At 43.7% G+C, this 144,179-nt stretch overlaps 3 protein-coding genes across 6 annotated transcripts in view; 1 reads left to right on the forward strand and 2 right to left on the reverse strand.

Annotated features, from left to right (window-relative positions):
- Positions 1 to 8,981: 8,981 nt before the first annotated feature.
- On the reverse strand, positions 8,982 to 81,177 carry SQOR (sulfide quinone oxidoreductase). 4 transcript variants are annotated; one of them, XM_068272507.1, is made up of 10 exons: positions 81,069 to 81,177; positions 42,693 to 42,945; positions 41,088 to 41,255; positions 36,178 to 36,231; positions 32,203 to 32,397; positions 28,577 to 28,786; positions 28,170 to 28,353; positions 19,284 to 19,351; positions 15,853 to 16,031; positions 8,982 to 9,346 (listed from the first exon to the last, which is right to left on the reverse strand). In XM_068272507.1, the coding sequence occupies exons 2-10, from the start codon at positions 42,924 to 42,926 to the stop codon at positions 9,289 to 9,291; spliced, it is 1,350 nt and encodes a 449-aa protein (XP_068128608.1). In that variant the 5' UTR covers positions 42,927 to 42,945; positions 81,069 to 81,177; the 3' UTR covers positions 8,982 to 9,288. The 4 variants fall into 4 exon arrangements, with proteins under 4 accessions (XP_068128608.1, XP_068128610.1, XP_068128612.1 ...); XM_068272509.1 differs by lacking the exon at positions 81,069 to 81,177 and adding an exon at positions 53,576 to 53,662; XM_068272511.1 differs by lacking the exon at positions 81,069 to 81,177 and adding an exon at positions 53,564 to 53,587.
- Positions 81,178 to 103,231: 22,054 nt separating this feature from the next.
- On the reverse strand, positions 103,232 to 138,745 carry BLOC1S6 (biogenesis of lysosomal organelles complex 1 subunit 6). Its single transcript, XM_068275399.1, has 5 exons — positions 138,467 to 138,745; positions 128,985 to 129,129; positions 113,158 to 113,245; positions 109,995 to 110,081; positions 103,232 to 105,337 (listed from the first exon to the last, which is right to left on the reverse strand). The coding sequence occupies exons 1-5, from the start codon at positions 138,540 to 138,542 to the stop codon at positions 105,218 to 105,220; spliced, it is 516 nt and encodes a 171-aa protein (XP_068131500.1). The 5' UTR covers positions 138,543 to 138,745; the 3' UTR covers positions 103,232 to 105,217.
- Positions 138,746 to 138,769: 24 nt separating this feature from the next.
- SLC30A4 (solute carrier family 30 member 4) overlaps positions 138,770 to 144,179 on the forward strand; it is a 34,103-nt gene continuing 28,693 nt past the window's right edge. The window contains exon 1 of the mRNA XM_068275398.1: positions 138,770 to 139,330. Within this exon, the coding sequence (XP_068131499.1) occupies positions 138,955 to 139,330 (376 nt within the window). The 5' untranslated portion in view covers positions 138,770 to 138,954. The remainder of the gene's footprint in view (positions 139,331 to 144,179) is intronic.

The raw sequence follows: 144,179 nt of genomic DNA on the forward strand, positions 1-144,179 counted from the left end.
GGAGCAGAACTGACTCTGCAGACTGCTCCAGCATCACTACAGTACAGAGCACTTGGAGAGAGGTAGAGAGGTTGGGTGCTGTACACAAGAGCCTGCTGCACACTGAATATGGACTGTCCACAAATCTCTGTCTACAAAACTTTGTATGATTCTTATCAGTGGCTGAACAGATGCAGTCATTAGAACAATTGTGCAGAGAGCAGAATCCTTTTTTTTCTCTGTGCCCTTAGTTGTCAATCTCTCAGGACAGGAAAAATAAACTTCTCCTCCCCCACAGGGCCCCCTGCGGCTTCTGGGCCCCCTGCAGCTGCATCCCTTGCAGGGTCTATTGTTACGCCCCTGGAGATAGTGATAGAGACTTGACAGACTGTTAGGATTTTGGTGGAGGGGCTGTGTTGATGTGCTCAGAATCAAAAGTAAGCAGTTTGAAATAACATTTGTTATTTGACTAAATCTGTTCTGCTAAACTGAATGGACAGAGTATTCCTCAATAAAAGAGACAATAAAAAGCTGTCCTCTGCCTGGTTATTGTTATCACAGCAGGGCATGCAAATAAACCACAGATTGAAAGTGAGCTTAAAGCACACCTGAAGTGAGCAGCATATGGTGGTTGCAATATCTATTTTCTTTTAATCAATACCAGTTGCCTGGCAGTCCTGCTGATTTCTTTGGCTGCAGTAGTGACTTAATTGCACACCTGAAACAAGCATGCAGCAAATCCAGTCAATCTCAAGTTAAACACCTGATCTCAATGCTTGTTCAGGGGCTATGGCTAAAAGTATTAGAGAGAGGCTTAGCAGGACAGCCAGGCAATCTGCAGTTTTTAAAAGGAAATGAATAGTTCAGCCTCCATATTCCTCTCACTTCATTTGTCCTTAACAGGATATACTGTGTAGACCGTTATTCAATTCCCCTTTTCTCCAAGGTGATATCTTCACATCTTATAAATAAAAGGCATTTTAAGCCACCAGCAAGCAAGATTACACAAAGAAGAATTTTTTGACAGTACTTTTTTTTAATTTATTCAATTGCAGAGTACTGAAAATTTATTTTAAAAAGATGAAAAATTACCTCCTTGAAGAAATCTTTAAAGTATACCTGAGACGTTAAAAAAAGTTATACATACCTGAGGCTTCCTCCAGCCCCCTTCAGGCTAATCAGTTCCTCCCCGGCTTCCAACGCCACCTGGATCTACCCCTAAAGCCCGGAAATTCCACCAGTCGGGGTGGCCTGTGCCTGCGCCAACTGGTGGAATTATTTGCGCATAACACAATATGCCCCGATATGCGGAGGTAACAGGCTGCCTAGCAGAAGATCCAGGTGGAGGAGGAGGACGGCAAGGGACTGATTAGCCTGAAGAAGGGCTGGAGAAAGCCGCCCCAGATATGAATAATTTGTTTTATTTTTAAGATCTCGGGTTTACTTCAAGTGAATTGAATAGTTTTGTTCAACAGCAGAAATGCTGTTTTCAGCAATCTAGCAAAGCATATTGTGTTATTGTAAAATATATCCAAAAATATAGCTATTCTTTAAGAATTCAGCTCATCCTGAAAAGTAGGATTTAATATGTAAAGACATGATGGAATTTCCCCCATATACAGTATATAGAGTAATTCACTGATTATACTGGTACGTTAAAGAGACACTGAAGCGAAAAAAAAAAAAATATGATATAATGAATTGGTTGTGTACTATGAATAATTACTAGAAGATTAGCAGCAAAGAAAATATTCTCATATTTTTATTTTCAGGTATATAGTGTTTTTTCTAACATTGCATCATTCTCTAATATGTGCAGATTACACAACACTCAGGGCCCTTTTCCACCTGCAGTCGCTAGCGTTCACGCTGAACGCTAGCGATTGCTGAAACGCAAAACCGGCGATTCCCCGACGTTTTGCGGCCGCGATTTTGCTATGCTATGCACTGCATAGCAAAATCGCGTCAAATATCGCTCCGCCGCGCGTTCGGGTAAAAAACGAATCGCGGTAGTGGAAATGACCTACTGCGATTCCTATGTTAAAAAGCAAACCGTAGCGATTGTAAAATCGCTAGCGGTTTGCGACTTTGCGATTCAGCCAGCGCAAACGCGCTGGTGGAAAAGGGCCCTCAGCATTCAAAATGATTCTTTCAGAGCAGTCTGTGAACTAATGACCTCTCCTCTGCCAGAGGAAAAGTAAATAGTTAACTAACAGTTGAGATAATAAAAGTCAGATAACAGCTCTCTCCACGACTTTGAAAGTCGCAGAGCTTAATTGCTTTTTTGTATAGAGATAACAACTGGAGTTTCTTAACTCTTCCTGTACTGGAAACAATTAGACTGATGTATCTGATCTTAATGTTTTATTTCTTAGCTGTGCTACACATACAAATCATAATATCATAGTTTTTTTTTCGCTTCAGTGTCTCTTTAAATCCCAGAAATGTTTCCTGGTAATCATTGTTTGTATGGGCAGTTTAGCAAATGTTATGGTATTAGAAACGGTTTTGGCTGTGTTTTCCCAGAGGCAATACTCATTCTGGAATTTCTCCAGCAGTGTGATCATCCTGATTCCAGTAAGAAGCATGGTGTTTGTAGTCTATACTGTTAATCTTAGCTGGTAATACAGCTCATGAACTCAACAAAATAACAATGCAGGGAAAATGAATAAAGTACAACTAGGGTTTTGGAAGATATTACCATATCACTGTTTAAAGGATTTAGGCTCGACCACATGAGGCAAAAAACACAATATTTTACGAATCAGAGATGAGTGGAGACACTCAAGCAGATCTTATGTAAAGTATCAGAACCATTTGTAAGCTTCACCAGATTCATGTGTTTTATTACGTTTAGTGCAATGCAGTCCCATCCTTCATTTTTCCAGATTAGCAGATACGTTTCCAATAGAAGCCAATGATGGAAAAGCATCTGCTGCAGATGGCTGCTTGCGATCCAGCCCCAGTGGGGCCCAAGCCTTATATAATCAGGACAGTGAAAACTATTAATTGTTCCTTTATGGTCCCAATAGATAAATAGTGCTTCCAGAACTTCTAACTCAATAAAAATGTTTATACCAAAGACTGAACAAAGCAAATTCTAACATGATCAGGCCAGAACATGGTACATGCAGTTGGAGGAGGGTTGCTGCAGAGATTATATGCAGAACAGGGGAGAGACGAGCTACTACTACTACTACTACTACAGCATTACTTCCGTTTACTGACCTCTGTGTAGAGAAGGGGTTGGTAGAAATCCCCTAGAGTGATGAGCATCCTTTGAAACGAGTCGTCCTATGTGAACATATTCATGAATGAGTACGAGGAGACATTTATTTACACACTAGATTTTTCTTAAGCATGCCCTTTTTTGTCATAGATAGATTGATGTGTTTTGCATATGGGTGGGACCACATTCGAACCTTAGCCAGTTTGCTGAATGTTTGAGTGAACGATGTTCCACCATACACAGTGATGTACAGCAGATTAGTTTTCTTGATCCAATGGTTCGCTAAGTCAACTTGTTCATTAAGTCAACTGATGTTAATTCTATTTTGGATCCCAATAGTTTTCATCCACCAGGCGTTCCATTCCCAAGGGTCAGTTCCATCAAGTCAGTTACATTGTGACTGACAAGAATGTGAGAGCCACCAGACCAGATGAGATGAATAAAAGTTTTTTTTTGCCAGACTTTATCTAGCTGATGTTTTACAGTCGTATCGTAACTCCCTGTCCACGGCCCGGCATCCTAAGGAGGAATAGCAACCACAATAGGATACAGTTCGTCAGCCAGTTCTATGTATATAGCAATAAAATTGGTAAATTAAGAAAAATTGGTACATGCTGCAAGATGCCAGGTTGAAGAATTTTACCAACCACCTCTTATGTCCTATAAGAGGGCCCAAACACTGCACAACAGTTTGGTTAGAGCAGGTTTGGGACCTTCACAAGAATGGCAGTTACCTTATGCTAGGTATACATGGAACGGCAGGTTTCCTTGTATGATCTGTGTTAATTGCCACAATGTAATTTAAAATACTGAAATCAAACACCCATACTAAGTTTATGATAAGTGATAACATATGCCTGGGGAAGCCTATTGGAAAAAAGATGAGGTCATAAATGCATAAACCGTAAGCTACAGTACAGGAGAACGCCCACCAGTGTATAGCAAAAAAAAAAAAAAACAAGCTCCCGCCCCTGGGACACACTAATTCACCCTTCTGGCTGCAGCACATACCGTAAGAGGCTAATTGTTCTCTTTGTTGTGACGGGACATGTAGGCAGAGAATGCGGTGGAGGAGAGTGGGAGCCAGCAGGAGCACTAAGTGGCCAGGAGGAGCTGTACAAGGGAACAGAAAAACACTGTCTGGGGGAATCAAGTTCCAGTGTACAGACAGAGCTCCGGAGGATATGTCCTCTCACATGCCCCCAAGATGGCTGTGTGAAGCAAGTACTACATATACACATTTAGAAGCATAAAAATCCTTTTCTCTTTTTAGTATTATTTACTATTTATATAGCACAGACATCTTCCGCAGTACTGTACAGAGTATATTGTCTTGCCACTAACTGTCCCTCAGAGGGCTCACTATCTAATCCCTACCATAGTCATATGCCTATGTATATAACATGTAGTGTGTGTATTATAGTCTATGGCCAAGTAAGGGGGAAGACAATTAACTTATCTGTATGTTTTGGGGATGTAGGAGGAACCCGGAGGATCCAGTGCTGCAAGGCGAGAGCACTAACCACTACGCCACCATGCTGCTCTTTTACACTACCTGCGATTCAGATTTAAAAAAAAAAAAGAAAAGAGTCCTGCATTCTGCATGTTTTCTGCATTTTTCTTCGTGTTGCTAGTATTCAGTGAGAATAGCAATCGCAAATTAAAATTGCAATTTGCTGTGTGAGGGCCTGTTTCCACTACACACAGATTCTGGATGCAGAAAACCTACTCCAATGAATGTCTATGGGCCTGTTTCCACTGAACGCGATTTTTTTCATGCAGATTTCCCATAGGCATTCATTGGAGTCAGTTTTCTGCATACAGAATCTGCGTGTAGTGGAAACAGGCCCTAAAAGATGCCTAAATCAGCATCACGATTTATCCATGTTGATGAACACTTTAAAATTTGCAACATGCATGCACCTTAATTTTTTAGTTTTTTTTTTTAAACGGGGTAAGCAGATTTTTTTCTTCATTACTGCAGATCACTCTTTAAAGTGCCTTTATTAAAACATGGTCAAAGAGTATGATATTCTGCTATGTTACAAATAACTACATTGAAAGCGTTCTATTGCCTGGCAATTGAACTGCCTGTCTGACCTCAGTCTAATCCTGTGTACACTGCTATATATAACTAAAGTAAATATGTAAATTCATGACTATAGTGTATCCTGCCTTTGCCGACTAGCGGTACATTAAAAAGCAATAAAGTAACTGTACACTGCCTACTGATTTTCTTAAACTTATGATCTAATGAATTGTATGTGTAGTACAGCTAAGAAATGGAACATTAGTAGCACAGATATGAGTCTCATATTGTTTCCAGTACAGCAAGAGTTAAGAAACTTAAATTATCTATGCAAAAGAGCTTCTCTGAGCTCTCCGACTAATTTAGTCATAGAGCAATGCTATTTTCTGAAGCACTTATACATCAAAGAAGCAATGAAAGACAACCTCAGATACGATGTTACTGCACAGAAGTTCGAGGGGTCATTAGTTCTGCTCTGTTTCATAGTTTAAAATGCGGTTAAGTTTGTAAACTGCAAATATTAGAGAAAGATGCAAATGCAATGTTATAAAAATAAAGCTATATACCTGAAAATAAAAATGAGACTTTTCCTTTTTGCTACTTATGTTCTATTAATTATCCGTACTACACATACAATTCATTATATCATAGGTTTTTTTTCCAGCTTCAGTGTCACTTTAAAGGAACGCTATTGCAAAATAATTAATAGAGTTAAATACTTTTTACGTAATTTGATTTTTATTCCTAATAAATTAATGAAGTATTCTGGCTTTACTTTGCTAAACTGCTTGTTTAACATATACATTCCCATTAGTTCTCTTTCCCTAACCCTTCTACTAATGCTGGGAATACACCATACAATGTTATGTTAAGCCCAATCTACACGATACGATTCTTTGTACGATTTGATTAGGATTCTATTTACGATCCGATTAAATCTGACATGTCTGATCGGGATTCGATTTACTATTGCAAAACAATGGCAAATCGAATTGATTCGAATCCCGATCGGACATGTCGGATTTAATCAGATCATAAATAGAATCGTAATCTAATCGCACAAAGAATTGTATCATGTAGATGCGACTTTAGATTTTTCTGTTAGAGTTACTGTAATTAGATTATTTTCTCTAGAGACTGGTTATTATCTCTGGTGCATTGTATTCTGGTTATCTCCTGATGAGTAGAACAATGCCTAATTGCTAGGCAGATAGATGGTAAGATAGATACATTTCCAACATGTTGGACTTTATCTATCTGGCAGGTAAAGGTGCGTACACACGCCGGACTGGAGGCAACGACGCGTCCGTCGTTACCTCCCGCTGGGTGGGCGTGCCAACGACAGTCCGGCGTGTGTACGCACTGTCGGTGGACTGATACGGCTGTTTCAGAGCGATCCGCCCGTACGTTTCGTGCCGTGTAATCGAGCCGCTGATGGCTCATTGATAATTTCCGACTTGTCCGATGACCCGACGGATCGATTCCACACTTAATGCCGGCGGGCAGGACAAAAGAACAAACAAACTGAAGATAAGGAAGTGCCTGCGGGGACGAGTGGGAATTGATCCGGGCACCCGCGGGGACACGCCGGAATTGAGCAAGCGGCTCGATTACACGGGTGAAAACGTACCGTGTATGCCCGGCATTAGTGTGTAGAAGTGAGGATGGTTTAACCCAACAGCTTCCACTGTGCAAATGCTCTGGAGATCACAATAAATCCTATCTGTATGTGCTGGCAGTGCTTCACACAGGCACCTGTGTTCCCGATTTTACTCATGGCTATCTTTAGCTCTGTATGGGGAACCTCTCTGCAACGGAATTGGGCATATCTGAACTGACACATCATGCGCTGTTTACATGCAGAGATGTTCCCCACATGGAGCTGAAGATTAGGGATGGTCAAGGAGATACAAATTTTGAGTTGATGCAAATTTGCAGCCTGAAAATGGACCAATCAAATTTTACCTCAGAAGGATTTGATTGGTTCATGCTCAAGCTGCATACATTTCCATACAAAATTTGCATCATGCTGCATCAACTCGAAATTATTTTCATCTCATTGACCATCCCCACTGAAGATAGCGGTGAACAAAAATCTTAGTTATTAGGTTATATATAATCAAGCAGTTCTATTATTAGTTATATATTAATCAAGCAGTTTAGCATCCCCAGGTAGTGTTGTAACATGCCACAAGAGCATCAGAAAGCCAGAGTACATCACTAATAAAAACAAATCCTGGTGAATAAAGAATTCAAATAATTAATATTTATGTATGCTTTATACACTTCTGTAAAAGGTACTTTGTGTGCCAGTAACTTAAATTTAATACTTAAATTATTTTGCAATAGTGCCCCATTATCATAAAGGACAACTCTATGTCGAATAAATGTTTGAAAGAAGAATTTGTATGTGATGTGCAAATTAATGCTGAACGATAATGGAACGCATGATGAATGTATTTTTGCAGACCTCCAAATTCTCTTTTGGCTTTCATTGTGTGTATGGTGACTGCGTATTCGCAAATTTGCATACAATTTTTAATAAATGTGAACCCAGCCTGAAAGGGAACATAAGAGATTTCAATAAAATAACAGGACAAATTAAAATGGCACCTGATGAAGGGCTCCACCCAAAACTAGTTGTGTACCACTTGGATATACTCAGTACAGCAAGTTTGCTTTCGTTCTTGTGTACCGTCTCCTTGCTACAGTGCAAATGGTTAGCGGGAGTGGTGTCCCAGCTGTGACTGGCACCAGTTACCTGGCCAGAGGTAAGCATGAGGTAAGGTACCTACCTCATTCTAATATAAAATGGCTGACTGTAATTCTAGGTTATCAGCATCTTGCCATAGCCCTGCACTCTGCCTGCCAGCCCGGAATATTTGTTGCTGGAGGATCGTCGGGGAGGTGCGCGCTAGAGGCCGGGAGAGGAGACTTCTGCCAGGTGAGTGAATTGTTTTTTTTTTCCACAGGTTTTATTCTAGTGACTGCTGCCCACATTGCGATTATTTTCTGCTTACTGCTGCCCACATTGCGATTATTTTCTGGTCACTGCTGCCCACATTGAGATTTTCTGGTGGATGCTGCCCACATAGCGATTTTCTGCTGGATGCTGCCCACTTTACGATTATTTTCTGGTGAAATGCTGTCCACTTCACGATTCTGGTGAAATGCTGCCCACTTTACGATTAATTTCTGGTAAGCATTGCTGCATTAGGATTATTTTATGGTAAAACGCTGCCCCATTACAATTATTTTTATAGTGAAACGCTGCCCCATTATGATTATTTGGCACCTATGGGGGGGGGGGGGCTATCCAAATTTTCGCAGTAGGGCCCAGTGATTTCTAGTTATGCCCCTGTCAACAGCCTATTCGGCAATGGCAAGAAAGAACCAGAATAAAATGTAAAATGGTTTTTAACCTTAAAAAAAAAATGGATTGAAAGGCAGGATCCTATATACATATTACTTTAACACAATACAGCATTTTTTAAATTTTCATTTGTTACAGCTTAATACCACTTTAACTACCCTAACAGTGTCGTCATCATCAACAATGTTAGCTTGCTTTTACTGTCCTTGTGTACAGACAGTTGAAAAAAACGTTTCCAACCTAAAGTGGCCCAGGATTACCAGGTCACCAGGCCCAAACTGGCACTGTCCTTATTTGACTGCATTTTTTTTTAAATCTCCTCACAACATATACGCTTCCTAAAAAATACCCCTAAATGAAATATAAAAATATTCTTAGCAAATTCATGGTCTTTATTTATAAAAAAAATATTTTTGTTACAAGAAAAAATGGGTACTCATAAAACAAAATATATCATGTAAGAAGAGCTCAGTTTGTCCAATATAAAATGAGGGAGTCTCTGGTTTCTATTTGGACATGATTAAAGTATAGGGGAGGCTGATGAATTGCCCAAAAAGTTTCAAATTTCTGAAAGTCTTGATTATTTTCTTCTTGATTCCTTTCTTTACACCAGGAAACATTCTGAGTCAATCAATTAACACATTCTGCAGAGTGGCAGCCCTTTACTATGGTCACTTGTTACTTCATTCCAAGGTGCATTATCTTTCTGTAGGGGCCTGGACCTCCCCAGTATCCTCTGAAGAAAAAAAAACAAAAACATCTATTTGTTTAATTAGACCCTTGTCGTTTGTCTGCAAACCGTACATAGGGCTCAATTCACTAAGATTTGCTTGGTAAAATATAATTTGCTATTTTAGACTTTTCACATATGCAGCCATAATTAGGTAAGGTGCCAAAAAACATGGCTTCAATGCATGAAGGCCTGATCAAAGGTGCATTGCTATGGGGGAGATCCAGGGCACTAGCCTGGATCTATTGATGGGGTGCCATCAATATGTCTCTAAAGTGCCCACCTGCGTGCCCCCAAATAGCCGCAATCTAGGTGAGTGGCACACGGAACAGAGAATGCTAGCCCCAGGGGAAGGTAGAGGCAAAGCCCTCCCCCTCAGTGTGTAGCTGCATCTTCTCTGCTGGACTCGCCCACTATGAAGTTGTGCCCCCATCCAATCAGGAATAGCCTGGGAACTGCAGGGCAGCCAGCCTTGCCAATTGCTGCCTGCAGTGCCATTCCTGGTGATGGCGCAGCTTCCGGAAGTTTGATGGCAGGGGGGTGTTCATAGCTTCACCTCCTACTTGGTCATGAAGTTTTTGGACTCTGATGGCGAATGCAGCACATGTCAGCTTGCAGGAAAATTGATATACTTGATTTCGCTGGCCACTCTATTAGGTATGGTAAGACTTGCTAGTATAGAGGTTGGACCACTTTTGCCTCAGAACCTCAGAGATTTTGCTCCATATTGTCTTGATAGCATCATGCATTTTCTGCAGATTTATCATCTGCACATCTATGAAAATCTCCTGTTGAACCGCTGCTTTCTTATGTGTGTTTTATGTGTGGGTAGGAGGGCAATTTTGTCTTGTAGTGGCTGGATGGTGTAATGGTTAAGGGCTCTGCCTCTGACAAAGGAGACCAGGGTTCGAATCTCGGCTCTGCCTGTTCAGTAAGCCAGCACCTATTCAGTAGGAGACCTTAGGCAAGTCTCCCTAACACTGCTACTGCCTATAGAGCGTGCCCTAGTGGCTGCAGCTCCGGCGCTTTGAGTCCGCCAGGAGAAAAGCGCGATATAGGTGTTATTTGTCTTGTCTTATCTTTTGGGTCACTTTGCCTAAATGTGCTTTGGGAGGAAACTCTGGCCCACTGACTTTACACTGTTACATTACAGTTGGCTCTGCCCACATTGTGTCATGGCCACACATTTTTCACCACAGCACACTTCCTTTTTCTTGTTGTCCTGGAGTGCTCCAGACCTTCCAGGATCCTAGCAACGCCCCTGCCTGTTCAGTAAAAAGAAGAAGTCTAACCAGCTGTGGAGTAGGTCTCGGCAGCAAGCTGTGTTCTGCTACATTTTCCAACTTCTGGCCAGAATTGTGCTGATTCTTCAGGTGGGCAGCCTAAAACATGAGCTATTCCTTTGCAAGAACTGCTTGTGACAGCTTTCAGCAGTATAAGGCATCCACAGTGTCCCTTTAGATCTGCATGCATGTCACTAGAGGGCCCTCTCTCTGTATCGGTCTATAGATGAGCACATCTAAAGCGATACAGGGGAAACCTGTATGAATGTGCCCTGCTCCTGCGTCTCATGATTTTTTTTATTTTTGTACTTTCTGCTGTCCCACCCTGCGGTATATCAGCACCAATGGAGTGAGGAGTAGGACGGGTACTTCCTCCTATTGGTTGTCTCCTTTGACAATCATTCAATAAATTGGACAGGCAGTTACTGACAGCTCCAGGCTGAAGTCAGTAATTTACCTCACTGGGTGATACTTTTCCATGCGGTATCTGCCTTAATGAATAGACATTTAACAAACTTGAGTAAGATCAGCTGTTTTCTGCATTACTGAATGCAGTAATGCTTAGTGAATTTAGCCCATAGTGTCTTAACATAGTTACAGTATGCAATAAAAAATACAACACATGCAATCATTAATATGCAAACTGAAAAGAATTTTGCTTATCTGGTTCATGACTGTGGTTGTTTATTTATAACAATGCAGTGCCAAGATTCTCATTTGACTGGCATGCCTGTTCTATAGAGGTTGGCGGTCTTATTTTTAAGCACCACTATAGAGGGCATGAACTGAAATGCACAGGACATTCTTTCCAGAACAGTCTTTTCTTTTCTGCACCTGACAAACAGCATATCGAATGACAATTTAAAAAAACAACACACTAAAAATAACAACCGCATCCCTATTAAACAGTTTTGGATTGCTGTGGACAGTAATGTTAAGAGTAAAGGGCAGATAAATGTTATTCTTCTATGTTGTATTTTTGACAAAGATTAAAAAGTCATACCAGTTTTTCAAGTGAAGCATGGTCGGGTTTTAGTCGAGGAGCAGAAATGCAGACATCAAACCAACAAACCTTGATTCCGGTGATACCTTTTATGACTAACTGTACATGGTTTATTGCAAACTTTTAAAACGTTGTTTCTTCTGATCCATAACTGTATCAGAAACGTCCCATAAAAAGTTTTAAATAACATACAGACACATAGGATTCTGTAAAAAATTCTGCAGATTTTTTCTGACTTGATAACACTTCTGTTTGTTGCTGCTCTCTGTCTGAGAATTATAATGTGAGTCTACCTGTAGTGACAAATGCTGCTGAGGAAGTCTTTTTTACATTTCAAAGGGGGTACAACTGTGTGACATCATTGAGCCTACAGAATCATATACAAGTCTGTATGCGATTCAAAACTTCTTATTGGACGGTTCTGATACAGTTATGGATCATGCCTGAAGAAGAAACATTTCGAAAGCTTGCAATAAACCATGTACAGATGGTCATTTAAAGAGACACTGAAGCGAAAAAAAAATGATGATATTATGATTTGTATGTGTAGTACAGCTAAGAAAAAAAAACATTAAAGGTAGCCATACACTGGTCGATTTGCCATCAGATTCGACCAACAGATAGATCCCTCTCTGATCGAATCTGATCAGAGAGGGATCGTATGGCTGCCTTTACTGCAAACAGATTGTGAACCGATTTCAGCCTGAAACCGTTCACAATCTGTTGTGGTGGGGGTGCTGCTGCTGCCGCCGCCGCCAACCCGACCCCCCCCCCCACCCCCACTGCCGCATACATTACCTGCTCCGCCGGCGCGACTGCCCGCGGTGACCGCTGCTCCGTCTCCGCTCTCCAAGTCCGGCATGCTTTACTTCTTCCTGCCCGGCAGGAAGTTTAAACAGTAGAGCGCCCTCTACTGTTTAAACTTCCTGCCGGGCTAGAAGAAGTGAAGCATGCCGGACCCGGAGACCAGACCAGCGCGGAGACGGAGCGGCGGTGACCGGGGGCAGTCGTGCCGGCGGAGCAGGTAATGTATGCGGGCTCTATTGCGTCGGTCGTCGGGTACTCGAACGCCGCTAGCGACGCGCTCCCTACCCGCGGGCGATCGACGGTAATTTTCCGCATGGAGCGATCGACGGGATCGGACGAAATGGATCGAAATTCGGCGTGTTGCGGGAACGATGTGACAGCAGATTCGATCCCAGTGATCGAATCTGCTGTCGATCTGGCGGGAATCGGCCTAGTGTATGGCCAGCTTAAGATCAGATACATCAGTCTAATTGTTTCCAGTACAGGAAGAGTTGAGAAACTCCAGTTGTTATCTCTATGCAAAAAAGCTATTAAGCTCTCCAACTAACTTGGTCGTGGAGAGGGCTGTTATCTGACTTTTATTATCTCAACTGTAATTGAACTGTTTACTTTTCCTCTGCTAGAGGAGAGTTCATTACTTCACAGACTGCTCTGAAAGACTCATTTTGAATGCTGAGTGTTGTGTAATCTGCACATATTATAGAATAATGCAATGTTAGAAAAAACACTATATACCTGAAAATAAAAATATGAGAATATTTTCTTTGCTGCTAATCTTCTAGTAATTATTCATAGTACACAACCAATTCATTATATCATATATTTTTTTCGCTTCAGTGTCTCTTTAAGGCATCACTGGAACCAGATTTTCACAAATGTATGAACTGAACAATTTTGCCTTCCATTTCTTAAAGCGACCTGAGCACCAGGAACAACTTTTTTAATGAATCTCCCCATAAGGGAGGTTCATAATGGAGTCTGATGTTGGAAAGGGAGGGGGCGGGGTGGGGTGCATCCCTTACAGGCTGGAGGCCCCGTCCCCCCCTTCTGCACACTCTTGTTAGGAGGTTCGTTTAAAAAGAACATTTTTCACTAATAAGGATCTGCAATTCTACTTGCATGCAATTCCTTACAATAATACGTATTATAGAGCCGAAGTTCTGAACAAATAGTACTGGGGGTAGTAAAGCTGGGTTTTAGGAGTACTTGTAATTGTCAGTCGATAACATCAAGTTATGGGATTTAGCAAAACTGAAAACTATAGATAAACATTCACTCGAGTGTACTGCACATGTCCATTTCATATTCTTTTATGCGTAGTACACTTGAGTGGGGGACAGATGGACTCTGGTGTCCACAAAAGAGCCTGCTTAAAGTACAACTGAAGTAAGAGGGCTATGGAGGCTGCCATATTTTTCCTTTTAAGCAATACCAGTTGCCTGGCAGTCCTCCTGATCCTCTGCCTCTAATACTTCTAGCCATAGCCCCTGAACAAGCATGCAGCAGATCAGGTGTTTCTGACATTATTGTCAAATCTGACAAGATTAGCTGCATGCTTGTTCCTGGTGTGATTCAGACACTACTGCAGCCAAATAGATCAGCACGGCTGTCAGGTAACTGGTATTGTTTAACAGGAAATAAATATGGCAGCCTCCATATTCTTCTCACTTCAGTTGTCCTTTAAATAGTGGGGTCCTCAGATCAGTGTAGCTAGGAAGTAAGTTCAGCAGCAGCGCAAGGGAGATATGGAAGGTAGGAACAAACTACCATCCCTACATTATAGGGAGAGAAATTCTGCACAAAAGCGGCAGTTACCGTATGTTTGATGTCTCCTACAAGTTAATGATCTGATCGGCATTTCTGTCTCTAGCTACAAAAGTGACTGGATGCCCGCAGATTAGGTGATTATTGTGAAAGCTGTACTTTTTATCAATACTTTCACCACATGCTTGTTGGATTATTTCTTTCAATTAAAAGACCACTCCAGTGAAGAAAGTAGGCAGTTAAAATCTGACAGAACCTACTAGTCTTAGGTTTTGGGCTAGTCCATCTCCTCATGGGGGATTCTCAGGGTTTTCTTTGTTTTCCAAAGCATTTCCTGAATGGCAGTTTAACTGCCAAAATAGTAAGATACCAGCCAGCCTCCCTACTCACCTGCACACTACTTTGTCAGTTATGCTGGGAATACACGGTTCGTTTCTGGCGCTCGATTCTCCTTTCGATTGTCTTTTGACGCTCGATTCTGCAGTGGATTTGCTTATCTTTCGCTCGTGTTATCTTTTTCCATTCACTTCTATCAGAAATCGAGCGATGAAAGGATCGAAAGGGAGATCGGACATGTCGGAAATTATCCATCGAACCATCTAATCACCTCAAAAACAAACCCTGTATTCCTAGCATTAGACTTTGCAACTGCTGTTCAGGAAATGCTTTTGACAACAAAGAAACCCCTGAGAATCACCCATGAGGACATGAACTAGCCCAAAACCTGTTGGTTCTGTCAGATTTTAACTGCCTACTTTTTTGCTGGAGTGGTCCTTTAAAAAAATGCTTAATTCGCTTGAGTGCCCCTTAAAATAAATGTATAATACTGTTTAGAGTAAACTCAGCTCATTGAAACACAACCTGAACTGTATAATGCACAGTCCAGCCAGCTAAGATCCTCTCAGTGTAGCAAAGGCAATGAGGGTGAACTGAGTACACCATGCAAAAGTGAAAATATGACCTCATTGTCACTTGGCTTTATCAGAGTGCATCACTGATCTCCCAGCCAGGCATTGTATTTCTGCCAGGAAGATGGAATGGCCTTTACAAGTCTTTTTCCAACTTGCAGCGTCTTTGTGCATGTGTGTATTCCACACACTATACTCATACGTGGATGTTAAAACACATGCAATGTGTTTAGCAGCAACACAATGTAACTAAATGGGAGGGGCGGGGGGGGAAGTAAAACAGTCCAGGTATAAATAAATGCAGGTTGCAAGCCTTTTTTCATATGCAAAACAACAGGAGAGGCGAACTAGCCGATTAACATGGGCTGTAAGAGCTAAAGTATATTTGCATGCAGAAAAAAAAATGTATGTACAGTAGTAGAAATAAGATTCCATTTGAAATCTAAAATGTGTGTAATAAGCCTGTAGTGTAGCAACTGCAAAACAAATGGGGTACTAAAAGTTTGCAACCTAGAAGCAAAATTCTGTGTTGTGGCATCTTTTAAACAAAATGTGACTTCTCTGTTGTGCCTCTGAGCAGCAATAGATCAGATTATGTCTTCTATGCCTTGTACTCTGTAAGAAGCTAGTCTCCTGGACTTGAAACACTCTCCATTACTTTCTAGTTCTTCTAGATATCAGACATGTAAATGGAGCTCTAACCTAAACAAGTTCTGTGCAGCAAGTGCAGCCTGTATCATGACTTACGTAAGAAGCATGTTCCAGTACAGGAATGGCATCAGATCTGCTTTCATATGATACATGGACCTTCTCTCCTTTCCTTGATCGATGGGGAATGTTTCCAGGGGTTGAGAACTGTAGTCAAATTCTGCCAGGATCACTTTGTTGTAGTTAGTCACCAAGGGACAGGAAGTGTATCCATCGTACTATAAGCAGTGGAGGCAAAATAAACATTACATGCATTTACCATAATCCAGAAATCACTACTGCTATAAACATGAACTTTTACTAAACCGATGTGGGGGACAGAATCTTCACCTGACCCCATTCATTTTGGATCATGCCAACCTCTGCGATGGGGGTGGCTCCAAAATAAAACAAAATGGGCTGTATTCCCAAAACTACTCATACATGACTTATTTATCAGCTAACTGATAAAAATAACCTTTCAGCACATTTACAAGCACATTAAACACTCAAAGTAAATTGTTCCTGATTAACTTAATTTCAATATTACATTTCTTACTTTAATTATATTATATTATTGCTCTTTGGGAGCTTAAAAATGTAACATACTGTAGATAAAAGCAAGAAGTTTTGAATCAGGACGATACCATTTATTGGATAACTTAAAAGAAGAAGAGTAAGCAAGCTTTCAGCTTTATAGCCTTCGTCAGGCTGTAAAGAAGGTGAAACCAGAGGAAAACAGGTGAAAAAGCTTTGTGAATCATGGCCAATGTGTCGAGATTCTGGCCCTTATCCTATTCACTTTTTCTTTCAAGTTTTCTCCTAGGTGATATTTTCACTCCTTGTTAATAAAATGCCTTTTAGGGAACCAGCAAGCATATATACCTATAATATATATGGACACTTACCTGGGGCTTCTACCAGCCCCCTGCAGCTGTAATGTCCCATGCCGTCCTCCAAGCGATACAACGTTCCCCACTGCCGGTCCTGGTCTAATTCGGCATCTGATCCAACTGCGAGCACTATTGGTCTTGTTAGACGAATATCAGACCGGGAGTGGCAAGGAACAGAGGATCATAGGAGGAGGGCGTGGGGCATGACAGCTGCAGGGGGCTGGTACAAGCCCCAGGTAAGTGTCCATTTCTATTTTCAACCCTCCCTCCCCCCTCCACAGAACCCCTTTAAGCAAAGTTCATGAAACATGTGCAGCAACGGGCCTCAAAATAATTTCACAAATTGGATTAACAAGCATGCCTTCAGAAAATATGCAATTAATCTTTATACAGAAAGAGCTTAAAGTGAAAATAAACTGATGAGCTAAACAATTATATTTATCCTCCTACTTCTAAAAATGACTTTTTTTAAATTTTATTTTTGGATTTATTTTATATTTAAACATTTACAAAGTAGATTGAATGTTTTGTGGTCTCTGCTAAGTGGCAGCCTGAAGTGTCACTAAATGAAAATACATGAATTATTGACCTTTTTCTATCTCCCTCTGCTCTCAGAAGTTGTATTCTGCCTGGAAAACGTTTATGGCTGTAATCAGCTTATCAGTGATGTTTACTATATTCCCGACAAAGATACCGACAAGACAGAAGCTGTCACTTCCATGTCTAAAAATTAACTCTTTCAGGCAGCAAAATAAAACAAGCATAACAGCCTGGCTATTAATATGTTTTGCACTGTATATACATGTTTATCTCCTCATGTCACCTCGGATACATGGTAAAGAGCACCGAAGCTAAAAATGTCATGACATGCTCTGTCTTAATGATAGAGAATTGGGGGTTGTTAAGGTTAAATACTTACCTGTTCTGGAGTCACCATTCAGGCAGGTGAATGATCCCCCCACACCCATCTGCATAGCCACAGCCCACCCCCAGGTAGGCACCCACTGCCTAATTGGTGGCTGAGCTGGAGGCGGGGCAATGCAGGTTTCCAAGGAGCTTCAGCAGTCTTCGGGAAACCTGGCTGTAACTGCACTGCCAAGGAAGGGGCAGAGCGTCACCTGTGACCCAAAGATGTCAGATCAGGAAAATATTTGACTCTGCGATCCCTTCCATATGTCCTCCCAAATGGCCTGTCATGACAGGTTCTGTCATTTTTAGCTTAAGCACCTCCCTGGTGGTGCATTTCTGTCTGGAATTATGAGTCAAAAGCGGTACATTTATTTCAAGAATTATAGGCCTTCAATTTTTAAGTCACAACTCACCAAAATATGTCTGAATAAAAGCCTGGTAGACATTCTGCATATAAATAAAAGAATGGAACACAAATTTGTTGATTTTATTAAATTGATGAATAAACTTAAAAAATTGTGAAACTGTACCAATGAGTCAGGCAAAGAGTAGTCAAAATCCAGACAAAAACCGGTAACTGGAATTGGATATACTGTCATCCTGTGCTTTCAAATGAGCTTATCTGCCATCTCTCAAATTGTATGATTATAGAGAAATTAGGAGGAATTAGACACACTAATATACACACACACACACGTGTGTGTGTGTGTGTGTGTGTGTGTGTGTGTGTGCGTGCGTGCGTGAGTGCGCACATATGTGGAAGTATAGTACATAACCAAAAAGTGTGAAACAACTGAAAATGTCATATTCTAGGTTCTTCAAAGTAGCCACCTTTTGCTTTGATTACGTTGGACCATCATTTAAGGACAGGACAATAACCCCAAACACACCTCCAGGCTGTGTAAGGGTTATTTGACAAGGAAGGAGAGTGATGGGGTGCTGCGCCAAATGACCTGGCCTCCACAGTCACCAGATCTGAATCCAATCGAGATGGTTTGAGGTGAGCTGGACCGTAGAGTGAAGGCAAAAGGGCCAACAAGTGCTAAGCATCTCTGGGAACGCCTTCAAGACTGTTGGAAGACCATTTCAGGTGACTACCTCAAAGCAAAAGGTGGCTACTTTAAAGAACCTAGAATATGACATATTTTCAGTTGTTTCACACTTTTTACTTATGTACTATACTTCCACATTTGTTAATTCATAGTTTGGATGCCTTCAGTGTGAATCTACAATGTTCATAGTCATGAAAATAAAGCAAACTCTTTGAATGAGGTGTGTCCAAATTTTGGTCTGTAATAAAATATATATATATATATATATATATATATATATATATATATATATATATATATATATATATATATATATATATATATATATATATATATATATATATATATATATATATATATATATATATATATATATATATATATATATATATATATATATATATATATAGTCCTGCGCGCGACTCCTAAATAGCGAGGATTTCCCTTGCCCGTCCTGAGCTCGGGCTTACCGCTGGCAGCTCATTTTTCCTACCCGAGCTCAGGTCGGGCTTACCGCCAGGGAGGCTACATCAGCTCAGTATGTGATCACCCTTTCGCTACATAACAATATTAATTTGATGTGCCTTTTTTTTGCCTATGCAGGTGGTTAATTTGCACACTGTATATATTTACTTACTTTGGCAGTGGAACTTTGGTTCTTCATCACAAGAGATATGGTTTTATCCAATACTGCTGACTGAGCAGCTAGAAGCAAACACAGCAAATATTTTATTTTAACAGTAGATTAGTATAGAATTATAACATAAAAAATCACAGACATTCTACACAGTATATCCTGCAGGACCTCTGAAAGCACTAGGGCAGTTATTCAAAAGCCCCAAAATATAGTAATAAAGTAACCTGTAAGTGAGTCTAAACTCTAAAAAGTTACAGTTTCTCAGAAATAAAATAAAAGATCAGTTCTAATGTTGCTTAGGGTGGCCAAACTTGGTACAATTTTTCATTTATTTTTTTTATTAGATTAGTTAGATTATTTCGTTAGATCGAATATACAGAATTTTCCAGCATGTCGATCTGATTTTTCTAAAAAAAACTGGATAAATCGTTTGAATTTGTTGATCGAAAAAATAAATATTTTCAACTTTGTCGATTCGATCATTTAGATCAAATAAACAGGATAATCGAACGTTTTTATTGTACCATGTATGGCCACCACTAGGCAGATGTTTGTCCTTTACATATTTTCTCTTCAAACGACAGTTTGCCTACAGGGGTCAGGGTGGACTGCAGCAGATTGCTGTGTACGTCAGGCAGTTCAGAGCTAGCAGTGGCAGCACAATTGATATCAAACAAGATTTCTGCTGAAATCTTATCAAATATCTAATAATACAAGGTGTTGGAAAAGGTCAGAAAGTTGTTGATCTACCATATACTGCATAATGTATTGCTAGCTGAATCGGGGCTGTGGAGTTGGTACAAAAATCAGACTGACTCCTCTGTTTATGAAACCACCAACTCCCGACTCCAGATACCCAACATTTCACTGACTCCTCGACTCTGACTCCTTAGTCTAATACTTACCAGTGCTATGGAGTTGGTACAAAAGTCACCCGACTCCTCAGTTTATGAAACCACCGACTGACTCTAGGTACCCAGAATTGCTCCAACTCCTTGACTCTGACTCCACAGCCCTGAACTGAACCGAGCATTAATTCCTCTGAGGTGATTATAAATATGTAAGAAATCACACAGAGACAAACCTGATATTTAATTATGTGACTGATTTGTACGTTTCTGACTGGCTAGCGATAAATCACATTTCACTACGGCTTCCTGATTTAACCATTGAAAGTAGAAATGACATCTTCATACGGCAAAGACCATTCAGTATGGAACTTCCAAATCAGTTGTGATTCTGAGTTGTTTCCCCTTTCTCCGATAGGTGAAAAATTAAGCAAGAGAAATGTATCACCTTCACTGACAATAGCTTTGTACACATGCTAGCGGGAACTCTTCTGAGGCAGTTGGTGAAGGATGTCTCAGCTAAGAATCTAGCAAGTGTACAGCTGGCGCCAATGTCATTGAATTACCCCGCATGACTGTCACAGGACTGAAAGAGACAACATCTGATCCAAAAAAACTCCCAATGTTTTTACAGGGCCTTAAAACCTGGATTTAATATAGATTTTATTGGATTGCATAAAGTATTCACTCCCCATTTTGTCAAACCACTAAAAAACCTCTGAAGCAACAAATTCCCTTTACAAGCCACACAACCAGTTGACTAGTTTTGTATGTAATGATTAGTTTCACATGACATAAAATTAAATCCGGTAAGTACCAAAAATACACACGTAATAGATATTTATACGGGTAAAGAAGAACAAGGATCAAAACACACACACAAAAAAGCACAGGTCTGAAGAAACATCAATCAGGGTTAGGTAGGTCACACACAAAAAAATCCTGAAATCTAAACATCCTCCAAAAAGAAAAGTTCAATCCATTATTTAAAATGGACATTTAGCACAAGTGCAACTCTACTTCTAGAACATTTTTTCATCACCCACTCATGAGGATATGGAAATTATAAAGATACTGTATGTGTACGATATACATGGGATAAAGGTCACCTGAAAGAGTCTTGCATTATCACTTCAGGTGACAGTGTAGACAAGACACTGAACATGTATATCGTACTTTTCTCCTGGTGGACTCAAAGTGCCAGAACAGCAGCCACTAGGGGCGCACTCAGGCAGTAGCAGTGTTAGGGAGTCTTGCCCAACGTCTCCTTGCTGTGCCAGTGGTAGAGCCCTTAAAAAGTAAACTATCCAGCCAGTTTATCTACGATTACATTATTTTTAATTGGATTTATATAGCACCAACATATTACTCAGCACTGTACAATAAAAGTTACAGACAATGACAATAGGGATGACAGACAACATAATACAGGTAATAAGCAATAAGTTACACAATGCCAGATCATATACTAGAGTAGTAGTCCCAATAATTAAAGTTCACATTATTCTGTTGGTAAAGTGCACAATCAAGTATGATACACAAGGAGGGAGGGTCTGCCAAAGGCTTACAATCTAAAAGGGAGGGGTGGTGACACAAAAGGAGGAGACTGCATCGAGGTTCTCGGTAGAGACAGTTAGGTCATTGGCGGGATGGGGTGGGCCCTTTTTGAAGAGGTGAGTTCTGAGGGCTTATTTGAAGTTGCTGAAGGAGGGGGCAAGCCTGATGGGCGGTGGGAGAGAGAGTTCCACAGGATGTGGGCAGCTCTAGTGAAGTCCTGTATTCGTGCATGAGAGTGCAAGATTACATGTACTGATGATGTTCAGCTCTCGTCTTAAGGCTTGTACACACACCTGACTATTGTCGGCCGATAATGAATGCCTCAGCCGATAATCAGGCATGTGTACAGCGCCCCCCCACCACAAGCGATCTGCCCGGTGGATCAACTCACCCCCAGCGACGGTCGATTGTATTGTTCACGCAGCTCCCCTGCCTATTGCATGACATCACGCACGCGCTGCTCAGTTGTGCTTCCGCCCCCCCACATAGCAACACAGTGTCTGTACAGCCTGGCCCAGCGATGTCATCCAAGGGGATCAGGTCCCGATCCTCAATGGGCAATATCTATCAAAGGTGTGTATGCCCCAGTAGGCAGACAGAAGGGGGGGAGGAACAAGAAGGGAGTGCCCCAATGCATCTTCTGGTGGAAACTACAATGGTAGTTGGAAGACTACTATACAACTCTGAACTATTGAAGGGGAAGGCGGTGACATCAGAATACACCTGTTCTTACATCAGGTTTTCATTAAAAAATATCACAAATTATAGTTTCAGGTGATAAAAATCTAGTGTGGGTATATACAGCTGGCCATGCACTGGCCGATGTGGTCAAAACATAGATCCCTCTCAGATCAATCTTATCAGAGAGGGATCTATCACACACACTGCACATAGGTTTAATCAATCTGTAGCATCTGTCCGGTACAATTGACCAGTTTGATCATTTTTTCGCTGAAAATTGATTGGTTGATCGAGTATTCGGCCCCCTTGAAGTTTTCCACATTTTGTCATATTACTGCCACAAACCTGAATCAATTTTTTGGGAATTCCACGTGAAAGACCAATACAAAGTGGTGTACAAGTGAGAAGTGGAACAAAAATCATACAGGATTCCAAACATTTAAATAAAAAAAAAAAAATAACTGAAAAGTGGGGTGTGCGTAAATATTCAGCCCCCCGAGTCAATACTTTATAGAACCACCTTTTGCTGCAATTGCAGCTGCCAGTCTAAGGCTTTCCCACCAGGACGTTGCGTTTTAGGGGACGTTATAGGTCGCATAACGTGCCCCTAACGCAACATCTGGTGGAGGACGCTACCAAGAGCCGCGTTATGCAGCTCTTGGTGCGCCTTTTCTGTGCTATGGATGCGGAGACCACGTGATCCGCATCACGTGGTCCCGCCAGCCAATCGCCACACAGGGCAGCGCTCCAGGAAGTAAACACTGCACGTCACACCGTGCTGTGAATATTAATTAGCCATGTGGCTGGCCGAGGAGGATGCGGAGGGGAGACCTCCTCCTCCAACATTACTGAGCATGTGCAAACAGTCTAACGCGGCTTAGCCGCATATAGCGTACAGCATGCAGCACTTTAACGCAACGTGGGCACTGTGAACAGCCCATTGGTTTTTCATTGCTGTGCGGTGGGCTGCGTTACAGGCTGCACTAACGTGCACCTGTAACGTCTTAATGTGAAAACAGTCTTAGGGTATGTCTCTACCAGCTTTGCACAACTAGAGACTAAAATCCTTGCCCATTCTTCTCTGCAAAACAGCTCCAGCTCAGTCAGATTAGATGGACAGCGTTTGTGAACAGCAGTTTTCAGATCTTGCCACAGATTCTAAATTGGATTTAGATCTGGACTTTGACTGGGCCATTCTAACACATGGATATGTTTTGTTTTAAACCATTCCATTGTTGCCCTAGCTTTATGTTTAGGGTCGTTATCCTGCTGGAAAGTGAACCTCCGCCCCAGTCTCAAGTCTTTTGCAGACTCCAAGAGGTTTTCTTCAAAGATTGCCTTGTATTTGGCTCCATCCATCTTCCCATCAACTCTGACCAGCTTTCCTGTCCCTGTTGAAGAGAAGCACCCAGAGCATGATGCTGCCACCACCATATTTGACAGTGGGGATGGTGTGTTCAGAGTGATGTGCAGTGCTTTTCCGCCACACATAGCGTTTTGCATTTTGGCCAAAAAGTTCCATTTTGGTCTCATCTCCACATGTTTGCTGTGTCCCCACATGGCTTGTGGCAAACTGCAAACAGGACTTCTTATGCTTTTCTGTCAACAATGGCTTTCTTCTTGCTACTCTTCCATAAAGACCAACTTTGTGCAGTGCACGACTAATAGCTGTCCTATGGACAGATTCCCCCACCTGAGCTGTAGATCTCGGTAGCTCGTCCAGAGTCACCATAGGCCTCTTGACTGCATTTCTGATCAGCGCTCTCCTTGTTTGGCCTGTGAGTTTAGGTGGACGGCCTTGTCTTGGTAGGTTTGCAGTTGTGCCATACGCCTTCCATTTCTGAATGATCGCTTGAACGGTGCTCCGTGGGATGTTCAAGGCTTTGGAAATCTTTTTGTAGCCTAAGCCTGCTTTAAATTTCTCAATAACTTGATCCCTGACCTGTCTGGTGTGTTCTCCAGTGCTACGTGCATATTTTGCATAGAATTGCATATAGTTTGATTTGTGCTGCTCATCCCCCGGTATTTATTATTTTCCCCTGTGAGCTTGCATAAGTACTCCCACCTCTAGCACAGTCAAGCATATAAATGAGCGGATTGCACATGCTCAGAGAGTTCAGTAATTAGCTAGCAGGAAGGTGAGGTGTTTTTAATTTCCTTTTTTCCCCAAATTAACTGACTCTTGGGCTTTTGGAATAGTTCCCACTAAAAAGCTAATAAAAAACTAGCATTTTTTGCATGGTTAGAGTAGGACCAGATTGGGGACACTTTGGCGCAGTTGGTGAGCTTAAGCGCGTTAAAGCTTGACCAAGAGCCCCTGTCACCGTTTTTCTGTTGTGTACTGCAGCCCCTCTTATGCTGATTACACACGGTGCGTTTCCACACTCGATGCGCCTGTCGATTCGCGTCGACTCGATTATTTCCGACATGTCCGATTCACGTTCCGATGGATTGTTAGGTCGATTTGGCATACTTTACTTGTAAATCGACCTAACAATCATCGAAATGCGCTCGGAAATGCTCGGAAATAATCGAGTCAACGCGAATCGACGGGCGCATCAAGGGCAGGAATGCGAAGTGTGTATCCAGCATTAAATATTCTTTACCAAACCAAGTAAAGACGGCCCCATCCCTGGAGCTATTCAAATCCAGACTGAAAAGCCACTCGATTAGCCTGGCATTTGCAGACTTTTAGAATTCTTCCTCTGTAGCACAATTCACAAATCAACCAATCACTGGTCTGAGCCATGCTATAGATATATCAAAATACCCTTTGGTGTTTGCCAAAAGGCATGGCTGTGACAAATATAATATAATTTGTTCATAGCAAGGAGTTACTTAATACACTTTACTTATCAGAGCTAATTGATCTACCTCATCACATAAGCCTAATTGAAGAATCTGTAATCGTCTTCCTGCCCTCTGAAATTAATCTACGTTTTATCTGGGCTAGAAATCCATTTTACGATCACCAAGTTGCATAATATGCCAGCGGCTAAAGGAAATAATAAGATGTGAAATATTCCAGAACAGTTTGTACGGCACCTCCAGAACACAATGTGCAGAAGAATACCAGTGAAGTGGCCCTATTATCAGCCATGTGACCTCTGCATGCAGCCAGCAGATAAGCACGGAGCCCTACAATGCACTAGGCAGATTTGAACACAACAGCTTTCTTACAACTGACACCTCGCATAAATCTCACATGACAACTGCAGCGCTATGACCTTGAAAACCGTTCTAAGTCTTGTTCAGATGAAGTTCTATGTACCATAATAACGCATACTATTCAGTAAAGTGCTCAGGTACATATTTAGCAGGTCAGTGTGTTCTGAATGAGTTTCAAAGAATTACTCAGCCTCTATGACAAACCGGCTCATCCAGTCAGTAATAGGATAGCTGCAATTTAATTTAAGTAGACTGCCAATAATAAAGCAATGCAACCTCAAATTAGTATTATGGTTAAACAGTTAAGTATTGATTTATTGGCGGGTGATGCATGAACATGAATATCCCTAAATATTTACCAAATAAACGTTTATCTAAAACAACAGCCTTAGAGCCAATACTGACAGAATGTGGAAATGTTCTGTAAAATACATAAAAAAGAAATACAATAATAACAAAGGATCTTAATTGAAGCAATTCTACAGTGGATCACCATAATACAGCCTTGCAGTGCTTTCCATATGTAGGAAGAGAGCTTTACTGAGCCTCTGTAGATCTACACATTCAGCTGAAATGTTTGGTATGAAGTCCAGCCATGCCCTGTCTCAGGGGCGGCTCTAGGCTCATGGTGGCCCTGGGCAGAGAAAGAATCAGTGGCCCCTTCGACCACCAATGTCAAATGGCCACGTTCGTTGCGGACACTTCATTGCTGCCTTGTGCTCATGATTCAAATGTTTAACGTTTGCTGAAATTTGCCACTGCATTTTGCCCTTACCCCCACTGTCTCAGCATGTGGCATCCTTTCTCTATGCTGTCGGGGCTGATGGGTAGGACCTCCTGGCGACTAGGCTGTAGACAGAGCCTTTACTAGTGACCCTGAAGGTGCTGGCACAGCACATGGACGCGGTGTCACTGTGACTAGCAGTGACGCAAGGTGCTGGCAGTGACATATACAGCCATAATGACCAGGTTGTCCCTCAGTGAGTGCATGTGGTGGCCCCTGTGCACGTGCACAGAGGGCACATGCTAAGGCTGCCCCTGCGCCTCTCACATGCCACCTCTGACCCATTTCCACAACCCTTCCCCAGACAGGGAGCAGTTACATGGGGCGAGATGTAGGCTAGGTGTCAGCTGGGAGCAGACTGCATGGTAAAAAGTATGTTGATGTCTAAACACTACACCAGCTAGTTTCAACTGGGGTTCCGTGGCATTTTTGCTACTTTTACAGGACAAAATAGTCCTGTTTCCCCTATTCTTGTGGAACAAAATAGCCCTGGCCAGCAGATTAATCTAATTCGCGGCGCATCATCCAGACGTGCGCTTCAAACCTGTATGAAGTGCGTGAGTGACAGCTACAGAGCGACGGCAGTGCAGAGGAAAGACAGCAAGGAAAGGAAGACTATTTGCAGAAGAATGGACAGTAAGTATTGTTTTTTCTCCCACAGACCGAGGGCGAGCAGGGGGGGTATGAAAAACAACATTGTAAAGCCCACCAACACTGAGAGGGACAGTGACTGCACTAGAAAACATACCCTGCATATGGGGGGGGGGGGGCACACGTTTAGCCCACCAACACTGAGGGGGGCATTGGCTGCACTAAGATGGGGCCACACTTTTAGCCCACTGATCCTAATGAGGGGCATGGTGGCTGTACTGGGGGCCATGTGCTGCATTGCTGCATTGCATTGGGGGCACACTTTTAGCCCACTGACACCAGTAAGGAGGGCAGTGGCTGCATTGGGGGATGTGCTGCATGGAGGGCAAACTTTTATCTCTCCGGCACTAATGAGGAGGGGGGGGGGGGGGGCACACTTTTAGCCCACTGACACCAATGAGGGGGAAATGGACTGCATTGGGGGAACATGTGCTGCATGAGAACAATTTCATATGTGGGTGTGATTGAACAGCTTGCACAGGAAGCATAGATCTCACCAGTTAATGCAAATACAGTACTGATAGCATGCAGGCTACCAGTGGCTGTCAGCCCACCCACCGACCATGGCTCATTGCCCTCGGTCCCCGACTGACGTATGACATGCGCCCACTATATCCGGAAACAGGATACTACCGATGCCAAAAAAAAAAAAAAAAAAGTTTCTTATCACAGTTCTGTTCACGGCTGTGGAGTTGGAGTCGGGGCAATTTTTGGGTACCTGGAGTCGGAGTCATTGGTTTCATAAACTGAGGAGTTGGAGGTGGAGTCAGTTGATTTTTGTACCCACTCCATAGCCCTGCAAGGCCTGTGGAGTCGGAGTCGAGAGGTCTGAGCAATTTTAGGCTCCTGGAGTCAGAGTTAGTGGTTTCATAAACTGAAGAGTCAGAGTTTCTGTTGGATGATTTTTGTGCCGACTCCACAGCCCTGGTCCCATTATATCCAGGTTTACTACACCAGGTGCTACTCCCTTATGCTTATAATTGTGCTTAGCTGGGACCTGGACATTTACCGTAGTTTACTGTACCCAAATGTTTACTATATCAGAGTTTACTATAAGAAGAGTACAGCATTGCGTGTGTGTAAAATATATTTTTTCTTTTCTTTTTCACTTCATCCTCAACCAAAATAAATGAAAAGAGATGTAGCACCTCTGTTCACATAAAGTATTTGTAGCAAAGCCTGCAAATGATTCCTTACCAATGGCAGCTGCGGTTTTTGAAGTTGGGAGGTTTGTACAGTCTCCTATTCCAAACACATTAGGGTACTTCTTATGCTGTAGAGTGTGCTTGTCAACATCTACCCAGCCACCTGCATCTGCCACAGGACTGTTGACTAGTACATCTTGTGGTCCCATTGGAGGGGTCACATGAAGCATTTCATACTGAAAAACACATATATAGGTAATATACATTACTGTTCAATATTGAAAACAACTAAGTAGGCACAATCAGCAAGCTCATTTCAACGATCAAAAGGTTGGTTATTTTGGGTTTGAATACAGGAAAACAAACTAAAATGTGACACACATGCAGCAAGCCTTCCCGTGTACATAAACAATGAGAAAGGGATAAATGATTTCATTCCCATAGTGGGCATCTATTTACCTGGTAAACTTTGGTTTCTCCTGGGTTATCGACATTCTCGAAAACAGCCTCCTGTTTGTCAGCCCGCACCTCAATGAGGTTATGTTTGAAGTTCACCTGGATATTCCTCTCCTTAATTATCTCCATCAGGGCATCTGCATACTTCTTTACACCAAAAATCACCCCCAAAGATGTGTTAAACATAAAGTTGGCATCCGATCGTCTTCCATTCTGTTGGTGAAAAATAAAGGAAATTGTACACAGGGAAAGCAACAACATCTATACAGTGATGCTTCAAAGTATCTACTCTTTTCCCCCTATTGCTGAATCATTTTTACACACAGTATTGTTTATGATCTTTGAACAAAATATAATATGTAAAGGAAGGCTAGATAAGCAAGCAACTGTTTTAAATGTATACTGCATACTGTAAGCTTCAAAGGTAAGTGAAGTGACTTGATTAGATAAAAGTGTTTATGTACAGTCACAACCTTTTTCTCACTGTAAGGGTTAAGAATCCAAGGCAATAAATGTTCCTTTCTCTCCAGGCTGAATGGAGTCAGACTGTGTAGTGAAGTGAGGTACCCACAGAAAGATGGAGTGGTGGAATCTGCACTCCTGATCCATCTTTCAAAATCGTGGACCGCAGAAATGAACGAGAGGACACAAACTAGTCACTAATATCCATGGACTTTTGTGGAATTCTTAACGATCCTTCACGATGTGATCCATCATGATGGTCGCTCAAAACCATCATCGCAGGTAGTCAGAGGTCTTTCAACATGCTCTGTAATTTCGCGAAAAAAAGTTCATTGATTGCAAAAAATTGGATGGAAAATTTTCTGTGGGTATGGACCTTTACTCTCACCAATAACTACTGTATTTTTTGGACTATAAGGCTCAATTTTTTACCCCAAAAGTGGGTGGAAAAAGTCACTGCTTCTTCTAGTCCAAATGCATGGAGTTCCTGACTTGTGAACGCCTGCCAATACGAACCTCCAACCCGCCGCAATGGTGGGGACTCCCTGTACTGTGCCCATGCCAAGAGGAAACGGGGACAAAAATATAGGACAGAAAGGGGCATAGAGGAAGACACAGGGAGACACGAGGTACAAAGGGGACACAATCCACAAGATGCCCCTTCACCAGGGACGCACCTGTTTTTTTGTCCTGTAAACCTAGGTGCGATCTTATGATCAAGAGCATCTTATAGTCCAAAAATATGGTAATTACAGGCCATAAAGTCCTTACATGTTAGAGAAACTATTCTAACCACAGAGAACATATAATAAAAGGTTTGTCAATATGGGAGGAAAAAAAACTAACAAAAAAAAACACCGTCATCATTCACCTGATACGATAAAATCTGACAGTAAAATTGACCATACATCCATACATCACTTGACTTGGCAGCCAATGGACCATCTGATTTGATAGGATAAAAAAAAAACGAAAGAAAAAAAACGGTGTCGCCAAGAGCATGCAACGCTGATCGATGTTGCGACCGATTTCCAATTTGGGGCCAAAACTGGTTGCATGCATCGATCGGACATGCTAGTAAATCTCAGGCCGGCGTGTTCGATCGGGTGTACAGCGGCAGGCCTGCGATATTGGGACGAACAACAAACGTGATGGAACTGTGGACGCAGTATCCCCTAGTGTAAATGTAACCCCCCCCCCGTGCATGCATTTATGCTTTACCTATCCAGCAGCGTGAGGTGCAAATGGAGGAAGCCAAAGACGGATGGGCACTGTGGCGGGCGACAACGGACAGGTAAAGTACGAATGCACACATCGGGAGCACATTAAAACAAGGGGTACAGCAACGTGGGCAGCGGATGGGGCATCACAAGGCCAATTTCCAAGAGATTTCATGCTGAAATCAATCAGGAATCAGCCTGCAGTGTATGGGTGTCCCGGGATCCTCTCCGTTGGAGATGCTGATCTCTCCAGGTTGGCATATTCTGCGCCTGCTCGAGTGTGACACTTGCGATCACAAGCGCCGTGCGCTTATGCAGAAAATGTCGACCTGGAGAGATCAGCATCTCCAGTGGAGGGGATCCCAGGACACCGGAGCTGCGGGGAGGGACATATCGGATGAAGCCCCGGCCGGGTGAGATTTTTTTTTTTTTTTTTTTTTTAAATAAATATTATTTTAGAATAGAACTATACATACAGTATGTGTTTGTTGTGACTTCAGATCTGCTTAAGGCCTCCCTTCACACTGGAGTGTTTGACTAATGATTTCAGCAGTGCTTTCAATTGCTGTCGATCCCTAGCGTTTTGTAAAAGCAATGCTGCAACGTTAAGTGTATGACAGTGTTCACGCTTACAATCAGTGGCGTAGCGAAGGAGCTGTGGGCCCCGATGCAAGTTTTACAATGGAGCCCCCCAAGATCTCTATACATAATTGATATGGTGCACCAAAATTTGCCAATGGCAACTACAGTGTCAGAGGTGCAAGAAGGGGATGGAGAACAGTTTGCTAATGACTACCACTATTCAAAGTATCTATAGAAGTGATTATTATGAGCACAGGACCAATAGAGAGATAATACTGTAGCTGAGGGAGGGCCCTTCGGGGCCCCTCTGGCCCAAGGGCCCCGATGCGGTTGCTACCTCTGCACCCCCTATTGCTACGCCCCTGCTTACAATTTGCCAGCAATTAGAGATTGGCTAAAATCGTGAACGTGCTGCATACAGCATTTTTTAGCAATTTTGGAGCAATTGCGTTTCAATGTTCTAGAATAGTAAAATGCAAATCGCTCCAAAATCACTTTTCTGTACAGTGAAAAGTCGCTATAAAATTGCTTTTTTAAAACACTAGTGATTTTGCTAAACTATTTCTTACCTACAGTAAACAAACAAGAAGATGCCTGAAAATGTCATACAAAGTGCAGCTTGCAGTGACAAGCTCTAGGCCGTGACAGTAGCTGGTTCTTATGACCATGTCTTGTAAAGAGCAAGATCACTGCCAGAATTTTGTAACTATTATAATAATTAGATTTACCAGGTCTTGCCTGCTGTCATAGTGCCTGAAAGGAAGGGCAGCACTGCAGAAATATCTTGAATTTTCCTTCTTGGGACCACAGTCCTGTGCATTTCCAGCAGTCCTGTGCAACACCCTTGCTAATTAAAGAGACTGCTTATGCTGGGCATACACGGTGACTTTCTTCTTATCAGTCAAGCTGCTGATGGCTCGATTGATAATTTCCGACGTGTCCGATCACCGCGCCGGATCGATTCCGCGCTTGATCCCCGCGGGTGGACAATGGAAGAAAACGAGCGCCAGAAAAAGGCTGATCTGAAGATCCAATTTGTATCACTGAAGACAACTCCACTGCCTGGTGCTTCATAATTATATAGACATCCAATTTTACCATTTTTAAATATTATGAACAGATTGTGCAGTTGGGTTTCATGTATTAAAGAACTGGCAATGCCAGATGAAAGGTCCAAGATTTTACATGATTATGTTAATAAAATAAATAAGGAGGGTGCTGTTCAGATGGTGCTGTTCAATAGTAGCTTAGTAGCAGTCACCTTTCTCAACCCTTACAAGGCCACGCCTACACTTGACTGTGGATATTTCAGGTGGCACCAAACCGAAAACTCATAACGGAAAAAGAAAAATGGGTGCAACGTACTTTTCTCAGATAGGCATCTGATAAATACATGATTTTCTGTGGAGCACCTGCACATTTCACTGGGGTGTTGGGGAAGGTAAAGATCGCATTTCCCTTTTTAAAGTCCTGTAAAGCTTTCCAGGTCTTCTCCACGGTTTTTACAGAGTAGTTGGAGCCAATTTTGGGGTAGTTGAAACCTTCAGGAAGTCCTTTAATCTGAAAATATAGACGTAAACTCAAATTCAACAAACAGCTAAATAAGGTCAATAGTATAAAAAAAAAAAAGGTACTTATCCGTTAGCCGGGCGCATCCGGCAGGTGGCGCTAATTACTATTCCCCCTCCAGGCCGACATGGATAGTAGGGAAAGATGTAACTCTGGAGTTTTGTCGCCACCTAGAGGATGCGCCCGGTTAACGGATAAGTACCAAAAAAAAATACATGGTGCATCAAGTGAACCCGCACAATAGAGTACACTAAACCTTGACCTGAAAATTGGTTCTGCAAATACAGTATGTATATTAAGGGCTGGTTCAGACGGACATCTCTCGTTCCAAATGCTTTTCTGCAAGCTTGCAGAAAAGCATTTGTCGGATTTCGGTGGTGCTTCCCATAGTTTTTCATCCCCACAGGGGTACAGAGAAGCATTGTGGGAAGGATCGGCTAAGCGCTGGGCAGACAATGGAGAAAATCAAAAGCGAAATGTGACGGCTGTCTATTCATCTGAATGGACAGTGTTTATTGTTTAAGCAACAAGCGCCACAGCCGTTGTTTACCATCAGAGAACCGTCCGTCTGAACCGGTCCTGAAAAAAAAATTAAAAAAAATTCCAGTCATAAAAGATTACGTACATCTGTTTCTCATGACTGTATTATATATAGATGGTGGTAATGGAAATTATGGCAGCAATAAACTTCCTACAAATGCTTTATCGCAAACATTATGAAGTTTTGGCATACGAATTCAATATAGCATTTGGGATTGCTAATCACTGAAGTCCACTCAAACACAGAAAGAGAAAATTCTTGTAGCCCTTCATGCCTTCACTACACATAAAATCTCCCTCCTGTGCAGTATTACATAATATGCAATAAAATTGAGACACAAGTCAGCAAGCCCTGAATATAAAAAGCGTGCATGACCGCACTAAAAATGCATATACTGCCACCCAGTGGAAAAGTTTAGCAACATGTATTCAAATATATATTCTTTATAGCAGGCAATATCAAAGTGGACTTGTTTATTTTACTTTCTATTGTGCAATACAAAGCAGTGCTTCAAATGGCCTTAAAAGGGATACTGTAGGGGGGGTCGGGGGAAAATGAGCTGAACTTACCCGGGGCTTCTAATGGTCCCCCGCAGACATCCTGTGCCCGCGCAGCCGCTCACCGATGCTCCGGCCCTGCCTTCGGTTCACTTCTGGAATTTCTGACTTTAAAGTCAGAAAACCACTGCGCCTGTGTTGCCGTGTCCTCGATCCCGCTAATGTCATCAAGAGCGCACAGCGCAGGCCCAGTATAGTCTGTGTCTGCGCTGTACACTCCTGGTGACATCAACGGGAGCGAGGACACGGCAACGCAGGCGCAGTGGTTTTCTGACTTTAAAGTCAGAAATTCCAGAAGTGAACCGGAGGCGGGGCCAGAGCATCGGTGAGTGGCTGCGCCAACACAGGATGTCTGCGGGGGACCATTAGAAGCCCCGGGTAAGTTCAGCTCATTTCCCCCCCGACCCCCTACAGTATCCCTATAATGAACATTTGCATTCCGTAGCCTTAATTATACTCTTATTCTCCCTAACTAATTCCGTTTCTTCTAGAAAGTAGTTTTTATAATGACAAATGCATCATGTAATTTGTTCAGGAAACCAGCCAGATTAAGCCCAATTATAATGCTCTCATTATTCTCCCTAATAATCTATTTGGAAGAATCTACAGATCAAGCAGAGCTCTTTGTGGCCAAGTAATGAGCCAGATGTACTTCAAAATATACACAAGACTAAATCCATATAGATGTAACTCCTTCATTCTCTTAATGACTAAGCTCATTTTATTCAGAAACGCGGATAAAAATAGGTTTGTTTGGGTGAAGGGTGAAATGGTAACTCTACCCATATCAGATTTCTGTTTTGAACAGGTTTAGTTTACAAGCTACTAGAGAGAGTGGTGTTCTTTACTTACAGATTCTCTTTAGGACTACATTAAGAATTTGGCACACTCAAGATCCCCACCGGACCCACAGAGGTTCAGTACACATAAGCTTTAATTCATGATATAATCTCCTCAGACCAAACCAGACTTTAATTCTGACCCAGGCAACTGATAATACTGGGCTTGCAATTGATTTGATTCAGGATGCTGAGCTGGATAGCAAATTCTGAACGCTCAGCCTTGATAAAAATAGGTTTTCAGCTCAATCTCCTGATCTCATTTGTTTGAATTGGGAGAAAAATTTAGGGCTATCACCATTTTATGGGACAACACTAGTACAAGGGTTCTAGGCTGCAACTCTGAATTTTTCAGACTTAGGAGAGAAACCCACCAGCATTGCCCTCTTTCCCCTTTATTGTTAGCAACTGTCATTGAACCTTTATCAATAATAACCATCAATGACAATGGCCTCAATTCCCTAAGCTTATCTCCTGTCTTTAATAACTCTTCTAGAGTGGTTACCATGGTGATAAGGCATGTAGTATTCAGGAAACATTTTACCTCAGGCAAGCCTAAAGTTAACTCTTCTGTCTTTAAGTTAACTCTCCAATCCTTAGAATAACTCCAGAGTTAAAGACAGGCTGTTAATTAACTGCGTGTGAAAATAACTACGGAGGAGGTAAATTTAACTACAGAGGAGGTAACGTAAGGAATGAAGAGGTACGATAACTCTCTCATGTGTGGAGGTAAGTTTTCTCTTGCCTTATTATCTCCAGCATGATCTTAGTGAATTGAGGCCATTGTGAATATTAAAGAATATCTTCTAGAGCATAGGTTCTTAACACATGGTACGCGTACCCCAGGGGGTACTTCTGATGGTTCCAGGGGGTACTCAGGCTTGATAAACTTAACCAAGAATAACAAATGTAGAGTTTTAGAAAATTATAAATCTTATTTTAACAACACCAAATTAGTATTTTAGCTAGTTAAAAGCAATAATATATGCTTGTAAATGGTTTAGAACCAGTTATCATGTACTACGATTAAATATATATTTGTCAAGGGGTACTTGTGATAATGTTTACTATGCTAGGGGGTACTTGGTGAGTACAGGGTTTTAAAAGGGGTACATACCAATAAAATGTTGAGAAACACTGTTCTAGAGGATCTGGAGATTGAGTTTATGTGGAGAGGACCTTCTGATTGTTCTATCACAACCATTAGTCCACCTCTCTACAGTCCTCCAAGTTTTGTTTCTATTACCATAGTGTTCAAAAACCTATTGCCAATGACAGGGAATTGTCATCACTGTATACAAAGTTTTTATCTAAAATCATCCTAGATTGTTTTCCATCCGCTTGTCCAGCACTGGACTGCTATAAACAAAGGTTACAGCATGATGGCTTAGTGGTTAGCACACTTTTATTGCAACTGGCTCCCCGGTTCGAGTCTCAGCCAGGGCAATATCTGCACAGAGTTTGTATATTCTCCCTGTGCCTGAATGGGTTTCCTCCAGACATTTCGGTTTCCTCCCACATTCCCAAAACATACAGTTAAGTAACTGGCTTCCCCCTAAATTGGTCCTAGACTATGATACATACACTACACAATATATACATGGACATATGACTATGGTAGGGGTTATTTTGTTAGTCCCCCTGAGGGACAATTAAGTGACACGACAATATACGCTGTACAGCGTTGCAGAAGTTGTCGCTATATGAATAATAATAATAATAATGAGATCTATATTTGAATATGTCTCACTTTTCATGTGCAGCTAAAACACGAATGTGCAATTCACGTGAAACAAGTCTCCAGAAATGTACAGAAAAATACAAATGGCTGTACCTTTTCAAACTGCAATTTGATCCCCAGGGAAATGATTAAATATTTGTAGCTTATCTGCAAAAACAGGGGAAAAAAACAGAGTAACACAGAAAATAATGCATTTGAAGTATGATCACAGCTACTTGAATCACCCCCTGAAGAGGTCACCTTTGTTCAGTAGAATTTATTCATCAAGCAACAGCATATTGCCACAGCACTCACGGGGGACATAAGAAATACCCACTGAGTATAAGAATAGCATAACACTGCTGAATTGTGTGCTAGTGAAATTGCATGAGGTTTGATTTTTACAGCTCTCCAAAATACTTGGACCAATAAACATTGTCAGGAAGTTATTCCAATTTCAAGCTGCAAATAATTTACATGAAATTTGAATGCAAACAGGGCCGGCTTTCTAGCATAGGCCGTGGCCTAGGGCGCCAGATAAATTAGCTAAATAAGGGGTCGCTGACAGGCATACATGAAAAAAGGGCGCGGGATATAGACAAAATCATAAGAGATTATATAAAGTAATTTTTTTGTTTCTATGTTATACTCTAAGATCAAGTGATAAATATGTTGAATTAATGGTAATAAAATCGCAAAAATACCTTCTATAACAATAAAACAATATTTATACTTGTATTAGGCACAGTAAAATAGTAAAAAATTGTAGCTATTACAGATATTTTACTGCAATTATACGTAACCTTACTCTCACACAGAACACTGGCTACCTATACAGCAAGTGGGGGGGGGGGGGGCTGCATCAAGCTACCTATACCGCAAAGGGAAGCATCTTGCAATCTATACTGCAGTGGGAAGTATCTAGCTACCTATACTGAAAGGGTGAGGGGAGGTGTTTGAGATGCCGTTGGTAAGGAGGTGGCTTGTGACAGTTGGCTTTGGGCGGTAAAAAGTACAAATCTGGCCCTGAATGTAAGGAGAAATTATTTGCATCTCATTATTCATGCCTCATAGGAATATGTTGTCATGTCCCATTTAACCTAAAATGCATAACTATGATGGGTATGGAATTATTCTATCACAATGCTGAGTGCTGGTAGTACTGCAGCACAAGTGAATAGGCAGAAATGCTTCTGAATGCAGGCACACATTTGTTTTAGATGATATCTGTAGTTCAGTATTTGAAAGGGAGTGTAGTTCTGCATAGACATAGCTGCAGCTAAAAATTAGGTCAGAGTTCTCCATTGTCTCAGGAAGTTAAAGGGAACCTAAACTGAGAGGAATATGGATGTTTCCTTTTAAACAATACCAGTTGCCTGGCAGTTCTGCTGATCTCTTTGACTTTAGTAGTGGCTGAATCACAGACCTGAAACTAGCATGCAGCTAATCCAGTCTGACTTCAGTCAGAGCATCTGATCTGCATGCTTGTTGAGAGGCTGTGGCTGAAAGCATTAGAGACACAGGATCAGCAGGAGAGTCAGGTAACTGGCATTATTTTAAAAGGAAAAATCCATATCCTTTCCTTCTCAGTTTAGGTTCCCTTTAACCTCCTTGCCGGTTATTCCGAACTCACCTGCGTAGAAGGATTTCTCAGGCCCCGCTGGGCGGATTTTCAACTTTTTTTGTTATTGCACGCAGCTAGCACTTTGCTAGCTGCATGCATTTCTCGATCGCCGCCGCTCACCGACGATTCGCCGCTACCTGCCCTCCCCCCCCCCCTCCAGACCCCTTGCGCAGCCTGGCCAATCAGTGCCAGGCAGCGCTGAGGGGTGGATCGGGATTCCCTCTGACGTCCCGATATCCATGACGTCTGTGACATCACCCCGCCCCGTCGCCATGGCGACCGGGGAAGCCCAGCAGGAAATCCCGTTCTGAACGGGATTTCCTGCTTACTCTGATCGCCCGAGGCGATCGGAGTGGGTGGGGGGATGCCACTGCTCAGCGGCTATCTAGCCCTGGGCTTGCTACATGATTTAAAATTTTTTTTTAAAAAAAAGTGCTGTGCTGCCCCCTTGCCGCGGGAATTTGCCCGGCAAGGGGGTTAATCTGTAGTCAAATTCTGTTGGTCTTTTATATGGGCCTCCCCATCAAATTCAGTGCTTTCTCTGTCTGACTACCAAGCTGCCTACCAAGTATTCATCTCCTACTGTATGTACAACACACACAGAATTCTTTGACTGCAAGGAGTTATGCAGCAAGTGATAGTGGCCAGTGATCTGCCAGTTTCTCTCAATTTAATGTATTCTGATAAATAAAAGGCTAACTGGTAACAGAAGACACTCCAGATTAGGGATGATCAATGAGATACAAATACTTCCGAAATGATGCAATTTTTTATGCAAATACATGCAGCTTGAAAAAGGACCAAATCAATTTGAAAATGGATCAATTTAAACTGCATACATTTACATAAAAATGTACATACATTTGCATCAACTCAGAAGAATTTGCACCTCTTTGACCATCCCTACACCAGATCCCTCAGAAGTGGTTCATTGTCTGAACGTGAGAGTTTAAGGACTATATTTCCGTTCCGATCGCAGTGTGCTGACAGCAGGCACAAAATGAGGGGAGTCAGATTCTTATTCTACACTGTAATCTAGGAAACATGAGAAGCCCTCTATGCTGTATTTATTTGTATTAGCTAACTTTATTCACATTCATTGAAATAAAAATATAATAATATATATATTTATTATTATTATTGATTTATAAAGCGTCAACATATTCCATGGCGCTGTACAAAGTAAGAAACAAACATGGGGTACATAATACAGACAATGGTGTACACTAATATACAAGATACATAATTAGTGACAAAATACAAAAAAATGATAGAGCATACAGAATACAAGATACAGAATTGGTAATGACAGTGATAAAAGTAACATGATGAATAAAATGTATAATGATTTCCAAGACACAAATATTTGCGAAAGTTTGGGCAACCTTGTTAATCGTCATGATTTTCCTGTGTAAATCGTTGGTTGTTATGATAAAAAATGTCAGTTAAATATATCATATAGGAGATACACACAGTGATATTTGAGAAGTGAAATGAAGTTTATTGGATTGCATTTACAGAAAGTGTGCAATAATTGTTTAAATAAATTTGGTGCATAAATTTGGGCACTGTTGTCAATTTATTGATTCCAAAACCTTTAGAACTAATTATTGGAACTCAAATTGGCTTGGTAAGCTCAGTGACCCCTGACCTACATACACAGGTGAATCCAATTATAAGAGAGTATTTACCTCCTGGCGGTCAATTAAAACCGCCAGGGGGCAGCGCAGCACTATTTTTTAAATTTTTATTTTTTTTAAATCATGTAGCTAACCTAGCGCTAGCTAGATAACTCATCTTCTGTAAATAAGCCCTAGTTGCTGTGGACCAGGCGGGGACATGGTCGGCGCTGGGGTCCTGCTTACTTACCCCCCAAACCTTCCCCCCCCCCCCGCTTTACCACATCTGTGCCTGGCTCCTGGCCCCTTCGTTACAAAGTCGGATCCCTCCTCTGTTCATCCGGTAAAAGGCAGCTTCTGCAGTCCAGTAACAGCGCCGCCCTTTACAGGAAGTAAACAAAGATCACTTCCTGTATACGGCAGTGCTTACTGGACTGCATTAGCCGCCTTCACCGCTGATCGGCGGTTTTAATTATGCCGGGGATGAACAGCGGAGGGATCAGACTTTGTAACGAAGGGGCCAGGAGCCAGACACAGATGTGGTAAAGCGGGTGGGCAAGCGGGCGAGGGAATCTGCCTATATACAGGGGGGATCTGGCCATATACAGGGGGAATCTGCCTATATACAGGGGGAATCTGCCTATATACAGGGGGAATCTGGCCATATACAGGCGGAATCTGGCCATATACAGGCGGAATCTGGCCATATACAGGCGGAATCTGGCCATATACATAGATATCAGGCTATATACAGGTGGACTAGCTATACACAGGGTCATCTGCCTATATACAGGGGATCTGGCCATATACAGAGGGATCTGCCTGTATGCCTGTACACGGAGGGAATCTGGCTAAATAGTAAAAGGACATCTGGCTATCCCCACAAAATATAAGATCTCCCTGAAAATAAGCCCTAGCACATATTTTGAAAGAAAAAATTAATATAAGACTGTCTTATTCTCGGGGATTATATATAGATAGATAGATAGATAGATAGATAGATACACACACACACATACACACACACACACACACACTATATTGGTGCTTTCAAACATCCAGCCATGTACTGGTAATTTTCTTATACGTTCACAACTACCGTTTTTCCGCCATATAAGACGCACTTTTTCTCCCCCAAAAATGTGGAGAAAAAGTACCTGCGTCTTATACGGCAAAGGCAGGGAATCCACGACCTCCGAACGCCCGCCGATATGAACCGTCGCCATGTCGGGGATTCCCTTCCTGTGTGCACCCGCTCACCCGTGTCTATTCTCACTGCACTAATTGTAACAATAGTTCAGGCAGCCGGATACATACCATATGGCCGCCGGGATCTGTGTCTTGTGTAATGCCGTCTCCTGTGCTGCTTCTTCGGCCCTGTGTTCCTGCTCTCTCTATCTCCGCTCCCATTGTGCATATGTAAAGTATCAGGCATCTGGCTTCAGTACCACATGGCCGCGAGGATTTTGGATTGAGGATGGAGGAGATTTATAAAATCACATTGGTCAAGTGAGATCGCACCCAGAACATTACATTAGCAAAAGCTTTCAAATTGCAAAGCGTTCAGAAAATCGCCCCAAGTGGGTTTCCAGCCTTAGATTGTGAGCTCCTCTGATCGACAGTTAAGTGGCAAGTCTAAATATTCTGTAAATTGCTACAGAAGATGTCGGCGCTATATAAATATAAAAAAATAATAATAAATGAAGCCCAGTGGTTGTCCATGAGAAGCATCTAAACAGCTGGGTGAAAGACATTTAAGAATAGCAGCTTCCAACACTTACCTCTTTGTCATCTATCCTAATGCAGTTCCTGTCAGGATCAAAGCCTTTCACTTCAGATTTGATCCACTTGACTCCTGAGGGGATCGTGCTTGCTGTAGGCCGAGAAGAATTTGCCAGCTTTTTTGCTCCTCCCCCAACGAGAGTCCACATGGGCTGGTAATAATGTGTCTAGAAACCATGACAAACGTTTTACTAAACAGTTATCAATTAACATGTGGAATATTAAGTACACTACACCATGATAGGGGAAATCAATACAGATCAATAGAATTATAATCTCCAATGAATCTCTGCGCTCCAATGGTAAATTTACTATAAAAACAGGGGTTCGCAGCACGAAAAAAGGTCACTTCACCTTCACAATAGGTTAATGGGTCGATATTACTGCGCTCCAATACCTCTCAGAGGATTGCCACCCTGTGAATAATCACAAACAGATGCACATAGTGCAAAGTATTGCCACTTTAAGTAAAAATCCACACCACGTGAGTGCACTCCTGGGGGTAGTGCCACCACCTTGGGAAGAATTTGCTTGGGCTCCCCCTGTGTGGCCCCACTCACCAGAAGCGCGTCTTGCCACACTGCGTATAAACAAATTCCGGTCAGCCAGGTATTCATAAAAGCAATTCCAGCATTTTATTATGATGCAAGCGTCAGACAGTGGTTCCACAGCAGCTACTCAATCCGCGGTATAGAGCACACGCCACCGGGTCTCCCACTGCCTTGCTGCCTTACTGTGACGTCACCGCGTACCTCACGCTCCGCCCTACGCGTTTCATCACCGTCGTGACTCATTCAGGGGCTGGAGGACGGCGGTTGACGTCTTCCCTAAACCTCTAAAACCACGCCCACTCCGCCTCCTGGACCTCCCGCAACACTGCCCTCTCTTGCTACTAAGCGACCAGGTGGCGTGCTGACCTCAGTACGCGCGGAACTGAGGTCAGCACGCCACCTGGTCGCCTAGCAGCAAGAGAGGGCAGTGTTGCGGGAGGTCCAGGAGGCGGAGTGGGCGTGGTTTTAGAGGTTTAGGGAAGACGTCAACCGCCGTCCTCCAGCCCCTGAATGAGTCACGATGGTGATGAAACGCGTAGGGCGGAGCGTGAGGTACACGGTGACTTGACAGTAAGGCAGCAAGGAAGTGGGAGACCCGGTGGCGTGTGCTCTATACCGCAGATTGAGTAGCTGCTGTGGAACCACTGTCTGACGCTTGCATCATAATAAAATGCTGGAATTGCTTTTATGAATACCTGGCTGACCGGAATTTGTTTATACGCAGTGTGGCAAGACTCGCTTCTGGTGAGTGGGGCCACACAGGGGGAGCCCAAGCAAATTCTTCCCAAGGTGGTGGCACTACCCCCAGGAGTGCACTCACGTGGTGTGGATTTTTACTTAAAGTGGCAATACTTTGCACTATGTGCATCTGTTTGTGATTATTCACAGGGTGGCAATCCTCTGTGAGAGGTATTGGAGCGCAGTAATATCGACCCATTAATAGAATTATAATCAGATTAAACAAAAACATATTACAAATATCTTACAAGGATGGTGACCACGACCATACGTCAAAAAGAAATAAGGGTACAGGCAGAATATTGGCTGGTTTACCTCACTTGGCTCTATGATGGCAACTTTTCCAGCTCCAACTTTTCTCTTCATCCGAGCACTCATGGTAATTCCTCCAGCACCACCTCCAACCACAACCACATCATAATACTCCTTGGCAGAATATCTGCTTGTCATGTGTAGACTGCGGCTGGAGCCGCTACTCACTCCAGCCCTTAGTAAATTGGAGCAGTGGTGAACATGAGCACTCCATGGAATCGTTCCAAAGTACGCCATGTCGGATTCTGATCAATAGCTGGAAATAATAACACACATTTTACAACGTTTATAAAATATGTATGAGGTTTTAAATAGCAGATATTTGGGCTGATTAATCTAGTTGGGTTCGTTCACATTATACTTGTAAAATGCATGCAAAAATGTACACAAAATCACACATGTGGTAATTTTTGCATGCATCTTCTGTACAGCCCAATCACTACTGCATGGACTCTAACAACATGGTTTGTGAAAACAGTTTACTGCTGCATCCACACATGAAAGTTAAACTTCTACCTTGTAAAGAAAAACACATACATATGTGACAAAGAAATACTGGTTTCCCTGTGGTCAGGTGATGTGGAAAATGTGAAATTAATTTAGGAACCCATGCCACTGTGCACTCCATGATAAGGGGGAGATCAACCATCTGGAGTACACTCCAAAAGGCAGCATTGAGGATGGTATAAAGCAGGGGTAGGGAACCTATGGCTCGGGAGCCAGATGTGGCTCTTTTGATGGCTAAATGTGGCTCACATACAAATCAGTAGGGTTGATTCACTATGCTACACTGCTCAAGCTGCGCAGCTTAGTGTGACAGTGCAAGTAACATTTTCACAGTAGGTATGCCACTGCTGTAGCATGCACTACAAACTTACTTGTGCTACCCCAAAACGAACAGCTGCTTCAATTGTCCCACTCTGGACCCTGTCAGGTCCAGTGACTTTGTAGGACGAGATCCCCACACTTTGATTGGCCCAGTAGGCTGCCTGTCACTTGACAGGCAGCCTATTGGGCCAAAGTGCGGGGATGTTGTCTTACAAAGTGAATCAACCCCCAAGTCAGTTAGCTAATTGTACAAGCTGTTGGTTAGCATTTCTCCTGTCTGGCCCTCGGGGAAATTGCTGATGTTGCTGAAACCCAAGAGAAGCCGAAGAAGTGTCTGACATTTCCGCTGCCCAGCGGATCAACTGTATACACATCACCATGGCAACAGGGACGTGAGCCCTCTGCTGCATATGCACACTGTCCCAGTTTTAAACATATTGTATGGCTCTCACTGAATTACATTTTAAAATATGTGGCATTTATGGGTCTCTCAGCCAAAAAGGCTCCTGACCCCTGGTATAAAGGATGCTTTATTGCATACGCAATACGAAGCCTGCTCATCTGGAGAGGCACCATTAATGCTGAACAGTAAGTACAGTTATTAAATTAACACAAGTTGTCAATGCCATGGAATATGCTGGCAGCGCCATGGAATATGTAAGCACTTTATAAATCAATAATAACAAAACTACTTTTTTTTTATACAAAAGGCCTTGCTTTATTCAATAAAGAGAACCCGAGGTGGGATTTAATTATGTTAGTGGGGCACAGAGGCTGGCTGTGCACACTAACACCAGCCTCTGTTGCCCCATGGTGTGCCTCCAGGACCCCCCTGCTCGCCGCTATACCCCCGCAGTGCTAGCGACACACAGCGTGTCACCAGCACAATGTTTACCTATGCCTGTCTGTTAGCGCCGCTCCCTCGCCTCCCCTGTATCGGCGCTACCCGCCTGCGTCCCTTCCCTCCTGCTGATTGGAGGGAAGTGACGCGGGGAGGTAGCGCCGATACGGAGGAGGCGGGGGAGCGGCGCTAACAGACAGGCATAGGTAAACATTGTGCTGGTGACACGCTGTGTGTCGCTAGCACTGCGGGGGGTATAGCGGCGCGCAGGGGGGTCCTGGAGGCACACAATGGGGCAACAGAGGCTGGTGTTAGTGTGCACAACCAGCCTCTGTGCCCCACTAACATAATTAAATCCCACCTTGGGTTCTCTTTCAGACAAATCAAATCCTGCATGTATTGCAAGAGCATGGCTCCATACAAAAAAAGACTTGGGGTTCTAAACTGTGCTGTTTGTAGTCCTGCCCTGTCACCCAGTGAAAACGCTTGGTACAGTATGGAATAAAAAAATATGATAAAAAGGAGGCTTTGAGAAGATAAAGTCCTACATCAGGCAAGCATGTAGCAAGAATTCACTGTCACAACTAGAGCAACTGGTCTCCTCTTTTTCCAAAACACTCAAAGTGTTAAAAAGAAGTGATAAAACACAGTAGTTAACATGTCCTGTCCAAACTCTCTTAAAAGTGTGGCGGGCATGACATCACATTAAAAAGGATTGCATATTAAGAAAAGGGTAAAAACAAACAAAAAAAAAATAGCACTTGTGGTGTTATCTTTGTACAATCTTTACATAGGTATAGGGTTGACAAGATTTGCAAATCGCTTCCTGCTGCAAACAGTGAGTATGGTTTATTTTGCAGGCAACAATACCAATACATGGGGAGGAACCCTGCATTATTAGGGGGACACGCTGACTAAGGCTCCCTGCACACTGCAAATCCGTTTTCTGATTCGGATTCCGATTTTCCCTGAATAAATTCAACAGAAAAACGGATCAAAAAACGCAGCATGCAGTAAAGATTAAAAATCTGAATCGGAAGTAAAAACCGATTAAAAAGCAGAATCGGAAATGCATGCAGTGTGCAAGAGGCCTAATATTTGGTAACTGAAGAATGTATACACACCCCTCAATTGTAAGAAGCTGTTCCTACCTTAAGCTGAAGGATAGCCTGGTCTTCTTAGAGAGAAATACCTGACAGACTGGTATGTTATATTAATAAGGTAAATTATCTCGTATCCAGTAAGGAAACAAAAACATCTAATATAGATTACAGGATATTTTTTAGGATTCTTGGAAATCGTCTGCCATCCCTAGGACAAGTAATTATATGTGTGGCAAGTCAAAGGAATGTCTCAATAAGGAAATGTTGGCATTTGTCTTAAAGTGGTGAGGTTACCTCTGTGGTTAACTGTCTCATTTACACAAGGTGTGGCTGCACACTCCAGTCATGCTACTTTCTAGGTAAAAGGTTCATATCCATGTACACTGTCTAACCTGCATATTAGAATGAAATACTTTACTGACACTTACCGGTATGCCCACACCAAATATTGTCAAATACTATACTGTACTGGTGATCAATGTGGAAAAAGAAAACCCATACCATCACCCACCTGGAGCCCTGGATACATATCTTCTGGGGTTTGGCCAGCCCTGACTTCTCACTCCCTGGGGGAGATTTATCAACGCATTACCGACAGTTTTTTTTTTCTTAAACTGTTCTAACCAGCAGGAACAACAGTTCACATGATCATAAGAACCTTCTTAAAGCCTAGGTAATAGAGGCAATTGAGCATGAATTTCTAGAGCTGCACTACATTTAAGAAAAGTGCAAATCCATCCCTAAACTGGCGCAGATTAAGAAGTGCTTGATAGCAGTTCTACAGATGTAGCACTGCAGGTTAGACATGATTTGTGGTGTGCTCCTCCCCCCCTGCTGAATTCCTCCTCAGAACCTGCTGCTATTAATACAGCAGGTGTTTTGGTTACCTCATCAACAGCAATTCCCCTCACACACTGCACTGTCTGAATGGCCTTCCTAGCTCCTCCTATTTTACAACCATTTAGAAGGAATCTGCACTATGTAATGATTTCTTAGGATGCCTGAGATAGTTATGCACGGATTTCTAAAAACCTACCAATATTTTGTCTCAAACACGCTTGATTAATCTGGCCCCCTGAAACCAGATTTGAATTTACACACTCCAGTAAACAAACATCACTCTGTTCCTGAATTTCCAATACCCTTCAAAAAAGTTATAGGATTTGTAGTGGAGGAGTATTGATATTCTGTGTGAATGGTTCCAAATGCAGGGTATGAGAGAATAGGCCCATGTTCTACCACAACAGTTGTGCATTTTCATTCATCAACAGAAAGGCCTAAAGCATTGTATTTACTGGCTCTACTTCCAGCTGCTGATACCTTGAGTGAGAAGGATATGGAGGCTGTCATATTGGTTTCCTTTTAAACAATACAAATTGCTTGGCAGTCCTGCTGATCTTCCAGGCCTCAGTAGTGTCTGAATCATACACCTGAAACAAATATGCAGCTAATCCTGTCAGGCTGGGTGCACACTTTGCAAAACTGCATGCGTTTTTTCAGGAGGGCTCTCCTGAAAAAACGCATTCAATTCTTCGAAGTGTGCTCGCATCCTCAGACTTAAGTCAGAAACCCTGCTTTTCCAGGGTCCATGGCTTAAAGTTTTTGGGACAGAGGATCAGCAGAACAGCCAATGTGCATTGTTTAAAAGGTAATAAATATGGCAGCCTCCATATCCCTCTCACTTCAAGTGCACACAGATATCAGATATTTGACTGCCAAAACATTTTTTTCCTCATCACGATAACTGTTAGTCTGATGATCGAACAGACACCCACATCTCTTGTGTCTGCCAAAGTATGAGTTATAAGTTGGTCTTGGAATGGAATGTTTCCTGGGGTGCGCACCATTTCTCCATACCTCATAGGACAGCACATTTACTTGGGAAAGCAGAGCACGCAAGCCCAGGCAGGCCAGCAGCGGTTGAGCTAGATGCTCATGAATGATTATTTCAGCTGACACAAATGCAGCACCTGCACAGGGCTCTAATGCTGAGATTTTTAGAGACATCATAGTGTCCTTATCTTATCCGTAAGAATGTTTGTTTGCATGCTTAGATAAGCTTGATACTGAAGCTAAAAAAAAACAACAACAAAAACACAACACTTCCACAATCCTGCTGGCACTGCACAGTTCCTGAAAGTTAGACAAAAGCATCCAGACCAGGTAAAAAGTAAAAATAAAAGATGGGGAACATACAGGGTCCTATTTAAAAAAAAAAAGGGGGTTTGCATATATATGAGTCATTTTGGTAATTTTATATTTTTTGGAGTTGCAACCCAGTTTAAAAACACCGGTCATGCTGCAGTCTGACTGCCAGGTGTGAGATGGATAAACCAAGTTCTTCTGATCTCCAAAGATGGGTAGTCATGCACACTATTGCCTGCAAAGATCAGGAGTCGCTCCCTCGGTTGACAGCTCAAGGCAAAGTTCTCTACCTACTGAGGGGGCTGATGGTACAATGCACAACAAGAGTGCAAGAGCATGGCGCATAACGCAAGCAAGGTCAGTAGGAGAACAACAGGATAGGCCTGCACTTGGCCAAGGCGACCTACTGGGTATCTTAGCAAAGGATCAAGGAGGATCGGGGTTGCCATACACCAGATAGACTCAGCAGCAGAGGCGGTCTTGACCAGCCCCCTTGGCCGAGAATCATGGGTTCGATTCATAAAGCATTACCGCATTCGGTAATGCAGAAAACAGGTGACTTTACCGAGCACTTCGGAAAACATCAATTCATAAAGGCCGTTACCGCATGAAAAACTGAAATGATCGAGCAGTGAGGTAAATTACCGACTTGTGCGGTAAATACCTCAACAAATGTCAGTAAATGTAAATTCATAAAGCCTACAAAATGCGGTAAAGCCACGGAAAAAAAATGTCTGCTTTGAAGTGGTGAAAAGAATGCAGAGTCTGTGCAAGGAGACTGCTTGGAGCCATGACTCACAAGCAGAAGCAGTAAGAACTGTGACTGAAAGGGAGCCAATAGAAGCAGCCCCTGTTCTTCTGCAAGTCTGAATGATGGATTCTGAAAGGACCTACAGCCTTCACTGGCGGGACAAACTTTTAAACGGGGGTTTAAAAGCCTGTCCCGCCAGCGAAGGCTGCTGGGGGAGGAAGCAGCAGAGCCATCGGAACAAAACAGGCTTACCCTAAATACCTCCGGCTGTTTAACCTCTTGGGCTCCTGTTTGAAGATGTGTAGGAATTAGTGGGGAAAATCACCTAAGCATGGCATGTGTAAAGTTTCTTGAAGTTCTTCTAAGCTGTGGCAATTAAATTGAATGTTAAAAAAGACTAATAGACAGATTCAGAGCAAGCAGAGGCAGCATAACAAAACATATACATCTAAAGGGATGTCGGGATTCCTCGAAATGCCCTCAATGCACGCAACAGCTTTTAACAATGCAGAGACACTCCACACTGCTCTGCTGTTACTGCACATAAACGCTCAAAACTTGTTAAAGAAAGAGGGAATTGGGTTTGCATTGGAAGATGGGAGCGTAACCAATGTCTCAGCTGGGAATAGAGAAACCATTCCGCTGGTGGAATCTGATATTTTTCTCAAAGGTCTACCCAGGTTAGGATCCCCAATCCGCTAATTAAGGATTGAATCTGTTCTAGGCCATGGTCTCTCTACCATTTAAAACTAGATGGGTTATCATGACCCGGGGGGAACATAGGATTATCTATAAATGATAAAAGCGGTAGGGCAGGGGAAATCAAACAATGTTGTACGACTACACTTAAATTACGAGGATGAAGTGATTTGGATAGCCACATGGGAGTTTGAATAGATTGAAAAGCTGCTGCCATTTATCAAAAATAATCCAAGACAACGTGAACCCTTATAAAGATTAATGAGGTGTACTAGTTGAGCTGCTTGATAGTAATTAAGAAAGATTAGGGCCCCCCAGGCCTCCATCACGTTTATGTAGATATAATGTCAGTCTGGGGACCCAAAACGAGTACCAGACCAAATGAATTTAGACAGCCTATTCTGTAGCATTCTGAGAAAGTAAGGGGGGGGGACTCGTACCAGTAACATCCTAAAAATAATAAAGAATTTTGGGCAGCAGAGTTACCTTAATCAGGGTATGTCAAACCGGTCCCACGAGGGCCGAGATCCTCTCACATTTTTGATACAGCTCAAAAGAATTGATGGGTCTGAATCAGGAAAGGTGTGGTCCATCAGATAGAACACATTCCTTTCTTTCTCAGTCCATCCTAAACACTGGCATGGATCTGGCCCTCCAGGCCTGGAGTTCGACACATGTGCTAATCGAATTTATCCGACCCAACCAAGAAAGATTGTAGGAGGACCATTGATGCAGCAATTGGGACACTAATTTAGCCAGGGGCAGACATATTTTCAGTAGATTTCACCAAAAATCTACTGAAAATCTGTCAAAATGCAGCTTAAACACTAATGGGGATTGATCTACTGCTTCTCCCCTATCGAGCCTTAACAACTGAAATGTACGATTTGGTCCAATCATGATTTCTATAGATTTTTGCCACAAATCAACTAAAGTAGCATTCAATATGGCTTGTTGCGTCATAGAGAACTGGCAGATTCAATGCCGGTAAAAATCTATGCATGAATTGACAGCTTTAGTTTTGCCTTCACAATCACCTAGCAGAAGAACAGACTTGCATGGCACACATTAGCCAGTAAGGCCTTGTTCACATTATAAATCGCCAGCGCTATCGCAACTGCTAAGCGATTTATAGATCGTTTTTTCTTGCGCTTAGAAAATCGCTTTTGTAAGCGATTTTCTGATCACTTTTGCTGAGCGATTAAGATTTTCACTTCCTGACGATAGTCAAGAAGTGATCTCTTTGACCCGGAAATGAATAAATACAATGTATTTATTCTTAAAAGTGCTTGGGAAATCGCAATTAAATGCACCTTTTCAAGTGCTTTGCAATTTCCCTATACCTTCCATTGAGCAAAAACGCTCAGAAAATGGTACATGTAGCGCGTTTTCAATTTTAATAAAATCGAAATGCTCACGTTAACACTCTCATAGGAAATCATTGCACAAGCGTTTCAGAGCGATTTCTAAAATCATCAGTGCCTTTAAAAAAAAAATCGAAAATGCTCATAGTGTAAACAAGCCCTAAGGGCATTTACAGAAATGCAACAAGTGGTTCATTCAGCATAGTGAAGAACAAGTGGTCACAGTAAAATGCAAGTTTTATTACATAGCTAATAATAGATGCAATCTATGTTTTTGTACCAGCATAGGTAGTGTGCCCCCTTCTGCGGCAGCGGGCCTGGCCGGGCAGAGACTGACTCACCTGACATCCAGCTCCAGCGCCGACGTCATTCTTCTCTCCCTGCCTCCGCTCCATCTGTGGTTAGAGCACGGCTACAAGAAAATGGCCGCCAATTGTCCGCATTTGTGGACATCGGCGACCATATTCTTGTAGTCCTCCTCTAACTACAGACGGAGAGGACGCAGCCGCAGGAAGAGACAGCGGGGCGGCAAGGGGTGACAGGGCGCATGCACCCTTCAGAGCATGGTGCCCTGAGCGACCGCTCCGGTCGCTCATAGCAAAGGCCGTCCCTACCGTCCCTGTGTCATTGGTTACGCTACACATCACATGATGCAGAAAGCCTTGAAGTGGGAAACATAATGCAGTATGCTCCTTCACTGCCAACAACATTATACAGGGCACTCCTAATCACTCGAATCATTGCCCAAAGAAGAGTTGCAGCCAGCAGCAAAGAAATCAAAAGCGCTTTCTAGGACTATGGGTTAAACAAGTATTCCTGAGGTAATGGTACTTTGTTTTATATTGCAAGCAGCAATTACGTACACATACCAGATTTATTCCAAATACAGTAGGAATGATTCTGGCATTGTCACATGCATACCTTCTGTAACAAACACGGAAGAGTCAGCTGCGGTGAACAGCGATACCACCGCAGCTGCCTTCATCTCCTTGCCTAGTGATCTGTCCGGTCCTCGGGCGTCTAGCACGCCGAGGACGGATTTGTCAGCAGCGCATAGGGTTGCAATGTCGCGTGCGTGCACGCATAGACGCAGCCTTTATGCGGGGAGGAGGCGCGTCAGCTGACCGGCTGGTCGGCTGACGTCAGAGGAGCCGCTCGCTGCTCCTCATTGGTTGATAAGAGGGGGCGTGCCGGGAGGGTCTCCTCTGCTTCAAAAGCCTGGCTGAATCACTCTCAACTTGTCTGCTGTTGCGAATACTCTGTGTTAGTGCTCAGACCCTTAGAAAGATCCGGTGTGCTTTGATCCGGGAGGAAACCGGGGATTTCACACAGTGATAGGATTCTTTGATAGCCATAATCATAATTGAATATTGTATTTGTGTAGGACTCTTGCTTGCTCTATTCTTACTCTCAGTGATTCTGTACTTCTGCCCATCTGATCTTGTTGCTGACTCTGCCTGTTAACCACTTAATGTTTACAGTACAGTATATCTACTCCCCTAAAAAACTTCATCTAAGCCTCAGGGGAGTAGATATTCGTAACTCTGCTACAATCGCCGCTGTGCGTGCTCTCACGTGCTCACGCACTAGTTCTTACTGCTACATGTTAGCCCGGAGATCAATGAATGGGAATACAGTTCCCATTCATTTTTCTAGTTCCCCGTGTCCATGATCGCACATCAATTAGATGCCTGCGGTTATTTGTAAACACTGTAACTTACACTTACACGCATTAGTTCCTGTTTGTGTACTAAAAGCATGCGCAGGAAGCTAATAACTGAGGACATCTTGTGGCCAAAAAGTAAAATTACACCTACAATCATTTACTTTAATAAAGAGACCTGCACATAATTTAAAATTAACCCCTTACCTCCCACTCTCTCCCATAAATGCCCAAATAAAACTTTTGCATTTAGAAAAAAATTATAAAATAAAGTAAAAAAACAAAACAAAACGACATAAATACTTACCTTAGGGACTGAACTTTTTTTTACGTGTATGTCAGGAGGGTATATTACTGTTATTTTTTTAAATTATGGGCTTGTAAATAGTGACAGACGCAAAAATAAAAAAACTGCACCTTTATTTCCAAATAAAATATTGGCGCCATACATTGTGATAGCAAGATAATTTAAATGGTGTAATAACCAGGACAAATGGGCAAATAAAATACGTGGGTTTTAATTATGGAAGCATGTATTATTTTAAAACTGTAATGGCTAAAAACTGAGAAATAATGATTTTTTTTTAATTTTTTTTCTTAATATTCCCATTAAAATGCATTATAAAAAAATTATTCTTAGCAAAAGGTACCACCCAAAGAAAGTCTAATTAGTGGCAGAAAAAACAAAATACAGATCATTTTGTTGTGATAAGTAGTGGTAATGTTATTGGCAAATGATTGGGAGGAGCGCTGAAATGTGAAAATTGCTCTGGTCCATAAGGTAAAAATACACTCAGGGCTTAAGTGGTTAAAACCTTCTTGCCTTTGCCTTCTGACTTTGTACCATATCTGCCAGTCTGTTGCCTACTCGTTTAAGTCTGACCACTCTACTCTCACCAGAGGGCCCTAGTCTCTGGTGAGGGGTTTTGTACTGTTAGTGCCCACCAGCTCCACTGGTGTGGCATAGCTAACCTATCAGTACTACTCTTGCACTAAGCACTCTACCTTCCTGTCACATATTGCTATTGTTGTCACATCAGCTTCTGATATACCGGTATTATTGGTGATTCTGCAGATCACCATATAATCAGGTATATATCTGCATTATAGGGGATACTGCAAATCACCTAATAATCAGAATTCTGTTACTTGCTGACACCAATCGTTACACCTTCCAACAAGGTGTGAAGCTCTGGGTTTTCCCCAAGTGATATCATCACCCCTTGTCAATAAAATGCTCTTTGAAAAGGAAACCTGTATCAAGAGCAATTCAATATTGAGATTTAACTCCAGTGCCTGCCAAAAACTACAATACAAAGAAATGGTGGGTTGATCAGAGGTTTCAGCAATAACTAGGGATGCAAGGAATAGAATAGGGAATACAGTCAGAGCAAATAATGAGGTTTTGGAATGGAGATAATTCTGCATCAGGGTATCTTTCAGCACAGGAATTAGGGTTAGTAAAGGGTTAGGTTTCCACCTTAAAATCCACCTTTTCCTTAGCTGTATCCCTTCTCCCTGTAGACAGAGACTTGTCTTCTTCCCTGGCAATCCATCTGAAGCCAGCTCTGCTGCACTTCCTCTAGTCATAGGGGCTAGAGGCGGAGCTTTGACTGACAACTGTAACCTTTTCCAGAATTCCTATAACTGGATGTGGCTACAACAACAGCAGATCACTGGACTACAGAATCTAGCTGCCAGGGGGAGCTTGGAGCCCTACGGGATAACAACACTTTACAAATATTAGCTCACAGCTCAAAACATACCCTATCTCAGAAGAGAAGCTGCAGACTGAGTAGGTACATAACCTTTATCCCTGTGGTAAATCCACCCTGGTAATCCCCCCCCAAAAAAAAATCAAAAAAAAAAAATCACAGACATGCCTGCCCAATGCAGAGTCTGATGTCAGAATAGCTTTAGGGTAAGGAATAGAGGTGATGTTACACAGTGGCTTGTCAGCACTGTTGCACAATGTACTGTGTCACTGCAGGCAGTGGAGATGTGCTGTGTATGTGTTTCTCCTGCTTAGTTACATCAGTTCTGACACTCCATATATCACAGCTGAGGTGCACTCCTTGCATGTGATGAATTCAGGAACAAAATGTTCCTAAACCGGATAGTACTTCAGTAAAAGCAGTAGAGCATACCCTGTCCTGTTTTACATTCTCCTGTAATGACAACAGCAGCTCTGTTCATAGTGCTTTCCTGCACGTTCACACCAATAAAAGGGAAAGGTCACATGACAAACGTAAATGCCTTTACTGGCATTAACACAGTTGGCACAAGTGCTGCATTTTCATTTTTGCAATTTCAGGGAATTGTGTGAAAGCACAGGATTGAGAAGAGTCTGTGATAAACAAACATTTTATAGAAGGAGTTACTCAGGGGATAAAACAATACACATTTGAATTGTACTTCCAGAACTGCTCAGACACAATAACAGCAAGAACAGATATTGATAAAATGGTCAATGACAGCCGCCCCCAATCCCCGTTGATGCATCGACAAGCGATCTGCAGTCTCGGACGAGTGCAGGCAGAGGGCATTGTTCCCTCTGAGCCGCACTGCAGAGCCCAGTACAGTGATTGCTTTATTAAAGCAGCACATTTAACTTATTTTTTGTTTGGTTTATTACATTTGTGTGGACTTAGCACTACTGTGTAGATAAGTTATCTAGGATGACTAGTATCTGAGAAATAGAACATTAGATCACATTTTTTCAATTACAGATTAAATTTATTAGGAGTTGGAGGAATTTTTGGGTTCCTGGAGTTGGAAAAAATGCACCGACTCCGCAGCCTTGTGCAGGACGATTACGATTTCAGCAAATCACAATCACTCCTGTAGGACCATGGCCATTCACTTTCAGCAGCGAAGTACTTTTGGAATCGCTGAAAGGCTGGGTCTCAAGCCTTTATACTTTTTGGTCATAGACCCTGAACAAGGATATGGATTAGATGTACAACTTAAAGGACAACTGAAGCGAGAGGGATATAGAGGCTGCCATATGTATTTCTTTTTCAGCAATACCAGTTGCCTGGCTGTCCTGATCCTCTGCTTCTTATGCTTTTAGCTGTAGACCCTGAACAAGTTTGCAGATCAGGTGTTTCTGGCATTACTGATTAGCCACATGCTTGTTTCAGGTGTGTGATTCAGACACTACTGCAGCCAGGCAACTGGTATTGTTTAAAAGGAAATAAATATGGCAGCCTCCAGGGTCGTAACTACACTTAATAGGGCCCCCATGCAAACATGATAGCATGGGGCCCCCATGGTCCCTGAAAGCAATGTTGGTCACTTTACCAGGAGCCAGCAAATGGCAGCAGAGAATGTTCTGCTGTGAAGCAGCGCCTGGAAGCAGGAAAAAATTACACAAGCTCCCGCTACTCTGCATGACGGAAGGAGGTGGCGGGGACAGTTTCTGTGAGCAAAAGGGGAGGGTTCTTTAGCTAACTGGCTGCTCTTTCAGTTGGTGAGAGGGAGGAGGGCCCCCCAAAGACTCCTTTGTCAGGGGTTGCAGGGGTGATTGTTACACCCATGGCAGCCTCCATATTCCTCCCACTTTAGTTGTCCTTTAAAAGACTTCCAAGATGACTAAAGAAATGTAATTACCTGAGGCTTCTCCCAGTCCCTAGAAGTAATTTGGGTCACTCGCAGCCGCCGCTCCAGTCCTCTCTGGTGTCCAGCTGGCAGCCACTAAGGGTCGCCGACCCCAATGGGTTGGCGTCTTCTGTGAATGCGCAGGAGCTTACGAGCATCCGTGCATGAATGCACCCACATCTTCAGGATCATACCGTGCCTTGTGCTAGTGCAGTACGCTCCTGGCGACCTGGGCGAGCTCACGCATGTGCAGAAGACACCGACCCATAGGGGGGTTGGCGATCCTTAGAGACTGCCAGTGGGACACCAGAGAGGAGCAGTGGCGAGGGACCCAAATTACTTCTAGGGGCTGGATGAAGCCAGAGGTAGCAGTAACCCTGAGTCAAGCTCGGGGCTGGTAATGCGAGCCTGACTCGTGGTAGCCGCCGCAAGGTTACTGCAGAGCATAGCGTGCATTTCTACTCACCTCCCCCGGGATCTAGATGCCTGTAACCATTCTCCTTCCTTCCTCCTAGGCTCTGGATCCCTCTGGTGAGATTGCTGACTGTCATCATGACGACAGCCGGCGATCTCACCATAGGGTTACAGCGCCACCCGAAGTACGGAGGGAGAACTGCAGTGCTGGATCCCAGGAAGGTGAGTATGTGCAGGGGTTGCTACAGGCTCTCTCGTGGTACAATTTTTTTCTTTTTAGGGTCTAAAAGCAATTTTAAAAATTGTACCGCTTTTAGACCCTAAAATCAGGAAAGAATCGTGCCGCCAGGGAGGTTAAAGAAAGTCTGAGATGGATTAAAGTAAAGCATTTTTTACTTATGTGGGGCTTCCTCCAGCCCCTTCAGACAGTGGGCTCCCTCACAGTCTGCCCGGGTCATTTGGATCTTCCACTGGCTGTCCTGGTACATTAACTCAGGCACGCTTCGTAGATCTGAGCAGCCACGGGAAGCGGTTAGGGAGCCCATGGCCTAAACGGGGCTGGGGGAAGCCACAGGTATGTATAAATGCTTTAATCCATCTCAGCTACCCTTTAAAGAGAACCCGAGATGAAGATGAAGGCTATATTTATACTTACCTGGGGCTTTTTCCAGCACCATAAGGTTTCCTCATTGTCCTCTCTGGAGGCAACGTCTTACAGCGTTGTGGCAACATCAATATTTATTATCATCAACACAAGCATAGTTTTGTTCAATCATACTGGATGCTTTATGTTTGCAGCATTTACAAGATCTTTGTGATATATTTTTAAGGCTGGATATATCCAGTGGCTCTGGTGGACTGATCTTTCAGTGGCTCTGTTGGACTGAACTTTTACATTGGTGTGAGTTTCCTTGCTGTGTTGCACTAACGATGAAGATCCTAAGCATAGGGACTTCCTTATATGAGAAGCAATTCTGCAGTGTCCTTGTATACATAGTGGCATGTGTGTTATTTTACTATGGCGGCTCCTATATATATTCTGTGAATAGTGCATCATATCTGATCATATTGGTCACGCCTATTTATCCTCTGAGTGGTTATAACCTTATCACCATGATTACCCATTAGGTTTTCTTGCGGAGGCTGGATTAGGTGTTTCTTATATTATTGTGACCAAACTCTAGGCTGACAGACGTCAAAATATTATTGGCACATGATCTCTCAGCCTTATTGCTATACACTATTTTTAGTGAAGCTCACACTGTCCATAACGGGCTAAGCACTATATACTGTAATTTTACAGACTCAAGGTGTCTTTGACTCAACACCCTTTTGTATAATTGGTGCGTGGTTTTTCAATTTTCAAATAAATATGCAGCATTAAGCAGCATATACTGGTTCTGTTTGTTCTTTGTTTTATAGTCCATTACCAGTGCTGGTACCTGCATTTAAAGCCATATACATATTATTCATTCCAAATAAAGTGTATATACCGTATTTTTCGGACTATAAGACGCTCCAAACTAATATACGCACCGAGGTTTAGCGGGTAAAAACAAAAAATAAACCTAGGTGCATCCTGGGTCCAGGAGTGTCCTATGGACCTTTAACTGACCCCCAAGATATCGCTACCTAAGTTACACTGCCTAGTTAACCTCTTCTGCCTCCACCAACTACACTGAACTAACCCCTGGTGCCCCCTCCCCAACCCAGCTACACTGCACTACACTACACAAACCCCTGCTCCCCCAACCTTGCTACACTAACTAACCACTACAATTACATTAAGATCTCACCTATCCAGCCTGGGTGGCAGCTTCTCCCGAGTTCCAGTGTGACATCTAGTTTGTCCCTGCGGTGAGGCAGCAGCGAGATCCGGATTTCCCGTGTGGCATCCAACATGTCCCTGGCAAAGGGAGCAGCAGCAGTGCGATCAGAATTTCCATGCTGCATCTAGCTTGTCCCCGCTAAAGGCAGCAGAGCGATCCGGAATTCCCGGTATTAGCAGCAGTAGCAGCGAGATCCGGAATTCCCGTAGGGCATCTAACTTGTCCCCGCAGTGAGATCCAAAGACAGCAGCGCGATCCAAAGTTTGCAAAACTCTGATCCCCGAGAGGCATAGCAGCAGCCGCTGTAAGATTTGTATTTCTGGTCTCTTCTCAAGGGGTGCGTGACCATGTAATCTGGGCACAGCAGGACATCTTCAGCCACTATGCTCGCAGTGTCCACCCAAGGCACCCTCTTATGATCTGTGGCGCACGTGCGCCGGGGTCAACCAATAAATAAGCCAGTACGAAGGCCTCGAGTGGACAGTGCGGGCATAGTGGCTGAAGATGTCCTGCTCTGCCCAGATTACACAGTCACGTAGCTAATGCAGGCACAGAAAGCCCATGAGAAGAGACCAGCAATACAAAACTTATAGCGGCTGCTGCTATGCCGCTCGGGGATCAGAGTTTTGCAGATTATACACCAGTTATATTGTTTTTAAAGTGAAACAAGGGATCCCTTTGCTTAATGTGAATGTTTGGCTGCAGTTTTCAAGAATTAGCCACAATACAGTACGTTCAGTCACTGTCTGCACCACTCTAATGTCCATCTGCAGCAATTAGTGAACAAATGTGACTGTAAATGTAAGTACTGTACAGAGTGTTGGTTAAATATAGAAGTATTTCCTTGTAGGTCACACAGCTTGAGAATGTAGCATGTACTAGCCACTGCACAATGACTAGGCAGATTTGCAGCTGCCGATGTATAAAGAGTATGTACAGACTGGGGCCATTGCCAGAACTTGTTCACAGATTTTGGAGGCTTAAAAAGTTCACTGCTAAACAACTTTGTAAGCATGACATCTGCAAACTTTTGATAAACGTGTCATTCAACGATTTTTAAGGTTATTCCAAGATCCATTCACCATGCTAGGGACACAGTAGTGTAAACACACACAAATTGCTACATGCTGGTCGATCGCTTTTAGTTTAAAAAGTTAAGTTCCCTAAAAAAAAAAAAAAAAAAAAGGATCAGCGGGATATTTCCATGCATCACACTGGTGAGAGTCAGTATCAAAATCCTGTGTGTCACATTTTGCAGGACTGTGGAATGCAGCATCCCATACCTGGTGCCTACAGGATTTTATATTGCTATTATGAGGCCTAAACAAAAGTGACATTCATGAAATCTCGAAATGGATAACAATATAGCACAATAGGGCAACAGAGACTGGCGATAGTGTGCACAACCAGCATCTGTGCCCTACTAACTTTATTAAATCCCACCTCAGGTTCTCTTTAATGTCTCATTAAAACGCATCGTCCCGCTGTGAATACAGCTTAAAGTTACAAGGAAGTGACTGAGAAAAAAAGTCAGATACTTTCCTATGGAAAGGGAAGGCTCTGGATCTTGACAACTTTATTAAATCCCACCTCGGGTTTTCTTTAAAGTCGCAACGGGTTTGCGTTAAGAGGTAATGCACTGCAAGCAGTGAGTTACCATAACGCAACTTTTGATGTTGTTGTTGAACGCGACTTTAACGTTGCACTGTGAATGGCCCATAGGATTAGCATTGCAGTGCGGTAAGCTGCGTTGTAAGACTTTATAACACGCAACCATAACGTCCCACTGTGAATGTGACTTAAAGGACTTCCGAGGCCAAATCTAAAAAAAAAAAAAATATTAAATACCTGCACCGCATTTGAAGGCACGGAGGACGCCGTCCGCGCTGTTCCGTCGGGTCCCCGCCGCTCAATAGCCCCCCCGGGCTGTGGGGTCGGGAGCGGCCCGGGGGGCTATTGAGTCGGCTCTCCTGCCTCTATTAACATGGCTGCATGAGCTGGCCGAGGCTGCGCAGTCCGCATAGGAAACAGCCTGTAGCGTGGATCAGGGGGGTAGGCCAAAGAGCCGTGGACTATGCGGACTGCGCAGCCGCGGCCAGCTCATGCGGCCATGTTAGTGGAGGCAGGAGAGCCCGACCCGGGCCGTGGGGTCGGGAGCAGCCCGGGGGGCTATTGAGCAGCGGGGACCCGGCGGAATGGCACGGAGGGCGCAGACGGCGTCCTCCGTTCCTTCAAACGCGGTGCAGGTATTTAACTTTTTTTTTTTTTTTTTTAGATTTGGCCTCGGAAGTCCATTAAGACTGAATATGCATCTTATTAATGACTAGTGACCTTAGCCCTAGATCTGTCACTAATCCGTTGTGCGCACTTGCGCAACCGCCTGCCCCTTCCGGCCCCGTCCTCCCCCGGCTCTCGGCAGTGTCTCTGCATCTGTCTCTGCACATGCGCAGTGCAAAAACAGCACTGACACAAGGAACAAACGCAGGGACATTTGCAAATTATATATAGAGATAACTAAAATATGTGTAGCCCTTACATCCTCCTATAATTCCTTTCCTTGCATTACCTTCTAATGCCTTCAGTTAGGCTGTTCACAGTGTCTACACTGACAAAAAGATCCAAGAAAGTTCCATTGCAATTCGCAATAAAGCAAACCTAAAGCGAAAAGAGTCTAATATTGTTTTCCAGTACAGGAAGAGTTAAAAAAAAAAACCTTCAGTTATCTATGCAAAATAGCTTCTCTGAGCTATTCAGTCCTGTTTTCTGAAGCACTTAAACAGCCAAGAAACTTCTGCCTCGATTCATTAACCTTACTGCGCAAGTTAAATCTTCTTACGCACGTTAATGACACTAGTGCGACTAGATTATAGCGCAGGCACGCTACTGGCAGCGTAGTGTGCTCTCCTTAGCAATGGCAGATTATTGTCATTGTAAATGCCACGTGTTAGTGACATATCATGACCGCGATCTTTCACTAGTGTGGACTCTTCCACATTAATTAATGGAGTAGCGGCCGCACTAGTGAAGTATCACTGTAGTGATACGTTGCTATAATTCTAAGCCCCCACTATTGCAATGCCCTTACAATGTTGCTTTATTAATGTCCCTTACTAAAATGCAGTGCTCTGCACCCGCCTATTGTGCAGTGCTTCCGTATAATGTACCCACTACTGTACTCCCCTTAAACTGATGCTCCATTAGTGTCGCCCTCTACTGGGCTTTCCTTATGGTGCCCCCCAAGACTGTGTTGTCAGTAGCAGGAACTAAAGACAAACGGAGGTCGATGACAAGCTGAGTCAAGTACAGGAAGTCTAGCAGAGAATGTACTGATGCAGAGTAATAGTAATTTGGCTGATCAAAACTGACAACTCTAACAACAGTTGCACTATACTTTTATAAGCATTTCTATGAATTTTAATATGATGGTTTGGTTCTCTATCATCTCACATCTGTTCTTGCCTTCCAGGAAATAGTATTCTCATAATTAGCTTCTGCTGTCAGAGGGAAGCCAGAAGGAGCAGTTGAAAAAGTTGCAGCTAAAAATGGGCGCAATTGTGATTTTTTGATATATGTGAGCATAAACGTATTTATTGTAACATAGAAAGCAGTCCCGCAATTAGTCGGTGGCTGTAATTAAATTGAAATTTATCGTATTATTGGTAGCACAGATCAGGGGTGTTAAGGTTAGGCACCACCAGGGTGGTCTTAGGGTTAGGCACCACCAGGGGAGGGTTCTGTGTGATAGTAGGGAGAGGTAAGGTTATGTTCAACATTATCAGTAAATTTACTTATAACAACAATAACAATAATATTTATATAGTGCTTTTCTCCCCGGGGACTCAAAGCGCTGTTGTAATAATGTAGTACCGCAATTAAATCGTTATTTACCGGTTTTGTTATCAATTTTGTTATTTAATGTTTCGCTTAATTTACCAATATCCTCTATAATAAAACCCGCGTCCCTGCGTCACGCTGTCCTTGTGTAGCTGGTGCGCAGCACGGACCCAGCCTCACAAAGACAGGAGGACGGGGCCAGGGAGCCGGGCGGGGTCGTGTGAGCGGGCGGCAAAGTGTGCGGCGGGTGTGTGCGCGCATACTCAGTAACAGGCGGCGAGAAAACACAGACCTAGAGCCCGGTTTTAAACGGGCTTGGGTCTGCTAGTTGCTTATAATAATCGGTAATTTAACCGTCCGCCTTAATTAGCTTGCGACTTTTTCAAATGTATGCAAGCCAGAACACCTCATTTATACTTATAACGCATTATTAGACAGCACAACAACTACACAAGGACTGTTTACAAACAATGATTTGTGAAGAAACTCAGAAGTGCTTTTACAAAAGATATTAATCAATCAAAGGGGAGACATAAATGTCATGTACCTTTCGCTTGAGGTTTCCAATAATAGGAGAGACATAAAACCCTTTACAGAATCAAAGAAATTGTCTGAAGTGAGAGTTTGGTGAGCAGAATAATAAGGAAGTAAAGGAAGTATACTTGTACTAAGCTGCAGCCTACTGTTATTGCAACACTGATGTGAAGCGCGATTACAAAATGTGATGCAATATGAGATTTTCCCAATTTCATGAATTGAAAAGCATTTCAATGTTAGAATATAGTTCAAGTTATGATTCAGATCAGAAGAAGAGAAAAGAAACTAGAAGGTGGGGAAGCCTAACACTGTTAGTTCTGTATGCGCAGAAGTGTGCGGCCGGACAGATAAACAGGGCAGGACGACGATGGAGCCCACGCACCTCATAGGGCTGGAGAAAGCACCAGGTAAGTATAAATATGCCTATTTACATGATCTCAGGTTTCCTTTAAGCAGAGTGGGGTAAGTCTAGGGGTGAGGTGATACAACTTAAAGACAGGGCTGTGGAGTTGGTACAAAAATCATCCGACTCAATTTATTGAAACCACCGACTGACTCCAGGTACCCAAAATTGCTCCGACTCCTTGACTCAGACTCCACAGCCCTGCTTAAAGAACCACTATCCCACAGTAAAATGTCCTTTAAATTGCTTTTTTCCAATGCCATTGTCACTAATAAGGCCTAGTTCACACTAGGTCTGGAAATGTATCCGTGGCTCCGTTTTTCAGCATGGATCAAAACTGGAGACGCGGATAGCAATGTTAAAAATAGCAGCCGTGGGGGCGTGGCTTGCTAATGGCCGTGTGAAGACGCTCTAACGCTGAGCTCCCGCAGCCCGGACTCTAAATCTTCAAAACAACACGCATAGACCCACTGAAAAAGCCCATGGGTGGAGGCAGAAAAAAGGGAACGAAAACCAAGCACAACACGCCGTCACACTCCCAAATCAGGCGCTTCCTCAGGCCACTGGAGAGAAGACTGCAGGACCGAGAGAACACCGACATGGCGGAGGCTCCACGCGGCAAGACTAGCGGAGGCTCCCAGTCACCTAGAGAAAACTACTCACCAAAGGGCTCACCCACAACACAGGGGACGAAAGGAGCTCGCTTGCCAGACCAACCTCACAGTCCTCCGGACAAAAAGCAACGTACGCAGCTCCCGGATGAGAGACCCGGAACGCCGCAGAGCAAACAACATGACCTCCCGCCCAACTCGCCAAGCAGCAGCACCTCCTCGGCATCTTCCAAAATAGGAGCAAGGGGACCCTCCCAACAAGCCAGCCCCAAGCAGCCATCTCAGGCGGACAAGTCCTCGCCAAAGAACTCTACTCCTATACAGGCTCCACAAGGTAGGCCGACATCCCCTGCCCAACAAGCCCACAACTCCCGCCATGAGAGCACCACCTCCGTAAAGACTTACACAGCACAGCTCTCGCCCAAGTGGCCCACAGGTCTGACATCTCCATCGCTGTCTGATGGCGCGGAATCATATGAAGAAGTTGAGCTACATGATTATATTAGGTCTCTCCCTACCAAACAGGATCTAGAGAACTGTTTTACTCGAATAATGGAAACATATAAGCATGACATGGCTGAGTTCAGACAGGACTTTGCACATGTAACACACAGAGTGGAGGAGGTGGAAAAAACACAGGAGAAGTTATCTGACTCCCTAGAACTGCAAACTAACACTGTCAATGCCCACTCTGAACATATTGCAGCCCTTTATATGAAAATTGATGATCTGGAAAACCGCCACAGAAGAAACAACATACGCATAAGAGGTGTTCCGGAAACAACTAGAGCTCCAGACATTATGGCCACTACTGAAGCAATTTTCAATCTTTTCCTAGATGCTCCAGCAGATAACAAAATTGAAATCGATCGAGCCCACAGAGCAGCAGGCCCCCCAAGATCTGATCCGGCCAAACCGCGTGACATTATCTGCAGAGTTCACTTTTACAAAGAAAAAGATGCCATAATGGCCGCGGCACGCCAGAAAGGAGACATAGACTTTGATGGTGTGAAAATCCATCTACTACCTGACCTATCCAGTCTCACACTCAAGCTCCGTAGAGCCGTCAGACCACTGCTGGATGCTCTAAGAGACCGCGACATCAAGTACCGCTGGGGATACCCATTTGCAATATATATCAGCAAAGATGGCAAATCGGTGACTTTTAACTCAGCCAAAGACTTACTAAAAGTCAGAGAAACCTTCGACCTGCCCGAAATTACTTTGGAGGAATGGCCAATCCACACTGACACTCTAGCCCTACCACAAAGAGAAAATTGGAAAAGGGTCCCGAACCGTAGCAGACCCACTAGAAACAACACTGATAGATAATCTTATTATAGCCTGTAGTTCTGAGTGACTGTAAGGTCGCCCACAAACATAAGAACATAGTCATTTAACCTCTCTATATTCTAACTGATACTAGGACCTACCATACCGCCAGACAGAGGTGCCTTAGGTAGAAGTTAACTTTACTTTCTATAGATACCCAACCCACTGTCATTGCCCCTCTGAATAACGCTAAGGGCAGGTATGCCCAGCTGGGGTGTATGTGTGTATAGGAGGGAGGGGGGAGGGGAGGAGTATCATACTCAAGCTCTAACACCCACTGACCTGTCAACCAAGCGGTCAATACAGCAATGGTAAGGTGACAGGATACATATGAAGCCCCCTTTGTTTACTACTATTCAGCTCATACCTCCCGAGCCCTTAAATATCACTCCTAACTTTACACTCAACTAGACCCGGGTCTACTAAGACCCCTCCCCCTGGGCCCCCCCCACCCCCCCCCCCCTCATGCCATTTTATACCAGACCCACTGGGCACTCATATACAGGGGACCCCACTGGGCTTAGATGAGTTTCCCTAGTCACGAGATGTAAGCGCTCTTAAAGGCTTACGGAAGCTAAATAGACATAGGAATATGTCTCTCACAAAAATTGTTGTTGTTGTTGTTTTAGAATAGAATGTGTTAATGTTTATACAATAGAGTCCGGGTTTGACGGGAGTTAATGGAACGGACGTTTGGCTTCCATCTCCCACCAAATCCTTCATCCTGATGACACCGATCATACGGTTTCAACCAGGATGTGTGACAATTTTCAAGAGTTTTCTACTCAGGCCCTTCTTAGGCCTGAGATTTCTGTTAATAGTTCTAATCTTTCTTTTGTCTTTCCTTCTTCTCTCACCTACGCTTCTCTCCCCCCGCAAGCTCTTCCCTGGTAGGGGGGATATCGACTTCCCTAAAGGTAAGATACCAATTAGATCCTGTATGGTGAATGATATCTTATTAACCACTTACTTGCTACCAATCTTAGACTATGGATAGTTGCACTATAGCATCCTACAACGTTAAGGGATTTAACACACCCAACAAACGGTCCCAGATTTTATACCACCTCCACAAACAACACGCTTCCATCATTTTCCTACAAGAAACCCACTTTAGGGAAGGGGAAATACCTTTATTCAAATCAAAATACTACAACAAATGGTACCATTGCCCAAACCCCCTAGGCAAGTCTAAAGGAGTCTCTATAGGATTCCACAAAAATCTCAGCTTCAATGTTCTTAATTCTCAGATGGATACCCGAGGAAGATATATCTTCCTTACAATACAAATTCAAGAAAAAAAATACACCCTGGCTAACATATATCTCCCAAACCAAAACCAAGGTACTACGTTACTCACATACTTAAACAAATTATCACAATTTGCAGAGGGCAACATAATTCTGGGAGGCGACCTCAATTTTTGCCTTAACCCTACACTAGACTCTTCCTCCCAACGAACATCACTATCTAAACAAGTTCTAGTAAAAATTAAATCTAAACTTCAGTCTTTATGCCTAGTGGACGCCTGGAGAACTCTCTACCCAACAAATAGAGATTATACATTTTTCTCTCCTGTTCACCAATCACATAGTCGTATAGACTATATTCTTACTTCTCAGAGACTCCTCGACAGGAATATTCAGGCGTCTATAGGCATCAGACTGTGGTCAGACCACGCCCCAATCTTTTGCTCATTTGCTCTACACAGATCCCTGGGGGCCCAGAGCCAATGGAGGTTGAACGACAACTTACTCCATGACCCTATATGTGCAGCAGACATTAAAAAAACCATTGAAAATTTCTCTCTTAACCACCGCCACGATGAAACCTCACCCGCCATCAAGTGGGAAGCCTTGAAATGTGTCCTACGGGGGGTCTTCATCTCCCATGGCTCTCGGCTCAAAAGAGAGCGCAGTGAGCAAATTTCCAAACTACTCTTAGAGATAGAAGACCTAGAGAACAAACTAAAAGAGCAATACGCACCCGACATAGACCTCAAACTATTCAATACCAGACAAACTCTTTTATCCTTAATAGATCAAAACAGTTTGATAGCTAGAGAAAAATCCCGAAGTATGTATTTCCATCGAGGAGGTAAATGCGGCACTCTGCTAGCCAAATCCCTTCATCCAATTACTCCCTCCACAAATATTTTCTCAATCAAAAATTCACAGAATCAGACCAAAGTTAAAACATCTGACATAGCTAAAGAATTTAATACATACTATACCGCCTTATACAACCTTAAGGGGAAATTCCATGACCTAGACCCAACCAAACTAAAAGACAAAATAGCCTCATACATTGATGCCACTCCTCTGCCCACACTATCACCCGAAACTATCACAGACTTAGATCAACACTTTACGGAAATTGAATTGATGGCCTGTATCGGATCTCTTAAAAAAGGGAAAAGCCCTGGACCTGATGGCCTCTCGGGAACCTTTTTTAAACAATTTTCCACGCTCTTGTCTCCAATATTGTTGCAGACATTCAATTCAATCGATGACTCTCATTTCTTCACACCTCAGACCACGATGGCACATATCACAGTTATCCCCAAACCAGACAAAGACCCAAACTATTGCGTAAATTATAGGCCCATCTCCCTGATCAACATAGACCTAAAACTTTTTGCTAAAATGCTAGCCGAAAGACTTAAACCCCTACTCCCCACAATTATACACACTGACCAGGCAGGCTTTGTCTCGGGAAGAGAGGCTAGAGACAATACGTTGAAGACTGTTTCCCTGATTCACTACGCCAAGAAAACTAATTCACCCCTCTGTATTATGTCTGTGGATGCTGAGAAGGCGTTCGACAGGGTCCACTGGCTATTTCTGGAGCTCTCCCTTAAGCAGTTAGGCTTGGGAGAGGTTTTCATGAATAAAATACTATCACTATACCACAATCCCAGTGCCAGAGTTCGAGATAATGGGACCCTGTCGGACGCCTTCAAAATTGCTAACGGCACTAGGCAGGGATGCCCACTATCCCCCTTGTTATACGTGATCTGTATGGAACACCTGGCACTGGCGCTCCGGCAGAGCTCTTCATTTCAGGGGATGAAAGTGGGAAACCATCATTTCAAAGTCTCGTTATTCGCAGATGATTTATTATTATACATATCTAACCCCCACATTGCATTCCCACACATTCTCTCTGAGCTAAATAGATTCGGAGAAGTTAGCAATTTCAAAATTAATATCACAAAAACTGAAGCACTAAATATAAATCTCCCAGCACCAACTATTCATACCCTAAAAAAGTCTTTTAAGTTCCGATGGCAGCCCAACCACTTTAAATATCTGGGAATCTTAATACCCAATGATCCCAGCAAAATATTCCAACTCAACTACCCACCACTCCTCAGTAAAATCCAAAAAGAACTTGATAACTGGACCAACCTTAGACTCACCTGGTCTAGTCGCATAAATGTTATTAAAATGGATACTCTTCCCAAAATTCTTTATATACTGCAAGCTATACCCATTGGACTTCCCTCCTCCTTTCTTAAAAAATTACAATCGACAATGCTGAACTTTATTTGGCTAGGTAAAACCCATAGGACAAAATTTAAACTCCTTATACGACCTAAATCAGAAGGGGGCATGGGCTTACCTGACATCAAAACATACTACCAGGCGACCCTACTAACGCACATACTGAACTGGTTCCAGGATAGAGACAACAAACAATGGGTTATAATTGAATCAGTAACATCCAAATTAGATCCAAGAGCTTTGCTATGGATACCCCCACACTTAAAACCCGCATCTGATGACATCGCTTTCTGGTCCCAAATTGTCCTAAGAAAATGGCGTGACATCAGAGACCGACTAAGATTATCCACTCTTTATAGCCCACTTACCCCCCTCCTAGATAATCCTAACCTAGCTACGGGAGTACAACAACTTTCCTTCTTGGGCTGGGACAGGAAATTTTGGCCCCAAATGAGACACATCACTTCAAATAGCCTCATGTCCAAAGAAAGTATAGGTAACCTCCAGAACCCTCCCAAAGTGAACTGGCTGATGTGGTCCCAGCTCTCCTGGTACTACAAACTTCTAATGTCCAAAACTAATTTACACAGAAGTCTAACGCCATTTGAAAGATTATGTGCTACCACAGCCTCTTTAAATCACAAAGTCTCTCAGATTTACTCCTTACTGGTATGCACTAACAGTGAGAAAGATCTCCTCAAGTTAACAGATGCCTGGGATAGGGACCTAGGACAGCCTCTTCCCGCAGAAGACTGGGAAAAAAATCTTTGAACTAACACACAAATCCTCAGTCTCCCTAAACTTCCAGGAGAGGAATTTCAAAATATTTGCTAGATGGTACCGTGTGCCATCCCAGGTGTCTAAATATAACCGGGAGAGCTCAGACCAATGTTGGAGGTGTCTACAAGCTACAGGAACCCACATTCATATATGGTGGGAATGCCCCAAAATACAAAAATTCTGGGAGGGGGTGTTTGAGATCCATGGGCAGATGTATTGTGAGTCTCTGCCATTGAAAGCATCAACAGCCCTACTAACCTTACTACCTGGCAGATCCTCCACTATCAAAAAATCAATAACCCCAATCCTACTTATCTCAGCTAGATTACTAATCGCCCGACACTGGAAATCTGATGTAACACCTTCTATGGCCGAACTTTTCAAAGAGATAAATAATACTATGCGTATGGAGGACCTATTTACCCCGACCTCAGACAAAGCTGAATCCTTTGTCACCAAATGGGCTATTTGGATGGACTTTAGAGACTCAGAAAGAGCCAAGACCATTCTACATAGAGATCCTACCCTTTCTACAACGAATACACCACAGAATCCAACCTAATCAAGATCATACAGTTAGTACAACCAGGACCAGATATACCCCCCTACACCCTAATTATCTCCCCCCCGACCCCCTCTTGCTTCCTTTCTCTTTCCCCCCCCCCTCCCCTTTATTTTCCTCCTATTCTTCTACTTAGATCCATCTATAGCTACCCTTCAATTCATTTTCACTTTTCTATAAATAGAATGAAGTTTTGTTGTACATCAACCTCTTACTTATCTGAGATGCATATGCGATTCCTATAGCTCCTTACTATACATGTGGTGGACAACTCTCAACATCTATTGACAGTGATAAAACTCCTTTATCCAGGAACTTTTACTGATGATTATTAGATGTAACCTGGTTCATGTCCATGGTATTCTATCTTCAACCAAACCATGCCCACAGCATGAACCAACAAAACTACTATGCATCCATCACGAACTCACCCATATGTTATAGTTCATACTTGATGCTGTACACAATGTTTTATACGTGTCATACTTCCCTGTATGTATATCTGTGTTTAAAAAAATTTTCAATAAAAAATTATTTGGAAAAAAAAAATAAAATAGCAGCCGTCTTCACCCAAGAAAAAAAATACGGATCCATCTGCGTTTGCGGGGACCAGTTTTCAAAACCTGAACGGAGGGTCCGGAGGGATAGTGAAAATGAATGGAAAAACGGATTCCCCTCTACACAGGCAGTTTTGGACACAGAAACGGATCAGTTTCTGTGTCACAGCCTGTGGGTGAGAGGGGGCCGCCATGCTGGAGGGGTATAGCAATCAGGGCGGGTGGCAGCGGGCAGAGTGGGGAACTTCCTTGCGTCTCACCGCTGGCGCGTAACTTCCTGTAATGCCGTCCTCTGATGTTCATTGGACGGCATTACAGGAAGTGACGCGGCCTGCTACATTATATTGATTTTAAATTATTTTTAAATGATTGAAACTAGCTGGAGGAGCAAAGGGGCAGGGCGGACCCAGGTGAGGAAGGGGGGACCCAGGTGAGGGACGACCTTCAGCATGGCGCCCCCCCCCCCCCCCCCCCCACGGCTGGGGACGTTTTTCCCTGCAAAAAAAGCCATTTCTCTCAAAATGGAGAGAGAAAAAAAATACTGGTTTACAAAAACTGATCTGTTTTAAATGGATCAGTTCTGCAGGGGACAAGTGTGGGCCCAGTAGTTAGTAAAATAATCTGATGGGAAATTGTGGGAAAAAAAAAAATCAGTTTAGACTCCAAAAGTTTTTTAAAGCTAATGGGAATCCATTTTTTTTTTTTGTATAAAATCATGATTTTGTTGCAAATAAAAAACAGTATTACCGGTATTTTTGCCGTTCCCCGGCCCCTGTGTCCGGTTATCAGCCCCATAATCCTTTTCCCCGCTTTCCAAGATGGCTGCTGACCTTTTCTTTATCCTCCGGGTCAGCAGCCTTTTCCTGTATGCCACGTAGCGCTTGAAGCAGCGTGAGATTTGGCTCTGCGAGAGCAAAGTAATGTGCAGCAAGGCCATGTGCACGTGTGCGAGCGTGTACTAGAGAGCGTGAGCGTGCACGTGTCCCAGCAGTGTCTCCCAAGATGCCGAGTGAAAAGGAAGACATGCGCGCTCTGTGAGGGAGACCACAGAGCCACGCATTATAGTGAACGTGGACAGGAGGGGCGGGGAACAGGGTGGAGAAGCCAAGACATGACAGAGCAGGGGAAAGAAGCTCTGCCTTCTCCAAAACAACAGTTTTTCGACCGAAACGGTCAAAGTGAATAAAAGCTGATATCTGCACAATTAGGTAGCAAGAGAAGGGGTAAGTGGGCACAGTACATGAGAAAAATAGAAAGCAGACAGGTCCTCTTAAAATTAACTTTTAAAAAATGGTTCCCATTCACTTTAAGCACCAGTTATTTTAAAATTTCTTGCAAATGTAATGCTATGGGCGATTTAAAAAAAAAAACACTATCACATCCCAAATGTGAGAACACACACATATAATTTTATTAGCAAGAGCTTAGTAAAAGCTCTTGCAGTGTGAAACAGCCCTGATAACTGATTAATTTGCTGGCTGACTTGGATGCTGCTCAGCTCCTGATGTCAGCAGACTGCTCCCTGCTCTTAAACTGAGTCCTGCCCTCCACATACACCTAACTGGAAACATGAACGTTTTCCCTACCTAGCAACATTCACATTAGTAGAAACACTAACCTCCCCCCTACGCCTAACCTTAACCTCCCCACATCTATGCCCAACACAAATTTCCCTACCTAAACCTAACGCAGCCACCTCCACTGAGTTCCACTTCAGAAGTAGTGAAACTCAACCGCCGCTATTGTTCTCAGACGCCTCCTGCACACCGGAAAATCATTAATTTAACATAAACATGGTAAAAGCAGCAGATTTCTGGCAGCACTACAGGACAATTACTTGACTCAAACGGTAACGGAACCAACTAGGGGGAATGCGTTACTGGATCTGATCATTTCTAATAGACCAGAAAATGTATCAAATGTGCAGGTTCAAGAACATTTGGGAAATAGTAATCACAACATGATAACGTTTGATCTGGTGACTGATAGGCCACGGGGCAGCGGGACCACTAAAACTATGAATCTTAGAAAAGCAAAGTTCAATCAACTTAGGCAGGCACTAAGTTTGGTGAACTGGGATAATGTACTACAAGGGGAGGACACTGAAGGGAAATGGCAAGCTTTTAAAAACTTATTCTCAATCAATATTGTAGTATGTATATCCCATATGGAAACAAAATGTCTAGGTATAAAAAAAAAAGGCCTCTATGGATGAATAGAAAGGTTAGAGATAAAATGAAGAGGAAAAACAATGCCTATAAGGTCCTAAAACAGGAGGGGACCGAGGCTGCACTAAGCAATTATAAGGAGTGCAATAAAAATTGTAAAAAATAAATTAGGCTGGCAAAGATCGAAGCTGAAAATCAAAATCGCTAGGGATATCAAATCTAACCCCAAAAAGTTTTACAAGTACATAAACTCTAAATAAAGAAAGGTTGACTATATAGGACTCCTAAAGGATGAGGGTGGGAACTCAATGGTGGATGATCAAGGTAAGGCAGAGTTATTAAATGCTTTCCTTGCTTCTGTCTTCACAAAGGAAACAGCACTGTTGCAAATTACAGATGCAGAAGAGTCAATCTTTAGAGTCAATTTAACGAAAATCTACTGAAAATAGTGCATTATCAATCTACAGTATATAAATGAGAAATACCAGCTCTTGGATCGATCCCAGCATAAAACTGCTAGAGTGGAAAAATCTAATTTATTTGACTGCATTTCTCAAGTTCCTATGAGGTTCAAATAGCACAGGTGCAGGAATTTATAGACTGCCTGTAAAAAAAAAAAAATGCACACTGAACAAGCATGAAATTCGCATGAAAATTCGCATGGATGACGATGTATGCGAATTTAACCATGGCAGTGCTGGTGTGCTTTTCCATTGTTTCTATGCGAATTTTCATGCGAATTTGCATGAAAATTTCGCATACCCAAACCTCATTTCCTATTAAATACATTGTATGCGATTCGCATAGCGGTATGCGATATGCGAATTCTGATGGCTCTGCCATGCAAATTTTTTCTGCACAGAAAAACGCAAAGGAATCCTGACAAGTGGAAACAGTCCCATTCACTTGTATTGCTGTGCGAATTTGCATGCGAAAAACGCATGCGAATTCGCGATAGTGGAAATGGGCCCTCACTCTAGGTTAAAAGCATAAAAAGGAGCATGACCTTGGCAGGATAACATATGTTATGATGGGTGACAAACCAGAGGACCGCTATTGGCCTTGATTCATCAAACTGCGTTGCCGTAGTAGTGCCCGCGCTACGAGCATATCACATGGTAGTTACGCTTGTGCGCGGTGTAATATTGCCGCGCATGGTAATATCGAAGTTTAATGAATCAAGGTAATTGATTTTAATCTGACAGAACTTGCCTAGATGACATCACAGAAGCATCCAACCAATCTACTAGTGCTCAGTGTTCAAAATCACATGCCTCTTCAATCATATAAACACCTTCAAACAGTGCTTATTGAGTGCGCTACCCCTTCCCAATGTTCAATAGCTACACACAGGTCCTCTTTGGCACGTCTTCTGCTGTTAAGCGTCCAGTATTCAGAATTCAGGTGCTCCAAACGTATTCACCCATTATTTGAAAATTCACATGTGTAAAAAGAGAAACAGACACAGAATCATAGTGCGATCTGCTAATATGAAACCATGTAGGGACCTTCACCCTATGGGGTCCAATAGTGCAATTAGTATAGTGGGATCACCTCTCTATCCGTGACCATATAGCCAACAATTAGCACGCTCACCTTGCTGTCGGGCTGCCCAGCCCTACAGACAGCATCAGCGCTTAAGGGTTGACCGATTTCCTTCAGGCAATCAATGACTCATCCAATCTCAAACAAAGCAGTGAGACAATATCATAGTGCAATCTTGTTTACACCACCACTGAATCTTATAACCATTAACATCTATTGTTCTCCTGCTCACCCTTTAATCCTGCTGCCCACACTCACAGACAGCTGTCCACGCTTATGGGTGTGCAGTCTCAACCTCACTGGTTACAAGTACATCCACCTTCACAATTTGCTGGCAGGAACTTTAGGCATAGATCTATAGACTAAAAAACTTCCAATAGTGTAAAATCCACGATTTATTGTATAAAAGTTTAAGAGTTATACTCACAAACATAAGATAAAAAAGCGCATGTAATTTTAAAACTCTCAGGGGACGTCTCCTCCTGCTGCTGGTCGCTTCCCTTCCAGGCTCCGCCCTACGCGTTACGTCATACGACTCATCAGGGGCTATGAGTCGTATGACGTAACGCGTAGGGCGGAGCCTGGAAGGGAAGCGACCAGCAGCAGGAGGAGACGTCCCCTGAGAGTTTTAAAATTACATGCGCTTTTTTATCTTATGTTTGTGAGTATAACTCTTAAACTTTTATACAATAAATCGTGGATTTTACACTATTGGAAGTTTTTTAGTCTATAGATCTATGCCTAAAGTTCCTGCCAGCAAATTGTGAAGGTGGATGTACTTGTAACCAGTGAGGTTGAGACTGCACACCCATAAGCGTGGACAGCTGTCTGTGAGTGTGGGCAGCAGGATTAAAGGGTGAGCAGGAGAACAATAGATGTTAATGGTTATAAGATTCAGTGGTGGTGTAAACAAGATTGCACTATGATATTGTCTCACTGCTTTGTTTGAGATTGGATGAGTCATTGATTGCCTGAAGGAAATCGGTCAACCCTTAAGCGCTGATGCTGTCTGTAGGGCTGGGCAGCCCGACAGCAAGGTGAGCGTGCTAATTGTTGGCTATATGGTCACGGATAGAGAGGTGATCCCACTATACTAATTGCACTATTGGACCCCATAGGGTGAAGGTCCCTACATGGTTTCATATTAGCAGATCGCACTATGATTCTGTGTCTGTTTCTCTTTTTACACATGTGAATTTTCAAATAATGGGTGAATACGTTTGGAGCACCTGAATTCTGAATACTGGACGCTTAACAGCAGAAGACGTGCCAAAGAGGACCTGTGTGTAGCTATTGAACATTGGGAAGGGGTAGCGCACTCAATAAGCACTGTTTGAATATTTGAGATGTACATGTAGCATCTGTCTCGAGTTGCGGCAGGCCTTGATATTGAGGGGGGGTGATAATAGGGGAGCGCAATCGAAAGACTATATAGTGTTATATAAACACCTTAAATAAAACACATTAAAAGAAACACATCATAGTGCAGACTGTGTGTATCACTTTAAATCTCCGCTTGTGTATATTCAGCATGCACCCAAAGCATCCACGGGTCGTGATAACTGTCACCAGAGTATCAGGGTCACCCCTAAAGTCCCTGCTCCCCAGAGCGTTTTTTGTATGATAGCAGATCAATTGCTTTTGCTCCCTTTAAATGAGATCCAATCACACCTCGGGATACAAAGCTTATGTGTAAATCAATATTTTAATAAAACCACTTTCTAAAACCTATATGCGTACATCAAATACTCTTTATATGCAGCATCGGACAGTCACCGTCTCCTTCAGAAGCGGTCCCGGCCATGGCTGCATACGATCTTCCTTCCTGGTGCAAGTTCAGCGTGTCTCTCTAGGCTCCACCCTACCGGTTTCGGCAGCACTGCTGACTCCTCAGCCCCTGATGAGTCAGCAGTTTCGAGACACGAACTTACACGGGTAGATGAGGCTGCGATCCGGCGGCTCGATTAGCCGCCGGATCGCCTCTTCCGCGTGCCCGCCGCGTCCCCGCTCGCCGCGCGTGCGCTGCATTCGATTCCCCGCTCGTCCCCGCTTATCTTCCGCTCGATTCCCTGCCATTGTCCCCTTGCGGGGAGCGAGCAGGGAATCGGCGGTGCGGAGATCCGTCCTGTCGGATCTTATCAATCGAGCCGCATCAGCGGCTCGATTGATAAGGCGCATCGCGGCCGCATCTACTCGTGTAGATGCGGCTTTATACCAGGAAGGAAGATCGTATGCAGCCGTGGCCGGGACTGCTTCTGAAGGAGACGGTAAATATGTGTGTTGCTGCTATGTGATATGCTGCTTACAAGACACCAGGAAACTGTTTAAGGGTGTGAGGGGTGGGGCCATTAAACATCAGGGAACTGAATATAGGAGGGGACCCTAGACACCAAGGAACTGTATAGGGGAGAAAGGGGGGTACTACATACCAAGGAAATGTAGAGGGGAGGAAGGGAATATCACTTAACACCAGAGTACTGTATAGGGGGAGGGAGGGGAGCCATTAGTCACCATGCAACTTTTATAAAGGAGGGAGCTAGCCACTAGACATTTGCCCAGGACTTGGACCCAGTATTCAATTTCAACCCACTTTGTATTTGAGTTTGACACCCCAGCTATAGAGGCTTCCCACACAGTTCTCCGGTCTCCCGTTGTTGAGCATAGAAGACTAGTACCAGAACAAAAGTGCCGTCCTGATGTTTGGGAGGGTTCGGGCAGTGGCAGAGGTCCAGAGGACAGTGTGGCAAGTCCCTAGTCTGGAGAATCCAAAGGCTTTCCTCTCCATAAGTATTTGATTTTTCACCAGAGGTTTGCCTCGGGTTTGTTTTAAAAATGAATCTAGTGTCTACTGTCTTCTAATGGGCGTTAAGATCTATGCACTGTAGCGCAGTGTTTCGTGAAAAAGCACTGCTGCATGCATTTTTGTGTGTGTTGTGGACCCAGTAAAAAGAAGACGATGAAAACACACAGCAACTGCTGAACAACTGAATCTGTTAAAACACGTCAGTTATTGGTTGTCAATGTAAACCCAACATTGAAGTACCCCTGACCTCACTGTTTAATATACTATGTTTAATGCTTTATTTAGTTGCTGTGCTGTGACATAAGTGTCACAGCACTATCCTACCCCTCCAGCTCTGCTCATCCGTAATGCAGAGCTCTCGATGAAGGGTCGGGAGGAAGTGTCAGTACTTCCTCCTCTCTGCCTGTCATCAGGAACTCCCCCTCCACTTGCCGCAATTAGTTCCTATGTGCACAGCGCACTGCGCTGTGTGCAGTCTTGGGGTAATTTAGCACAGAACAATAGTGTGCTAATAGCTGTATTAGTACACTATCGTTCTGAACTAAATTACCTCTATCTATGGAGAGGGAAGGCTCTGGGTCTGGGCTTTGGATGTCTTCGGGAGCCCGAGTGCCCACGAAGACGGGCGGCTCTGTACTGTGCAAGCATGAGCGCCTTGTGAGAGGGCGTTCGCACATGCGCAGTACGGAGCCCCCCGTCTTTGGGAGCATTTGGTCTCCTGAAGACTTCCGAAGCCTCCTGCGGTGACAGAGAGCAGTATTCGACTGATCGGTCGAATACTGCTACCAGCGGAGCCAGTGCTGGAACTAAGGGACGTGAGAAGAGCGGGAAGGCTCTATAGCAGGGGTCCCCAACTACCGGGCCGCGGCCCACTGCTAGCCTGTGGGTCGTTTCTTCCTGGTCCGCAGGCCTCACTTTTCCCAGCCCCCCCACCCCCGCTCGTGATACTTTAGCTGGTGGCAACTTCCTCTTTCATATTTCCCTGTCCGACCCTCTCCTCCATGCCCGTCTTTTCTTTCACAGCAGCGCGTCACCTGGCTACTGTGAACAAGCAGGACAGCAGTCCCCCTGGTAACGGCGATATACATCGCCGCTACAGGAAGCCGATTCCTGCCTGTTCACAGGAGTCAGGGGACGCGCTGCTGTGAAAGAAAAGACGGGCATGGAGGAGAGGGGCGGACAGGGAAATATGAAAGAGGAAGTGGCCACCAGCTAAGCTATTACGAGTGGTGGCCGCAGGGGGAGGGGGGCAACAGTACCTATACTGGGGTTACTATACTCCCTATACTGGGGCAACTATACCTGGCTACCCTATACCTGGCTACCTTTGCAGCACCTGAACAAAACCCCCTCCATCCTTGAAACCCGCCACAACGCCCCCCACCAAACGCTCTGGTCCCCAGGGAAAAGTTTGGTATGGATAGCAGCCCCCAGCCCGAACAAGGTTGGGGACCCCTGCTCTAAAGGACCCAGAGCCTTCCCTTTCCATAGGTGAGTATCTGTGTTGTTTTTTTTTTTTTTTTTTTTTTTTAGCTTAACACGAATTTGAAAATAACGTGTGCATGTCTTATAGTCTCTATGGGCTTGTTCCAGTGCCCTGCATTGCAATTGTGTACTGCCCATCCACTATGACATCTTGTTCATTACACAGAATGGGGTAGCACAGAGAAATGCCTGCAAAAGTGTGGTAAGGCATTGCACAGTAGGGCAGTGTGTTAGTGGGAACAACAGATGTTGCCTTCTATGGAATATCTTTAAAGCAGTAGGATTAGCCATAGTATGCCAGGGAAATAAAAACCACATATACAAGTAGATAAATACTTAATCTACTTACTTAACACATGTATTGTACTGTCCACGTTTTGATTTCAGTAAATGTTACATAGTAAATGAAAAGAATTCTGTTCCTGGTGGGAACCATGTCTTTTGCCCACAGTTTAGGCTAAATCCTGCGGACTAGTGCTTTTTAGCGCTGCTAGATTTGGGCGCAGCCAACGCCACCATAGACTATAAAAGGAATCACAACTGAGCAGCGCTCAGTGAGTAACGTCGGCGCCGTCAGAAGACGGAGCCGAAGTTACTTAAAAAAAACAATAATTCAGCCTCCAGCAATCGCTGGAAGCCGAATTATATAATCCCCCACTATCCACCATGGCGGCCTGGAGGGGGAATAGTAATTAGCACGGCCCGGACTTGTGCAGAAGCAGGATCAGCCATATACCGGCTGTATCCTGCGCCCAAGTCTACCAGCATAGATTTCAAATGTATGCAAATCCTGATGTCATTTCTGCCCTTTACTTTTTGTTTCTTTTCTCCTCCAATCTTTCTCCTCCAACTGAAGCAAGAGGTCTATGGATGCTGCCATATTTATTTCCTTTTAAACGATGCACCTGAACTTCCTCTCTGCTCTAAAAGATACGCAACAGCATAGTAATCTTCAAAGAAAAACATTTCTCTGTTAGAGCCTATACACATTCTATAACAAGTCTGCACTGTTTCTACTCCCTACTTTCATGGAAGCAGACATATTGTTAACATCCTGTTATTTCAAATTAGCTTATCTGCCAAGTCAGTCAGTTGACACTGGGGAGAAATCAAATTACAACTTGTGATTAGACACAGATGAGGGGAAACTAGACAGGCTAAACTCTCTAAATACATACAGGGTACATTTCTGTATGTTTTCCTTCTGTCATGTGCAAGAGTTCAGGTCCACTTTAAGCAATACTTTGCCTATTTTGCTAAGCCTGCGCATCTAATAATTTTAGCCATAGACCCTGAACACACACACAGCAGATCAGGTGTTTCAAACATTATTGTCAGATATGACAAGATTAGCTGCATGCTTGTTTCTGGTGTTATTCAAACACTACTGCAGCCAAATAGATCAGCTTCCTGTCCTCCTCACTGTCCCTGCATTCCAGCACTGGATCCCCGGTTCAAATCTCCTGCCATGGGAGGCTTTGGAAGTCTTTGGGAGCCCAAGTGCTCCCGAAGACGGATGGCTCAGTACTGAGCATGCACAAGACAGCATGCTCGCGCATTCACAGTACGGAGCAGCCCATCTTCGGGAGCATGCAGGCTCCCAAAGACTTCCAAAGCCTCAGGCAGCGGCGGAGAGCAGTTTCCGACCGATCGGTTGGAGGCTGCTAACGGGGGATCCAGCGCTGGAACGCGGGGACCGGGAGGAGTACAGGAAAGCTCATTAGGACCCAAAGCTTTCCCTCTCCCTAGGCAAGTATCTGTTTTTGTTTTAAATTTCACTGCAGACTCCCTTTAAAGAATACCCGAGGTAAAAAAAAAAACAAAAAAAAAAAAACTAATGAAACAATTGTATCTATCCTCCTCCTAAAAATGACTTAAGATATTCCACAGTTTTATTTTATATTTAAATCTACTTTTTAAGTTTTTATTGTTTTTGCTCAATGACACATTCATTGAAGTATGCCAGAGCTAAAATCTATGAACTATTGACCCTTTTTATCTCTTCCCTGCTGTCAAAAGCCATTTTCTGCTAGGAAAGGGTTTTATAGTTGTCATTTCTTATCAGTGAGGGTCACACTGTAGTCTGACCTAATCCTGACTCAGACAGGAACTGCCACATACCTGATGTTTAACTCTTTCAGGCAGATAGAGGGGAAAAAATGAACACCGCATAGTTATTTGTGTGCTAGGCACTGTACATACACGTCTATCTCATCATGTCACATGTCACCTCCGGTATCCTTTAAAGGGAAATAAATATGGCAGCATCTATATTCTTCTCACTTCAGTTGTCCTTTAGTGTTCCAGCAAACTGAACATTATGGGACCTACATATGAATGAATCAGCTTGATGGTCAGAAAAAGCTGTGTTTTTTCAGCATAAGTTATAAAAGTGGCAATAAAAGTTTTAAAAGTATACAAGGAAATTGTGATTTGGTTTTTGATCACCCCCTTTTTATAAATAGGACTCTGTGTGGTATACTGAACTGCACTACCAATGTGAACAAGCCCCAATTTAGTTGCATGCAAATATGACAAAGGAAGGATAGAGCTGTAAAAGCCATAGTGATGAAACAAAGTAAAGTATGTCCAACAAATCTCAAACAAGTTTTTCTACTTCATTAGATGTCACTCAGCAGATGACAGGGCTGAGCACACGTCCACTGCCATCACTAGTAGCCTTCCTGCACTCATTCCAGCAGTAATTCCTCCATTTGCACTGTTTGTCAGTCGCACGTTCTACAAGAAACAAATGCACTATGGGACTTGTAGTACAGAACAGATGGCTGCATGCTGTGCAGTCCTTCCTCAGTACAGTATATGAGAAACACTGCACCTTGCAATCTAGACAGTGGAGGAATATAATATTGGCCACCAACTCCCACCTCTGCTATTGCAAACGTGTCCGGGTGCAATGCATGCATCAGCACAACAACAGTACACACAGGAAGGAAGGCTGGCTATGAGCCATAGAGCAGCACAGCACAAACCTCCTTCCAGCCTCTGCTGCGCTCCTTACCTTGATAGATTGCGGGCAGCCTCAACACACAGCCAGGCAGACTGCGCTGCGCACACAATGGCCAGCTTCCAGCTGGGGTCCTGCCCACAATCACCACGTTCCTTTACTGCCTTGTCACATTGCCCGGAGCTGATTGGCTGCTGTACAGAGTGGGGCCCCGCCAGATCCTGTTTATTATATTACTGCACACCCCATACAGACTACAGACTAGGAAATTGCTGCTGCTTGTAATCTGTACAGACAGACGTGTTCAGACCAGTGTATCTGTGTTCTTATACTGTATATCCCAATTATACTGCATTCAGGCAGGGGTCACACTTGCCTGATGCTACACTTTTCAGAAAACTGAAAGACAAATGTGACCTCTACCTTACAACAGCTAATGTAATTTATAGAGAAAACTGACAAATTGCGCAAGATGTCAGTTTTTTTTCTGCGTGCGAAATCTACATTCAAGTGTGACCTAGCTCATTGATTAACATGAGTTCTCAGTTGAAAACAGTTTTTCTGTGCAGAAAAAGCGCACGAAAGCCGACAAGTGTGACCCCTGCCTCAAGGAAACAATAAGCTTTTACTTGACACTGTTCTTTCAATTCTAGAAAAGTAACTTCTGAGGGATTCTCAGGCATTTTATAATGCATTGGTAAAGATGGCATCAATGAGAGGATATATAGATTTATAATCACACCACCCATATAATGGGGTCACTAGCAGTTTTCCTGAAGGCCAGTTGAAGATAAATATACACACAGCTACAGCTGAAGGCACATATAGGGTTGGTCCTAGCCAGTGGCGGCTCCAGGATTTTTTTTTAGGGGGTGCTATGCAGGTGCTGGACCAATTTCCGGGGTAGCTGATGACCTGCGCACCGCAGCAAAAATGGGTGTGGCTACAACCTGTGGCAAATGAATGGGCGTGGTCATGACCCGATGAGGGCGGAGCTAACTGTAATTTAATGTGAACTCGGGGTGAGTGATATGGAGGCTGCCATATTTATTTCCTTTTAAACAATTCTAGTTGCCTGGCAGCCCTGCTGATCTATTTGGCTGCAGTAGTGAACTGAATTACACCAGAAACAAGCATGCAGCTAATCTTGTAAGTTCTGACAATATTGTCAGAAACCCCTGACCTGCTGCATGGGTCAGGGTCTATGGTTTAAAAAATTAGAGGCAGAGGACCAGCACGACAGCCAGGCAGTTGGTATTGCTTAAAAAGAGATAAATATGGCAGCCTCAATATTATTCTCACCTCGGATTCCCTTTAAAAGTGCAACACAAAGACAGAGGGCCCAAGTTTTGGTGACCCTTTCCCGAGAAAATTCACATAATTGTGCAGGTTTTCTCAAGAAAATACACGTAATGTGAGCAGATTTGAACAAAAAACACGTTCAATAATTTGGCAGATCTGACCCCAATATGGACAATCGTTGGCAGATCTGACCCCAATATGCACAATCGTTAGCAGATATGACCCCAATATGCACAATCGTTAGCAGATATGACCCCAATATGCACAATCGTTAGCAGATATGACCCCAATATGCACAATCGTTAGCAGATATGACCCCAATATGCACAATCGTTAGCAGATATGACCCCAATATGCACAAGTGTTAGCAGATATGACCCCAATATGCAAAATCCTCAGCAGATCTGACCACAATATGCACAATCCTCAGCAGTTCTGACCACAATCAGCACCACCTGTTGAAAAAGAAAAACCTATTTACTCACCTACAGTCAGAAGACCTCCTGTCCCGACCTCCTCTTGTCCAGACCTCCTTGTGGCGCGCAGCTCCCACGATCCTCTTCCTTCCCGACGTCACGTGACTTCCTGCCTGTATTACCCCGCGCTGAGAGCAGGGCTACGGGAAAATGGCCACCCGAAGCCCTGCACTGCAGACTCAAAGTCTGCAGAGCAGGGCTTTCGGAAGCCATCTTACCGTAGCCCTGCTCTGCTGCTTCGGGCTGCCGCTGTGAACTGACTCGGCGTCTCTTAGACGCCTGAAGTCAGTTCATGCCAGGGGGTGCTTGGACAATTCTAGGGGGTGCTTGAGCACCCCATTGCACCCCCCTGGCGCCGCCCCTGGTTCTAGCAACAATAGGGCTCCTATGACAAACCTGCCCTTCCCTAAAGCAGCATTATAGGCCATTTGTGGCTGCCCAATTCACCCCAGGGCACCTAAGTCTGCTGCCCCTCCTTCCCCCGGTTAGCAGGGCCGGCGCTACCATAGAGGCAGAGGGGGCAATCGCCCCAGAGCCTGTAGGGGCCCCAAAGCATCTCCCCATCTTAAAGGGAACCTAAACTGAGAAGGATATTGATGTTTCCTTTTAAACAATACCAGTTGCCTGGTAGTTCTGCTGATCTCTTTGGCTGCAGCAGTGGCTGAATCACACACCTGAAACAGGCATGCAGCTAATCCAGTCTGACTTCAGTCAAAGCACCTGATCTGCATGCTTATTCAGGGGCTGTGGCTGAAAGTATTAAAGACACAGGAGCAGCAAGAGAGTCAGGCAACTGGTATTATTTTAAAAGGAAAAATACATGTTCTTCTCAGTTTAGGTTCCCTTTAACTATTGTTCCCAGGGGCCTCTGCAGAGTCTTTGTTAGGGCTGGTGCACACCAGAGCGGTTCTGAAGCGTTTTTTAAAATGCTTGCAGGGGGAAAACCGCTTGGCTTATGAAAGTGAATGGGATGGTGCACACCAGAGCAGTTCGTTTTTTCCACAAATGCAAACTCAGGGGCTGCAGCATTTTTTAGATTTCTGAGGCGTTTCTGCCTCAATGTTAAAGTTTTAGGGAAGTTATAGGTTTATAGTTTATAAGTTTATAGTTATAAATGTTATAGGGAAGTGGAAAACCGCACTGAAAAACGTTAGATCAGAGTGGTTTTCCAGGCGTTTTTGTTACAGAAGCTGTTCAGTAACAGCTTTACTGTAACAATATTTGTAATCTGCTACACAAAAATGCTCCAAAAAACGCTAGGCATGTGTAGAAAACATGTCTAGAATCGCTCTGAAATCTGCTTCAAAAACCTCTAGCGTTTTGCAGATCTGCTAGAGGTTTTTGGTATGCACTGGGCCTCAGAGTAGAGCAGAATTCCCCAACCCTGTCATCAAGGCCCACCAACAGTACATGTTTTGCAGGAAACCACAAACATGCACAATTAGTGTCTCAGCAGAGCTGATTAACTACCTCTGTGGCTTTCTACAAAACATGCACTGTTGGTGGGCCTTGAGGACAGGGTTGGGGAACACTGGGAGTCTCACCTGTTCTGGCGGGCAAGTGAGATGCTACACTGCCAAAGACTCTGCAGGGGTCCGAGGAGACACGGCTAAATTGGGAGGGAGGTCAGCAGCCAGCTCAGGCGCACAAGAGGGAAACTCGGTTGCAACAAAGGGTCCCTAATGATGCTTTTTTTGTCTGGGAGGGTGGTGTCTGTTGGCCCCTTGGGTCAATTTTGCCCTGGAGCCCCATTGTTGCTAGAACTAGCCCCCCAATTTAACTGCACCCTGGGGCCCCTGCAGTGTTTTCAGCAGAGTAGCAACCCACCTGTTCCAACGAGTGCGCTCCTCTGTCAGCCCGCGAAACTGCGGGGTGTGTGTGTGTGTGTGTGCGTGCGTGCGTGCGTGCGTGCGCGCGCGTGTGTGTGTGTGTGTGTGTCTAACAGTAGCCAGTGAATTTATGAGGAATCGCATGCACTGTGTGGAAAGGTAGTGCAGGATGTAGCTTTTTTCAGTGTTATGTAGGTTTGCAAATGCCTCCTGAAAATGCAGAGGCCCCATAGAAAATCATTACGAGTTTTCGCATGCGACTGCTTCAAAACGCTGCATAACTGCACAAATGTGATAACAACCTGCTTCAACTACACCACTGCAGCAGAGGCCTGAGGGCCACATGAAGGCCAGGACCTTGAGAGCTCCAGAAGTCATGTATTAAACACTCATGAAGTGGTGGGGTGAGTAGGAAGTGATGGGGTGCCTTCCAGTCACAACTTCTCTAATAAAGTTTGGTCAATGAGATGCAAATAATTCTGAGTTGATGAAGAATTTTGCAAGTTTGGTATGTGTGACGCCTTCAATATGTCATATCGAATATGTCATACCAAATGCTGAGGGCCCATTTCCACTTGTGCGGTGCGAATCGCCGCGGAAAAAATTTGCATGCAGATGCAAATTTCGCATGCGGTTGTATGCAAATTTTCATGCGAATTCGCGTGAATGACGCTGTATGTAAATTTAACTATGGCAGTACCTGTGTGCTTTTCAATTGATTCCATGCAAATTCGCATGAAAATTCGCATACACCCGCATAGCGGTATGTGGTATGCAAATTCTGATGGCTCTGCCATGCGAATTTTTGACGCGGACGAAAGCGCTCAGAAATCCTGACAAGTGGAAACAGTCCCATCCACTTGTATTGGCTATGCGAATTTGCATGGGGCAAACGCATGCAAATTCGCGGTAGTGGAAATGGGCTCTCATTTGAGTCGCAAGCGCACATTCCATTGCAATACAAAATTACATTTTAAATCAACTTTGGCATCAATTCACAAAGCTTTATCAAACACTTTATCAAACGTTTGATAATTTACCTCATGGGTAAAACCTAATTTCGGATTCACTAAGGTGTTATATATTTATCAAATGTTTTATCGATAAAACGTTCAATAAATCTATAAGCCCATAGTGAAACGTTCAATAAATCTATAACACCATAGTGAATTCAAAATTAGATTTTACCCATGAGGTAAATTATCAAACGTTTGGTAAAGCTTAGTGAATTGAGGCTACTGTTTCTCTTACACCAAATGGCTGGAGAAACCTTCTCATGCCAAGGTCAATTAAAAATCCCTTAGGAGACGTTCCTCCAAGCACCCAGGTGTGAAAAGCTTTTACTAGACGCCTAGAAGGTTTAAGGGGCCCATACACTTATGCTATTTCCCGCCGATATACAGCAGATTCGTGATCGAATCTGCTGTGAAATCGTTGCGCAAACGCTGAACAAACAATTGATTTCCATCCAAAATCGATCGATCCCGTCGACATGTCCGTGCGGAAGATTTTGCTCGATCGCCGGCGGGTTGGGAGTGCGTCGATAGCGGCGTTCGAATGTCCAACGACCGACGCTAGCGGTAATACGTTAACTGTTCCGCCAGGGCGTGTCCCCGCTGTCACTACTCCACGCTGGGCTCCGGCTGGCTTCACTTTACTTCCCTTTCCCTGGAACCCAGCGCGGAGAAGAGAGAACGGAGAAGAGGCAGCGGAGACCAGGGGACTCACGCGGGCTGGATCAGGTAATGCATGCGGGGGGGGGGGGGGGGGGGGCAGCTTGCTTGTGAATGGGTTTCATAGTGAAATCGATTCAAAAACCTGTTTGCAGAGTAGGCAGCCAATAGATCCCTCTTTGATCAGATTCGATCACAGAGGGATCTATCTGCTGGTGGATCTGGTGGCAATCGACCAGTGTATGGCAGCCTTTATAATCCAATCCTTCAGATCAGGTCATGAGTTTGACAGAAGCAATTTAAGGTATTTTTGCAGTTCAGACACAGCCCGGCACCAATCTCAGCATGGTTTGTTGTCACCTGACTCTATAGCCTGAAGGATCAAAGGAGGCCCTCTTCCAGCTGGCTAAGCCCAGAGAGCAGATGACCTTATGCTGGGTACACACAGTGCGTTCCCGCATCGAATGCGCAGCTCGATTCCCGACAATTCGATTATTTCCGAGCATTTACGAGCGCATTTCGATGATTTTTAGGTCGAATGCCATGTAAAGTATGGCAAATCGACCTAACGATCCATCGACCCGCGAATCGGACATGTCGGAAATAAACGAATCGACGGGAATCCAACAGGAATCGAGTGCGGGAACGCAACGTGTGTACCCAGCATAACAGTAAACCTTTCCTTGACCTCACAAATATGTAATCAATTTTTGTCATAAATATGACTTTCCAAAAGGGTGTCGGCCCTTAGAACCCACTTATTTCGAAATTTGGAATAAACCACACAATCGGATGTTTCCGAAATCAGAACAGAAGAGGTTAGCTGTCACTACGGTAACTTTGAAGGAGGTGAGCTGCTACTGCTGCTTCTTTATCCTTATACAGAAGGAGTAGAGAAACATGCGGGCATACCGCCGCTGCTTTCTTCCCAGTGCGTCCAACTCCCCGCTCTGGGAAGAAAGCAGCGGCGGTTGGAACGCCAGAACGCGAAAGTATCATCCAGCCCGGCTTGGCTACGGGGGAGAGCCCGTGATTAAACTCTGTGCCATGATTACAACTTGGTGACATGTGAGTGCAATATTTTAATAAAGTTTTAGTGGTTTTAAAACAATATTACACTATGAGAGGCTCTTGTTTGAGACGGTAGGGATACATGAATCTGGACAAGTGAACCTGGACAGGGAATACATGTATAAAAGGACCAGGACCTGAAGTGCTGGGGTATCCTGGAGGTGTGTGCTGATTGACCAGTCTGGCAGTGGTCACACTGTATCTGGTGAGTGCGTTTTATATTGGTGATTTCTGGTGGTGGAACCGGAGAAGATTGAAGCAATAATTAAGGACATCTGATTTGGGACTAATTTGTATTGCAAACAGGAGATGTGCGCTGGACTTAAATTATAGATCTTTGTGGAGTATTGCTGTACGCAATACGCTTAAAGCGCACTCTGATGATAGTGTGAAACATATGCATTTAGTAACCAGTGCGCTTTGAATACTTAACAACAGTCTTTTTAACGTAATTTAGCCGGGACCGTGGTGCTGAATTGTCACAGTATGCAAATGTTTTGCAGCCTCAAAATGGACCAGTCAAATTGGTCCAATTTTAAGATTCATACATTCGCATAATCCTGTATCAACTAAAAATTGTTTGCATCTCAGTGATATCCATACTTTACTGCCAGCCTATCACTGCTTTGTGTCCCTGTGTTGCTACTTGCCTATCACTACTACCTCCCCGATGTCACTACCTTCCATCCCTATGTCATTAACTGCACAATCATCAAACGGTGACCAATCAAACAGCATTCCATCCATTAGTCTGGTTGACAACTGGTCTTGTTCTCTTCAGATACATCTAAAAAATAGAACAGAGGAGAGGGAGCCAATATCACATAATATTAGCAACATCTTAAAGTGTACCTGAGATGGGAAATTATTCATAAAATATACATACGTGGGGCTTCCTCCAGCCCCCTCCAGGCTTATTGCTCCCACACCGTCCTCCTCGTTTGTCTGCAACTGGCCCCGGTAAGTCATCCAGTTGGCGCTGTCTTGCCGAGCATGCTCCCGTCACACTCCTGTTGTTGGAAGCATTCTGCGCAGTAGTGCAGAGCGCATTCTGCGCAGGTGCAGAGCGCTCTCGACTACGGGAGCAAGTCAGGGAGCACACGCACCTAGGCCATGCATGCGCAGTTGGCCCCAAACCGGTGGGCTTTCTGGGGCCAACTGCAGATAAATGAGGAGGCAGAGGAGGATGACATGGCAGAGATTAGCATGGAGGAGTCTGGAGGAAGCCCTAGGTACAGTATGTATATTTTATAGATAAGTCTCCATGTCATGTTTCCTTTAACTAAGCTAAAAAGTCCCCATGTCATGTTTCCTTTAACCAAGCTTAAAGGGGATCTGTACCTTTGTGTAAAAGCATAATTGTGATAAATATAATTAAAATTACAACTTTATATGCTTACCCTACGTTTGCCAAACCAGTCCCATGTGGCAGCTGCTTGATAAGCTCTGCCATGCCATTATCTGCTGTCACTAAATCACTATCTGCTGTCACTACTTGCTGTCACAAAGTCATTATCTGCTGTCTTCATGTCATTGGCCTCAATTCACTAAGCTTAACTCCTGTCTTTAATAACTCTTCTGAGCTGTTTTACAGTTATCACAACTATATCACCATGGTGGTCAGAAGCGGGCGGTTTTCCCGCGAGGTGCACTAAGGCGTTCCATACGCCTGGGGTTCCCCATCTCTCCTAAGTGTCATCTTCATGTGAGTACTCTGTTCCTCCTCCATCATTGTTCCTCTCCTTTTGCACACCTTGCTATTCAACTGCGATTTTGTCCAACATTGCATCTCTTGTCTATTCATTTGCTGTGTTTACATTGAGTTGTTTACTCCGTATATCATTTATTGCACGTTGTCACTTTGCACTATACCATTTGGTATCATGATGTGTACACCTCGTTGTTCTGTATAACGTCTATATTTATTCCTAGTTTGGAACACAGAGGATTTTGTAATTGTGTTTATATTATTTTGTGTTTATTCTTGGCACTTAGGAGAGCTATTACACTTAGTACTGTAGCGCTACTAATTGCCTATCATTATCAGTACTAGTGGACTACTCATGTATATTTTGGGGACCCCAGAATTATGGTCTTGTTTTTAAATGTTTTTATGATTCTGATGATGTTCAATAAAGATGACTCTTTGATACATTTCTATATTTTGGTCTAGTGTGGTGCTTGAAGAGCTGCTTTCTTCCTTTTTTGGTTTCAATGTGTATATTGAGCTCATAGCACGCTTAGACATTATTACTATCACCTTATTAGTGGTGCTTGTTCCGCTTTTTTTGCAACAATATCACCATGGTGATAACTGTAAAACAGCTCGGAAGAGTTATTAAAGACAGGAGTTAAGCTTAGTGAATTGAGGCCATTGTCTTCTGTTACTACCTGCCTATAACCATCTGTTGTCGTTTTGTCGTCACCTGTCATTACGCACCTAGGATACTCCAGCTGTCATTTTTGCTCTGTATCATAAGAGGAATCATTTCATGTGAGTAACACTCCAAATTTTTCTTTCTATAGTCAATCGCTACTCCTAAGTTAAAATGTTGCACATTGTTTGAATAGGAGTTATCACTCTACAAAACTGATAATTTGTTGCAAAATGATGTACATGAGTTTTAAGTTGCCAAAGAAAACATCAAGTCTGGATTTTTTTCTTGTTTGCTTGTTATTAAAAACTTTAATCAAGCTTGCTTTTTCTGCTGTCCACCAGTTTATTTATTAAACTAGCCCCACTCTCCTGTCACATAATTTACACTTAACCTCCCTGGTGGTGCATTTCTGTCTGGAATTAGGAGTCAAAAGCTGTACATTTTTTTCTAGAATTTTCGGCATCCAATTCTTAAGTCATAATTTACCAAAATATGACAGAATAAAAGCCTGGTAGACATTCTGCATATAAATAAAAGACTAGAACACACAGTGTGTGAATTAATTCAATTTATGAAGACATTTAAACATTTTGAAACGGTACAAATAAGAGAGTTGTCAAAAACGGCAGAGGTCGGTGCAGGCGGCAGGCAGAAAGTAGTCAAAATCAGGGCAAAAATCGGTAACAGTATGGCAGAAGCACTTAGCTGAGAAGCAGTTGGGAACCAAATGAATATTCAGTGGTGTGAATAACTATTTGCCCCCTTCCTGATTTCTTATTCTTTTGCATGTTTGTCACACTTAAATGTTTCTGCTCATTAAAAACCGTTAAAGTGAACCTCCGGACTAAAAATCGACTCAGCAGCACTGAAAAGGCGTGGTGTTTCTTTAAAAGTTTCACAGCATCAGAACCTTGTTTCTCTTATCCAAGCCTCATTTTTAGCTGCACAGAAGAAAACTGCCCGGGCTTTTTTCCCCTGATGCTGTGCAAAGCATGATGGGATTTCTGATGTTGTTGCTCTTGTTCTGCTGTTTTGGTGCAAATTTTTTTTTTTTTACATTTTGAATTTGACATTTGAAGCCTAGCGTGTGCAGCTCGGAGGGGTTATAAGGACACAGGACAGTTGGAACAGTGTCTCCTGCTCCTTGTCACCTCCTTTCAACCAAAAAGATGGCTGCCCCCATGACAAAGATGGCTGCCCCCATGAATCACAAACATTTGCCTGTTCTTTTAAAACAGGGTGGGTAAAAAATTATATTACCCATCTATTCTAATTAACATAACTAATGTAACTTAATGACAGTATGTTTGTTTAGGCTGAAGTTCCCCTTTAACTATTAGTCAAAGATTACATAATTGAACACAAAATGCAGTTTTAAATGATGGTTTTTATTATTTAGTGAGAAAAAAAACTCAAAACCTACATGGCCTTGTGTGAAAAAGAAATTGCCCCCTGAACCTAATAACTGGTTGGGCCACCCTTAGCAGCAATAACTGCAATCAAGCGTTTGCGATAACTTGCAACGAGTCTTTTACAGCGCTCTGGAGGAATTTTGGCCCACTCATCTTTGCAGAATTGTTGTAATTCAGCTTTATTTGAGGGTTTTCTAGCATGAACCAACCTTTTAAGGTCATGCCACAACATCTCAATAGGATTCAGGTCAGGACTTTGACTAGGCCACTCCAAAGTCTTAATTTTGTTTTTCTTCAGCCATTTAGAGGTGGATTTGCTGGTGTGTTTTGGGTCATTGTCCTGCTGCAGCACCCAAGATCGCTTCAGCTTGAGTTGATGAACAGATGGCTGGACATTCTCCTTCAGGATTTTTTGGTAGACAGTAGAATTCATGGTTCCATCTACCACAGCAAGCCTTCCAGGTCCTGAAGCAGCAAAACAACCCCAGACCATCACACTACCACCACCATATTTTACTGTTGGTGTGATGTTCTTTTGCTGAAATGCTGTGGTACTTCTACGCCAGATGTAATGGGACACGCACCAATTCAACTTTTGTCTTGTCGGTCCACAAGGTATTTTCCCAAAAGTCTTGGCAATCATTGAGATGTTTTTTTTAGCAAAATTGAGACAAGTCTTAATGTTCTTTTTGCTTAAAAGTGGTTTGCGCCTTGGATATCTGCCATGCAGGCTGTTTTTGCCCAGTCTCTTTCTTATGGTGGAGTCATGAACACTGACCTTAATTGAGGCAAGTGAGGCCTGCAGTTCTTTAGATGTTGTCCTGGGGTCTTTTGTGGCTTCTCGGATGAGTTTTCTCCGCGTTCTTGGGGTAATTTTGGTCGGCCGGCCACTCCTGGGAAGGTTCTTCACTGTTCCATGTTTTTGCCATTTGTGGATAATGGCTCTCACTGTGGTTCGCTGGAGTCCCAAAGCTTTAGAAATGGCTTTATAACCTTTACCAGACTGATAGATCTCAATTATAGTACTTTTGTTCTCATTTGTTCCTGAATTTCTTTGGATCTTGGCATGATGTCTAGCTTTTGAGGTGCTTTTGGTCTACTTCTCTGTGTCAGATAGCTCCTATTTAAGTGATTTCTTGATTGAAACAGGTGTGGCAGTAATCAGGCCTGGGGGTGACTACAGAAATTGAACTCAGGTGTGATAAACCACAGTTAAGTTATTTTTTTAACAAGGGGGGCAATTACTTTTTCACACAGGGCCATGTAGATTTGGAGTTTTTTTTCTCACTAAATAATAAAAACCATCATTTAAAACTGCATTTTGTGTTCAATTATGTTATCTTTGACTAATAGTTAATGGTTTTTGATGAGCAGAAACATTTAAGTGGGACAAACATGCAAAAGAATAAGAAATCAGGAAGGGGGCAAATAGTTTTTCACACCACTGTACATGCATGTACATGTATATATATATATATATATATATATATATATATATATATATACACACACACACAGTGGCTTGCAAGAGTATTCGGGCCCTTTGAAGTTTTCCACATTTTGTCACATTACTGCCACAAACATGAATCAATTTTATTGGAATTCCACGTGAAAGACCAATACAAAGTGGTGTACACGTGAGAAGAGAACGAAAATCAAACATTATTCCAAACATTTTTTACAAATCAATAACTGCAAAGTGGGGTGTGTGTAATTATTCAGCCCCCTGAGTCAATACTTTGTAGAACCACCTTTTGCTGCAATTACAGCTGCCAGTCTTTTAGGGTATGTCTCTACCAGCTTTGCACATCTAGAGACTGAAATCCTTGCCCATTTTTCTTTGCAAAACAGCTCCAGCTCAGTCAGATTACATGGACAGTGTTTGTGAACAGCAGTTTTCAGATCTTGCCACAGATTCTCGATTGGATTTAGAACTGGACTTTGACTGGGCCATTTTAACACATGGATATGTTTGTTTTAAACCATTCCCTTGTTGCCCTGGCTTTATGTTTAGGGTCGATGTCCTGCTGGAAGGTGAACCTCCACCCCAGTCTTAAGTCTTTTGCAGACTCCAAGAGGTTTTCTTCCAAGATTGCCCTGTATTTGGCTCCATCCATCTTCCTATCAACTTTGACCAGCTTCCCTGTCCCTGCTGAAGAGAAGCAACCCCAGAGCATGATGCTGCCACCACCATATTTGACAGTCGGGATGGTGTGTTCTGAGTGGTGTGCATTGTTAGTTTTCTGCCACACATAGCGTTTTGCATTTTGGCCAAAGTTTCATTTTGGTCTCATCTGACCAGAGCACCTTCTTACATATGTTTGCTGTGTCCCCCACATGGCTTGTGGCAAACTGCAAATGGGACTTCATATGCTTTTCTGTTAACAATGGCTTTCTTCTTGTCACTCTTCCATAAGAGCCAACTTTGTGCAGTGCACGACTAATAGTTGTCCTATGGACAGATTCCCCCACCTGAGCTGTAGATCTCTGCAGCTCGTCCAGACTCAACATGGGCCTCTTGACTGCATTTCTGATTAGCGCTCTCCTTGTTCGGCCTGTGAGTTTAGGTGGACGGCCTTGTCTTGGTAGGTTTACAGTTGTGCCATACTCCTTCCATTTCTGAGTGATCGCTTGAACAGTGCTCCGTGGGATGTTCAAGGCTTTGGAAATCTTTTTGTAGCCTAAGCCTGCTTTAAATGTCTCAATAACTTTATCCCTGACCTGTCAGGTGTGTTCTTTGGACTTCATGATGTTGTTGCTCCCAAGATTCTCTTATTCGAGGGATCGATTCCGTCGATTTGATTATTTGCAACATGTTCTATGCAAAATCGACGGCTGTATCCATCGAAACACGATCGAACATGTTGGAAATAATTGAATTGACGGAATAGATCCCGCGAATCGCACGGGAAAACGCAACGTGTATCCAGCATTAGACAACCTCTGAGGCCGTCACATAGCAGCTGTATTTGTACTGATATTAGATTACACACAGGTGCAATCTATTTAGTCATTAGCACTCATCAGGCAATGTCTATGGGCAACTGACTGCACTCAGACCAAAGGGGGCTGAATAATTACACACACCCCACTTTGCAGTTATTGATTTGTAAAAAATGTTTGGAATCATGTATGATTTTCGTTCCACTTCTCACGTGTACACCACTTTGTATTGGTCTTTCATGTGAAATTCCAATAAAATTGATTCATGTTTGTGGCAGTAATGTGACAAAATATGGAAAACTTCAAGGGGGCCGAATACTTTTGCAAGCCACTGTATATATAGATACACAGGGCGATTTCACTCTTTTCTTTTACAATTGTTTTTGGACCTGAACATCTTTAGGTCCACTTTAAAAAGTAGCCCTGCCCCAGCCGTGTGATGTCACGACGCCCCCGCTGCGCACTGATTGGCCGCCCCAGGTAAGTGCCTATTTTGATTTTATTACTTTGCTCAGGGTCAAAAAGGCATTTTATTCACAGGTTGTGAAAATATCACCTAGGAGAAAACTCAGGTGTGAAATTGAATTGCATATAGCCAAATATCTCTTACCTAAAATTATAGTCTCTACAGTTATATTCCTAGGGCGCCTGTACCAGTGTATTTAGATTAGTCCATACCCTTTGGGCTTCGTAGTTTTGAAGACTTTTTAGTCCTTTGAAAAGTACTATGGAAAGCGACCTAGGCTGCTAGCACCAGCTGCAGTCCCGGGAGACCAAGTAGGGACAGTTATATTCCTGCATGCACTGACGGTGGTTGCAAGTGTTAGCAATCCACATTTTTGAATATATATATATGGCACCGTATATACTCGCATATACGCCGACCCGTGTATAAGCCTAGGTACCCACTTTTTCCTAAGAAAACAGGAATTGACTTGCGTATAAGCCTCCTCCCCAGTATAGCCCCCGCCACAGAAGCCAGATGTGCCCCCAGTACAAGTTAGCTCCCCTCCTCATAGCCAGATATGCCCCAGCTGTGTCACAAGATGCCACACAGCAAGAATTCCGGATCACTGCACCGATGAAAGTTTCCTGGCACGCTCTGCTCTACAAGCCGGGGGACACAGATAGTCTTGAGCAGCACACTCAGCACACCATGTTGCAGGGAATGGGAGGCACGGAAACCGCAGGGAGCCAGATGACAAGAGCAGGATTACTAGTGTGTGATCCTTACGCTCCAATGCCAGTAACAAAACCTGCTCCACCATGCGTTCTGCTCCACTGACTCGCATATAAACTGAGGGGGTAACTTTTCAGCACATTGCTTGTGCTGGAAAATTAGGCTTATGCGCGAGTACATACAGTATATATATATATATATATATATATATATATATATATACACGCACACACACATATATTGCAATATTGGGGTCCTGGTTTCTTTCATCATTTTTTTTCAGAAGCTTGGAGGTTACGGGTAATCACCAAGGTTGGCAATCCAGTTCCCCTCTGACCTTAGTAGTGTATGAATCACACATGCTCAGGGTCTATGACTGAATGTGTTAGAGGCAGAAATCAGCAGGACAACCATGCAATGTGCATTACTTAAAAGGAAATAAATATGGCAGTCTCCATAACCCTCTGAGGTAAGTTGTCCTTTAAAAGAATATAAGGGTAAGCATTGCACCACTTTGTTATTTCCAACACATATAATCAGTTTGAGTGAATTTGCCGATTATTTATTGACTATTGAATGCCCACTCAAGATTCTTCTGATTGGTTTTGGATAGTTTGATTAAATCTGATTTGATAAAAAAAATTTTTAAATGAAATTGACATATTAATGGCAGCATGGAATCAGGCAGTATAAAGCTTGTGGGTGTGGCAATTTTATCTATTCTTGGAGCTCTACTAAAAACAAACAAACAAGGCTCAGAGGCGCAAGGTGGTAAGCTGATTGTGACTCACGGGTATCCAGTCCGGAAGTACTGTATATACGCAAATATAAGTTGACCTCATGTATAAGTCGAATCAAATATTTGACCTGGAATTTAAGCCGGAATTTTTATTGACTCAAGAATAAAAGGTGGCCACACACCACACAATAAAATGATCAAATTTTACGGAAAATGAAAGCTTTTTTTTCTTTCTTTCGAGAAATCTGATCTAATTTCCCATTTTTATCTGATAAAAGAAGATCAGGTGCAGTGTTCTCCCCAGCCGGGTGGCATGCAAAAGTAGCCGGGTGGGGCGAGGTGAGAGAATGCAGGGTGGGTGCTTCTCTGCACAGTGCAGTGTTCTCCCAAGCCGGGTGGCATGCAAATGTAGCTGGGTGGGGCGAGGTGAGAGGATGCAGGGTGGGTGCTTCTCTGCACAACCCTGCTTACAGCAGGAGGAGGTGAGCCAATGACAGCCAGTTGCTCACCAACACTAGCCGGGTGGAGCACCCGGCTAAAAGAGCCTGGAGAAAACACTGAGGTGTGTTGGATTTTTCGGATCAATTTATATGAAAATTGAATGGTGTAGGGTAGATTCGGGGAGTAACTAGAAATCACTGGGCCCCCCTGCAAAACTTTGGTTGGGGCCCCCACCCACAGAGTAGAGGTGCCCCTAGTATAGTCAGGCACAGGTGACCCAAGTGTAGCCAGGTAGAGGTGCCCCCAGTATAGCCAGGCATAGATGCCCCCAGTATAAACAGGTATAAGTGCCCCCAGTATAGCCAGACATAGATGCCCCCAGTAAAGACAGGTATAGGTGCTCCCAGTATAGACAGGTATAGGTGTCCTCAATATAGGCAGGTAGAGGTACCCCTAGTATAGCCAGCCATAGATGCCCCCAGTATAGACAGGTATAGGTGATACCAGTATAGACAGGTATAAGTGCCCCCAGTATAGACAGGTATAAGTGCCCCCAGTATAGCCAGACATAGATGCCTCCGGTATAGACAGGTATAGTTGATCCCAGTATAGACAGGTATAGATGCCCCCAGTATAGACAGGTATAGGTGATCCCAGTATAAACAGGTATAAGTGCCCCCAGTATAGCCAGGCATAGATGCCCCCAGTATAGACAGGTATAGGTGATCCCAGTATAAACAGGTATAAGTGCCCCCAGTATAGCCAGACATAGGTGCCCCCAGTAAAGACAGGTATAGGTGCTCCCAGTATAGACAGGTATAGGTGTCCTCAATATAGGCAGGTAGAGATACCCCTAGTATAGCCAGCCATAGATGCCCCAAGTATAGACAGGTATTGGTGCTACCAGTATAGATAGGTATAGGCAACTAGTTCAGTGTCCCAGGAGCGCAGCGCATAAGGGGGAGTAATGACCACACACAGCAAAGGGGAGGGGTCCCACTACCCCCTCCCTCAACTTGCTCTCCTCCGTCAGCGCTTCCTCCTCCAGCATTGACGGCAGCATCAAGCGGTTATTGAGCGCAGACATACATCTTCAGCGTTCCATGCGTGGGAGGTTCTTCTCTGTAAGCACCGGATGCTACTTCCTGATAAACAGGAAGTAGTGGCAGGCGCTTACAGAGTAGAACCACCTCAGCATGGAACGCGGAAGTATGTCTGAGTTCTCTGCCCACTTAATGTTGCCTTCAATGCTGGAGGGGGAAGCGATGATGGGGAGCCTGAGGTGAGGGAGGTAGAGAGTGGGCCCCCCTCCCCACTGCTTTTTGTGGCCAGTGTTCCCCTACCTATGCACTGTGCCCCCTCTTGCCCTCAAACCCCCCCCCCCCTACCCCCCCGCTGTATCCCTTGCAGCTCTGATTGTTACCTACCTGGGTAGTTGACAATTTCTTGATGTACATACTCAAGCAATTTTTCAAGTTTTCAATCATTTTTTTTTATAATTGGGGAAAAACTGCACATATGTGTGTGATACATTGTAATTTTTAAAAATCAGACCAACCAGCCAGAAAAAGTGATTGTAATTCTTGAATTAAAAAGATATTTAAAAAATTGTAAGGTGTGTGTCCACCTTTAGACTACCCAGCAAAGTTATTGGATGCATATTGGTGACCAGGAGGAATTGACAGCTGCATTTGGGGATCAGGATGTGTTAAAGTGTAACTGTCAAAAATAAAATAAAAAAAATCAATTCTTTATTTTTATCTGGTAAACAAGTAATAAGGATGCTAACCAGGTAATCCACAAGTTAAAATCACTATTACTTTTCCTGTTGATAAATGTTCATTCCCCAGTTTACCCGACTCATTTGGTACACACAAAATTTGGTAAGCAAAAAGCAAATTGCGGGGCATGCCGGGTTGTCATTTTTTGCTTCTCTACTTACCCCTCAGACTTAAAGGGACCCTGAGCAGTAGCTACAATAAAAAATTGAACTTACCTTGGGCCTCCTCCAGACCACCGTAGGCCGCGAGGTCCCCCAGCATCCTCCTGGCTCCTGTCCGTGTCCCGCCAGTGGCTCCCGTTACCAGCAACACCCGGGCCAGGTGTCGGGCAACTCTTCCTGGATCTTCACGCTCATGGTCATCACGCCGGCCGGCATGACAGGTCTGCGCATGCGCATTTTTCTAGGCAGCCTGATTGGTGAAGCCTTTTTTCTCCTGTTTTCCCCTCCCACACCTCTGTTTTTCTCTTATTGGTCAATATTTCTCATGCTGAGACAATGCACTTTCTATAGTGGAGAGCGGGAAATGCATACACAATCAGGCAGAAGAGAGTAAGAGAGGAAATGACATCAGGATTGGCTTCAAAATAGCCACACTTAAGATAGGAAATGCTTACTGTAGAAAAATCACTAAAATCAAAAGGTGGACAGTGCAATACATATATTGTGTAAGTAGAGCAAGTATTTATCTACTTATATATATATATTTTTTCCTGAGATCGTATGGCTAACAGCTCCTCTTCAATGACTGCACTGCATAGTATATAGCAACCATTAACCATTTCAGCCCACAGGGATTTTTCAACCTATGCATCAGAGCAATTTTCACCTCCAATTCATTCGCCAATAACTTTATCACTAATTATCACAATGAATTAATCTATGTCTTGTTTTTTCCACCACCAAATAGGCTTTGTTTGGGTGGTATATTTTGCTAAGAATTATTTTTTTATAAATGCATTTTAACAGGAATATTAAGGAAATAATGGAAAAAAAATCATTATTTCTCAGTTTACATCCATTATAGCTTTAAAATATGACATGCTACCATAATTAAAACCTATTTATTTTATTTGCCCATTTGTCCCGGTTATTACACCATTTAAATTATGTCCCTATCAGAATGTATGGCGCCAATATTTTATTTGGAAATAAAGATGTATTTTTTCAGATTTGCGTCCATCACTATTTACAAGCTTATAATTAAAAAAAATGTTCGAAATATAAGCTCTTCACATGCATATATAAAAAGTTCAGACCCTTAGGTAACTATTTATGTTGTTGTTTTTTTCTTTTTTTGTAATGTTTTGAAATTTTTTCATTAAAAAATTTTCTTTGGGTAATTTTTGGTGTGGGAGGTAAACAGTTAATTTTAAATGTAATAATATCGGTTTATTTCATTAAAAAGTGTATGTAGATTTAGTATCACTATTTGGCCAGTTGTACTAGGATGTACTAGGACGACTGGAAACTTTTTTTTTTTTCAGAAAAGTGGCGGATTCTGAAAAGAAGCTGTCGGTCTTTCTAGCGGGGACTTAGATCGATGAATGGGAATTATATTCCTATTTATTGATCTCTGGGATAACGAGGGGCACCACGATCATGCGCGGAGGCACCCACCCGCACAGCAGCAGCTGTCTGGACGTGAGCATCACGTCCAGGTGGCATAAATGGTTAAACTCTTCTGGCCTCAAGTGCAGCCAATAACTCCTTCAGGCCCCCAAGTTTAGCAATTATCCACTCCCCCTCTGTAGTAAGTACTGCAGCCCAGTACCCCCCGCCATTTCGGTCAATCAGACCCCACCAGCAGAAAGCTCTGTTGGTGGGGAGAATCACTTGTGTGCTTACATGTATGGCCCTGCAGCGAGCCCTTAAAGCTGCAGTGGCCTAATTAGGCAAAAATAGCCTGGTCACTAGGGGTGTTTAAGCCCAGGGTCCTCAAGAGGATCCATCCTGGTGGATCTGATCTGCAGATGAATGTCCGTTAAACAAGGTGTGTATGAGATCTTAAGATATCACAGACTATGAATGCAATTTGCAGGAACTGATCTTATGCAGATACTGATCTTTTGTATGTGTACAGCATCTTGCAAAGATTTTTAACTGATAGGGAGTTTAGCTCAATAGAATAAAGATATGCTCTCCTACTACATAGAGGTGGTAAAATTGGTCAGTGATTGGCCAATCAAAATTGGATATGTGTATGCACCCTTAAGGTGGCCATACATCAGCCGACCAACCAACCAATCGACCATTATTATAATCAAAATGGATGAAAATTGGTGCTGCCAAATGCATGCCCGACCGACAAAGCAACCAATTTCGGGACAGAAATTGGCCGCGTTGTCGATCGCGCATGCTGCAAGATGTCGGGCCGAAGTTGGTTGGACGGGTGCACGGCAGCCAATTTGCGAACGAGACGACGAAACCCCCGCCGCAAGGTATAAATGAATGTAGTGTGTGCATTTATACATTACCTGTCCGGTGTCAGCCTGAACGTCGTTTCCGTCCATCTCGCCGGGTTCTGCATACACGCTCCACCAATAGGAAGTTGGTAGGTGTGTTTTGATATGCAATTAGGCAGTTCCCCATCAGGTCCTCTAATTAGTATACAGCCTGTGACTGGTTATCTATGAATATATATTTGTGTATGTTGGTTTGTTATCTCAGAACTGGGCAACATAAGGATGGGCAGGAGCCGCAACAGTGGACTGTCTTGCCGAACGGTTGTTTTTAAACTTTGTATGTTTTTTTACTCAAACAGATGAAGATATATTTCTAAGGTGGTGCAGACCAGTACATTTCTTTTGCAAGTTATTTGTCCTGAGGTGTCTGGGACGTCGGATCTATACACCTTTTCATCTAAGTTTGATGAATGCCTAGTGAGTGCAGCTTCATACAGAGGATTACCATGCGGAAGCTGCTACAGGACAGGTAATGTATAAATGCACACACACGGGGGGGCACATTTATACATTGGGGCAGAGGCGGTGCGGACGCGGCGGGCTCAGCCGATTCCCTGATGATTTCATGCTGAAATCGGACGGGAATCGGCCTGCAGTATATGGGCAGATTCAACCAAGAGACAAATTTATCTCTACTCAGATACGATGAGGGATAAATTTGTCTCTTGGTCAAATCTGCCCATAATCTTCTGACGTATGGCCACCTTTACTTAGCACTAGATAAATTGTTGCAAATGGGGATGGCTATGAGACTGAAATTTAGGTAGAGTACAAGTCAACTTCTGTACTTTTATTTAGCGAGTCAGACCTAAATTTCTAAACTTATATTCATGTACAGTATATACAGGTATTTTTTTTTTGTCTGCTGGATCAGGCTGCTAACCACACTTGTATGCCCACCTTTAGTGTGGTGTGTAGAAAATAAAGGTGGCCATATACTGGTCGATGTGGCCATCAGATACAGCCCTAGTTTTTTCTTTACATATTTTTAGCATTAGACGTGGTTTCTTCTTGTCAGTGTTCCTCTTTGCAACAAATTCTCTCTTCTTCCTGTTCTGACATGGAGTGGGTAAATCTCACCAACATGGACATAATGGACTTTTATTCAACGTGGAAAACTTAGAAATCTCATCAGTTTTTTTTTTCTATTTATTTATTTTTATTGCTAACTATCATCTCATGGGGGGGACTGGGAAGCAGAGATTAACTGTGAGTGGAGTGGACTGGGAGGATGTGAAATATTGTGGGGGCACTTGGAAGCTGTGACATACTGCAGGGGGCACTTGGAAGCTGTGACATACTGCAGACGGCACTTGGAAGCTGTGACATAATGGAGACAGAAAAGGGTAACTGGAGGACCCAGAGAATCTGGGACACAGTGTGAAGGTCAGTAGGAACTTGGTTTTTGGTTTACTCTTCATCACTGTAGTAGACATTGTGAGTCTTGTGACCCTGCAGGCATTAGTGGTGTCTCACTGATGGGCATGCATAAATATCTCATCTGAGTTATGATGCAAGGGTAACTTCCATCTCCCCACACATCATTCCATCCCCACCTCTTATCTACCCCCTTATGCCACTATTATGTTATGAAAGCACTGGCACACTGCAATGACACCACTGTGAGGTAATTTGGTCATAAAAGGGGGGTGGTTACCAACCTATTTACCAGGACAGAGGGCAGGAGCCCAGTGACATGCAGGAAGCCCAGTGACATGCAAGGAGAAGTATGGCAAGATTGCAATTTTGAAGGAACTTTTTTTCCTCAAAAACTGTGTGTGTCAAAGCTGTGAACATGCATTGTAAACAGAGCATATTCAGTTCCTCTTAACAGCTTCCGGACCAAGCTAGTGGAAATCTATGCTCTGTTTATGCCCGCATATCCCTGCCAGAGCGTAGATTTCAACTTCCACATTCCGAAAGTATACGCTCCAGTCATTTGCACTGATACTGCGATGCTGGCACCCGCTGACAGCAGACCTCCATATCCACCCTGTGATCACTGTGGGATAATCACAGTGATCAGTGCTCATTTTCTGAAAAAAAAAATCTAGTCCATAAGGGGCTAGAGACAGCGGGTCACAAAGTGATTAATGTAAGTACTTAGCAGATCCCCCCCCCCCCCCCCCCCAGTTTTCAGCTGGTTAATGAGGTTGGTTGAAATTACTCAACATTTCTGGGAATTTCAAAAGATGGTCATCAAGTAACAGGTGAGAGTAGTGTATGCCACTTAGCATGGAAAATAAAGTGACTCACACTCATATAGCAGAGGTCAACTGCAAAGGACAAATCAGTTCATACTTGGTGTAATCCATATGCTAGGACAAAGATTAGGGCTCCCTGCACACTGCAAGTCCGTTTTGCAATTTCTGATTTTCCCTGAATACAATCAACAGAAAAACGGAGGAAATAACGCAGCATGCAGTAACGATTAAAAATCGGAATCGGATGGAAAAAACGATTATAAATCAGAATTGGAATCGCATGCAGTGTGCAGGGAGCCTAACACAAAGAAAAAAACAAGTGCCTTGTGACTAAAATATATTATTTTTAGTGAACAGATTGTAATTTACAGTTAGTGGGCTCAGTCCTGAATAGCTGGTCATATTGATTTTATGGAATTTATAGTGCACTGACATTTTTCACATTGCTCTACAGATTACATTGAACAATTCTAGTCACGAGCATTGTTCCTGATGCACTGCGTGTGTTAGCCAGTAGATGGCAGAGGAATGCCACACTCCTTTGGACACAAAGGAGACATTTTTATGGTTTCCTCTCTTCCATACAGACTAATAATGTACCTTTAATGCCCCATAGACCTTATACTTGTGTCATCAAAGCATATTTTCAGAATATCTTGTGCCTCAGTAAACAAAACCAGAACACGTATATACAATAATCAAAGCACGAGCAGTGTATCCTACATGCTTCAGCACACTTTCTTGGCAAATGTTATCATATAGAATGACTACATACAATCTTAAAGGACAAATGTAGGGAGAAGAATATAGAGGCTGCCATATTTATTTACTTTTAAACAATGCCAGTTGCCTGGCAGCCCTGCTGATCTATTTGGCTTCAGTAGTGTTTGAATAACCCCAGAAAAAAAAAGCATACAGCTAATCCTGACAGATCTGACAATAATGTCAGAAACACCAGATCTGCTGCATGCTTGTTCAGGGGCTATGGCTAAAAGTGTTAGAGGCAGAGGATCAGCCAGGCTGCCAGGAAAATGGTATTGTTTAAGAGGAAATAAATATGGCAGCCTCCATGTCCCTCTTGTTATGGTTGTCCTTTAAACTACAACTGAACTAAGAGGGATATTGAGGCTGCCCCTTCTGCTGAGTCTCTGTTTCTAATAATCTTAGCCAGAGACACTGATCAAATGTTTTTGACTGAAGTATGACTGGATCAGCTGAAGGCTTGTTTCAGGCATGTGATTCAGACACTACTGCATCCAAAGAGATCAGCAGGATGACAGACAACTGGTATTTTTTTTTTTAAAGGAAACAAATATGGCAGCCACCATTTCCTCTCACTTCAGGTGTAATTTAACTGCTTCCGGATTATGGTAATTGAAATCTATGCTCTGTTTGGGATCTATTATCCCTGCCAGGGTGTAGATTTCACTTACCGCACCAACACGCTCCAGCCGCTCTCCCGCTGCTGCAACCATCTGTATGACAACAGAGCACTGTGAGCTGGTCAGGAACAGATTTCATTGGCTCCTGACCCTGTGATTGGCTCATAGTGATCACAGGGTGAGGAGCCAATGAAATCAGCTCCTGACCGGCTCATGGAGCTCTGCTGTGTTACCAATGAGAGTGAGTGGGCTGTAGCAATGGAAGAGTGACGCAAACAGCAAGAGCAACGGGTCCGTACGGTGTGACTTAATGAGCCCTGTTTTTTTTGCCAAGAAGTCTCTATTCCATATTGGGCCAGAGACTTCTGGTATGTAAGTGGTTAAATGCATGGTTCACTCAAGCCAATATTCACTCTTTAATCAGGTAAACATCTGATAGAATTATCAGATTGTCCAACAATTAAAAGCGAATTTCTTCAGCAGATTGACTGGAAAAAAAGCAATGACCTGTATTATCAGGTATTGAGCAACTGGATGCGCTGCCAATTATCAACTCATTGAGCACAAGTCATGCTGTCTGCGGGAACTTGCTTTGGACCAAAACGCCAGATGGAACAATGCCATCACATACATGTGTATGTTGATTTGGTATCCCTGTCTGGTCAATACGGAGTCAGGAATCTGCCTTGTGTAATTGGGTCTCAGAATGAAATATGTGCTCTACACAGTACAGGTTAGGCAGGCAAGAAAAAATATCTGCATCTTAAAAGAATAAAATATAAACACAAATCCTCTTCAGAATGAACCTAAATATATAAACTAGAAGTAGGATGTTTTTGTGTTCATATATTAGAACTGAATATTCTGGAGTAAAAGAAGATGCAGCAGACTGGTGGAGTTCCAGGAGGGTTGATACATGCTCTCCATTTCACGTCCTTTTTGCTGGTCTAGCTGTTAATTGTTTTTCCCTCTCAAGTTCCCGTTCTCGTTGCTGTTCTTGTTTAAGATTTTCTTCCTGTTTCTTTTGCTGCAACTTCAGAGCTCGTTTCTGGAAACAAAGCAATAAACTCCTTAGTAACTTTTGGAAAAGCAAGAAACTCTTTAGTATTAGAAACAGAAAAACACAAGTGTAGTTTAAAAAGAACCTGAGGGGAGAGACATATGGAGGCTGCCATATTTATTACATTTTTAACAATACTAGTTGCCTGGCAGTCCTGCTCCTCTTTCTGGTCAGAAGTTTCAGAATCACACACCTGAATATCTAATCTGCATTGCTTGTTTAGGGTCTATGGCTAAAACTATTAGAGGTAGTGAATCAGAAGGCCAACCAGGCAACATGCATTGTTTAAAGTGGACCCAAATTAAAAATACAAGATTTCAAAAATAAAATCTATTTCCTAAATTATAATAATAAATAGCAGCCCTTTTTCAGCTGCATGATGACAAATATAAAATATTTTACATTTATTGCAGGAACTCCTCCCTTCCTTTCAAATTGCCGGGATTTTTCCGGCAAACTGGTGGAGTAGATGGTGTCCGGCAATGGAGGAATTGCTAATGGCTGCCCCCAGTATAACCCTAGCTATGAAAAGAGAAGGGTGAAAAGCATGTACTGAAATCCTCATAGGCTTGAAGGAGTGTTTATTTATCTTTGTATGTGTCAGAGTGGTGCAACTAAATATTTTTAATTAAAAAAAAAAATTTTTGGTTTGGGTCCGCTTTAAAAGTAAATAAATATGTCAGACTCCATATGTCCCTCACCTAAGGTTCCCTATAAGAAATTCCTGTACCACCACCTAATATTGTTTAAGGCCCCTTTTACACTTGTCTTGTGTTACCCTGTTTTGCCACAGGGTAACGCAACAACAATGCAAGGGATTGGATCCCTCGCACACTTACCGTGTCACGTTGGAAGTTCCCGATTGGCCGCCGACCTGCTGCAAAGTCAACAGCACATAGTCAACACCACATTGCCATGGCGACAAAATGCATGTACGTCACTGGGTGATGCAGGAATTCTACATTTGTTGGCAGCGGCTGTGTGACATGCATGCGCAGAACGACGCGATTACAATGGGGAAACCCGGGAATCCCAGTGACGTACTTATTGTTCAGCAGGGAGTACGTCACTGGAAAAGAGGCGGTGATGGGCGGCACTATGCATATGACCCTGTCAGCACACTCTGCCGCAGGGTCATATGAATGAAGTTTATTGCAGTGCAATGAAATGGGGGCAGAGTAACGCACCGCAATGCTATGGCCAGGTGTAAAACCAGCCTCAAAAATTGAACAGAGCTTGGAAACCGAAATATGTTTTCTCAAGTCCTAAAATAAACACCCTAAAAGTTGTAATAATGGCTTGAAGTCATTTGGCAACTCCTTTTCTGAGAACCTCTAAACCCTGAAACAAAAAACACATCTTGCTGACTCTTGCAGCACTCCTCTAGTCTTACCTCTCATAGTGCAGTATTTCTGGAATGAGGGCATGGTCCCTTCTCCAGTATGCTTCAATTCGCTTCAAAAAGTGTAATGTGGTATTTTTTTGAGCGCAACAACACGGCGATTAACATGTAAATTGCATTGAAGTTTTCCACTAGTGTATTTCTTTTTCTCCAGATCTACAATCACCGGCCAGTCAAAATTTCGGTGAGGTTGCGCTAGTAACCTACTGATCGCTGCGTAATCACAACAAAAGCACAGCAGTGTAAAAAGAAGCTAATGTGATTGCAATGCAGAACAATTGTACTTACGATCACATTACCTAATGGAAAAGGGCCCTAGGGCCCTTTTTACACCAACTGTTTCGATCTGTTTTTACAAATGCAATGTAGAATAATGTTAATCTTGGAGACCTTTTTACACTGCTGCATCAAATGCAGAATATGCTGCATTTTTAGAGCATATGCATTTGTGTAAACAGAATAGAAATGCAGAAAAAGAAACACAGAACTAAAACATGCATTGTCCATTTTTTCTGCCCTTTTCCCAGTCAAAACCTGTAAAAACTTGTTTCCCCTCTAACATTAGAAAAACGCAAAACATACATAAAAAAATGACTGATGCAAGAGAAACCCACAGAAACAATTTCAGTGTGAATTGAAAAAATGGAAAACAAATGCGTTCTGCATTTTTTGGTTACAGATTACTGAGCAAGCTCACGGTGAACCAGAACTCTAGGAGTGAGTAAGGGGCTATAAAGGACCAAAAAGCCCTTTTACTAAAAGGTTATGCAAAACAAACGTTTGCCTTCTTAAAACAGAAGATATGTGCGAGTATTCAGATTGGAGTGAGCATATGATTCCAGCAGTTCTGGGGCTGTGGCAAGCTTACAGGGATGACGAAAGATGATTTGCATATTCAGCAGTGTTGCATCGTGAGAGACATCATATGCTCACTTTCAACCGGAATAAATTGCAAATACCTTCTGTTTTAAAGAGAAACTGTGACCAAGGATTGAACTTCATTCCAATCAGTAGCTGATCCCCCATTTTACATGAGAAATCTATTTTTTTTTTCACAAAAAAAATAAAAAATCATCAGGGGGCTCTGTATGGCTGATATTGTGGTGAAACCCCTCTCACAGGAAACTGTGAGGACCATGGTCCTGGCAGTTTCCGGTCTGTGAACCTCATTACATTGTGGGAAATAGCTGTTTCCAACTGCTAAAAAAGCAAGCAGCAGCTACTTCCACTGAAATCACCTGCCAGCAGTAAAAATGTCACCAAGTGATAAATGTCAGAATGTAAATTAGGGAGAGCAAAGATTTTACAATGGGCAAACACTGACTAAATCATTTATACATCATTATTGTAAAAATGAAGCACTTTTTTATAACATTATTTTCACTGGAGTTCCTCTTTAAGAAGCCAAACTTTTGTTTTGCATTTTTTTTTATGTGAAGCATTTTATCCTAAGAGGAATATGACAACTCTTCCTGTGGTCTTTGGCTGCCATATGCTAATGTTAGCTGGATTCAAAGAAATTACCATGTGTCACCCAGTTACACTGCTAACAAAATCAGGATGCTGACATCTCCAAAATGTGCACCGAAACGCAAACAAGCTCACAGAAACCCTTCCATCATGCTGCCTTTGGAATCTGCTGTGACTGGCTCACCAACTGGAAATTACATGATACATACTGATGTTTCTATCATTTTAGAGTACATGTACCTGACCAATGAAATGTACATAAAAAGTGATCTAAAGGACTCTCAACTGTTCAATTGGGTTTCTCTTAACACTGTAAAGAGAACCTTAAATGAAAAAAAAAAAAAAGTTTAACTTACCTGGGGCTTCTACTAGATCCCTGCAGCCGCTATGTACCTTCAACGGGACAAACCGATCCTCCAGTCCCCCGCAGCGAGTCACTTTAGTTTTTAGCGACTCGGCCAGCCAATGGCCACTGCACCTGCGCAGCTCTGGCCCATGTGCATACTCGATCACGCTCCCTAAAATTTACTTGGATAGTGTAATGGTTAAGGGCTCAGCCTCTGACATAGGCGACCTAGGTTCAGACCTCGGCTCTTCCTATTCATTAAGCCAGTAAGGAATTCTTTGAGCAAGACTCCCTAACACTGCTACTGTCTGCTGAGCATGTCCCAGAGGCTGCCTCGCAAGCGCTTTGAGTCTGACAGGAGAAAAGCGCTATACAAATATAGGATGTATTATTATTATTGTTATTATTATGGAGGCACACGGCCAGGGCCGCACAAGCACAGTGGCCATCAACTGGCCGAGTCGGCAAAAACGAAACTGACGCTGCGGAGGACGGGTTCGTCCTGGCGCGGGTAAAGGGCAGCTCCAAGGAGCTAGTAGAAGCCCCAGGTAAGTTATTTTTTTTTCTCAGTTAAGGGTTTCCTTTAACTATAAATGTAATACTAAATAATTCCATCACAAAAATAGTCACAGTGTTCCACGGCTGTTTGTACAGCTGCAACAACTGCAAGATTCTCCAATCACTTTTATTCTGGTTGCCATGACCCTGTGGGTGGGTGCACAATGCTGTCTGCACCAATGAAGAACACACACCTGCTGTTGCCAGACTTGTGTGGTGAACACAATGAGGGGTACATAGACCTACTCAGTTAAGTACCTTTTCTCATACTCATTTATTAGTACCAACAGATAGCATTTAGACAGCAACAATAGTTTTCATCACAAAGGAATACCCCCACTATAATGAGAGCATATGTGGAAATCCAAAACCAAACTAAAGTTAATGTTCTAATGATACAGAAAACAAACTAGGCAGGAATAGAGGAAAAACTCAACTTGCTCACCAAACATGCTTACTATCCTAACAAGAGATAGGGAAGCGTCAAATAGCTGTCTCAAAGGTTGGATCATGGCAGTAATGCTAATGGTACACTAATCGGCTAGACCAAAGTAAAAAGCTCACATTCTGTGGGAAGAGGCATCTTTAGCATCAACCAAGAAAATATGATGAGCAAACAGAGCGAAGCAGAGAATTCCCCTAACATACAACTCTGCAAGGAAGATCAGGCTGCAGAAGGAAATGAAAACCACAAGTCACAGATCAGTTAACTGGCAACTATATGAATCTGTAACTGGCTGACTGACTGGCAGATAACAGCTGTTTCATCTACCAGAGGTCTGCAAGTCCGGAGAATTATCTGCTTTTCCTGCTAGCAACCAACACACCAACCAGCACAAACAACACACATGTTCATGTCAAAAACTCACTTTTAATTTTGAGGTCTTTTCATGAAGTAGAATCATTTCCTTCCTAATATTTACCAGTTTGTTATGGTAATACTTGGCTTCTGAAAACTGAAAATAAAATATAAAGTGATTAGTGAAAACCTTTGAAACACAAAACATTCTTTATTCTTTGTTCTCTCCTCCTCCCCATCCCTTTCAGCTCCAGAGTTCTCTGCACTCAGTCCCCAGCACAGACATTACTGTTCTTCATGCACCCTCCTGGTCACAGCCATTATTTTTCTGCCTACCCACCCAGCCACATGTATAACTATTCTCTACCCACCATCCAAGCCACAACCATTACCACTCCATGACCACCCTCCCGGCAACTGCTGTTATCTGCCCAAGCTTCTAGTCACGAGACAATAATATTCTCTGCCCATCCACTCCAACATAGACACCCCTAAACATACAGTACTACACTACCACCCACTCAGCCACAGACATTACTAATTCTATGGCCACCCACACAGCTATAGATATTACTATTTTGTGGCCACCCACACACAAAATTCTTTGGCCCTTCAGACAAACAACCTATGGCCGTCCTTCCAGACACATCCATTACTATTCCCTGGCCACCCACAGACATATACTACAATTCCTGTGGCAACATCCCCCTCCCCCATGGCCCCGCACCTAGATACAGGCATTACACAGCTATAGGCATTATTAAACTTCTATGGTCATTAAACGCCTACAGCTGTGCACTTGACAAAGCATGAAACTTTGTGCTGTTCTATTGTATAACTGCTACATGGTAAAATATGTGAAGTTTGAATATTTATCCTAAAAAAGGGTTGAGTCAAATTTGGAATTGTGTACTATTGGATGTTTCGCTGGAGGCTTGATGGACCTTCAACCTTATTTGGACTCCCTTTGAACCACAGGCTCTTTATGCTCAAGCCCTGCACACCACCTTGTGGCTTTCCATTTGCTCTAGACGGCTGACATCACAATGACTGAAAGTGGTATCAGGCCAGTGGAAAGCCGCGCAGTCCAGATCCATTTCCAAATGATGCTTCAGCTGTTGCCACGGCAGCGGATCACTACAAGGGATGAGGCAGGGAAGAGTAAACTACGGTATAACCAGATTAAATCTTCCAGTTGCCTGCCACCTGCTTCCAGTACACAGGCACTGCAAGTACACAGATCAATGTATAAATGTGTCTATTTATCTATTTAGGAACTATGTTACAATAATACTCTTGTACCCGGCAATAGGTACAAGAATTTTCAATTACCAGTTTCATCCCACTTTAACTACTTACTGCAACAGGTGCAGTATAATCAAGCCCTGGAAAACTTCACTTGAAGTCCCAGGGACGCGATAATTAGTCAATGAGAGCGGGCGGCCGCCACCCACTCCTGCACGCGCGCTACCGTTACTGCCGGTTAGCGGGGACATCAATAAATGGGAACGCAGTTCCCATTCATTAATCTAAGTACCAGATTCAATGAATGCCGGCATCTATGAGACGCCGGCATTCATTGTATCTTCCTGTTGTTACTGTGCACGCATAACTTCCGATTCACGTCCTTACATACGTGAATCGGAAATTATGACTGAGGACATCTTGTGGCCCAATAGTAAAACTACATCAAAAAGCATTTTATTCAATAAAAATAAGTACATTTACATCTAGAATTAACAATATATTTATATTACACGCACGCACACATAAATTACATAAAAAAAAAAAATAGTTGCCTTAGGGACTGAACTTTTCTAACCCCCCTGGCGGTCAAATGATTTGCGGCTGTGCGACCGCAGGAATTTTTTTTTTAGCCTAATTTGTTTTTTTTATCATGTAGCTAGCCTAGCGCTAGCTACATGATTCCCCCCTGCCTGCGGCGTCCCTCCCACCCCTACGATCGCTGCCGGCGATCAAGCCCATCCGGAAATCCCGTTCTAAACGGGGATTTCCTTCAGGGCTTCCCCCGTGCCATGGCGACGAGTGGAGTGACGTCATCGTGACGTCACAGGGAATCCCGATCCACCCCATAGCGCAGCCTGGCGGCGATTGGCCAGGCTGCGCAAGGGGTATGCGGAGGGGCACTGTATCACGGCAGGTAGCGGTGCATCGGCGGCGGCGATCGCAACAAACACGCAGCTAGCAAAGTGCTAGCTGCGTGTTTGAAAAAAAAATTATGCAAATCGGCCCAGCAAGGCCTGAGCAATGCTCTGCAGCGGCTTACCCCAAACTCAGCTCGGGATTACAGCCAAGGAGGTTAAAAGGTATGTGAAGTGGGTATAAAACTGTGATATTTTAATTTGCGGGCTTATAATTAGTGATGGGCGCAACACTGAAAAAGATGCACCTTTATTTCTAAATAAAATATTGGCGCCATACATTGTACTAGGGAAATATTCACAACAGAATGTTTTATTTTAACACTATAATGGCTGAAAACTGAGAAATAATGAATTGTTTCCATTATTTTTTCTTATTATTCCAATTAAAATGTGTTCAGAATAAAATAATTCTTAGCATAATGTACCTCCCAAAGAAAGCCTAATTGGTGGCGAAAAAAAACAAGATATAGAGCAAGTCGTTGTGATTAGTTGTGATTAAGTTATTGACGAAAGAATGGGAGGAGCATTGACAGGTGTAAATTGTTCTGGTCCTAAAGGTGTAAAAACCCTCAGTGGTCAAAGTGTACTGGAGGCAAACCTTGGGGGAAAAAATGAGATACTTACCTATGAAGAGGAAAGCCTCTGGATCCCACAGAGGCTTCCTGTGTCCTGAAGACCACTGTTGCCACACATGGACCCCTGAAATATACCCGAATAGAGCTTGTTGAATATGTTATCATGGGTCTGTGTCTGAGCGAGTACAGCCACGCCTGCTCAGTAAGCTGGAGCCAATGGTCTACAAGCAGCTCTGTGTTACTGCTCAGACGTGGCTGTATTCGCACAGGTGTAGCACAGCCGTGTTCATGCACAGCGAGGACTGCAGACCCAAACTTAAAGAGGGTCCCGGGCATCAGATGTGGTCTTGATGAGGACACAGGAAGCTTCTGGAAGATCTTGCCTCTTGATAGTTAAATATCTATTTTTTTTTCTTTAAGTTCACTCTTAGTTTGCTTTAAAGGGTTTAATGGTGCATTAAACTAACAACAGTGGCAGATACAGATAACTCACCAGAGCATTGATGTCAAGAATTGAATTACACTCTTTGAATTTAGAGATTTCCTGGTCCAGAGTGTCTAGTAATACCACCTGATTCTGCCTATGGGAAAAATAAAATCAATGAATACAGGACTTCCTTCAGTCTCTCAATCATTGTCATATGAAACACATGGGGCTTGATTCACAAAGCGGTGCTAACCTACTTAGCACGTCTAAAGTCTTTAGAAGTGCTAACCAGGGTGCTAAGTAGGTTATCACCGGATTTCTAAATCAGATCGCGCGCTGACTTTGCACGCGCAAAGTTTTACGCGCGCTAAGTCCAATAGGCTTTAATAGGCACTTCGCGCGGAGCGCCCTGCGCTCTGTGCGCGTAAATTTTTACGCGCGAAAACTCGTTTAGACGTGCTAAGGGGGTTTTCACAGGCGTGCTAACAGTTAGCACCGCTTTGTGAATCAAGCCCATTATCTGCCACAATACTGTAAAGATGTCCCAGTGCGACAGCAGAAAGAACATTCACCATTTCTGATCCCTTCCAACTCTTTCATGCCTAATACTAAGGGTCTGTACATACACTAGATTTTAACTGGCACCCATAAAAGAGCAATATCAAACAAATGATATTACCTTGTGAACAGAAATGATAAGATGTTTAAATGATGTTGTACACACACACACACACACACACACACACACACACACACACACACACACACACACACACACACACACACACACACACACACACACACACACACACACACACACACACACACACACACACACACACACACACACACACACACACACACACACACACACACACACACACACACACACACACACACACACACACACACACACACACACACACACACACACACACACACACACACACACACACACACACACACACACACACACACACACACACACACACACACACACACACACACACACACACACACACACACACACACACACACACACACCAATAATGATTATGTCATTTGAATACTGTGCATGAAGGTGGAAAGGACATATCAAGCGACATGTGCATACATGCTCTGGGACTGTATTTTGATCAACACTGTACACACTGACAGACTACACAATATCAGCCTAATAGTCATCAGAATCCATTTGTCAGTTGGGTTGGCCTAAATATGCAATGCATTTACCTACATTTTTCATACCAATAACTGTCCGACATTATGATATCTGCTGTTCGTTGCAATTTTCCAATTACTTTTATCTCGTGTGTTGAAGGCCAAATCCTCCAAATATTTTCATCACCTCAAAAACTTCTCCAACTAGATTAACTAGGTTACTTAATCCATTCTTACAATAAATTCCACTCAATTCCATATGACTCTTGTTCGATGAGGTGATTTACATATCTGTTTTTTGTTTTGTTTTTTATTATTATTACTAAACCTCCCTGGCGTTCTGGGTAATGCGTACATAAGTACGCATTACCGTTTTTGTTAATTTTTTTTTGTTCTTGCTGTAGCTAGCAATACGCTAGTTACAGCAGTACGCCGTGTCCCCCCACCCCGCATCCACCCACCCAATCCCCGGCGGCCATACTTACGCGTCCGAGATCCCGCGAGAAGCGTAATTTCCTATCGTCGCTTCTCCCGTCGCCATGGTTATGATCGTACGCGACGTCATGGGGAGTTCCGATCCTTCCCATAGCGCAGCCTGGCGGTGATTCGCCAGGCGTTTCGGGGGTCGGTGGGGGGGGCAGCCCCTTTAGCGCCGAATGGGCGGGGAGTGGCGGCGATCGGACGGAACATGTAGCTAGCAAAGTGCTAGCTACATGTTCTGCAAAAAAAGTAAGTGAAAAGACCCTCCAGGGGCAGAGCAATCCACCTTGGCGTACATGGACGAGCTCAGCTCGTCCATACCGCCAAGGTGAAGTACACATGAAGTGAAAAAATACATTGTAAATGAAATCCATGGTGAGCTAGACTAACCTTGAATATTTCCCAGAAAACACCTGGGGCCATGCACAAGAGCTTCTAAACTGGGCATGTGAAAGCTCAAAACCACACATTTCCACTAAAAGGAAGCGCTCATGCACGAAAGTAAGAAGTGCACAAACGTTTCTTTCACTGGACATGAGCAGTTTGGAACACGTACATGCCCAGTTCAGAATCGCTTATTCACTGCCTGGTGAACATCCAGGTGGCTGTGGGGTGAAAAGGTCCTGGAACAAGGAATGGAAACAGGCCCGGATTTAGCGCACAGGAGCCTATAGGCACAGATGACCTAGCACCCTAGACTTCACCCTCCATGAGCCTACAAATCCCTACCGAACCACACCGCAAGTGTGCTGGCACAGAACAGCTGTCAATTCTCCCATACTTCCTTTGCCCCTCATATGTAGCTAGAGATGCCCCATAGTATTCGGTAGCCAGAAGTACCCTCAGTATTAAAATGTAACTGTCGGGCATAAAATTAAAAAAAAAATCAATTGTTTATTTTTATCTGGTAAACAAGTAATAAGTTAAAATCACTATTACTTTTCTTGTTGATAAATGATCATTCCCCAGTTTACCTTACTCTTATTTTGTACACAAAAAGGCAAAAAGGAAGTTGCAGGGCATGCTGGGTTGTCCTTTTTTGCTTCTCTACTTTCCTCTCAGACTTAACTAATACAGCCTGATTGGTGGAGCCTCTTTCACTCCTGTTTTCCCCTCCCACACCTCTGTTCCTCTATGATTGGCTAATATTTTTCATGCTGAGACAATGCACTTTCTATAGTGAAGGGTGGTCAATGCATACACAATCAGGAAGGGGAGAGTAAGGGAGGAAATGACATCAGGATTGGCTTCAAAATAGCCACAGTTAAAATGGGAAATGCTAAGAAGGATTTTCTCATTTTTTTACTGTAGAAAAATCACCAAAATAAAAATGTGGACAGTGCAATACATATGTTATGTAAGTAGAGCAAATATGTATCTACTTATAGATGTGTTGTTGTTTTTTTCTGAGATAGTATGGCTGACAGCTCCTCTTTAAGAAGCTAGAGGTGCTCCCACATATTAAGTAGCTAGAGGGACCTCAGTATTAGTGGTGGCTGGATAGTGTACTAGTTAAGGTCTCTGCCTTTGACATGGGAGACCAGGGTTCGAATCCTGGCTAGGTCAAGTACCTATTCAGTAAGGAGTTCAAGGCAAGACTCCCTAACACTGCAGGGTGGCCTCCTGAGCGCGTCCCAGTGGCTGCAGCTCTTGAGCGCTTTGAGTCCGACAGGAGAAAAGCGCTATACAAATGTTCGGATTATTATTATTATTATATTATTATTAAGTAGCTAGAGGTGCCCCTGACTTAAGGGAGATATCCTCAGTGGAATGTCTAGAGTAGGGTAGGACTCTACATAGGTAAGGAGGGAGAGAAGCACTTGGAGAAGCGGAGTGAGCCGCATTTCCATCATCAGGCGCCTGTAAGCACGTGCCTACAGTGCCTTATGCTAAATCCGGTTCTGAATGGGAAAGGATCCCTAAGACAACTAGCAGCAGGAGGATAGATAGTAGCTGATACTCTAACTCACCATGTTTTTTGAACACTAAGTACCCCCTACTCTAAAGCAGGAAAACATGGAATATAACTGCTTATATTATAATTACTGTATATATTATAATGCCATTGTTTAGAGCTCCACCTGCTGCTTTTACTAGCAAACTGCAGAAAAATTAGGTGTTTTTTGAACTTGCAGAAAAAGAGAAGCCAGCTCTACAAAAAGCAATAGGCCCAAATCATCTTGATTTCTAAGGCCATACACTTATAGATTTGCAGCAGATTCGACCATCAGATAGATTTCTGCCAGATGCCTGTCAAGTCGAATCTGACAGGAATCTGATGTGTGCCACACACTAGGAACAGATTTCCAACAGATTTCAGAAGTAAAGGGAACCTGAACTCTAAAAAAAATAAAAAAAAAATAAAAAAAAAAATAGTTTTACTTACCTGGAGCATCTACCAGCTCCCTGCAGCCATCCTGTGCTCTCGCAGTCACTCATGGCTCCTCTGGTCCCCCGCTGCCAGCTAGTTTCGTTTTTGCCGACTGGGAGTCGGCCGGCCGCCATGCGTATGTTTTTACGCATTCCTGCTGGTGCAAGAAGCTATTGCAGACATCAACAAGTACATTTTTATGCGTTACGGGTGTAATGTGTACAATTTTACGCATTACAACCGTAACGCGTAAAAATGTACTTGTTGATATCTGCAACAGCTTCCTGCACCAGCAGGAATGCGTAAAAACGTACGCATGGCGGCCGGCCGACTCCCAGTCAGCAAAAACGAAACTAGCTGGCAGCGGGGGACCAGAGGAGCCATGATGGACTGCGAGAGCACAGGATGGCTGCAGGGGGCTGGTAGATGCCCCAGGTAAGTAAAACTATTTTTTTTTTTAGAGTTAAGGTTCCCTTTAAATCTATTGGAAATCGATCTAAATGCATTATTGGACCATTAGATCCAATACAAGGCAATGGGCCATCGATCTGTTAGATAGATCAAATAGATCGCAATCGATTGAAAATCGGCCGCAAATCGATTGATCGATTTGATAGAATCGATTTCTGATCAATCAATGGCTGAAATCGACCAGTGTATGGGCCCCTTAAGTCTTTAGAGACCTTGGTTTCGTAATGACTTCTCTACGTACAATCAGACAGTATTTACTTCTGCTGAGAAAATATACTCAAATAATGGGGGCTCATGTAGATAATTAAAAGAAATAAAAATCATTGCTTCAGGTTAAACTTTTTTGTCTAAAACACAGTAAATATAAAACAATTTACTCTTCCCCGGTATAGGGAGCTTCTTTAGATTTCCCTATCACTTTTCAAAATTATGCCTATATATATATGTTACGGCCCATGCCTGCCATGTCAGGAATAAAAAAATGGGGGGATGAATACACAAAAGTTAAACTGATAGGTAAACCAATCAAAAATGTTTGCTCTGGTGGTTAACCACTTGAGGGCCGCGGGCTTTACCCCCCTTAAGGACCAGACCCTTTTTTTCCATTCAGACCACTACAGCTTTCACGGTTTATTGCTCGCTCATACAACCTACCACCTAAATGAATTTTGGCTCATTTTCTTGTCACTAATAAAGCTTTCTTTTGGTGCTATTTGATTGCTGCTGCGATTTTTACTTTTTATTATATTCATCAAAAAAGAAATGAATTTTGTCTAAAAAATTATTTTTTTAACTTTCTGTGCTGACATTTTTCAAATAAAGTAAAATTTCTGTATACATGCAGCACGAAAAATGTGGACAAACATGTTTTTGATAAAAGAAAAACCCATTCAGCCTATATTTATTGGTTTGGGTAAAAGTTATAGCGTTTACAAACTATGGTGCAAAAAGTGAATTTTCCCATTTTGTAGCATCTATGACTTTTCTGAGCACCTGTCATGTTTCATGAGGGGCTAGAATTCCAGGATAGTATAAATATCCCCCAAATGACCCCATTTTGGAAAGAAGACATCCCAAAGTATTCACTGAGAGGCATAGTGAGTTCATAGAAGATATTATTTTTTGTCACAAGTTAGCGGAAAATGACAGTTTGTGACAAGAAAAAAAAAAAAAAGTTTCCATTTCTTCTAACTTGTGACAAAAAAAAAAAAAAAAAGAATGAAATCTGCCACGGACTCACCATGCCCCTCTCTGAATATCTTGAAGTGTCTACTTTCCAAAATGGGGTCATTTGTGGGGTGTGTTTACTGTCCTGGCATTTTGGGGGGGGGGGTGCTAATTTGTAAGCACCCCTGTAAAGCCTAAAGGTGCTCATTGGACTTTGGGCCCCTTAGCGCAGTTAGGCTGCAAAGGAGTGCCACACATGTGGTATTGCCGTACTCAGGAGAAGTATTATAATGTGTTTTGGGGTGTATTTTTACACATACCCATGCTGGGTGGGAGAAATATCTCTGTAAATGACAATTGTTTGATTTTTTTTTTACACACAATTGTCCATTTACAGAGATATTTCTCCCACTCAGCATAGGTATGTGTAAAAATACACCCCAAAACACATTATACTACTTCTCCTGAGTACGGCGTTACCACATGTGTGGCACTTGTTTGCACCCTAACTGCGCTAAGGGGCCCAAAGTCCAATGAGTACCTTTAGGATTTCACAGGTCATTTTTGTTTCAAGACTACTCCTCACGGTTTAGGGTCCCTAAAATGCCAGCGCAGTATAGGAACCCCACTAATGACCCCATTTTAGAAAGAAGACACCCCAAGGTATTCCGTTAGGAGTATGGTGAGTTCATAGAAGATTTTATTTTTTGTCACAAGTTAGCGGAAATTGATTTTAATTGTTTTTTTTCACAAAGTGTCATTTTCCGCTAACTTGTGACAAAAAAATAAAATCTTTTATGAACTCACCATACTCCTAACGGAATACCTTGGGGTGTCTTCTTTCTAGAATGGGGTTATTTGTGGGGTTCCTATACTGCCCTGGCATTTTAGGGGCACTAAACCGTGAGGAGTAGTCTTGAAACCAAAATGTCGCAAAATGACCTGTGAAATCCTAAAGGTACTCTTTGGACTTTGGGCCTCTAAGCGTACTTAGGGTGTAAAAAAGTGCCACACGTGGTATCGCCGTACTCAGGAGAAAGAGTATAATGTGTTTTGTGGTGTATTTTTACACATACCCATGCTGGGTGGGAGAAATATCTCTGTAAATGACAATTGTTTGATTTTTTTTTTACACACAATTGTCCATTTACAGAGAGATTTCTCCCACCCAGCATGGGTATGTGTAAAAATACACCCCAAAACACATTATACTACTTCTCCTGAGTACGGCGATACCACATGTGTGACACTTTTTTGCAGCCTAGGTGCGCTAAGGGGCCCAACGTCCTATTCACAGGTCATTTTGAGGCATTTGTTTTCTAGACTACTCCTCACGGTTTAGGGCCCCTAAAATGCCAGGACAGTATAGGAACCCCACAAATGACCCCATTTTAGAAAGAAGACACTTCAAGGTATTCCGTTAGTAGTACGGTGAGTTCATAGAAGATTTTATTTTTTGTCACAAGTTAGCGGAAAATGACACTTTGTGAAAAAAAAACAAAAATCAATTTCCGCTAACTTTTGACAAAAAATAAAATCTTCTATGAACTCGTCATACACCTAACAGAATACCTTGGGGTGTCTTTTTTCTAAAATGGGGTCACTTGTGGGGTTCCTATACCGCCCTGGCATTTTACGGGCCCAAAACCGTGAGTAGTCTGGAAACCAAATGTCTCAAAATGACTGTTCAGGGGTATAAGCAACTGCAAATTTTGATGACAGGTGGTTTATGAGGGGGCGAATTTGTGGAATCGGTCATAAGCAGGGTGGCCTTTTAGATGACAGGTTGTATTGGGCCTGATCTGATGGATAGGAGTGCTAGGGGGGTGACAGGAGGTGATTGATGGGTGTCTCAGGGGGTGGTTAGAGGGGAAAATATATGCAATCAATGCACTGAGGAGGTGATCGGAAGGGGGTCTGAGGGGGATCTGAGGGTTTAGCCGAGTGATCAGGAGCCCACACGGGGCAAATTAGGGCCTGATCTGATGGGTAGGTGTGCTAGGGGGTGACAGGAGGTGAATAGATGCAAGTAATGCACTGGCGAGGTGATCAGGGCTGGGGTCTGAGGGCGTTCTGAGGGTGTGGGCGGGTGATTGAGTGCCCTAGGGGCAGATAGGGGTCTAATCTGATGGGTAGCAGTGACAGGGGGTGATTGATGGGTAATTAGTGGGTGTTTAGGGTAGAGAACAGATGTAAACAATGCACTTGGGAGGTGATCTGACGTCGGATCTGCGGGCGATCTATTGGTGTGGGTGGGTGATCACATTGCCCGCAAGGGACAGGTTAGGGGCTGATTGATGGGTGGCAGTGACAGGGGGTGATTGATGGGTGGCAGTGACAGGGGGTGATTGATGGGTGATTGATAGGTGATTGACAGGTGATCAGTGGGTTTTTACAGGGAAGAACAGATGTAAATAATGCACTGGCGAATTGATAAGGGGGGGGGGGGGGTCTGAGGGCAATCTGAGTGTGTGGGCGGGTGATTGGGTGCCCGCAAGGGGCAGATTAGGGTCTAATCTGATGGGTAACAGTGACAGGTGGTGATATTAAGTAGCTAGAGGGACCTCAGTATTAGTGGTGGCTGGATAGTGTACTAGTTAAGGTCTCTGCCTTTGACATGGGAGACCAGGGTTCAAATCCTGGCTAGGTCAAGTACCTATTCAGTAAGGAGTTCAAGGCAAGACTCCCTAACACTGCAGGGTGGCCTCCTGAGCGCGTCCCAGTGGCTGCAGCTCTTGAGCGCTTTGAGTCCGACAGGAGAAAAGCGCTATACAAATGTTCGGATTATTATTATTATTATATTATTATTAAGTAGCTAGAGGTGCCCCTGACTTAAGGGAGATATCCTCAGTGGAATGTCTAGAGTAGGGTAGGACTCTACATAGGTAAGGAGGGAGAGAAGCACTTGGAGAAGCGGAGTGAGCCGCATTTCCATCATCAGGCGCCTGTAAGCACGTGCCTACAGTGCCTTATGCTAAATCCGGTTCTGAATGGGAAAGGATCCCTAAGACAACTAGCAGCAGGAGGATAGATAGTAGCTGATACTCTAACTCACCATGTTTTTTGAACACTAAGTACCCCCTACTCTAAAGCAGGAAAACATGGAATATAACTGCTTATATTATAATTACTGTATATATTATAATGCCATTGTTTAGAGCTCCACCTGCTGCTTTTACTAGCAAACTGCAGAAAAATTAGGTGTTTTTTGAACTTGCAGAAAAAGAGAAGCCAGCTCTACAAAAAGCAATAGGCCCAAATCATCTTGATTTCTAAGGCCATACACTTATAGATTTGCAGCAGATTCGACCATCAGATAGATTTCTGCCAGATGCCTGTCAAGTCGAATCTGACAGGAATCTGATGTGTGCCACACACTAGGAACAGATTTCCAACAGATTTCAGAAGTAAAGGGAACCTGAACTCTAAAAAAAATAAAAAAAAAAATAAAAAAAAATTAGTTTTACTTACCTGGGGCATCTACCAGCTCCCTGCAGCCATCCTGTGCTCTCGCAGTCACTCATGGCTCCTCTGGTCCCCCGCTGCCAGCTAGTTTCGTTTTTGCCGACTGGGAGTCGGCCGGCCGCCATGCGTATGTTTTTACGCATTCCTGCTGGTGCAAGAAGCTATTGCAGACATCAACAAGTACATTTTTATGCGTTACGGGTGTAATGTGTACAATTTTACGCATTACAACCGTAACGCGTAAAAATGTACTTGTTGATATCTGCAACAGCTTCCTGCACCAGCAGGAATGCGTAAAAACGTACGCATGGCGGCCGGCCGACTCCCAGTCAGCAAAAACGAAACTAGCTGGCAGCGGGGGACCAGAGGAGCCATGATGGACTGCGAGAGCACAGGATGGCTGCAGGGGGCTGGTAGATGCCCCAGGTAAGTAAAACTATTTTTTTTTTTAGAGTTAAGGTTCCCTTTAAATCTATTGGAAATCGATCTAAATGCATTATTGGACCATTAGATCCAATACAAGGCAATGGGCCATCGATCTGTTAGATAGATCAAATAGATCGCAATCGATTGAAAATCGGCCGCAAATCGATTGATCGATTTGATAGAATCGATTTCTGATCAATCAATGGCTGAAATCGACCAGTGTATGGGCCCCTTAAGTCTTTAGAGACCTTGGTTTCGTAATGACTTCTCTACGTACAATCAGACAGTATTTACTTCTGCTGAGAAAATATACTCAAATAATGGGGGCTCATGTAGATAATTAAAAGAAATAAAAATCATTGCTTCAGGTTAAACTTTTTTGTCTAAAACACAGTAAATATAAAACAATTTACTCTTCCCCGGTATAGGGAGCTTCTTTAGATTTCCCTATCACTTTTCAAAATTATGCCTATATATATATGTTACGGCCCATGCCTGCCATGTCAGGAATAAAAAAATGGGGGGATGAATACACAAAAGTTAAACTGATAGGTAAACCAATCAAAAATGTTTGCTCTGGTGGTTAACCACTTGAGGGCCGCGGGCTTTACCCCCCTTAAGGACCAGACCCTTTTTTTCCATTCAGACCACTACAGCTTTCACGGTTTATTGCTCGCTCATACAACCTACCACCTAAATGAATTTTGGCTCATTTTCTTGTCACTAATAAAGCTTTCTTTTGGTGCTATTTGATTGCTGCTGCGATTTTTACTTTTTATTATATTCATCAAAAAAGAAATGAATTTTGTCTAAAAAATTATTTTTTTAACTTTCTGTGCTGACATTTTTCAAATAAAGTAAAATTTCTGTATACATGCAGCACGAAAAATGTGGACAAACATGTTTTTGATAAAAGAAAAACCCATTCAGCCTATATTTATTGGTTTGGGTAAAAGTTATAGCGTTTACAAACTATGGTGCAAAAAGTGAATTTTCCCATTTTGTAGCATCTATGACTTTTCTGAGCACCTGTCATGTTTCATGAGGGGCTAGAATTCCAGGATAGTATAAATATCCCCCAAATGACCCCATTTTGGAAAGAAGACATCCCAAAGTATTCACTGAGAGGCATAGTGAGTTCATAGAAGATATTATTTTTTGTCACAAGTTAGCGGAAAATGACAGTTTGTGACAAGAAAAAAAAAAAAAAAGTTTCCATTTCTTCTAACTTGTGACAAAAAAAAAAAAAAAAGAATGAAATCTGCCACGGACTCACCATGCCCCTCTCTGAATATCTTGAAGTGTCTACTTTCCAAAATGGGGTCATTTGTGGGGTGTGTTTACTGTCCTGGCATTTTGGGGGGGGGGGGGGTGCTAATTTGTAAGCACCCCTGTAAAGCCTAAAGGTGCTCATCGGACTTTGGGCCCCTTAGCGCAGTTAGGCTGCAAAGGAGTGCCACACATGTGGTATTGCCGTACTCAGGAGAAGTATTATAATGTGTTTTGGGGTGTATTTTTACACATACCCATGCTGGGTGGGAGAAATATCTCTGTAAATGACAATTGTTTGATTTTTTTTTTACACACAATTGTCCATTTACAGAGATATTTCTCCCACTCAGCATAGGTATGTGTAAAAATACACCCCAAAACACATTATACTACTTCTCCTGAGTACGGCGTTACCACATGTGTGGCACTTGTTTGCACCCTAACTGCGCTAAGGGGCCCAAAGTCCAATGAGTACCTTTAGGATTTCACAGGTCATTTTTGTTTCAAGACTACTCCTCACGGTTTAGGGTCCCTAAAATGCCAGCGCAGTATAGGAACCCCACTAATGACCCCATTTTAGAAAGAACACACCCCAAGGTATTCCGTTAGGAGTATGGTGAGTTCATAGAAGATTTTATTTTTTGTCACAAGTTAGCGGAAATTGATTTTAATTGTTTTTTTTCACAAAGTGTCATTTTCCGCTAACTTGTGACAAAAAAATAAAATCTTTTATGAACTCACCATACTCCTAACGGAATACCTTGGGGTGTCTTCTTTCTAGAATGGGGTTATTTGTGGGGTTCCTATACTGCCCTGGCATTTTAGGGGCACTAAACCGTGAGGAGTAGTCTTGAAACCAAAATGTCGCAAAATGACCTGTGAAATCCTAAAGGTACTCTTTGGACTTTGGGCCTCTAAGCGTACTTAGGGTGTAAAAAAGTGCCACACGTGGTATCGCCGTACTCAGGAGAAAGAGTATAATGTGTTTTGTGGTGTATTTTTACACATACCCATGCTGGGTGGGAGAAATATCTCTGTAAATGACAATTGTTTGATTTTTTTTTTACACACAATTGTCCATTTACAGAGAGATTTCTCCCACCCAGCATGGGTATGTGTAAAAATACACCCCAAAACACATTATACTACTTCTCCTGAGTACGGCGATACCACATGTGTGACACTTTTTTGCAGCCTAGGTGCGCTAAGGGGCCCAACGTCCTATTCACAGGTCATTTTGAGGCATTTGTTTTCTAGACTACTCCTCACGGTTTAGGGCCCCTAAAATGCCAGGACAGTATAGGAACCCCACAAATGACCCCATTTTAGAAAGAAGACACTTCAAGGTATTCCGTTAGTAGTACGGTGAGTTCATAGAAGATTTTATTTTTTGTCACAAGTTAGCGGAAAATGACACTTTGTGAAAAAAAAAACAAAAATCAATTTCCGCTAACTTTTGACAAAAAATAAAATCTTCTATGAACTCGTCATACACCTAACAGAATACCTTGGGGTGTCTTTTTTCTAAAATGGGGTCACTTGTGGGGTTCCTATACCGCCCTGGCATTTTACGGGCCCAAAACCGTGAGTAGTCTGGAAACCAAATGTCTCAAAATGACTGTTCAGGGGTATAAGCAACTGCAAATTTTGATGACAGGTGGTTTATGAGGGGGCGAATTTGTGGAACCGGTCATAAGCAGGGTGGCCTTTTAGATGACAGGTTGTATTGGGCCTGATCTGATGGATAGGAGTGCTAGGGGGGTGACAGGAGGTGATTGATGGGTGTCTCAGGGGGTGGTTAGAGGGGAAAATATATGCAATCAATGCACTGAGGAGGTGATCGGAAGGGGGTCTGAGGGGGATCTGAGGGTTTAGCCGAGTGATCAGGAGCCCACACGGGGCAAATTAGGGCCTGATCTGATGGGTAGGTGTGCTAGGGGGTGACAGGAGGTGAATAGATGCAAGTAATGCACTGGCGAGGTGATCAGGGCTGGGGTCTGAGGGCGTTCTGAGGGTGTGGGCGGGTGATTGAGTGCCCTAGGGGCAGATAGGGGTCTAATCTGATGGGTAGCAGTGACAGGGGGTGATTGATGGGTAATTAGTGGGTGTTTAGGGTAGAGAACAGATGTAAACAATGCACTTGGGAGGTGATCTGACGTCGGATCTGCGGGCGATCTATTGGTGTGGGTGGGTGATCACATTGCCCGCAAGGGACAGGTTAGGGGCTGATTGATGGGTGGCAGTGACAGGGGGTGATTGATGGGTGGCAGTGACAGGGGGTGATTGATGGGTGATTGATAGGTGATTGACAGGTGATCAGTGGGTTTTTACAGGGAAGAACAGATGTAAATAATGCACTGGCGAATTGATAAGGGGGGGGGGGGGGTCTGAGGGCAATCTGAGTGTGTGGGCGGGTGATTGGGTGCCCGCAAGGGGCAGATTAGGGTCTAATCTGATGGGTAACAGTGACAGGTGGTGATAGGGGGTGATTGATGGGTAATTAGTGGGTGTTTAGAGCAGAGAACAGATGTAAACACTGCACTTGGGAGGTGATCTGATGTCGGATCTGCGGTTGATCTATTGGTGTGGGTGGGTGATCAGATTGCCCGCAAGGGGCAGGTTAGGGGCTGATTGATGGGTGGCAGTGACAGGGGGTGATTGACAGGTGATCAGGGGGGATAGATGCATACAGTACACGGGGGGGGGGGGTCTGGGGGGAATCTGAGGGGTGATCAGGAGGGAGCAGGGGGCAGTTTAGGGCATAAAAAAAAATAGCGTTTACAGATAGTGACAGGGAGTGATTGATGGGTGATTAGGGGGGGGGGGGGGGGGGTTGGGTGCAAACAGTGTTCTGGGGGGTGGGCAGGGGGGGGTCTGAAGGGTGCTGTGGGCGATCAGGGGGAAGGGGTGGGGGAACAGTGTGCTTGAGTGCAGACTAGGGTGGCTGCAGCCTGCCCTGGTGGTCCCTCGGACACTGGGACCACCAGGGCAGGAGGCAGCCTGTATAATACACTTTGTATACATTACAAAGTGTATTATACACTTTGTATGCGGCGATCCGGGTGCTAGTAACCCGCCGGCGCTTCCGAACGGCCGGCGGGTTACAGCGCGAGGGGGGCGGAGCCAGACGCCGGTGGCTGATCGCGTCACGAATGATGCGATCGCTCCGCCCATGCCCGTACAAGGACCGCCGCCAATTGTACATGCGGCGGTCCTTGCGGGATCCACTTTCCGGCCGCCCCTGTGCAGTGGGCGGTCGGGAAGTGGTTAAAGGATACCCGAACTGACATGTGACATTATGAGATAGACATGTGTATGTACAGTGCCTAGCACACAAATAACTATGCTGTGTTCCTTTTTTTTATTTCTCTGCCTGAAAGAGTTAAATATCAGGTATGCAAATGGCTGACTCAGTCCTGACTTAGACAGGACGTAACTACAGTGTGACCCTCACTGATCAGAAATTCAAACTATGAAAAACCTTCCTAGCAGAAAATGGCTTCTGAGAGCAAGAAAGATGGGAATTTCTTGTCAGTGAGGGTCACACTGTGGTCACTTCCTGTCTGAGTCAGGACTGAGTCAGCCACTTACATACCTGATATTTAACTCTTTCAGGCAGAGAAAGAAAAAAGGAACACAGCATAGTTATTTGTGTGCTAGGCACTGTACAAACACATGTCTATCTCATCATGTCATATGTGACTTTGGGTATCCTTTAAAAGCTTAATGTGTTTATTTAGTTTTGTGACAGATCTTTCCAGACACACCACAGCTGCCTTGTCTTAGGCCCCTCACACACGCCAGGTGAAACTCGGTTGAGGTGGCTGATAACAATACAGCATGTGGGTATGGCAGCCCCCCGATGACTTTCTCCCCCCCCCCCCCCCACACACACACACATAGCAACAAAGCAAGTTGCTAGCCTACAGGCTTACGAAGTTTCTGTACAGTGTCAGCCCTGCAATGTCCCCGAAGGGATCTTTTCCCGATCCCTGCCAGGCAACGTGCCTTGTAACCGCATATGAGGCTTTATTGTACAGTCCCCAAACTGATGACATTTTAGGTCCTCCCACCTGTTCATCACATTTTTTACAGCATATAGAAAGTGGACTAAGTCAAAGTTGCTCAAACCACAATGACCAGCATGAAAGGACAAATGAAGCAAGAGGGATATGGAGGCTGATATATTTATTCTGGCTGTCCTGCTGATCTTCTGCCTCTAAAACCTTTAGCCATAGACCCTGAACAAGCATATGGAGATCAGATGTTTCTGATATTATTGTCAGATCTGACAAATTACCCAAATGCTTGTTCCTGGTGTTATTCAGATGCTACTGCAGTAATATAGATCAGCAGTACGCCAGGCAACTAGTCTTGTTTAAAAGGAAATAAATATGGCAGCTTGCATATTCTTCTCACTTCAGTTGTCCTTGAATTTCTCACTAGAGAAGATGGTCAGTGAGATTCTAATAATTCCAACTTGATTCAAATGCTTCGGCACATTGATGGTCTAGAGACGGACCAATAGAAGGCAGCTGCTGCATTTGACTGGTCCATCTCCAAGCTGCACAAACTTGCATCATCTTGGAATTACTAGAAACTCAGTGACTATCACTGCTTTGCATTCCCTGGTATAATCAGCCCTGCTGCTGTTCAGTTTCTACTTTCAAAATACCTGTTAAACAGTGAAAAATAGAATTTTTGAAATCAACAGAAAACAGGTTATTTTTAGATGGATGCGGGTATTTGTTGCATTATATGTTTAAAAGGAGAAATGCAGAAAAATCAAAGTGCCCAACCAATAACATTTTTTCTTACAAATTTCCATGCCAAGCACCCTATGTTGTGTTCTGTTGTAACTGTAGCCTTCAAATGTGTGTCAGGTGGTAGATTTTCCCAAAAATATATGGAGCCAGCCAGATGGAGCACTCACATACACTGTATACATTGTTTGGCACAGTTTCTTAATAGTTCCATATCAATCAGTATGTGTAAAAGAAAGACATTATATAGGAAGAGTAAGACCTGTGATTCAGAAAGGGACGTGATGCAGCAATAAGACTGCATGGCATGTACATACGTGAGCTCCTGTAATGCAAGTTTGGAGTTCTGAAGATTTGGTAAATAATGAGCAATGAGTCCTTCACTTAGTTGGTCTACAGACTTTAGATCAAGAGGGAACTGCTCATCTGGCAATCCTTCATCAAGAGTATCATTACTTGGCCCTGAAGGATATTAAAAAAACAGGATAAGATAAATATGTGATTCACATTCACTTAAATACATCAATTCCAATACAAAACAAATAACCCTAACTGCAAAGCATTACAGATTGATAAAAACCATACATCCTGTACAAGATCCTTTATGCCTCATGCTCTAATTACTTCACTCAGAAATCAGGTACCTATCAGTTTGATACACTTCAGGTCATCGGGACAATACAGCAAGGCTGGAACTTTTGTTAATTTCCCATTTTTTATTGATGCAGACAGTCAGCAAACGTTTTGGGACATGCAGGTCCCTTCTTCAGGGCAAAACAAGTCTGTTAAAGCGTCAGTACAAAAGCAGTAGTAAGACCATCACAGCATCTGCCGCTGCACTCACTAACAAGTAATGTGCTCCATCCAGTGGCTGTAACTCATAGGAAGCTGGAAGATTGCAAAAATGGAGGATACCAGCATCCACAATGGATTGCATGCAACAACATTCGGCGCTAGTGTACTTTAGGGCAGTGTTTCTCAACATTGTATTGGTATGTAACCCTTTTAAAACTCTGTACTCCCCAAGTACCCCCTATCATGGTAAACATTATCACAAGTACCCCTTGACAAATATATATTTAATTGCAGTACATGATCATTGGTTCCAAACAATTTCCTAGCACTTACTATTGCTTTTAATTAGCTAAACACTTAGGCCCCGTTCACACTTGCGGTTTTGTCAAAACCGCACCGGATGTCCGGACCGCACCGGAGCCGGACCGGACCTGATCCGTACGGTTCCTATCCGGATCCGGTCCGTTTGCATCCGGTTTCCGTGCGGTGTGAACACGGTTGCGGTCCGGATCCGGTTTCTTAAGGAGATAACATCCTGTAAATACCTGGGGTCTGGGAGGTCAGCAGAAGGGTCTGGGGTCATTGTTGGAGACAGGTGGACGTGTGGAGACCATCCGTGGATACAGAGACTGCAGTTGGGACCATGGATCCAGGCATTTTTTACTCGTAAACCTGGGAATTCTCTCCTTCCTGTTGTTCGCCTCCTCGTTATCAGACATCAGACATGTTGCTGCCAAAACGAGCTCCAGCATGAAATCGCTGCTGCCCCACTCTTTGAACGCTGGGCCCATGTGGTCCCCATCCAAAATGCATAGGAAGTGGGGTAGAACGTCCGGTTTTTGTAGCCAGTGTGTTGTGCGCTCTCCGGCTCTCATTGCTTTGTATTGGCCGGATGGTGCAGTCCGGCTCCGCTCCGGATACGGCTGCCGGAGGAGCCGGACCAAAAAATAGCGCATGTTGGAACGGACGCCGGAGTCCGGATCCGGTCCGGATCCGGTCCGGCTCCGGTCCGGCAGAACGGACGCATGTGAACGGACGCATAGGCTTTCATTGCTATTGCCGTGCGTCCGTTCCGTCCGCTCTGCAAGCGGTCCGGCTCCGGCACGGCGATTCCGGACGGCCACCGCTAATGTGAACCGGGCCTAATTTGGTGTTGTTTATATAGGATGTATCATTTTCTAAAACTCTACATTTGTTATTCTTGGTTAAGTATTTCAAGCCCGAGTACCCCCTGGAGCCATCAGAAGTACCCCATGGGGTACGCGTACCACACGTTGAGAACCTACGCTTTAGGGGACCCAGCAGGAAACCTTCTAGAGAAGGTTTCAGATAGGTTGTGGTAAACTACGCCCACACTATTTGGCCAATCACCAGGGCCGGATTTAGGCCAAGGCCACCTAGGCCATGGCACCACAGGAGCAAGGGCACCAAAGCAGCGGGCTAAACTGGTACAGCACTTGCAAGTTTGCAAATGTTGCAATGGAGCGGGATCATGCTAGAACCTGAAACCGGTACTCTGCTGCTAGCCACCTGTGCAGCAGTGACCTTGTTCTCTGTGCACATTTGCATTGTGGCCAGCGGCTATAGACTTGGGCAGTATTGGAGACAGAAAGGAAGATTCTGCACTGGAGATGAGTGGAGAAATGAGTGACACTGATGGCTGCTGCGGTGTGAAGGTGAGCTGGCTACCCATACTGAAAGGGGGGGTAGGAAAAGGAGGGATTAAGGGAGTCATCTGGCTACCTATATTGGGGGGGGGGGGGGGGTCATAAGGCTACCTATACTAGAGGGAAGGGGTCATCTCGCTACCTATACTAAAAGGGTGTGGCTGGTGACAGTGGCCTTGGGCAGCAAAGAGTACAAATCACAATGCTTCATGCTGTAGATGATCTGTGATTGGAGAACTGCTCCATTATAACCATTTTAGGGCATTAGATTGTCCCTCTCAGGGAACCTGAGATGTATATGGAATCTGCCATATTTATTTAATTTTTAACAATACCAGTTACCCGACAGCCCTGCTGGTCTATATGGCTGCAGTAGTGTCTGAATCACACCAGAAACAAGCATGCAGCTAATCCTGTCAGAAACATCTGATCTGCAGCATTCTTGTTCAGGGTCTATGGCTAAAAGTATCATAGGCAACGGTTCAGAATTACAGCCAGGCAACTGGTAGTGCTTAAAGAGAATCTGTATTGTTAAAATCACACAAAAGTAAACATACCAGTGCGTTAGGGGACATCTCCTATTACCCTCTGTCACAATTTCGCCGCTCCTCGCCACATTGTGGTTAAAAACAGTTTTTAAAAGTTTGTTTATAAACAAACAAAATGGCCACCAAAACAGGAAGTAGGTTGATGTACAGTATGTCCACACATAGAAAATACATCCATACACAATCAGGCTGTATACAGCCTTCCTTTTGAATCTCAAGAAATCATTTGTGTGTTTCTTTCCCCCTGCATCTCTCATGCACTGAAGTTTCAGGCTGCTCTTTTCTTCCTGCAAACAGCTTTGCCCTTGTCTGTAATTCCTCACTATGTGAAAGCCCAGCCAGCTCAGAGGACAATTTATCCAGCTTGTAAAAGATAAGAGAGAATAAAGAAGCTGCTCTAATCTAAATAATACACAGGCAGTGTGCATAGAGGGGCCTGAAGGGGGAGTTCATACCAGAACCACAACACTGAAGAACTTGGCAGCCTTCCAGACACAGGCTGACAAGTCTGACAAGAGAGAGATTAAGGAAAATTGGATACTTACCTGCCGGTAATTTTCCTTTCCAGATGTATCCATGGCAGCACGATAGGGTTAAGTCCCGCCCACTTCACCCCATAGGACCAATAGTGAATAAATTGAATCCCTAGAGCGTCCCTCCCCAGTCTTGTCACTCGGAATCACCGAATCTAGGGAGGGAGCCTCGTGCTGCCATGGATACATCTGGAAAGGAAAATTACCGGCAGGTAAGTATCCAATTTTCCTTATTCCATATGTCTCCATGGCAGCACGATAGGGACATAACTAGTCAATAAAACATCGGGAGGGATGAGGTGCAATTCAGAAGTTTTAATTAGATTCATACATTATTTACAGTATTTACATTCAATACACTTGCACCAAATTGTACAGAGGAGTTTGCTGCTGGGTCTACTCTGTAATGCCTCATGAATGTGTTTAGCGAGCTCCAATTTGCTGCCTGGCAAATCTTGTCGGGTGACACTTTTGAGAATGCTGCCCATGAGGCAGCCATGCCTCTAGTCGAGTGGGCACGGACCTGTTCTGGTGGCACTAAGCCACTCATTTTGTAAGCCTCCTGGATAGTCCTGACTAGCCAATTTGCTATTGTTCTAGATGATGCTGAGAGTCCTTTTCTGTATCCTGTCGGTATTATAAAGAGTCTCTCCGATTTTCTGATAGCTGCCGTTCTTGAAATATACTCTTTCAAGACTGTGCCTACATCTAGCGGATGAGGAGATGTTCTATCCTCCTGCCAGAACGTAGGTAGAGTCCAGTCCTGGTTAAAATGATATACAGATGCAACCTTTGGAACAAAGTGTTGAATTGGTCTAAGAACCACCCTGTCTGGAAAGAACGTTAGAGATGGTTCCTCTACACCCAAGGCTTGGAGTTCTGACACTCGCCTGGCCGATGAGATGGCCACCAGAAATACAGCTTTGTAGGATAGATGTATTATGTCACAGTCTACTAGTGGTGTAAATGGTGGCCCTGCTAGAACCTTCAGCACAAGAGGTAAATCCCATTTAGGGAAAATCGTCTTTGTGGGAGGCTTCTGTTTCATCACCCCTCGAAGGAACTGTATCACTAAGGGGTGCAGGGCCCACCTGAAGTCGGTGAGTGCAGATAAAGCCGAGACCTGAACTTTCAAGGTGTGATAACCCAAGCCTTTGTCTAATCCTGTTTGTAGGAAGTGTAGTATCTCCTTAACCTTTGGCTTAAATGGATCGAGTTGTAGCTGATTCATGAAGGGTATAAATCTCTCCCAGATGTTCTGATAGGATAATCTGGTTGACGGCTTCCTGGCTTTCAATATTGTTTCAATAACTGAACTTGTGAAGCCTAAGGTTTCAAGTTTTTCCCTTTCAATGTCCACACCGTTAAGTCCAGCCTGCCTGGGTCTGGATGTAGAATCGGACCTTGGTGTAGAAGGTCCTGGCATTGTGGCAATCTCAGAGGTTCCCCTGATCTCAACTCCCATAGCAATGGGAACCAAGGCCTCCTTGGCCAGAATGGAATTACCGCTATCAGGGTGACTGACTCTCTCACCAACCTCAGGAGTAGGCGATGGATCAACGGAATTGGTGGAAATACGTATCCCACCTTGAAGTTCCACTCCGCTAATAGGGCATCCGTCGCTAGTGCATCTCTGGACTGCCATCTGGACATAAAGGTCTTGCACTTTGTATTCTTCGACGTTGCCATTAAGTCCACTTCTGGAGTAGCTATCTGGTTGCAGATCATTTGAAAGATGTTGTCGTTGAGGGTCCATTCGTTGTTGTCTAAACGATTTCTGCTGAGGTAGTCTGCTTCTGTGTTCTCCAGCCCCGGGATGTAGGTTGCTGATAGACTTAGGAGATGGTTTTCTGCTAGATTGAATATCGGTGCCACCTCCTGAAGAAGGGTCTTGGATCTCGTTCCACCCTGTTTGGACACGTACGCCACCGCTGTGCGGTTGTCCATGCGTAATAGCACTCGTTTCCCTTTGAGAAAAGACTTGAATCTCTGAAGAACTAGGTAAGCGGCTCTGATCTCCAGAATGTTCGCAGGGAGAGTCACATTCTTCTGCCCCCAAGCACCTTGTACAACCTGTCCCAACAGGTGCCCTCCCCAGCCCATCTGACTGGCATCTGTAGTCACAATGACTGGAGAAGGCTGGCATATTAGTAACGGGGTCGACAGATTCGACTTTTCCGTCCACCAAAGCAGACTGTTCCTCATTCGGTGCGTTATCAATACATCCTGTGTTAATCTCCTGCTGTACCACTGATTCAGAAATCCTGTTTGCCATTCCCTGCAGTGCCACTGGGCCCACCTGACCATCGGGATTGTCGAGGTCATTGTTCCAAGAAGACTTAAACATTGTGTCGCTGTTGTTGTTGACAAACATATCATATTGCGTACCTTTTGAATGAGTTTTTCTTGTTTTTCTGGCGGGAGGCTTATGGTATTTGCCTGAGTCTGGAACAAAGCACCTAGAAATATGAGCTGTCTTGTTGGTGTTAACTGACTCTTCCTGGTGTTGATCTTCCAACCGAACATTTCCAATTGGTGTAGCAGAATCTGCCTCTGTAACAGCAGCTGTTGCCTGTCTTGCCCTAACAGAAGTAGGTCGTCCAGGTAATGGAATAACCTGAGTCCCTTTATTCTTAGAACCTCCACTAACGACAACAGAATTTTTGAAAAAGTTCTCGGGGCAGTACAGATGCCAAACGGTAGGCAACGGAATTGGAAGTGGCGGTTGCCGATCGCAAACCTCAGAAACTTCTGGTAGTGGGAATGAATCATGACGTGAAGATAGGCGTCCTCTAGGTCTATCGAGAGGGCCCAGTCGTTCTTCATAATTACGTTTGTTATAGTTTGTAAGGTCTCCATCTTGTATTTTTTTAGACTGATATGTCTGTTTAGAGTTCGTAAGTCCATTACTGGACGTAGCTCCCCTGATTTCTTCTTTACGAAGAACAGGGGTGAGTAGACGCCCCTGCCTCTTTCTCTCTGAGGAACTTGTATGATTGCATTTTTGTTCAATAACTCTTGAACATATTCCATCAAAATCTGTCTTTTCTTCTGAGAAACTGGTATTTTTGTAGTTCTGAATATCTGTGGTGGTCTTGTTGTGAACTTCCACCGGTGTCCTATTTTTACTGTCTGTACGACCCAGGGATCCTTGATGCCATCCGCCCAGACGTCCCCAAAAGCCTGCAGCCTCCCGCCAACTGGCAATGTCTGGGCGGTCTGAACATCAAAACGACTTCTGCTGGCCGGGACCCTGGCTGGTCTTTTTCTGCTTATTAAGTCTTTGCAGAGTTGATTGGGAGCTCTGCCAGTTCCGTCTAAAGCCTCCCGTTGGCCTGTAACCTGTAGTGGATCTAAATCTGTTTTGCTGATATGTAGGTCTCTGCGTCAGGTTCGGTCTTCTGCTCTTGCGATCTTGGGGAATCATCCCAGACTTTCCCCCAGTTATCCTTTTAATGGCCGTATCCAACTCTTGGCCGAACAGATTCTTCCCATCATAAGGGATCTTGCACCAGTCCTGTTTAGATACCTGATCAGCAGACCAGTGCTTCAGCCATAGGGCTCTTTTGGAAACAACAGAATGCAGCATTGATCTGGAGGAGCATCGGAGAACGTCAACTGCCGCCTCACCGATAAAATCGGCTGTAAGCTTGAAGTCATCCAATGCTGCAATAATTACTTCCTTATCTGTGTCAGCCCTTAAGGCGTCCTCAATGTTCTGAGTCCATCCTCTTAAGGCCTCAGCAACTGCCGTGAGAGCGACCGCTGGCTTGCAGGCACCTCCTGAAGATAAATAAGACTTTTTAAGCTCCGAGTCTATCTTTCTTTCTAATGGATCTGTGAATGATACAGAATTCTCACGGGGTAATGTTACATGTCTGGCTAAGGACATAATGGATGCATCCACTCTGGGGGGCTCGTCCAATACAGTCGTTTTGTCTTGTTCAAGCGGGTATAGCTTGTTTAGCTTATTAGCCATAGACGGTTTCTTATCAACCTTTTTCCATTCCTCTAAGATAATGTCATTAATATTACTTATAAACGGGAAGGTCTTGATACTCTTATTGAGATGTGAGTAGTATTCCCTCTGTGCTTGTGCAGAAGTACTTGGGGTCTCCTCATCTTGCCATTCCATGGCGTCTCTGACTGACTTAATATATGGTTGTACCAGGCTGAAGTCGAAACCAACTGGTGGTTGGTCCGGCTCTGTCTCGACATTAGTTGGTATTCCGGGATGTGTACCCGTATCCATGTTCTGGGTATTTGGTTGGGAGGGCAAGGTAGCTATATACTGGTTCATGGACTCCTGAACCGCTTGTTTGATCATATGAGCAATGTCCATTGGTCGTTCAGGTTCCCTGGCCATAGAGTCAAAGCATGCCCTGCACACTAGCTTGCCAGTCATGACTCTATTGCCACAGGCCCAGCATTTCTTCCCAGAAGGTGAAGGTGACTTTCTACGTCTGGGTGATCCGCGATCTTCCCCTCTTTTTGACAAAGAGCGCCTACTGGAGCGGGAACGAGATCGAGAGCGGGATCTAGAAGATGATCTTCTCCTTGGGGTAGATTTCCTCCCTGGAGAATATCCCTCATCTTGACCTCTGTAAGGATCCGCCTGGTCTAAGCCTCGTACCTGCTCCTGAATTAGGCTGTAATATAAGCAAAAACAGCCTATTAGTAAGCACTCTTTTGTAAATGAGAAGAAAGGCCACTTACTACCTGCTTCCTACCTCAGGCCATCCAACTGGTCACTATCAGGCAAAGACTCCATGATACAGCAACCCTGCCGCAGAAAACACAGAGCATACTATTAGTTTGCTCAAAATAATAATAATAATGCATGCCCCAGCGCTTCCCACCGAAGATTGTTTCTTACCAGTCACAGTGAATTACTGCCCATTCAGCTGGTCCCCACACTGACCGCGCTGCACTTCCGTCAGAAGCCAGCGAAAACTGACAGCTAGCTTCTTAAATATCCCTCCCCAGCTCTCCTGACCATCACAGAGCCGAAAGCGGAACTCCGGATGGAACGCACGCCAGAGCGTGCATCCTACTGCAGGGGGAGCGCCGGCGACACGCCATTAACCAGGTAACTAGTATGGAGTCAGCCACAGCAGCGCCTTGCGCTATGCATAAAAATAATTAGTAGTGTCTGGGTGCATTGCGGCCCGCACTAACCTTCACCATGAGCAGGAGAGGCTCAACCTGCTGGCATGGTAGGAAGCAGGATCTCTGCAACATGTAATAACTTCTAATCCTCTTGCACCGGTCCAGGGGTGAGGTGATTACGAGGACAAAAGACTGGGGAGGGACGCTCTAGGGATTCAATTTATTCACTATTGGTCCTATGGGGTGAAGTGGGCGGGACTTAACCCTATCGTGCTGCCATGGAGACATATGGAAAAGTTGATTTATTACAGAGACTGTGAAAGTACAAAGTGCTGCAGTAAGCCAGAACACATTAGAATAGCTTTTGGAACTTGTAGGATGATAAAAAACAGGATGCAATTTTTGTTACGGAGTCTCTTTAAAGGGAAGGTCCGAGGAGTATAAAAATAAAAAATCTACTTACCTGGGGCTTCCTCCAGCCCGTGGCAGCCCTCGTTGAAGCTCTGGTGGCTCCCGTTCCCTCTGGTGGTGAAGCCGACCTTACCAGGTCGTCTTCTCCTGCGCTTCAGCATGCGGCTCACTAAGTCGCACTGACATCATCCGGACTGTAATGCTCAGGCACAGAGCTACTGTGCCTGCGCAGTACAGTCCGGATGACGTCAGCGCAACTACATGAGACATGTGCTGGAACGCAAGTAGGCCTCTGGTACCAGAGGGGGCTCCGGCCCACCGGCAGGGAGCGGAGCTGCGGCGAGGGCACAGGATGTCTGCCAGGGGCTGGAGGAAGCCTCTGGTAAGTGGATTTTTTTTTTATATTTTTATGCTCCTCGGATGTATCCCTTTAAATGAAATAAATATGGCAGCCTCCATATCCCTCTCGTTTTAGATTCCCTACATAACCAGACACTCTGTAAAGTGTTGTGGAAGATACCAGCACTGTATAAAAACATAATAGTAATAATAATTAAATTAAAGATAGTGTATTTTGAAACAATTATTTGTCCAGAAACTGAACCAAAACATATAAGTTCACACGCTTCTGCAATATCATAACCTGACTGGAGCACTATGAATGACATCTTCTGCTGTAAATGTCACTGCAATAGGTAAAAACACGTATGGAGGATAATACTACAGGCAGACGTACCTGGTGCAGCATCGGGCCCTTGGGGCGACGTGTTACTTTCTATCCTGAGACCCTCACTTTTGCCCTCTTCCTCCATGAAATCCTACCTAGCCCCCCACTGTCAGCTGATACAGCTGACCAAGCTCAGCCTCCCCTACCCTGAGGCACGTGACCCCTGCATCAACAAACCGGAAATAACTAATTTTCTATTACTGTTCATTCATATCTATGTTAATAAAGTTTCAAGAAAAAAAATCATGCGACGTCTTGTATTGGATGTGCGCTTTCACAAGTAGAGGTCCGCATAACATGCCAATCAGGTGACAGGCTGCCTGACGCTCGCTCTCATAGTCACGTGGCGCAGTGGTAGCCCTGCGCGCCGCCGCGCTGTCATGTGATGCATTGTTTGGAATGTTAGCTGCTAGTACCCGGAAGTGGCTTGCAGATACTGTGACACTTGTGTGCAGGCTGGAGTAGAGGCGAGTTCCGTGCCGAGCCGGCTGCCTGCCATGTGGCGGCGGTGGTCTCAGGACTGGTGGAGCACCCTGCGTGTGAAGCTTCGCCGAGACGAGCAGACTCCCTATCTGAGCGATGACACAGGCTTTGACTACCCAGACGAAGCGGCGGACGGCGAGCTGCCCAGCTTCAATAAGCTGCGGGTGCTGGTGGCGGATGACGGGCCGGCTATTAATGGGGGAGCCCTAGCTCTCTCCTCTGACGACGACGACGACTCCCTGCTGGAAAGGGAACCTCCGCCGCCTGTTCGGTCAGAGCCGTGTGAGAGCTGCAGCCAGCAGCGGGACAGGCAGAAGCAGGGGAAGGTGAAGAGAAGGCTGGGACTGGCCGCTATACTCTATCTCCTCTTCATGGTGGCTGAGCTGCTGGGTGAGACTCTGTCCAGGCAGCCCTGGGATATTTTATCGCTTACCTTTCTTTACTGATAACCTATTCTGCATGTGAAGAATCGTATAGGAGTATCATAGGGGGAGCCTTTACTAGTCCTGTTTTGCTTAACCTGTGTTGAGTAAACTTTCCCATAGATTTTTGATCTACTGAAAATAGATTTGCTGTCAGCTGACTCTATGCCCAGGGCTAACCAGATATGGGAGCAACTCATGTGCATCTGATTAGACAGTGCAAGGATCTGACTCTGTTCCTGCCAACTTTGGTTATTGTAGGTTACAAAAAGTGGTAAAGCAGAATTGTACACACATCTAGGTATAGGAGTTAGTCAAATCAGTAATTGAAAGTCCACTAATTACTGTTTAGTAATTAGTTACTGTTCTAGCTCAAGTTATCTTTCCATCTTCTGGCCCATGCTTCTGCCCATAGAGTGCATACTGAGCATATGTAAGTACGTTTTGTGCACACAAAGTATAACGATCCCGCTTTTGGGTCCCCCCCCCCCCCCCCCCACTCCTCTCGGCACAAGTGCCACTGGGAATGTAAATGTAATCTTTGCATGCCCAGTCCAGGTGCATATTTCCAGAAGAAACCTATATGACAAGCTTTTTGGGGAGGAACCTGAAGCACAGAAACAGCAAGTAATTGCTTTGAAATACTTCTAGTAACACCCTGAAACAAGCATGCAGCTAATCTAGTCAGATTTGTCATAGACATCTGATCTGCATGCTTATTCAGGATTAGATTATTAGAGGATCAGCATGGCAGCCAGGCAGTGTGCATTATTTAATAGGAAATAAACATGTCAGCCTCTATCCCTCTCACCTCGGGTTCTCTTTAAATTGCTTCAGAATACCAAGAAATATCAGACCATTTCATTCTCTCAGCTTTGTTGTAAGAGCTGGGGATCAAACATGTTGGATCCAGTGCATGAGATTTGGGTGCAGCTGGCCCCACCTTAGACCATAATAGGAATTTAGGCTATAGCGGTGCACAGTAACTTAGGCACCTTCAGAAGACGGAGCTGAAGTTACTTTTAAAACACTGTAATTCGAACACCAGCAATCGCTGGCAGCCGAATTACATCATTCCCTACTATCCATGTGGACCTGGAGGGGGGTAGTAATTAACGCCGCTGGAACTTGTGCAGGAGCATGGTAAGCCATATATCTGCTGTATCCTGCTCCCAAGTCTCCTGGCGGTGATTTCACTTGTACTCGCTGGGAATGGCTTCATCCAGTTCAAACATGCACCAGTGCACAAAGAAAAGTCCATCAAGGCCCGGAGGAGCAAATTTGATGTGAAAATAGAACACCTTTCAGATGAATCACATTGAAGACTGTAGGCCAGACCTTCTCATCCGATATCAGTGCCTGACCCCACAAATGCTCTTCTGGAAGAATGGTCTAAACTTCTTAACTCCTAAAGCTTGTGTAAATTCTTCCCAGAAGAGTTGAAGCTGTTGCACTAAGAATGGGTTGTCCTTAAAGTTCATGTGTGTAAAGACAAGAGTACCAATACTTTTGTCAATATATTGTATGTAAACACTGGACAATACATGGAAAATATCTCCTCTTGCAAATCTATTTGTGTAAAACTCAGTTAACCACTTGAGGACCCCGCCTTTACCCCCCCCCCCCCCTTAAGGACCAGCGTTGATTTAGCTGATCTGTGCTGGGTGGGCTCTACAGCCCCCAGCACAGATCAAATAGCAGGCAGAGCGACCAGATCACGCCCCCCTTTTTTCCCCACTAGGGGGATGATGTGCTGGGGGGGGGGGGGGGGTCTGATCGCTCTTGCCTGCGTGTGGCTGGCGGGGGGGGGGGGCACCTCAAAGCCCCCTCCACCGCACGATTCTCCCTCTCCTCCCTCCCTGCCCCAGAGATCGGAGGCTGCACAGGAACAGATCTGTCCTGTGCAGCCTCTAACAGGCTCCTGCCTGTCGTGACAGCGATCCCCGGCCGCTGATTGGCCGGGGATCGCTGATCTAGTACAACGCTGCTGCTATAGCAGGGTTGTAAAAATGTAAACAAAGCGGATTATTTCCGCTTGTGTTTACATTTAGCCTGCGAGCCGCGATCGGCGGCCCGCAGGCTATTCACGGAGCCCACCGCCGTGAATTGACAGGAAGCAGCCGCTCGCGCGAGCGGCTGTTTCCTGATTAATTAGCCTGCAGCCGGCGACACAGATGTGCGTCGCTGGTCCTGCAGCTACCACTTTGCTGACGCGCGTTATGAGTGCGCGGTCGGCAAGTGGTTAAACCCAAATGTGAGCAAGGCAAATTTTCCAAGCAATCATGTTAATTTAACCGCTTAAGGACCAGGGGATATTGCAGTGATCGGTGCTGCGTGGGCTATACAGCCCGCAGCACCGATCAGGTATGTGCCAGGGCGATCAGACTCCCCCCCCCCCCCCCCCCCTTTTTCCCCACCGGGGGGGATGTCCTGCTGGGGGGGTCTGATCGCCGCCGGCTATTTTTGATTTGCGGGGGGGGGGGGGGCTCCTCAAAGCCCCCCTCACCAGCGTTTTCTGGCCTCACCTCCGTTCCCTCCCTCTGGTGTCCCCTCTGAGCGGCGCAGGACGGATATCCGTCCTGTGCCTGATAGGATAGGCTTCTGCCTATCAGATGCCGGCCAATCAGAGACCGGGGATCGCCGATCTACGTCACGGCGCTGCTGCGCAGCAGCGCCGAATGATGTAAACAGCGGGGATTTCTTCCCCGCGTGTTTACATTATGCGTGCGAGCTGCGATTGGCGGCTCGCACGCTGTTCATGGAGACAGTCTCCATGAACTGGCATGGAAAGGCCGCTTGATCGAGCGGCCATTTCCATGCTATACCACTAACGACCCACCGACGCCTATCGGCGTTAGGCGGTGGTTAAGTGGTTAAAGAGCACCAAGAGAAAAACGTGTGTGCCAGAGCCTGAAATGTAATGATCTGTGTCTGTGCTTCCACAATTTGTGGGTGGAAGGGTTGCTAACTCACTCACTCACTCACTCGCCTGTAAATCATTAGATGTCAGAAAACTATCACAAAGAAAGGTCTTATGTATAATTAGTCTATGCAAAGTATTATGGTACACCTCAATCATAGACTAGGAGGATGCTTGGCATAAGTGGTAGGTAGCCTCTCTTAATCAATATCCACACAATTTGAGCACACCTCAATCACATACCTATACCCAATCCTTTATATCCCAATATACCCAATCCTTTATGCTGTGTCAAATTGGCAACAATTGTCTCGGGGGTCTTGTAGGATGTGTGTGTGTGTGTGTGTGTGTGTGTGTGTGTGTGTGTGTGTGTGTGTGTGTCGGTATTGTCACCATAAAAATCAAATTTCAACAGCAACTGGTCTTAGTGTATTAAGTGATAAAGATGCTAATCCTGCATTCAAAACTTGCAAAACTTTTTTTCTGCTGTAAGTTTGGAGTTATCACATACTTTAGGAGCACTGGCCCTAGTGCCAAAGAGTTGAATTCTGGGAGTTCTTTTTATCTATAATATATTCATCCTCTTCCATTTATTTCCCTGCCTAGCTGCTTATCAGAAACACCCTCTGATTACTTGTGTTTACAGGCAAGGCTGAGGTGACTCAGTGATTGGATGTGTAAACAAAAAATGGACTGTGCAGTTGTTAGTATACACCTCAGTGGGAGTGTCTGAAGACTCTGGGAGGAGGGCAGCTAATGAATACACAATGAGCAAGAGAAGGAAGGGGGAAGACAAGAGTCAGGGAGGATATGTCAGCATTAGCTTGGCAAAATGGCCACTAGAGATGTGGCGAACTGTTCGCCCGGCGAACATCTCTGGGGCTTTTACTACTTCTGGGTCGCTCTGACCCGGAGTAGTACGCCTGCTCCGCCCGGCGGAGCGCATCCTAGATCGCGCTCCTGTTGCCGGGCACTCTCTGCGCATGAGCGTGACGTCGTTCATGACGTCACGCACATGAGCAGAAAGTGCCCGGCAACAGGAGCGCGATCTAGGACGCGCTCCGCCGGGCAGCGCAGGCGTACTATTCCGGCTCAGAGTGACCTGGAAGTAGTAAAAGCCCCAGGGATTTAGAGATGTTCGCCGGCGAACGGTTCGGGAACCGTTCGCCACATCTCTAATGGCCACTGCCTAGAATAGGATTTTCTGCTTTTCCTTTGTAAAATTTGCAGGATTCATTACGTGGATAGCACACTACATCTGTTATGTAAGTAGAAGTAGTATTTATCTACTTATATATGTGTTTTTTATTTCTAGGTTAGCATGGGTGTCGCTTGTTCTTTAAACAAACTACGTATGGGGGTTGCTCTTCACTAAGGGCTCCGCCGTGCAGCTGTCACTGCTGCACGGTCTTAGTTCTAAGTGGCCAAGAGTCCAGCACCACTGGTGTATGCTTGGAGATGTAAAGGCTATATCTCCCTGTATGTCTTGACATGTCCTGGCATGCATAGTGACTATATCTTCCTGGCATTAATTAGTGATCAGTAACGTCACAACTCCCTGCATACACCAGTGGCTGGGAATGTGCTGGACTCACAGCCATCTTGAAGTGGGGTGGTGACAGCTGTTGCGTGGAGAAGGGGGGCTACGGAACCTCCATAGGTAAGTTGACGCTCTTTTTTTTTTCCCACTCCAGGGTATGTAGATATACATATTCTATATTTAGTGACTAGACTGCAACTAGTCACAAGACACGTATAAGTCGCATGTGTCGGCATTTAAAGAGATGAGCTGGCAACACTGGAAACATACTGTGGTTTGTATAAATGTGACGTCAAGATATAGGTGGTGTTATTCTCTGAAGTAAGAATTTAAGAAGATTCTCTGTTCCTCATTTAG

Source organism: Hyperolius riggenbachi, chromosome 3 (genome assembly GCF_040937935.1).
Source record: "Hyperolius riggenbachi isolate aHypRig1 chromosome 3, aHypRig1.pri, whole genome shotgun sequence".
Classification (NCBI taxonomy): Eukaryota; Metazoa; Chordata; class Amphibia; order Anura; family Hyperoliidae; genus Hyperolius; species Hyperolius riggenbachi.

What these genes read in the sequence shown, in the direction of transcription:
- BLOC1S6 (XM_068275399.1), bottom strand. Translation starts at nt 138,542, where the DNA reads ATGGAGGAAGAGGGCAAAAGTGAGGGTCTCAGGATAGAAAGTAACACG. An exon ending in AGGGCCCGATGCTGCACCAG is followed by an intron (nt 129,130 to 138,466) that starts GTACGTCTGCCT and finishes AATATCCTTCAG; the next exon opens with GGCCAAGTAATGATACTCTT. An exon ending in AAAAGACCTCAAAATTAAAA is followed by an intron (nt 105,338 to 109,994) that starts GTGAGTTTTTGA and finishes CTTTGTTTCCAG; the next exon opens with AAACGAGCTCTGAAGTTGCA.
- SQOR (XM_068272507.1), bottom strand. Translation starts at nt 42,926, where the DNA reads ATGGCGTACTTTGGAACGATTCCATGGAGTGCTCATGTTCACCACTGC. An exon ending in ACCAAAGTTCCACTGCCAAA is followed by an intron (nt 16,032 to 19,283) that starts GTAAGTAAATAT and finishes CACTGCTTATAG; the next exon opens with TACGATGGATACACTTCCTG. An exon ending in TACTGGAACATGCTTCTTAC is followed by an intron (nt 9,347 to 15,852) that starts GTAAGTCATGAT and finishes TTTTTTCTTCAG; the next exon opens with AGGATACTGGGGAGGTCCAG.